Source organism: Anopheles arabiensis, chromosome 2, assembly GCF_016920715.1.
Source record: "Anopheles arabiensis isolate DONGOLA chromosome 2, AaraD3, whole genome shotgun sequence".
Taxonomy (NCBI): domain Eukaryota; kingdom Metazoa; phylum Arthropoda; class Insecta; order Diptera; family Culicidae; genus Anopheles; species Anopheles arabiensis.
This window is the reverse complement of record NC_053517.1, coordinates 74,535,967-74,679,436: the sequence shown is the minus strand read 5'-3', so window position 1 is coordinate 74,679,436 and position 143,470 is coordinate 74,535,967. Positions and strand designations below refer to the sequence as shown.

Genomic DNA, 143,470 nt, shown 5'->3' with positions numbered 1-143,470 from the left:
AGCTGCATAGCATGGGCGCTTTTCGCAAGTATAAGTTAGTGTACAAGAGTACTGAGAAGAAAAGTGTCCTTGGATCCTTTTTATTCTTTGAACAAACTATTAATAATCCAATCAATGTTTCCTAAATGATGATTTACCTGCATAGAGCTAAGGACCGGGTGTATGAATATGTTGTGGGAACATTTGTTGTTAAATCGTATGGAAATAACAGTCAAATTCATGTTGCGGGAACATTTGTGTTGCAAGAAAAAACAAATCGATTTGTTTCATGTTTATTTATACATTTGCATACACATTTATACATTTTATTACAGTTTATACATTTGCAAGAATGCCGTTACTACAGAAATATCATCATAAATTATCCGACTTAGTTTTTATGTAGTGCCGTATAGAATATAATGGAACCGGGTAAACGCGGTGAATTGAAATTCAACTACGAAAAGTATACAATTTCTTTTTGTACTAAATGAATAATCAAGTCAGTGCAAGCTAAGTTTATATAAAATAACATTTCTATGAAGATAACAAACCCATTATACAGTACATACATAGAAACTGCATGCTTGCAGATAGCAACATGTTTCCTTTAAGTCGATTTCATTTGCCAACTCATATCCGGTTTACGTACCTTGTTATAGAAACAAGGATTCAATAATTCCTTCACTCAATTGCTTCCTTGACTATCCGCATACCAAACAATCTGCAAACGTTTCAATAACCCGTGTAATTTCATCGAATGTAAAACCAATTACCTAAAACGAAGCAAAGTAAATGCTTCTGCATGCAACATTATTGAAACGCTGGTGCTGGTGCACACGGTAAAATAACAACGCCTTCTTCACACAGATTACAAGAGTATAGCACAACATCCCCTCCTAAACAATAAACGCTTTCACGGTTACGGAAGCTAAACGAAAATTGAGACACTGACAGTACCATTGCCCTTCCGAAGTGGAGGTGGCTAATGGGAATATATAACGGAAAAATAAAGTAAAACTCACACCACGCCGTAGAGTAAGCCCAAAATCACGGTGTCAGGACAAGAATTGGCTGTAGACGCCGCAAATGCCACAAAAGCAAATAGAAAAAAGTCGTAGGCTGAAAATTTCTGGGATAATAACAAAGATAAGCAATACTAAAGCTGAGAGCAGAGACCATGCGTATCTTAAAATACCTGTAAATACAATTACCTTCACGCGTTTGCTGAAAGCGAATGGATCAGCATAAATGAAATAAAAATCATCGCCGACAATAATCGCATTAAGGAGGGGGGCAGGGGGAGGAATCCTGAACAGATCTGTGACAGGAGGACAGTTACGGTAAACCAATTTCAGCACTCTATGAGTAAAATACAATACACAGACAAAAGTACTCTAGGTTTGATATTTACATTGCAGCCAATGTAGTTGAAACCCTGTTTTATGCAAACACAAGTCACCAAATGTACTCAATCCTATTCCCTTTTCACTACTGAATCTTAAAGAATATAAACACATAACTGATTTCTTTTCTATTTTAAGCTAGAAACCTGAAATTTTAGTCCGTCAGAGAAACAATATTCATCATGTGAGATATTTTTATATCCACTGGATTTCACAAATTGTCGTATACAAAAATAACGTGTTTTAACGTGTGCAAATTGAATCCATTGTCATATTATTGTCATAAAATGTACGAAAAAAATGATTGCAATTACAAGGTTGACTGAACAAAAAGGTCAAAAATAAAATGATCACCATTTTTAAACACGCAATAATGCAGCAATTTACATTGAACCAAGGAAAGTAGCATTAAGGGCTAAATTAAATAGTTCAATGTTTGAACGAACTGAAACATCAATCATTCCTACTTATATGCAAACCAAGCACATTTAGCATATTGTCAAAGCGATAATAATACCTTGCCGTTTTTTGTATTGTTGAATCTGTTCCCTGGGGAAAAATATTAAAAACGAAAAAGCCATACGCAAATCGACCTAATGCTCGCCCCGGGAGCCGCTAGTAAAATGAGCTTCACTTTTCTTCGGATTCCCCGAATTACATCAAGCCTAGAGTTCGGAGCCATTAAGGCGTGCTAGCGTTTCATCACTTTAGATACCATTTCTTTTACGTCCTTTTCAACACATACAGTGTTGGTGTGTTTACTTTTATTTGTTCCCTAGACGCACACAGGAAGTGCTGAACGTGTCTCTTAGTCTATGGCAAAATATCGCACTTTGTAGTGCAAAGTTTAAATGTAAAATAATCCTGACGGGTCCAATAGGCTCCTAAATAGGTCCATATAAGGTGTGAAAGAACCCGCTTGATTTGTGAAAGAACCCGATTTTTCTGATCATGCAAGAAATTAATGTAGTACATTCTGCGCGCATTGAGCGAATACTGTTACATCTTCTCGATACGTAGGTACTTTATCTTCAATAGAAACGCCACATCTAGTAGCGAAGCGTAAGTGAAGGGAACTAAAAAAAAGTTAAACCTTCCTTGTAGACACCAATACACACGCGTGCACAAAAATCCCACCCGGACCGTAGGGAAAGGATCACAATAAAATTAAGGATAAACCGCAAAACCTGCTCACGCCGCGTCGCCCATGGCTCCGGTCCGGCAGAAACCCGGTGCCCAATGCGGCCCGTAAACCGACCCTTAAAACGAAGATGTAACGGCAGTTGCGAATTGAGGTTACCCAGGTTGCCCAGGAACGCAAAAAGGGCGCGTGTTCGCTTTCAGTGCCTCCAGGGAGCCAAGTCGTCGTTTAGGGCCCGGTTCCATTCATGCTACCGAATAGAATTACCATTTGAATGGACCGCACACACGATGCTGGTAGCGCGGACGAACGACGTAAGAGAGCACTTTAAATCCTTTTTTCCCGTCTTTACATCGCCTCGATTGCTCGAGGATATAATCCGGTCCCACTGCCCCATGTGCGTGCTTGTTGTGTTGCGAGGAGAGTGCCTTTTTTCCTCATCAGAAAAATCATCTCAACCATGTTCCGGCATCTTGCGACATTCCACCAGGGGTCACGATGTCACATTATTGGACATCATGCGTATGACGAATCCTTGCCATGCTGATGTGGGCACTTTTGCTCCATTGCGAGACCATCAGTTTGTCGTGTTAACAAAGAACACAATAGGATGGAAGGCAGCTTAGCAAAGCCGGTGGATAATGCAAGAATATGATCGCACCGGAACGGTTTTGGAGCATTGTAATGCTGCTTATCACTACGGAACGGAAAGCGAACCCTGGGGAGAACTTTACGGCCGTGATGCGAAATGGGATGACGCATCCCTTGTAATGCTTACGGTACGCCGGGGAAGTCGTTACGGTTGATTTCCGGGAAATTATTTACTTCGATTCGAAGCTCTGGCGCGGGAAAGAGTGACACTAGCTATTGTTATTTGCGAAATAAAAGTAATTCATCAACAGTGGGATGCATCGCAATAGATTGTGATGGATAGTGAGGTAAATACGACATAAGAAATTCTTTTCTCCATTCTCATGAAATAAACAATATCACAATGCTTCGTTTCTTATGAAATGAAATAATTTAATGATTTTCATCTAGCAATTCAACCTACCTATTTCATGAACTGAGTTTATCATTGTCGTGATGTGATTGTGTGTAGTATCATGCATACACTTGTCGCATTGCATATGCCGATTAACGAATGCCCCGGATTAACATTTTAGTATTTAACAATTATAAATAATTGTAAGACAATTTTTTCTCAATAAATAATAAAAATCCAACGTAAAGGAATATATTAATCCTTCATGTACTTGAAATACTATGAAATCAGTTTTATTTTGGGATATTTTTTCATATGGTATGTAACAACCTTAACATACTTCTAGCAATCACTTTTTCTCAGCAGAATCAATCCTCAACAATTAAAGTTAATCCTTAAAATAGAGTTCCTTATACAATGCATGATTTATTAGATCGTAATAATGACGTAATTATATTTTACACAACGCCAAGTAGTAAAGAAGACGAAAAAAGAAAAGACAATAAAAAGCTATTAATATATTTTTTTAATTCAAATTATTCTCTTTTCAATGTCATTACCTTCAACTAAATGAAGCTCGATATATTTACAGCTATTTGCCTTCAATATATTACAAATGTTGTAGAAATAAAACGAGTATGCATAAATTTGTCACCAAAATTCCGAAGCACATTCCTTGCCACAGCACCGAACATCGATTATTGTGTTCGATTGCTGTCAGTATCGTTCCTATTAGCAATGCAAATTAAATTCCCCGCATCGAAAAGTATCCCTTGGCATGGCTCTATCACACGAATCACACCACCGGATGCGTATTCAGTTTCGCCGTACTCGTTCACAGCCTGTTGACAACTTGATCAAATTAAATCCAATAAATTAGACCCTCAATTATTTGCGTGCATCGGTTTATCATTCTGCGTCACTCCCCCCTCTGCTGCCACAGCATTTCAAATCAATGTAAAAGCGTACGGAAAACCGAACAAACTTTACGATACGGCTTTTAGTGCTCTACTTGAAAAAAAATTAAAACCAGTCACAAAACTCCCTTTCTAGTCCCAGAACCCATCTTTACTTCGGAGTAATGCAAAAGCAGTGGTATTATTGCAAGGAAATATTTTTTTCATGTTTGACAAGTGACGGAGGAAAATGAATTTTCCCTCCCTTAACCCAAGCACCTACATGTTGGCAAAACCTTTGCTTCGTCGCTTAAGTGTCGTCCTACGAAGCGGATGCGCGGCAACGATAAAATTCATCATTTTTTCGAACAGCTACAAACGTTTCTACTTGCACAGCAGCAAATAAGCTTGCAAAAGTCTTAACGTGTAATTTAAATATTTGCAAGCGTAGCACAGTCCTGTCTAGGCTTGAAGCAATAATGGTTCGCACCATCCGGCACTCCCAGCACCAATCCGAACCGCTGGTTGTACCACCTTGATGGTCACATAAATTATCCTGCAACACGCCGTGCGAACAATAACCGATGCGAACCGTTGCTTTCCAGCGTGCAAAGTACTTCGGAAAGGGTGGGAAGGACGACATCGAAATCCGGAATCGTGATTGTTGTGAAAATGCCACTTACCCAAGCCGCTGCGAAAAGAGGGAAAGAGAAACCATAAACGAAAGCTGATTTGCCACTTCTTGGACTACCGACAGTCGTTCATTGTCCTGGGGAAGAGAAAATAAGAAATACCAAATAATACAACTCTCAGACACACACACACACACACACACACAATTGTGAAACGAAAAGCACTGTGAAGAATGACAGCGATACCGACGGAAATGAGGAAAACTCTCGATCTTCAGTTCGGAATGTACAGTTTTCAACACTAACAGCACCGTTGTGCATCATTCAATTGGCCAATTCGTACGAACGTCTTTTGAGACGCGCTGCCTCGCCATTGAAACAGATATCTCCATTATCTGCGAGGAAATGGACTGAACAGAAATAGGAGCTGTAGCGGTTTCAATACACGTCAGAGTTGTGAAAAATGGAATCTTTTCTAAAGAATGTATCGGCACAAAGCAGAGGAATGAGAGTGAATCGACTTCTAGAAAAAAATGCATGCAAAGAATTTTAAAGTATTATTTTGTTAGAATTGCTATAATGGTTGGATTTTATTTTTCAACATAAAAAATGTGGCCCCTTTGTGAATATAACCTCAAGAGTACGATTAAAAACACTCATACAGACAACAAGTCAAAAACATATAAGTAGCCCAAATAGTACACCACTCACAGAATATATTCCAATCAGTGCATTGTCTTAATATATTTATTTACCTGTAGCATGGTTCAAGAACCTAGGAATTTTAGTTTGTAAAAACACTCTGAAAGCAGTTTTCAATGCCTAAGAAAATGTGTACTTCTATTTTTTTTTTTCAAGAAAAGTAATTCAAAATTTTAGCCTTCAAGGACAAACAACGTGTGCTGCGTTTCATTACGCTACATTAGGGAGCTACTTTTTGAAATGTACCTGCGTTATCCAATTATTTACATGCCTATATTCATGCCTTTCAAAACGAGAACTAGACGCTAGAAGCTTGTAATTGCATTCAAAAAAAAAACATTTACAATTTACAAAACTATTGGAGACATCCTTAAAACGCTATTTTAAGTAGCGCCTACATATTAAATGTAATGTGCTACCATGACACTTGTCTACTAGGTATAAAAACTAGCGATTTCGGTAAAAATAATTATATCCCGAAATTTGTTCGAAACTGTCATTGCATTGTTTGTGTGTGTGTGTTTTTTTTTTTTTTGCATCTTTAAACAAACCCCAACTTTAACGAAAGAATCCTAACCCCATCGATATTCAACGTTTCATACAATCTCTCTTTAAAACCATTACACCAAAACATTCACATTAAACTGTCGTAAGAAAACATTGAAAAATAAAGCAATCAAAGCTCTCCCACGCAAGGAAGATTTGTGCTAATGGATTCAATAAACCAAAGTTACTTCAACTTCAACATCATCCCAACGCTCAGGCTCGTTGTAGAGCTAATTAATCTGTCTCCGCCTTTTCCCTTAACAATGCCAAGCAAACAACTTTTGCTGGTCATCCAAGAATTTTACGCCACTGTTCTAGTGTTAGAGCCGTGTGTGTGTGTGTGTGTGTAGTAGAATCATAACCACAACCAATTTACTCGTTCTACTCAGCATTTCCGCTTGCCCGCCCCAGGCTATATGCACAATTTGCACTGCATCCCTTTCAACCTGAAACCATGCACCACGGACCGGGCTGTTATTGAGTGTGATGGAGCAATAAAAATTCAAATTAACACAAAACCCACTGCCTCAGGTTAAGCCGGGACTAACGCTGAAAAGAAAAGTAGGAAGAAACATCTACCGAACATACTTACACTCCTACAACGCCGAAACGGCCAAATGTTCAAAGTTGGCATAAAAGGACATAAATAATTGCAAACGAAACGAAACAATGAACGAATGGGCTGGCACACGGTGAAAATACGGTAGCCGCTAGGGGTTTCCGTTCCCACCGCTCACCAGCAGCACCACCGGATGCACGACGGGGGCAGTTAACACAAGCCAAACTTTTAATTAATTTTGTGCTACCCGAAGAAGAAGAAGATTGCACCAGCTCTTCCGCACATCCAATGCACAGGCCAGCGCGGTGGTGCATGGAAAACGAACAAACGCCACAATCACACCCGAACCAGCCCGATGGCATCATGCGCTGGAAAAAACGCAAGGAAATCTAAAAGCAAAGAACAAAATCTCTGATCTAAAACCAAAAAAAAACCAAACCAGGATCTAATAAAAGTGCAAAAGGACCATGAATTACTACCACTGTATGCTTCGTACCGTGCGCAAATAAATCTTCAGAACGAAATGCACTGCGGCGCACAACACGTAACCGTGCCCGGCCATCGCTGCATTTGAATGCATTGTTACGAGTGAAGGTGTTTATTTTAGAACCGTTGGCAGGTACTGGGGCGAAACTATAAATTCCTGCTAATTACCCAACAAAAGACACACAAACACACACTCACATACACTTTCACATAAACCAACGGAAGCAATGGGAGCAACTTTATAAATTGGGTAATTGCACGCGTCCGGGCATGTTATGGCATTTCAAAACAGTTTTTAAAGAATACAAATTTTGTTTCCATTACTTTAATTGCTTCTTCATAAAGTGAATTTTGTTTATGAAGTTTAGAGGGAATGTCTTATCGTAATCTAATATTAGTATAACATATCATGTAAATACAATCTAAAATTTTCGAAAATAAATCATTTCTACGTATGCCTCTAGCGTTTCATTTCATTGGAGAAGCCTTTCTGTTTCCCCTTGCATCCCATTTCCACACTAAACCTTCATTTCTTTAAGTGATTTTTAAAGGCATAATCGTGCCCATCGTATTGACGCTGCTCAACAAAACTCTTTGCCGAAAGCTCGGTATTCAGTTCGGAAATTACCTTCAATTAACGACCACAAAAGAGCAGCCACGGTTTACAGCGATAGCGCAAAATAGCTCACTCACCGGGCGTGGATTGCATGCAGGCTTTAGCAAGGGGAGCCTACATGCTGGAGCCCTCTCCATCGTTCCCCCCACGTGGGGCGTTTGCTCTAATATGCGAGCTATCGCTATAACTATCGTGCTATCAGCACCGGCAGATCAACTGCAAAAAAAGGCCAAACCCCAAACGAAGAGAGGGCTACGAACATTGCACTAAATTGCTATGTACTATCAATTTCAGTACAGTGCAAGAAGAGTTGTGGAGTAAGGTACAGTCCACCCTTCGCAGGGAAATGGTACAGGTGAAACGATCAACTCGAAATCCCCTTCACCAAACCGGTGTGGTAAAGTCGTTCAGTGCTGTTTTGAAGGCAACGAACCAAAACACAAGCTATAACACACACACACACAAACTACAGACGTTTGCCAATATACACGAGAACGTTCGTCATAGCGTGCCGAAACGGTTTCGCTGTGGAACGGTTTCATGCAAAGGAGGGGGAGGGGGGAGGCATAGGTAAAGTACTGTAATTGAAAAGAAAATTTCAATCCTTCAATTATTTTAACCTTCTTGCTGGGTTTAGCTTTCAAAATGCGGCGAGCCGTCGCTCAAGCTAAGCGATAAAGGATTGCAAAGGACTCCTTCAACCGTTTCAGGGTTTCGTTTCAATTTCGGAACGGTTTAAATGCTCTTGTGCATCAGTCGACACGGCAACTGGTGGAAATAACGAGGAAGACGGGGTTTAAGACGGGGCTCACACCAACCATGCTAACCGCTCCAGCTGCTGACAGAATGCAGAAATGCTTCACCGTACCGAAAGCGTCCTAAGCCGAGGCCATTTTCTGCTAGAGTTTATGGCAGCACCGGTAGAATACACGGTGAGACCCTGGTCTAATACCGAAAGCAGAGCGGGGGTAGGTGGGAACCTGGCATCATATTCATAAATAAGCAAACAAACGTACCACAAAACGCGTGTCGACGGACGCGCACAAGGCATGGCACGCAGGAAGGACGAGCGTGCTCGGAAGTAAAGTGTTTCGAACTCCCGCCGAGGACGATACTTGACCGAGCCCGGTAAGCCCTTGCCCAAGCATTCAACAACTTATGCTGTGCTATCACCACCACCACCACAACCTCGACCCACATGGCCCCGTAGAGCACCGGAGAGAAGGGGATATCGGCGATTAAGTTATAACCACTTTCTACCGGAGCTAATCATCTTTGAAACAAAAGACCGTTCCATATCCGGACTACCGGTCCGAAAAGGAACCAGCACACACACACAAACACCCACTCCAGAGCCCCACTTCAGCCGAGCCGAGCGCCAATAATTAGCGCAAATTAAATCCAGAAACTCATCGAAACACACGTTTTCCCGGGCTGTGGGAGCGGTGGACAGATGGAACGATAGGCAAACAGCGCAAAAAAACGCGTATGGCTCTCCTACCCACCTTACTCAACCCGTACATTAAGCGTACTCTCTACCGTTTATGGATATGTGTGCTCTGCCATGGAAGGAAATAGCCACACGTACACGCAGAATACATGCAAGTCCGAGCCCCTTTTCCAAACCCGCTGCCGTGGGAGGCCATCGTAGAACGTTCGCCGTTTGCTAGTGCCCGGTACCGTACCAGCACTACCCAGTAGGAGAATGTGTTCATATTTTCCTCCCGTTTATCACGCTTCGTGAAATAATTAAAGTTTTTCCGCCACCTGCTTCGCCTTCGACACGTTCAACACGTTGGCAGCCGGGGTGGATTTAGGGCTGTGCTATGGGTTAGGGCGAAACAGGGCCGGACGGAGGGTTGCATTTGTTTTCTGCTCCGTTCGCTTCGGTATGCGATACTGTTCCGGTATATTTCACCGGCCATAATTACAGTCTCGGGCAAATATTTCGAGTCTTAAAGTGGACCTGTCCGTGTGCCGGTCTGGTGGTGCCCTGTTTGGTTGGCAGGAACTATTTGCCTCACTTTCTGCGTATGCGATTCAAAATTAATTTCTCTCCCATTTTCTGCAGCTCACATGGGATGGTGCAAATTCACCAAAGATTATAATTGTAGCCTGGCAGCAGTGGCTTGTTAATAGGCGAATGATTAAAAACTGTCACTTTTCCGGCATACACTATGTGTATGTGATACCACCATCTACGCTACCGAGCTGATCCTGCCACCGTGTATCCGAAAACATATGAAACCCATCAACACCAACATAAACGCACCGGCTAGGATTAAATCGCTCTGAATAGTGAAGAATACCCATACAAGTGCCACCAACGTTCGCTGCTGCTGCTGCTAGCACGGGATCATGCGGTGAGAATTTCACCGCTGGCACTCTAATCGCTACCCCGCCCTTTTCCCTTACCGGCGCAACCGGAATGGAATAAAATACGAACCCCGGCAGGAGCATGCCTGTGGAGTTCAAACTTATCCCCATCATAAACCCTGCCAAGACAAACACACATATACATACACACACACATTAGTGTAGGGAGCCACGGTGTTGGCCTCCTGTCACTGGTGGCTCAAGTTGCTAGTATTTTCCTTCCAGTTAACCATCCGACTGATTTGCACCATGACTTACCCATTAGAAGTTAGGTTAAACGTAACGTTATACTTAATTGAATGTGTTTCATGATGATAAAAATGAAATTTAAATTTAAAATATTTCAAATAGATAATTTTAGATAATAGAGATTTTTATATATTATATAATATATAAATTAAAATTTAACTTATTTTAATAACATGATAACTTAAAATAATAGAGTACGTTTCATGTTCACTTTTTGAAATGTAACAAATGCATGAAATAATAAGAGAAGCCTAATAATAGACTTTTACAATTTTGAAACAAATAATGTTAAAATAACTATAAAATCGATGCTTTAAATTTGCTATCAAAACTCATACAAAATAGTAACCGTCTGCTAACGATTCTGCCCTGCATGCAAAATACCGAAAGCGAAGAAGAAATAACCACTCATCGAAAGGACCTCCTAGTGATGCGAGAGAAATCAACGAGAGACGACAGAAATTCCTTCCCTTTGCGTCCGCGTCCGCTCAAAACGATTCCGCACTTACGTCCAGCGTGAATGCTTGCAGATCTTGACGGTGCACGCTGCCGGTCGCTTAAAATATACCCCACGGGGTCGGAGCTATCATTAACAAACATTCTATTTCTAATTAGAGTTACGTGATTATTTTCCAAATATTTTTCCACGCTTAATTACGCTTCCCAGTCGCCTGTGTCCGAGTCGCGAGCGTCCAAAGCAGGATGGGGCGCCAGCGGGTTCATTCCTGGAAGTACAAGAAGGATACTCACGAAGCACACGAAGGACCAACAGCAACAAAAAAATGCACACATACCAACAAGCGAGCTTTAGCGTTCGAGTGCGAATCCGTGCGGATGTTGGATTCACATGGCGAACACAAGTTTCTGGCGTTCCGAAACATACCGTGCACACAGCACACGCTATGATGATGGCAAGATATGCTCCACTTCGGACGCTCAACCGCAGACACACGATGCAGCACGGTTTTGGATCGGTTGGATCACGGGTTTGGACACGATTATATTAACGAAAGAGCGGTCATGCCAAAGACCCTGGACCGTTTCGAGGATACGGCAAAAAAGTCAAAAAAAGGAAAACTCATACCAGCGCTTGGGCTACCGACAACTGGTTCGTTGCAGGCGACCATAGTGCATAATGAAAAAAACACACACACATAGAAAAGTGGGGGAATGTATTTATGGTTTGAGGAAGGAAAATTTGCCGGAAAATAAAATCATTTCCCATTGGAGCAAAAAATTGTTTACGAACGCGCTTCAACGTACCTGCCTGCCCCTTCCATGCACTTTCACACTTCCTATTCAAAACATTTTCGAGAGAGAAAGAGGCAACGTCAGAACATTCACCTACCTGCTCGCTTATGATTGCACTAAACCCACCCACGTATTGTGTACTGTGAACCGTGCCTTAGAGGTGGGAACTTTGAATTTGTTTTCAGTTTTTATGTTTAACTTATCATTTGTCTGGCAGCGTTACGTTCGTGTATTATTTTACAAAAGTTTCATTCATTATTCGCAAATTTCAATGTGTTTTTCCATGGCCACGTTGGTTTCTATCGTGTTGAGAAAACTGTTGCTTGGTTTTGTTTGAACAACTTTTTGAACAACTCAAAACACAATACTTTTGAAATACAATAAAATTGAAATAATATGTATTTCAAGTTGCACAAGATAGAAGAATTGGTAACAAAATTTGGTTTGGAAAATTTGGAGAATTGCTGCACCATAATTATATAGAAATGGTATAGAATTACCAATAACTCTTATATTGTCAACTTCATTTATGACTAGGCCATTTATGGCAGGCCTAGATAGACTACGTTTGTTTGTAAGAGCAACATACTACGAAAATGCTGTATTTATTCATCATTAGTGAAGAGTGAGTTCTTGTTGTCTCGAAGGAAACGTGAAATACAATAGTGAAGATACTTACCAAGGAATCAAATCAATACAACGGTACGGGTATACTGAATTACAAAATTTGAATCATCTTTCCACTGTCAGTATTGTCAACAGCTCAACATCTCAAGGCTCAAGCGCATTGACAGGTTGAACAATGGCTACCGGTAGAAAGCCATGATATTTGTGTCTCGAAACCGCGCTACGAATGTAACATACTGCAGACAGGCAGGAACCACCGCTATCTTCCATCCCTTCCTCGGATAATCCGCTTTATTCAGTCGAACGTCCGCAACCGCAACGGTAGAAATAGTAGTAGTAGTAGTAGTAGCACTCGTCCACGTCGTTTGCTTTTACCACCCGCTCGGAAGCTGATTGCAGCGGGCAGAGTTCCGAAGGGGAACGGCTTTAGTTTTCCATGTGGACAGTTTTCCATGCATCGTTTAATGGGAAAATTTACGATCTGCGAATGTGAGCGAAAATTTATGACCTGAACGGATTTCATCTGGCCGCTGGTCTATTAAAGTGTCATCGTACCTTCCTGCCACGAGCCGGAGCACCACAACCTACCCACCGTACACATACCGCAACCGCAAGTTTCCTCGGCGGAATGAGTTCAATCGTGTTTGGCACTTCCAGTTACAGTAGCGTTCGCTTTCGGTGGTCCAGCTAGGATGAATTAAAGAGAACCTTAAAGCATGCGGTGCGTTTGAAAAATAACATTAAATAAATCCATTGTACAAGCGATGACAATGTCGTTCTATTGGGCGGTATTGCTTTCAGCTTCTCATTGTGCTTGTGTTCCATATTATTCCATTTTATTTTTTTCTCTCAATCAAAACCAAACATCTGAAAGTGAACAACAACACGAAAACACACTAAACGTGCTTCGATCAATCGCCTTGATGACAGTAACGAATTCAATCGACTCATCAGTTTCTTTAAATGGCAATCGTAATGACAGCCCTGCTGCGGTTACGAAACGCTGTAAGAAACGCGCCCCACGCAATGCTTGACAATAAAATGGTCAGGAAATTGAGAAACCACTTCATCGGAATGATTTCCTCCCGGAATGGTTTGACGCGGTTTTACTGCGCGGACACACGCGCCCGTCCATCGTTTCATCGGGGCGGAAATTGAGAAGCTGGAAATGTGTACGGAAATAAAACGTGAAGGTCGACCTTACGCACGTGCTGCTGCCATTAGCGATTTCTTGGCCCAATTTGAGCATCGAACAGTTGTAGCCATTCCTCACAAACAAGGGTCAAGTGTAGTGAAGTGTAAGTACATTCGGTAAGTACATTTTGTAACGAAGAGAGTAATTTAATAAAATTCACCAAATACATAGTGATTAGCTATATTTGAATCATCTAACCGACTCTATATTACTTACTGCTGATTCGAGTTATTACGTAGGCTGTCTTTTTGATCTTATTGAAACTATTCGGTTCACTCGAGATTTGAACCATCTGAGGAGGTTTTTGGACCCAATAACTTCACGATTCCTAGCAGCTAAACTTGAACGACTTGATGAAAATATTTGTTCTACACTAGCAACCATTAATAACCTCGATTTTGATGCCGAAGAAACAACTCGGCCATATTACTATTTACAATCACCTTAAATGATCAAGTATGAGCAGATGATTGAAGTGCAAATAAAAAATATAAAAATACTATTAACAAAGCAAAATACAAACAAATGCTTATACTACTAGCAATGTGTAAAATATAGTCAGCACCAAACCATTGATGCACCATACCCGTGCTCCGATAGCGTTAAAAGCTTCTGCCAGCAATCAATAACAAGAAAGCACCAACCACTATCAACGCTTCGTTTTATTGTTTCCTTTACACCCAAGAACTCCTCCTCGCCGACGATAGAGCGAAAGCATGCTAACGCCATCATTTTTGCAGACATGCAGCCTGGCTCCCGAACGTCTAAGCATCCTCAAGGCGCCACCGTCTAAGCATCAAATCTAATTAGGAAGGTGGTGGTGCATGCAAATCACTCAGCTTTATTATTTTCCGTCATGCAGAAAGTTTGAGGCCATTGCTTTCAAGCGCTGGTGCCGCTTCTTCCCGGGACCGAAACCAACCATTAGCTGCAAAACAGTAGCCTAGCCACCAAAGTTGCGGTTTATCATGAATCCATTCTTGCCCCGTCTGCCCAGAAAGCGATTGATAAGAAGGAGGAAAAAAATTAACAGGAGCCAACGCAAAAAACTAGAAGGAAGTGTTCGCCTCCGGTTCGATGGTGGCAAGCCAGACCTCAAGGAACGACTGGACCGTACAGTGTTCATTCTTTGCAGCTCGTTGCACTTTCCGCTTCCAAACACCGACCACGATGGAATGGCATGGAGCCTGATGTTACCAAAACGGAGTATATTCGGTATAAGGAAACTAACATCGTTTAAGATTTGTTACAACTTGTTACTCCTGGGAGTTATCAAGAGCAGCACCGGTTCGTACTGGCATGTCTACTGGATCTACACGTGAAGAACCGATCTCTCGTCTCTCGCCGTGAGTTCGAGTATCAGATCCGTCCGCCCTTGTAATGGTTAATCACTTTGGTAAAGGAATGCTTCCTCTATTTTACATAATCATAATTTGATGTGGTGCTGTGCTGACGTGCTAGGATGCGGGTTCACAATTTTCCGTTCTGTTGATTTTGTCCATGGTACGATGGAAATATTTTAAGCTCTGTTTTCATTTATTTTTTGCAAAACCCGACGTACAGTTTAATTTTACAAATGATAAATGTTGTTCGGAAATTAAACTGATGGATTAACACTGCTGTGCACGCATTTGCTGACAAATACAGTTTAAAATAATGTAAAAACATATTTTCATGTGATATAACCAATTTAATGTTTTCGCTATATGAAGATATGTTGATTGACTCGAAATGCTTTGTTTCCCGCTCTAGATTGGTCTATTGATTTCGCATTTCACCTTTGCCTAGTTCATTGTGAATATTTCTTTCTGAATTGTTATATCTTTAAAATCTAATTGTAGAATGTACTTCAAAGCAAACGGTTTAACATTAGCATCTATTTTAATGTAAATGTTTATAGGTTCCGTTCGTTCATCAATTATCCTCTCTGAACAATACGTTGCTTATGCATCTTTACTACAATGCACACTCCCATCAGGTGTCTAATGCTTTCTCGTAGATTAGATTTGATACTGTTTTGCATCACTGACTATCATACAATTTAACACTGCTCGTTCAAACTGAGATGTCTTTCATCGTTGTTAATGTTTACTATGCTCCTAACACTAAGATTCATCTAGTGTTTTGATGCATCTTGAAGATGATTCCTGTCTTCGCATATCGCATCACTGCTCCTTTTCTACAATAAAACAGTTCAGCACGTGCGATACTGCACAGGAAAGACTGGTGAGATTATGCCTTTGTCGGGCGAATTTCAATGTCCACCGTCATCTTCATTATTATTCCCGGACATCTACAGCATTGTCATCGCCGTCCGTCCGTTAGTGTGTGCCTTGCCGTACGAACCACAGACAACGGTGTAAGGACTTAAACATTACAGCATGGAAGATGCTCCTGCAATGAGTTGTCTTAATCGCCCCCCCACCACCCTCCTCCCCGACTCCATCCAGCGCTTAACGATAGTATCTGGACAAAAAGCTTACGTCCTTTAGCCGGAATAGCTTTACCTGGACCATTTCAAACCCTTCGGTCACTCTGTCGCTACCGACACCTTTTCTGTCGGGTTGAATGGAGGATGAAAACTTTCATGATAATTCAAACGGAACCGTTCGTCGCAAACACCACCTAAGCAGAGAGGAGAGTAAATTAAAACATCAGGAAAATGTGCAGTGTGAAAATGAAAGTGTTCCCACTAAATGGTTGGTCCGCCAAGGACGACATTGCTACGACGGGGGTTTCGTAAAGGCAGCGTTTAGGGGTTTGGATTAGTTTTTACAGCTTCTTTTGCACTTTCTGAATTTCTATTAATTCTTCTCTGTGGTGGATGACATTTAATCTCGACGTTAAACATCTCACCAAACAAATGAAAAAAAAAATAGAATGCACAGGTTAAATAGGAAAGAAATTCAAAGAATCTAAAGACTCAGATTCTTCAAATAAAACATCATGGATATTGGTTACAATTTTTTCAAATTCTAACAAACTCATAAAAAAATAGCCCATCTACATACCATTCCCTTAAACATATTCCTACCAGGGTTGCATTTTATGCAAATCGATGAAAAGTGGTTACGTGTATTTCATGCAGACTTTTCAGTAAATTTGGCTGCTTTAGTAAAGTTTTTATTTTTCATTAAAGTGTTCGTCTTTTATTGGATCTAATTCGTCATACTTGGCACTCAAGCCAACTACGAAACATCAGGAATAAAACTTATATAGACAAGTAACACCCATCGATCTGTTTTTGAACAAATCAGCAAACGGTCATAATAGAATGATAGAATATATTTCAATACAAGGGTTGCAAGCTATAGCACAAACTAGATGGACACTCGAATTAATCATATGTCAGCATAGCTTAATTAGCACAGTCTACAAAACAAAGTCTAAAAAACATGGAAAATCAGCTGACTTGGCAGATTTGAAAGGTTTAACAAATATATACTACATAATAAAGACATCTTCTTTAGAATTCTTCTTTTTTTTCCTTCGTATGTACGTGATAGACTGCTGTTAACTATTCGGTTTTGTTAACAATTCTATTAACAACTGAATAATAATCAGAATATGTATTATCACGCAATTTGCACTAGTTACCTACATATATCGTCCAACGTCATCAACGTTCCCCCGTTCGTCATCATATTGGACAATCAATTCAGCAAATTATGTATCGTGTCAAAAACAGCCATTTGATTACTATTGCACCCTTGCCCCTCTAGCATCAGAAATAGTCTGCACCTTTTATAGGCAAAACAAATCACATCCGGCATTAATGTTCCACACCCAGCACGGTACCATTATGTAGCGCTAACATCGCAATCCAATCTACCTGCCCACCGATGCCACCTGCATCGGTATCAACAGCCCAAACATAATTGATATCGATAAAATATCATAACCATTCGCCTGCTGCCGTTCTTTCGTTAGAATAGCCTTCCAGCGTACGATGTTGTCACTAGCGCCAAACGGTCGATTTTGGGGGCGTGATGATTACATCAGCATAGATGTAAAGTTGCACCATTTGTCTGGCTCAGTGCGTAGCGCCAGTGGAATTGAATTTTGAACAAGTATTATCACAAACAATTACCCATCTCCGGATATCGTTGGATATGTTATGCCTGCGAAGCATTTCTAGACATTGTTTATGTTGTTGTTTGCGCACAACAAAGCGACTTGTTTCTATGCACGAATAGAGTTTCATTAGCTTCAGTGGATGAAATTCTAGCATTAGTTTAATCAATACTATTTCGCTCCATATTTCGATGATAAACAATGGTCGATGAACGTCGGGAAAACTTCCTGTATCGATACCCACAGCAGGGGGGCATAATAATCATCACTAAAAACTACTGAGCAAACTTCCATCACCAACGCTTTGGCAAGGCGCTTGTTTGATGCGATGAAAGAAATTAAATAAATCAGCGGGATAACGAGCGGCTAGCATTATGTGTTTCATCACTAGGCTATCGTACAACATGGTTCATCATTTCGTGCGGCCGTGCATGTAGACCTGTAAAAATGAAACAACAATCACACAACCTAGATGGAGTTATTACTGCACTGAATGCTTTTGCTCACGATATTCTGGCAGAGCTGTTGTGTGTGTGTGGGAGTTTGTCCCCATTGGAGCTCCAAGGAAAGCTAAAACATCATTTCCCCCTCTGTAGGAGGGCCGCCATGAACCAAACTGCTGTAGACAACACGTGTCATTACTTCTATGTCATTACATTATCTGTGAATAAATCCCAGGTATCACGTAGTGCGCGAATGAATCGCTCACTAAACCATTTATAATTATTCACCATACCGTGGTATGGGCAGGAAGGAACGCGCATACCACGATTATGCTGATACGGGTGGATAAACACGGACACCAGTGTCTGTGCAAACGTGCCAACATATCGCATATCACCTTCATTAGGGACGAGACCCAAGAGTCATTTGAAACACGTACATTCCTGGGCTGGGTGAAAACCGGTCGAACCCATTACGATGGCTTCACATGAAATGCATACCGCATCAAAAGAAACATCATACACGGCTGGCAGGACGGTCGATGGACGATATCTTCACTGCCAGTCAGTGACATCACACTTCGCGCTTTGCTCATGCATGCCAAATGGCCGTTATGGGATGTGTTTTATTATAGTTTTTCTTTTTTATTCCTACTACCAATGAACAGCGTCAGGAAAAACTGGTGCACGACGTCACGAAAACCAGTCATGTCAAACTTATCAGCAGTATACCGCAACAATGCGTGCAGTAACAGCACATGAGCAAACAACTTGATTGCAGAAAATCCTTCAAAATCGAATCAAATAATTTTCATATCAATCGTGGTTCTTAGACTCTCTAATTCCTGTATAGGCTGACATGACCACGTAGGTCAGCGATCGGTAAAAAACGTTTCGTGGCCCGAATGTGGCTCTTTGTGCTTCGTATATTTCATATATCTAACAAACATTTTCTATCTTCGGTAATCTGTTTGAGTCTTTGCGTAGAACATTTTTTAAAGAATTTAACTTTACAGAGTTTTTGATTATATTATTGACATGTTCAGCAACCTGTTGATTTGTTCTAGGATATGATAGACTCTTTCAGCGAAATATTGAATTGTTTGGATGTATGTGTTGACATGCTCGGCGATATAGGTCTCTAACATAGGTCATTATGACAAAAAATAAGAACAATCAAAAGCCAATCAGCCACTTTCCCAAACTCGATCGAATTCGGGGACGATTGCAATTGGCAAAATGACATAAACTGGGGGTTTCCTTGAATGCTTTTGGTGTTATTGAATGCATGGTGTTATTTTGCCTTGTTGTACGCTTTACTAAGCAAGATACTCATGCAATAAATTTAAGCAAATTACGGGCATTCGGGATGTTTTTACTGAATGTATCCATACCCAGTCCTTGGCCATACCACTTTTTAATGTTATATGATTGCCATGATGTACCAGAATCAATTAAAAATGTAACTGGCCCCTGGTAGGCCCTGATGCCATGGTAAATAAATATTTTCTGTCGGTTAGTTCACCACCAGATGCGTTCTTGGCAGTTTTTCTAGAAATCAAAAAACATTTTTTAACTTATTTTTAACTCCGAACAGCCGAAGTAATTTGAAGATTTATGTGACAAATGCCTTGATGGCCGTACGGGAAAGCCCGTCAATTCGCGTAGCAGTTCTTGGGTTATATGCATCTACGAGTATAAGAGCAAAACAGCACCCAAACTCCGTTGTTTTAGGACCGTCGTTCTGTCGATCTACAAGGACTCCTTCACTCAGAACTGAATGTTTGGAATTTTAAACAAGTTAAAAGCTAAAAAGTTGTAGTGTGAGTGTGAAGTTGAACATAACTAAATTTTTAGGCTGTTCAAAATTTGAATCAAATCGTGCCTAATTTGAAACATGAGCTCGAAACTGTCCGGAATATGAATCAAAATATCGTTGAATTTTTTTTTGAAATTTTTTGAGTAAAATTATTGATAATCTTTAATTTTTTCTCAAATGTACAAGGTTTTCTTTAATAAAGAGAGCTATAAAGAGGTTTAATCGATTAAAATCGAATTGGTTACAAAATATTAAATGTCAAAAATGTCTTAAGTGTCCGTAAATCTAGGAAACTGCAACTATCGTTCCTCTTCGATAGAGTTTGGGAAAGTGGCTGAATGTTAAACATAATTAAACATTATTTTAAAAGTTTCTTTTAATATTTTCATTCATGTATTACGTATTTCTACATTGATTTCATAAATAATTGCAACAATTTGATAAGAGGTGTAATAAGCGAAATGAGAAAATAAGATGATAATAATCAAATAATGAGTGAAAAAGAGTATCAAGATAAAATAACATATTTTTATTAAATTTTTAAAACAGGTCTTTACATAAGCTTCAGTTCATCACACGATAACTTGTAATTTTATTTATTTTAGGTAACTTCATTTAAGTATTGTTGTCGTAATCAGAATATCAACTTTTATCAATTCGATCGAAAAATATTTATCAATTGAATGATGGTGTTATGAAATAAATAAATATATATAACCAAAGCAACGTGTTTGACAGTCCTGCATCGTAAGACCACCTAGTAAATCCGGTTTTTTGTGGCGTTTTTGCACTATTCAGATGATGTCGATTATACATATCTTAATTATAACATTTTGGCTATGTTGCAATGTTTTCATCCTTTCAAAAAGGTTATGACAGTTACCTGGTAAAAAACACGACGTAAAGGATGTCGGTTTTCGAGAGCAAAACAATTGTCGCATTTTCATAATTATCCATCGACTACCATTCCTACACTGTTCTGTCTGTTATCGACATACGCTACTCTCCTTCTCGATGGATCGTAATTTCAAACGAGCTAAGGACCATCATCTCCAGCCTCAGCCAGATTTTTAACAAATTTGTTGCCACTCGTGAAAGGAAAACCATACTAGCGCGCGGGAAAATGCTTTCCATTTTACCGCCCTCTGGCAAATCGTCAGCAACAAATGGCATGTGCTGCTTGGCAAAATCCATCGAACAAATACGCAAAAAGAGATAGAGCAGGAAAGAGAGATAAAACAAAAAGATGAAAAGGAGCACAAAAACCATACGAGATAAAACTCATCTCTTCAATCAGTTAAAAACAGGACACAAGTAGCAGCACAAAACACACACCGTCTGCAATGCGAAGGATAATGTGTAGAAACGAAGAATAAAAGCTATGCAAAAAAGGCATAAAAACACCCACTGGAGCCATCAAATCAAAACCAAAACCACACCGTACGCCGTGGTTTTGTTGCCGGCGGAGTAGGAACGCACGCACGGGAAAAAGGAAATGTGGGAAATTACATTTCACTAACCTCCTGAGCCGCCGTCCTGAGCCGTTCGTTCCTTTTTTTTTCCTACACACACCGACACACCTGCATTTAGAGACAGTCAGGTACGATAGCTCAAGCGTACGATTCGAATGCAAAAATTTCTGTTCCACCAAATCGGGCCCAGAGTAAAGGCATTCCTGCGTCTCCAGCTTCATTCCGATCGGCGCCACAAAAAAAATCAACCGATCACAAACCATTTTGTGGCGCGGGCTCGACTGATAAATTTTCTATTCGATTTGCTGTGATAAATTTTGCAAGAAAATACATCCACCCGCTTTCTTGGTGCGACTGCGGTGGTTTTGAGGAAACGAGTAGCTTGTCGCTTTCAAGACGATTTGCTCACCAAACCACCCGATGCATTCAAGGAGGGGTACTTTTATCGAATTGATCCTGTCCTTGGTTAAGATATTTCCGACAGAGCAAACTCAAGCACGCCAAACAACAAAAGCAAAATTCAAATGCCAGGATTGAATCCGTCTGGAAAGTGACAGGAAAGGAACTTTTAAATGCGTAAACCGTGCCGTCGCTTGCCTTTGAATGGAGACGTACTTACATAATATTTTTATTCCCACCAGAATCTCAAACATCAGCCATGAATGATGACTGAAAAGGTGTAGCATGCATTGCGTAAGTTTTGTTAACTGTACGACTAAGTACTTGCCAGACACAAGGCTATACTAGAGCCCCACAAGAAACGTACATCGAACGTCGTGCAAGAATGAACGAGAAATCATTGCTTGTAAGTATTCTTACCATTATTCCTGTAAGCCTTCCACTCCACCGGAAGCGATTTTCCTACTGTCCACAGGACAATCCGATTGCTTTACGAAAGGATCTTGACTTTTCTTTGGTCTTTTCTCAACGTTTGCTAGACATCAGGCTGAAACGGACACATATCGAGGACATTGAGAATCAGGCTCGTAAGGAAATAGCTAAGCCACAGTGGCAATGTGTTCGGACTTGTCTGTGTGTATTCTGTTGCCAGGATCTTCAATCAACTCTGTTGTATTACTGCTAACCGGAAATGGCGCACCCAAGCAATGCTTGCCTCTTGATACAGACCCACACTCACACAGTTGCACGGTATAGCTTCTTGCTATTAAGCGGAAACAGCCCTGAAGTCCAACCAAGAAGGAAAGGCAAGAATGAGGGATTGTGAAGAAAAATCATTCGTTTTTGAGATGAAAAACTAAAACCGACGCAGGCAGTGAGATGGACGGATACTTTTCAGCGCTGTGTTTCTTCTTGCTGTGTCCTTCTTCCTGACTGTTTACGTCCCAATGCATCCCTGCCGAGTAGCATTGTTTCTGCTCCCTCGGTCGATTTCGTTTTCGACTACCAACGTACCCAAATGTGGCCGATAAGAAGATCCTGTACCGAGTGGTGTCGGCGAGCTGGGAGGTGAGTTCGGTTTGTGTCTTTAATTTGAAACTCATGCTGCGCCCTACCAATGCTGATTCGTTCCATTCCTGCACCGCACCCGCATACCTCGTACGCGTTGCTCCAGTTGCTTCTCGGAATGGTCTGGCACTTAATGCCGTCTGCGGTACCCATCTCGATTTCCAGTGGCAGTTTTCCTCCCCAGCCGCAACCGAAACGCCGGCTCGCCAAGTGAAACACGAACGGAAACACAGTGTATTGTTGCGAGCGACTGGAGCAAACCGAACATCGAACAGACGGAGCAATACAACATCTGCCCCCTCGGGCAGGACATGAGCAACCGGCAAACGATGTTGAAATTGATTATTTTCATCTTACATCATTTTCCATCTAATTTCAAGCAGTTCGGTCCGTGCTGTTTACGGCTTTACTTTAGCAGTGGTTTGAAGTAAGGGGACGGTAGAGGGGCTATGAATACGCTTTTTTCGAATCGTTTGCTTTCCTGGCATTACCGGAGTATTGCTTTCGGTGTTGTGGGCGGGTAATAAACTGTAGCAAAAAAAAATACGTACAACTAACTTAAATACATCCTGGGGTAGATTTACATGCCCACTATTAATAGCTAGCAATAGGGTAGCAATTGTTCACATAGATACATGGACGTAATTTTCTATCAATAGTTGAAGATTAGCTTTATTTAAAAATGAAAAATTTCTATTAGTTCGTCAACTATGTAAAATTGCAAACGAACAAAATAGATGCATCTTAAATTTAGTTTGTTTTTTTGCATATCTCATTGAATACAAGACCTTTTTTTGTTTATGTTTTTCCTGAGGGCCATGAACATCTTCATTACATTTTTCATGACTACTTTGTATGAAGCTATAGCAATCAGGGAAGTTTATTCATGTGTACAAAACTGAGCCATGATGAGAATAATGAATGTTACTGCATTTCTTATTCCGTTGTTTCATGTTGCGTGTGAATATATTTGTGTTCAACAAGATATATCATGAAAAGGTAACGGCGATCATGTAAACATTGTAAATTAAAATATAGTTGCTGTAAACTGTTATGGACTTCCGACGAATGTCAGATGAGGCGATGTTTTTGTACGGACAAAAACATGGTAAAAGGGTGAATACGGCAAATATTACACTTCTTTGGCACAAATCCCGACAAAAAGCTGTAGACTCGATTAAAAAAATAAATTAGTTTTCTTAAATTAGTATTCCCTGGCTTTAAAATAAGAAAAATGTAGCTTCCCAAAAACTAACGTGTAACCATTTTTTTTAATTCAGAAGGAACGGCTACGACCATATTGCTTGTAAACAAATTTTGATCAGGATACAAAATATGAATCCCGAAACATTTAACATTATTTATTATATACGTCCCTCCTGCAGTCAGATATGACACATTATTATAATAATTTATAAAGTTCGTTTTTAATGTGGCCGAGTGAGGGATCTCTGTAGGGCCTCCGTTCCTTTGACCGATTTGATCCCTCAAGGAGATTGTCCATCCTTGCGTGAAATCCTTCCTATAAATGCGTTGGATATTTAAATGTTCAGTGCAATGCACTTTCAATTATTGTCAAACTAAAAATGTTAAGGAATTTGATATAATCGTCTGTGATATGTTCGATTTTGGGGCGGTCGCCATGTAGTAACTTTGAACTCGCGTTGGCCAGGGTGGCCTTCAAATATCGTTAAGGAAGGTCATCGTTAGCCGAAATAGGCAGAACTGAAGTAGATTCTGTTTTGAAGCGGACTTTCGATACTTGATCGTCCAGGCGATCATACAAACCTTTAGGAGGTTTCCCTTACCTTGGGTAGGGGGTCATAACTAAACTCTTTACATGAGAAGTCGATAGATGTTGGATGAGCATAGTCCTATCCTGACATTCCGAACGAATCTGCCCTGTCATGATCGGAGTTGGTAAAGGGTTTCGCACCTTTGGTTCCGGGTTGTATATTGTAAAGTTGTTGTTTTCACTAAGCTAATTACGGTTGTCTTTTGTTGACAAGAAAGATGGTTCTTGTCACTAAGTTCCTGTTTTTAGTTTGATGCATATACTGTTCCTGCTTTGGGTTATAATGTATAAACTGTTCCTGCTGATGTTGTGCGTTTCGGTTGATTCTGAATCCTTTTTTATTCATGTATTTTGAACAGGCGAACACCACAAGTGTGTCGCAATTGTTTTTATATGAACGGTGTGGCCAGGTATTTATGGTATGATCTGAATGTGTTATGTGTGTTACAATGTGTCTATAGCTGATAGTGTATATTATAATAAGTTCTGTATAGTAGATATGCTACACGTCACTTAATAAGCAAGGAAATGTCATTTGGAAAAACTGTAAGTACTGTAACTGTAAGTATTGTTATTATAAAATTCTTGTTTACACCTTTCAAATAAAAAATTAAATTTTGATCAGTTCAAAGCGCTTGTAAAAGTGATGAAATGAATTTCGCCATTTCACACGATTGTTTTCATAGAAAATCCACAAATGAAACCGTGCCGATTTCAAACCCCTCCTATTTGTTCTATTTAATTCACCAACTGGTATAAAAAAGAACCGCAATCAATCTATCAATCCCAGCCGCTTTCCTCAACACGCCACAACGTAGTCGCTCAGTAATCAGTTCTCAGAAAACAGTATTCACCACCAAAGGCAGCCACCTTCTGCACTGATTTATTTACCCGTCCCGAGTCAGCAACCATGAGCACCACAACCACTACCATCGCCAAGGTACGACCCCTTCGGCAAGGTCGATCAGCGTGCGACCTGGGAAGATGGCCGCGCGCCACTCTGCGGACAAATGTTGCTTCATTTATTCATCAGCATTAGCTGCCGTGAAAATTAAGACAATTCTCCTTCACGTAAGCAACTCTCCCTCACAACTGCCATACGAACCATCAACCGAATTCGCGCTTCAATCAACCCCGGGTCACCCCTAGGCTACACTAAGCGCTGAGGCTGCAGTAAAGGTACGGCATGGGTAAGGTTGATAGGTGCCAAGCTTAAGATAAATGAGAATCGACATTTTTGTAGGCATCTGACGCATGGTGTATATGAAGCATATGTGTGAAAGTGTGTTCGTAGACTGGGCTTTGTGTGTATTTGCTGGCAAACATCAAAATCTGAGCTAAGGCCAGCCTTTCTCACTCAGAATCAGGATTTACCTGCGGAGCCGAGCTGAGCTACAAGTTTAAGAGCCCCTATTTCATCCACAACCCATTCCTACTCATATTGGAATACAGGTTGTAGCAGCATTGTACCATAAGCGTTAGGTAGCTTTGCTTACAGCGAAATGGTGGAAGGCTGATGAGTGCTAAATTGCGCCAATGATTAATGAGATGGGGCATGAGGTGGTGTGTGGAGCTTTTTTCTAAGAACCGCTAGATTACGGAGGTACTGCTAGCTATGGTCTCTTTTTCCCACTTATTCTCTTGGATTATCGTTTTGTTTGATGCACACCAAGCTATGTACGTGTAGAACATACGGAAACTAGCTTAACTATCATAAAGGGAAATCCACTTAGCATTTTCCAATGGTTTAGTTCTCAAAGAAAGGGAATATTATATTTCTTAAAAACCTTTCTGTCACAATTTTCTTGATTTTTGATGATGAAATGAATTCACAGAGTGAAATAAAAATAATATCACCATGTTTTATTTGCAATATTTTTTTTCAAACGAGCAGTTTAAAATAATCTGTTACACCCTTTCCAAACACGATACTTTGATAAATTATTAGGGGGTTTCAATTGAAGTAGAATATTCCTAAAAAAATATAATATAAATAAATAAAATAAATAAATAAAATAAATAAAACCGAAATAAAGCTAGCAAAAGTTTAACTTTTGATAACTTTTTTTGTAATATATCAAACATTTATTTTACACACATAACGAACATTCTATGAATAAGTTCAATGCTTCAAGAACAAACAAATATTTTTTCAACGATTGTTTTCCTGATCAGCTACCAGTTTTTACCAACAAGGCATTTTTGCATTCCAAATCTATCTGTTCGTATCTATTTTCATAAAAATATAACAAGGGTAACCAAATACTTTTTAATGAGGTATTAGAGCTTAACAGCATGCTGACCTCTGCTCCTGTATGATCCTACTGTTGCTGTATATGTTGTATGAAACAGATGTTTTAACAACATTTTTCAACTCTAATACTATTTCTTGGCGTATCAGTATGATATAGATAATTTAAAATATGTTGGTTTGTTCTGCGACATTTGACCGTAACTTAGAACCATTCCCGCAATAGGTACATAAATAAATGAATAAATATCAATAAATATACAAAAATGAATACAAATAAAAATAGTTAAACTTTATAAATTTGCTCTCATAATTTTTTTCATAAGACTTGGTAGAACATTGCGTTTTACTACGCTTTCAAGGCTTATCAAACACTATACAAAATACATTATTGGTATGTCCTTAGAGAGAGCTGCAGCAAAAATTAATAAAATAAAATAATTTTGACAAACAATTATACTGCTTTTATGATACTTCTTATAGTTATGTCGTCAAATTATTCAAATAATAAATTATTGAATAATAAAAATTACCTGCCAAAGTGCGACTTTCATAACACATTCGATAACAATTGCTGTAGTTAAATAAATAAAACCTGGCAATAGCATTGCAGGCGAATGTTTAAAATAATCTATCTTCAATCTTCAAGTATCCGATGATTTAAAAAAAACTACAAACTAAACCATCTTCTTTATGCGTGTCAGATCAGGTACGCGGCAGGATCAAACTGAATCTCAAAGCTGTGAAAAGTGTCTTTTATATCTATCCGTCGGTAGCTTCTCGACGGCTTGGCAAAAGGACTCACAGACATGAAATGAGAACGTTCCTTCGGGGTTCTCATCATCGCAAGCCGCCTAAGACACTAGTGGCTGGCAGAAGTGTGGCCGCTCTAATCACTTCATTCACACTCCCGTGGATTATGTATTTAATTTTGTGATAAAGAGTTGAACGTGTCAGAGTAAATCCTTTAAACTGCTGCCATGCACAAAACCACCCTTGCGCCAAGCGCTCGCCTGCTTCGGTCGCTCTTCAAACTTCGCTCGCATTCGAAGAAAAGCGATGGAAAAGCGTCTTTTAGGCGTCTTAAGGCGTCTTGCTTACCCAGCATTTAGCAGCAGATTCTTCTTCCACTGCCCGCACTGAAAAGGTAGCTAGAAAAAGGGAAAGGATATGGCCTACCGTACCTACTCGGGTTCGCATGGTGAAATATTTCCAGCTCATTAAAATTTAAAATGTGCCAGATCGTTTGATATCCGAGCAATATCTTCGTTCGCAAGACCACTCAAGGCTCGAGTTTTGAAGTGCCGGTGGGTCCACAAGAGAGGCAACACGCCTCACGCTAACGCTCGATAATGGTTCTGTCCGCTGGCGAACTCCCGGAGGCGTCCGTACTCTGGATAATCGTGCCCTGGGAAAACTTTCAACCTCCATCACTTGGTTGCTCCAGCCATGCCATCATGCACACGGTATGAAGTGTGTGTATGTGTTTGCCTGTTAGCACTACAAAATGAAGCCTCACAAAAGCGGCTTCTACTGATTCACTAATTTAAACACCATCGTTTTCCATCCCAGCATCTTACAGCCGGAATCTCCCAGCGCAGTATATCATACCAAGTGTCCCGTTTGTTGAACACTTTAATTGCTTGTAACTTGTTGTAGCTTTCCTTCTAGTTTTTCAAGGAAATAATGTAAAATAGCGACAAACGACAAGCACAGCAGCTGGCGTGTTGAAGAGTTGAACCGTTCACTTAATTCAGCGGAACTCGGCATTTTCTCTGGTGTATTTTTTACATTTTTTACAAACTCTACAATATTTTCGTCGTACGCCATGGTGGCATCTTTAATGAGATCAATTTGTGTCCTTCGGACTACAGTGAGAGTTGTTATGTGTCTCAGAGATTCTACGAGCGTATTCTACGCAACTTGTTTGAGAATAATGATCGGTTCTTTGTTTCTCAACCAAAAGAACATACTCACAAGAGCCAGACAACAACAAAACTTCCATGTTTACTCCAAAGACCAAAGTAAAACTTCACAAACATCTCTCTACAAAACCAGCAGGAGCGTGCTAAAACAGGACACGCTGACTTGCGCTACTATCCATAAATTAAATTGAAATAAAATTTCAATTAAGTCTTTAATACCTTCAATTATTTATAGCCACGTTTGAGGGGCGATGGGATGCATAACGCTTAGACTTCCATGGAAATTGGGAAATACTCGTCAGGTCGCGGTTATTAGGGGAATCGCCCTTCAGTGACACTTTCCGTGGGCGGTAGACGAACGACCAGAGGGTGTAATATTTTTTTTGAAAAAGTTGTTTCTCGCCTGGGACCGGTAGTCTCACCGTAGCTTAAGCTTTGCGAACTTCGACACTCCCAGAGGGGGATTTTCCTTTTTTACATAATCGAACACTTGCGTTCTTCCTTTGCGAGATCATTAAACTCACGGTGGGGTTTTTATACAGGTAGGGAATTTAATTGAACATGTTTCATCTGAAATAAGTACTGATGCAATGTATACAAATACAATAAGACCTGTAAATTCCTGTAAATTCCAAACAAGAGAAGAATTCTAAGACAAAATGTTAACAAATCGTGGTACTGCATGCGTTCTAAAGGAAACTTGATAAGATAATATATTAAAATATTGAAGAGAGAAAATAGTTTTATATTGTTATCAATCGGATCTGTTTTCAAATTATTATTTTTATTTTTTATGTACAGTACTGGACGCACTTGTTATTAATATACATACATCGCTATAATTTTTCCAAAATTGGATATTTTAGTATGCTTTGTTTTAAGAAATTTTTATGATGTTCAAAATAAATACTTTATCGTTACGTCATTATATTAACTATATTTTTAGAAATTTTATCTTATACCAACCAAATTCATTTTTCAGGTAGACAAATCAAAGTGCGCACTTCGAAAATTCATGGCTCTACATGCTTATTTCTTCATGCATATGTTGTGTTGTTGGAAAATAAAATTTGCTTGCACCCCAGCTTTACGTGCCGATATCATAATATTTTTATTCAGAATTCTGTGATAAGTGTCGGCAGTAATAATTCCTTCCATTTTGTTAAGATTTCGAACCTCAGATCACGCAAAACGTCCACACACCATGATATTGTCACCTCCATTCTTACTGTTTTTTGAACATTTTTAACGGTCGGTTTCTCTCAGGGTTTTGTCCAAACTCGTGTCCGTTGTTTTCGCCCGTCAAGAGTATTAGCCATTGGACTTCTTGAAGCATGTTCTCTGGAGTAATGAGAGCAAGTTCGAGTTTTTTGAGCGAAAAATACGGACACAAGCTTGGAAGATGGAGGTGGTAAAATGAAGGAAATTATTTAAGCAATATGGCCATTAATTCTTTCTTAATAAAGATACAAATAAAAATAAAAATAAAGACTATTTAAACCAGGCAGAGCATTTTTTTTAAATAAGTCAAATGTATATTAACGAAGGTGTATTTTTTCCCGTTTCAGATCGAAGGCTGAAATTTCAGCCTGTCTGCTGTTTGCATTGTATAGCCATTTTCGAGCAGCTATGGGGTATAATATACAGTTGGACAGCTTCCAAGGTTGATGTATTTAGAAGGTTGATTTTTATCGCTTCTGCTGGGCGATAGTGTGGAAGACATCTGTCGATCGCTGCATAAAAGTTTTTCAAACGCGTGAAATACTGCTAATTTCAAGCTAAATCAAATCAGAACGACTTAACATCCATTTTTGATTCGATTAAACATCTTCGATGAGGAGACTAATGTCTACTAAGTATGTGTTGCTATGAAGCTTTTTTTGATTCAGAAATTAGTTGTTAATCTATATGGAATGAGACCACCTGGTCTACATACACTTGGGATTCTAGATACAACCACTTGATATCTTTAATGCACATTGGGATTCCAACCTTTGAGGCTAATTCTAGGCTAACAATAGCAGGCTAGTTTTGTGTGTGGTTTTGTATGGAATGTTGACATAATTTCAACCGCCTAGTGTCGCCGCCAGCTCCATATGGCTGGTATCGGTATTGTCAACGCAGGACCATAACGGTTTCCGTTTCCCGACTCTGTAAAGAAACGAAAATTATCCATTTGGGAATTAAAAATGATCATAGATAATAGAAATGATTTTAGAAACATCCCATGACCAACAAGTCCACTAGAGCCTATACTGTAACATCATATGGATGGCAAACCATTTAATTTACGCCTCCTCAACAGTCAAGCATTTTAATAATTCAAAAAACAAATCTTCACAAATACCTTTATCCTCTAAATTGCCCCCAATTGTTCCAGGCAATCAACGGCAATGCAGTGTAAACGGTTTGTAGCACTAAAAAATTGCTCCACCTTTATCATAGCCTAAGGCAGATGGCGCATGGCTTTAGCCAACCATTTATTAGCACTTTCAAAGCAAGGTTGCTAACTAGATTGTACGGTTATCACACTTCCAGTTTTTTTTCAACCTAAACAACCACAACGGCAAATATTAATTTAAGCCAAATCTTCTTCCTTTATCCATCAGGCAATTGAAACAGTCGTCCTTGGAACAATCTATTTGTCTCTCTTTCTACTCAATGCTATGTTTACCTTATGTAGCTTCCAAGTATGCACTCACATCTTTTTCGCAGCCCATTCCGGTTTGTCCCTCGACTACTTCACGTGATTTCAATCATCCAACCAACGGCTGCCCAACGTCTCAGCACCGTCTTCTTGAGCACGTTTTGGGAAAGAAAATAAATAAAAGCCAGCACGCTATCTTTGGAAGCCCAACGGCAACGGCCCAACGGCTAAGCAACAGAGTTGAACTGTGCACACTAGCACCAAATCGCCCCGTATCCGGCCCAATCCCATCCGATTCTCAACGGATATATCAGCGATGGCGACTCGTATCGCACGCAGATGCATAAATTAGCTGGCTGAAAAATTGATGGCCATAAAAATGAATTATTCCTCACAATTTACCAAACAATTTTCCAACCTCGCTCGCCGCACCGAGGGTATGGCAAACCGATGATAGGGTATAGGGTATAGGCTAGTTGCAGCGATACTTACCAGTCGTTTGGCAGGAGCAGCGCCTGCCATCGTGGCAGTAACGACGTTGGAATAAACGCTTCCACTGTTAGCTTTCAGCGTGTGGCAGGACGAAGTTTTACCGTTGGCCACCAAACCACCACCACCACCCCCACCAAACCACCACCTCAGCACTGGCCACCAACGAGGACAGAAATCGAGTGAAAATAAATTGCATATCTAATGAACGCGAAATTGAAATATTCCCTTTTTCTGGCCAGCGCGCACAGTTCTCGTCCGCGAACTAGGCTCGCAAAGGCGTTCCTTTGCAATTCTTCTCGAAATGTGTTACCTTCTAGAAGCAAGGGTGTATGTGTCCGTCTATGTGTGTGTGTGTTTTATTCCTACACTAAGTTCCCCCATCAGCACAGCTTACGGAATAGACGCAAAGGACATCTCCATCGTCATGTTTCAACTGCAAAGGCAGGCTTCAACGATCGCGCTCCAATTTTCAATTCCATTTTTACTCCATTACGTAATCATCCGCCATCCGTCATGGACTCCCACATGGGAGGGAGCGTAGAAAATCAGCAATGGGAAAACATATGATGCTGTCAGGAAAAAGTGAGACCAGCACAGAGGCGCATGGTAGATGGAGTGGTGGAAAGCTTTCACGAAAGCCTTATGGGTGTGTGTGGGTGTGTGTGTGTGTTACCGTCTTTCATAGCTGTTGGACGTCGTCGTACGTTTCGTCGCCGCCGCGGTAACGGTGCTTACCGGCCTTCAACCGGTGTGTCTGAAACCGACCGGCTGATTGACTGGCGACACGCAGCATAAGATCCACTCTCGTCAAGTGACTGTTTGACAAATTTCACTAACGGCAACAGGCACTTTGCTGGCGAGCAGTAGAAATACTTTAAACGTGGCATACCGGTTCCGCTAGATTTCTGTGCCTGTTAGGACGCTCTGAGAATAAAATATAAGGCCACTGCATGCAAGTTTAAAGATACATTGTAGTCATAATGCGATTTACAAATCTACATAATTTGTAGAATTGTAAATAAGTTCTGTGGGAGGTCTATATACAAGCAAAGTAGAGTAGTATAAATACAATATTAATTATTTGGCGGCGGACATACTAAATCAACCCGAAACACTACCATTAGGCAAAGTATAAGATGCATAATCAAGACATCGAAACCAAACAGGAACAATTTGATAAGAAATTTCGGTTGGATAGATCCTCACCGACATTAGTATAAACGCACTAAAAAAGATAGAGATAGTGATTTCAAGACATCTTTTAAAAATGCTAAATTACAAATATAAATGATTAAAATGCACAGTTAAAATGTGCTTTGTCGCATTTTTTTCAAGAAGAACGGCCCATACAGGACATTGTGCTGGTTTTGATTTTACAATATGGGAAAACTATTATCAAACCATCAACCACAAGCCATTATTTTATCTTTCTTGTGTTGTTTCTGATTCATTCGTATTTACCATTTACTTCAGGTAAACAAAAAACCACATATAAATAAAAATTCATACAAATATTCGAAAACATACATTCCACTTCAAATAATTCTAGCCCCTATTATTTTATGTCATAACCTTTCAATACATTTAGAATTTCAATTTCATTTTATTATTTTCTTTTTTAAAACCAGCCTATTATTTTACATTTTAAAGAAAATGTTAATTAAAATACAACTTTAAACATAATAAAGGTAGCACAAATATGCTTCTAAAAACCTACGATTTTAAAAATTAACTTGACGAAGTTTTCCACAAATACTTCAGCATTTATTTTTTAACAATCAATAACAAAATCAAAAAGAATAATTTACATGTAATTTACTATGGTCCATGTGCATGCTTCAAAAATAAAAATGTTACTTGATGCAAAAGACTTCAGCACACAAACAAACTGCATCGCATGTAAGTACTATTGATCCTTAAGCTTCACATCAAATATGTTGCATGCCCATTGCCACCGAGACCATTGCCAACTAACGAACGACAAATAACCTCCAACCCCTCGCGAAATGCCTGCGTCCTCGAAAGTTATGTGATGCACAGACATTCGCGGCTTGCACCTAACGAGCGCAGCGGACGCAAGCACGTGCTCAATGAGAAGATATGCGCACCAAACCACCCTCTGACTACTAGCTTTTTGTCAAACCATTTTCTCAACCCAAGCAATGTGTCACGATCGGGCAAGATGCCTTCCAAACGCTTGTCATCAGCGGATGAATCGGCGACACCTTGACATCACGGTTCTGGCAGTTCCGCCGATGTTGAAACAACAACCCTTCACCCGTGCTAGATTCGAGACCTGCACAATCAGTGGTGGGAGGTTCTGTGAGGGGGGGGGGAGGAAACAGCGGCCATAAGGAATGATGAAACCCTCTGCCATCTAAAGTACAACCTGCCCATCTTTTGCTTTCTATTTTTCGATAAGCCATTTTGGCCCCGTTTTGGTAGCGGCTGGTCTTGGTGCCTCGCATGTCTCATAATCTCTAGCTTGTCGCGAGAAGCGTACCATAACTACACCACCAATCCGACTCTCCAAGGACGTACACAATCCGTTTTGCGGGTTCAACTTTCAATACCGCAGGGCAATGGCAAAAGCTGATGATCCTGGCACGGCGGATGGGGTGTGTGTGTGTGTTTTTTCTCTCTTTCGTACTACTCCTCTTTGCTGCTGCTATCCCCAAGGCTCCGGCTCAAAGGAAGCCAATTTTCTTTTGATATCCGCTGTCAATCAATCGGCACCGGCATTCCAGCGGCCGGGAATAAGGTCCGCGACCAGAGGGCTCAGGTTCGCGATGATTGATACGCAGCGTACGACTTCGTGACGACTGTAACGCTTCCACCGTTGCCTTAATCTATGTAAATTCCTTCGGGCCAGCACAAACCGTTCCTGCGCGACAACCGACCGACAACGCTCCGACAACACACCTACAAGCAGGCAATGTAGAAAAACAACATCGTATTGGAGAAGTAGCAGCAACAGACGGTAGGGACGGAACCAACAAAAAAAAAGCGCGTGCAACAAACTAAATCTATTCCCCTGGCATTTGGAGATCATTTCTTTGCTGGCAACATTCTTTGCTGCCCGTGCCCACGCCCGCCAAACGCAGCAAACCTGAAATCCAGCCGGCGAGAAGGGCAACACCGAACGGAAGGTTATGAAGGTTTTTTGTCATTCGAAATTGAGTTTGAAGTTGAACATGTGCACGCTTGTCGAATGCTTGATTGCTATTTGGTGCCAATTCCCGGTGCTTCCGCTACGGGCTGGGACGGCACATCCCTGTCCCGGCTGCACGGCTCACGGAGACCTCGGACCTCCCCAGGTCGAGCGAGTCGTGGAATGGAGATGATTTTCTGCACTCCCCCCTCCCCCTTCCCTCCTCCCTGAAGTGTACAAAGCGGTAGAAAAACAAATCGGAAAGTAGCAAGCATTACGTGCGAGATCAGTGAACTGGAACAACATATGCGATTTCGATAATGCAAATAAACGTGCAATGAATACGCGTTTGTCGCACGTCGTCGCCTTTTCGTCTCTTCGGGTTACAGATTACATTGGACATGTGGCGCTGTTTTTGTGTTCTGTGTGTGTGTTTGTGTGTGTTTCGATGGCATTTGCCATTTCCGTTTCTTGATCTCCCCTGAGACATAATTAGGAGGCGATAGAAGGCGATAGCATGCCTGAGTTCTGTTACGCATCTGATGCTAGCTCGGCTGCTTTTATCACACGCTGTCAGTGACTAATAACTATTTAGTAATATGAAATAAAACAAACGCTATGAAGATTGAAGAAAAAGTTTGTATATATTTTGCCGGTAATGTAAATCTGGAAATGCTGGTTGTAATGTATTATTTGACATTAGCCGTTGTACTGTTAGCTCCTTCATGATACTTGTTATTTGTTATTTGTTATTTATTGACTAGGATACAATGGACCTTGGGTGGCCCTTTTGAAGCGAATTCGCTTACATACATTACAATACAATCTCGTTCCAATCATCGTTTTGTCACGTTTAGTCTTAAGTTAAAATAATACGTGTGTAAAACATTGACGATAAGACTGGGATTGTAGCAAAATGTAGCATAATGGTAATTAAATATATACTATAATAAGATTCAAACAACCATTCTTTCAATTTCCTTTCGAATTGATGCATTTATATTACATACTTTAATAAAAGTGTTATTCTATTAACACCCTAATTATCAATAATTCATTCCAGAAATGAAATCTAACAAGCATTTCTGAAATGAATTATTCAGATGTTACCGTAACACCTTCCCTTTAAGTAAAACATTTTTGTTGTCAAATAGTCATCATTTTTTGCCTATAACTTAAATTTCTCCTATTTTGTATAATTCAAATTACCCAACCATAATAATTTACCATGTCGATTTTGACATCTGGAGTCTTTAAAGTTGACATATCTTTTCAAAAATACAGAATGCGATGAATATTTAAGGAATTTATTCACGTTTTCTTACACATAAACAAGACTAAACTACCGATTTGATTTGTAGTTTACAATTTAAGTTTACACAAATTACATGAAATAGACAGCCATAGTTAGTTATTAAAACAAACCAAAACGCATTTTCCTTTATTACTGTCGCGTTTTCTATGCGTGAATATACGTATCCTAGTATGTATGCAAAGTATGACACAAGCATTATTTGTAAAAGAGCTACTCGTAGTCAAACTCTTGAGCTTTAGATTAAAATGTGGCAAACCCAAAAAGTACATAGAGTAATATTTTGTCACAACTAATCTTCTTGTACCTGTGTACTAGCACTAGTTCTCTCCTTCAAACCATTTGAACAACTTCACCAAAATCATCATTATGCTCAGACCAAATGTCCGATTTCTGGGAAACGGCTTTCATGACTTTCACATGATGCCTCTTCCGGCTTACATCCCATTCTTTTCTTTTTTTCCCCCACCTCAGCTCAATTTGTGTCAGCTGTTGGCCAGCTTACAGGCTCCCTACGCACGACCTGCCACGCAACTTCTTAACGCTATCGTGAACTTCGCAAGACAACCATCTCTCTTCCATATTCCCACTAGCAGCAGCAGCAGCAGGCAACGAAAAAATCAATCAAACTGTCATTCGCCTAATGAGCTGAAATAAATCATTTGCTATTCACCCGCACCCGATGTTGTCGTGATGCTGTCCCGATTCGCTCACTATGGTGAGAAAGTCCCTTGCCGAACGGTACAGCCTGGGAAGGGAGAGTCTGCGTCGATACAGCTATGCTTTTGGCAACCGGCAACCGATCGATCTTGGGCACGCTTTTCCCGACAGTCTATCCCATCTCTCGCACGCGCACAAACAAACAGTAGAACAGGAAAGGAGATTTTGTACGTGAAATTTTGGTAGTGATTTTCCCATCTTTCAAATTGACAGATTTTCCTTCGACGTAGCGGGCACCATTCCCAGTGTGTGGGGCGTTATACACAATGCACTCGACACAGGGCAACGGTTGGTGAGGTCTAGCGTTTTCCACCCTCAATTGCCGGCAATGGTCGTGAAAAGGCAACATCACGACAGAAGTGGAGTTTTGTGCGAATAAAACTATAATCCTTCCTTCTCTCTACTGGTTAAGGTGGTTCACAATCAGGTACGGGTTGCTGCACTAAAGTAAGTTAGAAAATTGACAACTTCCACCAGCGAGCAGCGACGAGCTGTCCGGCCGATACCATCCATCTTTTTGGCCAGCACACTTGAACACGCTACAATCTCAACCAGCCAGTAACAGCATGTTTTACTAGCGTGTTTAATTTAATTTACATTTCTCCGGCTTGCTACTCGCAGCGCATCCCGGAACTGGTAGCGACGCGACCGCGAGACAGATTTATTGACATTTTATGTCCAAAGTAAGTCGTAACAGGACACTTATGCGTTGTTTGAAATGTGTTTCTGCATCACCGAACCATGTCCATGTTGCAGCGTTTAAAGTGTCATTAGATGTGTGCAGCACGGTGCGGAAAGGTGCATGGTTGTGTTGTGTGTGTGTGTGTGTGTGTTTGTGTGTGGTCTGCATATGTCCAGCAGCCTTTCACACCACACTCCCAGTAACGACCATCATCAGCAGCAGCAACCACAGGCGGACAACGTTTACATTATTGGCTGAATCCTTCCCTCCATTCCGTGGGCACGTACACGTGTGGAAACTTTCTACACGGCAAATATACGCACACACATACACACCACCCGACCCAACACTCCGGGCCCGGGTGAAGTTTCCGGTCTCGATCTGTCAAAGTTACCATTGACGTGCATGTGGTACCCGGGTCACTTCGCTTCGCTTGTGCGCGACCGGATGTAAAACGTTGCAAATTGGAAAACAGATTTGCATAATTCAAAAACCGCCAGCCCGCGTCGTCCCCTTTGCTGCGTCTGAGCTGCGCCAGTGAGCCCTTTTTCACGCAGCAAAAAAAAACACGTCAAATAATAGCAGCCCCACCGTCGGTTTCATTGCGGCTGGATTCGCTATCGGCCACAAAACACTGGCACCATAATCCGTGCTTTCAAACGAAGGCGCAGAAGTTCGAGGCGGTCCTGCAGGTGGTGGGAGTGGATTGCGCGCTAAGCCCTTTCAAACAGTAATTATTTTCCAATTAGGATCTTAATAAAGCCCGACGAGTGCAAGCAGCGGTGATGCTCGCCGAATGCCGCATGTTTGATGTAGGTTTTTTTTCTTCTTCTTTTACGTTTTTTTTACGATGCGGTGCGGTTTTGCAGGGAAAAAGAAACACGGTTCATCTTTGAAGGATTTATTATTTCCCTTTTTTGGCTTTAATAATTACCGCTTACGAGAAGGATTTAAAGCAACGGTGAACCTGTTGTTGTGGTGTAAATGCGGTTTAAACTTTTTTTATGTTGCTTGTTATTGGAACGATTTTTTTTTCAGCTTTACTATAATGCACCTCAACTTCAGTAACTCAAACTCTTTTATAAAGATTTTTTAGTATATTTGTTGACAAAAATATGGTTCTATACGTGCGGTCTTTTTTTGTATGTTCGCATAGCTGTTAGCATTTCGTAGTACAATAATATATCCAGTGCAAATAATATAGCAACACGAGCAGAGAAGCATTCATGTGCAGGCATTCAATATTATACATTTGTTGACGCCTTACGGTACGCAATTGACATGACACAATTGGAATTAGGACAACTAAGCTAATTAGATCACAAAGGATTAGAACTAAAATTCGAAATAATAAGAATTAGAAGAGGAGTGACAGGGAATAAACATTAGCACTTGAAACCTCGGTGGGACAACAACAATTATTTTACCATTGAGAAAGTGTCATCAACATTAAATACATTGAATAATTCAATAAGAGAAAACATGTAAGTACCATCTAGCGGATTTAAGGCCACTCCTGTAATATATTATATTATTTGTGAACTCATTTGTTCTTACGTTTGATAGTAATAACGACTGAGTACAGTAAAATACAATGAATTAGTATTGAAAGACCGTCACTCCTGAATCAAAAAATATTGCAAGAGCATAAGAGAGAGAAGAACACAACACGAGGAGATGAAAAGTATTTTGAAGTATGTAAGATCGGACAGCGATATGACTCTTGAACTAATATCAAAATACGAATCTATCAACGAGAACAACTTGGATGATTTGCACACTCAAAGAACGGCTCGAGCAAATGTAATTTAACAAACTTAGCTTACCATATGGAATTATGGTCGCAGTTTTTAATGAGACGGTACGGCACTAGGCATAATTGGTAAATCTTGAACATTAAAATCAGCTGTACTACGCTTGTACAGCGTAGCTAGGTTAAACAGACATTATCTGGGCATGTTATGTTGCGACATGTGTGCAATTAAAAATAATTGGAAATGTTCAACTATCAACGCTAGTTTGTTCAAAACCATGGAAAGGGATAATTGAGATGATTATCGTGTTTGGATGTTGCAAGTTTGATACAAAAAATTAAATACAGAAAATAGTTAAACGATAAAAAGAAATAAGAGTATATTCAGAGAAGATAAAACACAAAGAGTCAAATTTCCAGTTTGTAGAAGACATTGATCAACATGATACATTTACTTTGGTTGTTTGGTCCACTATGAAGAAGAAATTTGTTTGATTTGTTGAATGTAATTTCACGATATTATTATAAAGACTTTAGATTGTATTCTTTTCCATGATACTGCCAGATGTAAACTCCAGCACAAGACAAGATAAACGATAGAGATAAAACCGAATTATTTACGAACTGAAGATCTATTGTTATTCAAAGTCTTGTTACACGTGTACATGTACCCAAAACAATATTTATGTTAAAACACAACAGGTTAAGGTTGGCTTTGGTAGTATAGCATAACGTTAGCGAATGTACCAAGGCACGTCTTCAAAATTTGTGTAGCTAAGTTACTAGCATGCTGGCGCTACAAGTTTTCTTTAGGAAGGGAAAACTATCAGAAAACGTACCATTCGGCTTCAACTCAATCTTCAGACTTACATCTTAATTAAATTCTTTCTACATCCGTTGTCTAAAACACACGTGCTTTCGTTTCCGTCAATACTCCAATGGATGCTAAATAAAATTCAAAACGGTACGTTTCGCAATTCTTAAACTATGTCATGCAAACAAACATTGTCCACATTTTTCACCCTTTCCACCAATTTAAATACTAGGTGCTGTTTGTAGTCTGCTCAAAGAATCCAATCAAATCCCACTCACTCTCTCGAAGCGTATGCCACAGTGCACCGCGTACAATGCATACTAACAACGAGAACAACAAAAACATACACTTGCATACACATATCCGGACGTACAAATAAAAAGCTTGCCTTTGATCTGGTACGGTCCCCTGTCCGGGGATCGAAGATAATTTCAAATTAATATTCCGATGACATTCTTCCCTTCGAGCTGCTTTCATTATCAGGGGTACCTTTATCATATTGCTACCTGCACGCATGGTCCAACAGTGTCGCAACAACAGCGATGCGAGCGAGAAAAAGTCGCAATCTAATCTCTGATCTGCTGTAGGGAGCGATTTTAATCGATTGAAATTCATCGCACTCCAGAGTGCAGGACAGCCCCGGCAAGACGGCACAGATTGTGGGGAACGTTCTTTAGAAGAAACGCTCAAAATACGAACCAAATGCCAATTTACCGATTTCGTGCAGGTAACAGGTTGGAGGAGATTATCTATACCACCTGCCAAATGCGACCGGGAATTCACAACCGATCGGAAAGGGAAGGCCAAAGGAGTCGGTAGAGTGGCACTCTATGCTCCCAAGGTAAGGTTCGTTATAGGTGCTTTGCATTTTCGGCATGCAAGCACGATACCGCTTTTCTTATCCCATCAAACAAGCATATACATACACACACATGCACACATACACACTGACACGCATCCTCCCGGAAGCATGCGGAAAATCTCTTAGTGTATTCTGTGCCTTTCCCATTATCATTTCCCCAACTCTAATCCTACACACAAAACCCCTCCACGGTTCCACTTTGCTTCCGAAAACAGTCAGTTTTCTATTTTTGACAAGCCAATAAACAAACGAAGCTTACGATAATCGTGTCAGAGTGTCATATTTTCCAAATCCCAGAGCCTTTTTCAAGTTTGTCTCACGGTGGCTGGCTCAACCGACAACCGTACCAAACGGTCCGCACCGGGACACTATCGTTTCGACTCATTTTACGTACCAATTTTTCGTTCTTCCCCCGTACCAGAGGGAACGCTGTGGCAAATCGTTTGGGGAATTTGAAAAGCTTTTCCCATGCCTCATCCAGTTCTGCTTCCCTTTGCTTCAATGCTGTCCTGTTCAGCGGAACCGAGGCTGATGCAACCGTATTCCGTGTGTTTTTCTTTGCTGACTATGCACACGCTGCGCTACGATTGCTGCTGCCGGATATGCTTTTACCGATGTCTCAGTTGCTTCAGCAACCAGTACCAGCGATGCTCTCAATAGAGGTGTTCAGAAATTTAATAAAGAAAATATAGACCACCTCCATTGCTCGATCCGACGCAGGTTCTTTATTTTATTTTACCTTCACGTTGCTTTTGAGCCAGCACTACTGGATGTTGCAGCTAGCTTCTTTTTACGGTGGTTAAATTGATGCCGGATTAAGAAAGTTTTGCTGCAGTTCAAATGCAAGTGAAAATACCCCATCGAAAAAAAAACTATACACTAGAACAATACGAAATCTAGCAACCAGTTCCTCAAACCAAGAGCTTCTATATCAAGGAAACGTAAACTTATGCATCATAGTTAAATTGAACCTAGATAATTTTTTTTAAACAGCTCCCAGCAACTGCACAAAGTTACTAGTATGAAGACATACACTTCTATGTAAAACGCATTCAACGCACAGAACCATAACAATAGTCACATGAAATTAAATCTGTGAAGTATATCTTCTAATTATAGACACGCATTCTAAGACGCATAGGCATAGATTCTAGGAGAGGAGTTAACACGTTATGTGTGATGTAATGTAATTATAATTAGTTGAACATTATAATTATATTTTAACTATTATAATTAAAAGGAACATAAAACGTACATTTTTATGTGCTATTTTTTATATTTAAATTGAGCCACAGATCGAAAGTTCCTGGTTACAACTCATAGCTTAGTTTAACTAGCCTACACAGGATTCCTTGGCTTATTAGGACTTGTTGCGAGGGAGAGGGTCAATCCGGATGAGAATCAATCTCGTAGAGCAGGGGCCTCCAAACTTTTCAGCCCGCGGGCCGCATTGCTTCAAAAATCACTATGTTGAGGGCCATTTGATGTTACCTATAATTGATGAGTGAACGTTTAAATCTCATTTTATAACAAAATACTAACGATACTTGAACAGATTCGTGTTACTAAAGCTTGATTTTTGTCTAAGATATGTAAAAAAAAAATACAATTTCTTTTGAAATAGTCAAAATAACCTAATATTTATTCTAAATCTGGCAAAGTCATCGGGGCCGCATTTTAAGCTCTTGAGGGCCGCATGCGGCCCGTGGGCCGAAGTTTGGAGACCCCTGTCGTAGAGCAAGGTAAGGGCCGCTGCATCCATCGAATATACCAACGGGTAGCTCTTTATTGGCCAAGAATGTTTCAAGCGAAAACACAATAACGTGTTATACATAACATGGGGCGGTCCCGTAGTACAGTCGTCATCTCGAACGATTCAATAACATGCCCTCCATGGGTTCAAGCCCCAAATGAACCGTCCCCCCGTAGCAAAGATTGACTATCCGGCTTCGTGATAATAAATTAAATCTCGAAAGCCTGTACAGGCCGGCATGCCCACGTAGCCGAAAAACGCCGAATAGAAGAAGAATACATAACATGCTAAAATGTTTTTTAAAGAAAACGGCAACAAGCGGACAATTGTAAAAAAATAATACATTAACATATGTTTTTGCCTGTATATTTCAGCCAGCATTTTTATGCTAACTTTAAAATTGACAAAGAAAGTTAACCCGAAGGATAAAGAGTGTACGATAGATCGTTGCTACTTTCATCAAATTTACATAGCAGTGTCTATCTTACCTAGATAAAAGACAGGATGTAATGGACAAACAAGCATTAAAAAAAAACTACTACCATTCTGGAACAGAACATCAAGAATGCACGTACAATAGTTATAATCTCTTCTAAACTAACAAACAAGAAACCTGCTACAGGTACCAACATACAAAGTGGAGGGCATCCTATCCTTAGATGCCAAAGAGAATGATCGCTCACAGTCACATGCTTTCCGTCCGAATGATGGAGACTAAGTTCGCACGTTGTCCCCTGAGTAAATGGAAAAGGTGTGTGTGTGTGTGTGTGTGTGTGTGTGTGTGTGTGGCTGAGTCCCGATCACAGGCAAGACAAGAATGTTGCTGCACCAGCAATCATCACTGAGGCGGGCTGGCTTACGGTGGATAGAGAGCGAATTATCTTCACTTCCGGTTCTCAGTGTGCTCACCCACTAGCATCCGGCTGTGCAGGTAATGGATGCAGCGCTCGGCTTCGTCAACAAAATCCCTATCGATGGTATCACCCTAGCGTAGTTTCAACGTTTACTTCCCTTCTTTTGCACTGAACTCGAATAGGAAACTCCAAGCAAAAAGTTACCGCGTAACGGTTCCTAGCCCGGAGTTACTCATTTTACGGAGCGCTGACGGTACTAAGCGCTGATAAAAAGATACTAGATATCAAAAGCAGCAAAGTAAAAAGACCAATCTACCGGAAAGCTAGCTAAACCGAGGTATCAACATATCAGAAACTGTGCATGGAGAAAACTTGAAAGAAACTTAACGAATATAACAGCGGTTCACTGGAAAGGTGGACATAAATGGTATACGGCATGCGCTCAGTAAACTCTCACACTCTCGGTTAGCGAGGTATGGAAACTCAACAAAAAATACTTCTACAATAATAACTATAATAACTTTAATAACTACAATAATACAGGGCTTTTCTAGCTTGCTCAATAAGTAAACTATCTAACGATCAGTTCCGAAAATAAGAGTAGAAAGTATTGAACAACAATCTTGTGATATAGAGTGATAGCATATTATTAATGCTCACTGCATAATTACACAGGCCAGCAGATGTTTAAAAAACATCAATTGTTTTTATTTCCTTACTGAAAATCATATTTCAAATTTAGAGACATATTTGTAACACGATTCGTAGTTTATTGTTGTCATGTGATTACCGTCTGATCAAATATAATTAAACGTGTCAGCCCAGACAAGTATCAATATACAATGCCAAGCACACTCATCAAGCGTGTAAATTACTGTTTCTTTCATGCGACCTGGCTGTTGTGTGCACCAAACAAAAACAGTACAAAGTAAAATGATAATTAATCAGTGCAAAAAAAGGCACAATTCAAAAAAAAAGTGCCAAAAAATAGCCACCGTCATGAGAGAATCGGAAGCAAACCTTCAACTGGTGTGTAATTAAAACGCGGCGCAAATCACAACGACACTAATTGCCGATCTGAACTTTCTCATCCATCCGGGGAGTGTGCTGTGCCACCGGTTACCAAAACAGTTCACCTTCCCTCGTTAGCTCGATCGATCGCTGCGAGCCAAAACCTTGCTCGCTCGCATCCTCTCCAGCGGTAACCAAACCACACCCGCATCCCGATAAGAGCGTGTGCTTCTTGTACCGGGCTTCAATGTTTCAAAATGTCAATTAACTACAATTATTTCGAATTGAAATAATAGAATGCAAATTATACGAAAATATATTTTCCCAGGAAGAGCACTGGTTCATGTTTTATGCAAATTTGTTTAATTGTTTCTGGTGCGCATGAATTGTCACGTGCCCAATTGGTGTGGGCCGGGGTGTGTGAACGAGAGACATGGGGAACGGATGCGGGCTTTGTAGAAAGTACACAGACCGGGGGGAGGGGGGGGAATGAGAATGGTGGTAATGAATTACGGAGAGAGAGGAAAAAGGTTTGCACTGTAAATGGTACACGGGAATGTGTAACGGACCCACTTCGTCACCTGCATTGTGGCGAGCAATCCGGCGTTGCTGAGGGGAAAGTCACCGTGGTACCGTGGGTGAGCAATTAAACAGTAGGTAAAAAGTATTTCAAAAATTCATCCACCCAAACGCATATCGGTAACCGCAGGGCGTGATGATCAGATGGGAAGGGAACTAAAGAGTCGTGTTACATTTGCAATTGTTTTTTTGCTATGTTTTACGTACACATACAATCACATATGCATGCATGCGGTATCGGTAGTAAATAATGAACTGAGGTTGTTTGTGTGTCTACCCGTCTACTGATGGTAGCAGTGAGTCGTAGGAAAATGCAATTGTGCAATACATGCGAATTGTGTGAGGGAGTTTACAATTTATTACACACCCAACACGACAGTTTAAGGAAATTGCGATCTACCGTAGCTTAACAAATGTCTTTTCCACACTTTTTGCATAATGTGAGGTAATGCACTACCTAGCGGAATTAAACCGAAGGAGTTAATGTCTAGGAAGAAAACAACCTTCTGCTTTTAATGTTCAACCATAATAACCATAAACAGATACGCCAAATGATTGCTGAAAGTGGTCCATTTTAAAGACGAAGTCTAAAAAAACATAACCACTAAATGTTGCACTTCTCTTGTATTCCCCTGTTATACTACAGTAAAGGCTCATTAAGCGTAACTTTGAAGGAACCAATCCCCTAAAAATTGGACCAAAGTCTTAGAAAAATTGGGACGTCAAATAGCATGTATTCTGGTTGGACGAGTGGACTTTACGAAGCAATGCATTTCATAGAGACTAAAAAAATACCAAATTTAACTATCAATTAGACGTCAACAATCAATTAAGCAACACAAGCATTTTTTTTTCGAACTCCGACAATTTTTTTTTGCTGAAAGAAACTCTATTCAATAAATTTTACAATAACATGTTACTTCCTTCTTTAAAAAAACGTATAAAAAACAGCCCAAATAAGTACATTTTTAACGTGTGCCGATAAATAGTCTCAAGAGGTCCCAAGGTGTTATGATCTATACATTGTAATCCATACCATTTCCTATCATTTATGATATATTTATGACCACGAAAGTTATGGTATATTACTTGTTTCAAAGGAAAAAATAATACCAATCAAAGATATCAAATTTCTACAAAAATCACTAGTTAATGCGATTTCATATTGCGTTGCATAAGTACCTGTGCCTCGCAGTTTTATTCCGGCAATTGTTACAAAATGCCCGCTTGGGTGCTCACTCATTGTACAACATATTTTTTTTTAAAAATGTTCAATTTCTACATTATCATTGTGGTAAATCTTAAAAAATGTTGACTGGAACAATAAAAAGGAAAAAGTTCATGCAAACTACACCTTGTACACTTTATTTGTTTAAATACCAAAAAAGAAACTCGAACACTTTGCACTATCATCAAAATAATTACTTATAACTAAACAAGTGTATCCGCATGCAAGTCGAAATTATTTGTACTTTACGATATGCTTCAACCCAATAGCCCATAGCCCATCCGGTCGGTCGAGGGGAAACCGTTTGTGCCAAACCACTCGCCCTCACCCACGAACAACTGAAAAATGCATCCACAACATAGCGGTAGCGGCCGTAAACGTGTGGATATTAAAATTTGAAATTACATGCAACCATAGTGTCTAGGCAAGCGTGAAATTATGTCACTCCCAAACTCACGTCGGTCTACTTTACCCGCGCCCGAACTCCACGCAGGAAAGAAAAAGGCGACAACATCGTTGCATAATTTTCACGCACCTGACCGCTAATTGAATTGAAAATTTGAATAAATTATTTGCAATTAAGCACTTTACTTAATAAGTGCAACTATGTATGCGCTTACCCTGTACACCGTTGCGTTTACCAGCCATGCCATAAATGACGCAAAACCCGGATCCAGTAAATAAACACCAAAAATACTGGACGCGGGAAAGGGTTGCAAGTTGTCGAGCAGAACTCTGTCCACTTAGTGTGTTGGTGGGTTTTCTGGCCACTTTGTATCGGTGTTTGACCACAAAAAGGGTATAAGAAACATGGCTGTCGTTACGGTTCGCTGGGTAAACTCGTGCAACAGGATTGGTGCATGGCCTCTCCCCAAACGGGAACCACTGGATCCGGTGGCAATGGCGTTTTGCGCATTACATTATGCGTTCATTAGTCATGACCATAAGTTTTGCAATTGTTTGTCGAATTACGATTGTGATGAGGGTGTGGTGGAAAAGCATTGCACCGGGTCAAGATCCTAATGCGAAAAACAGAGACATAAAGAGTAGACTGTTTTGTGAATGTGTGTGCTTGGTTAAGAGTTTTCAATTGAATGTAATTAGATAAGTGATCCAGTCGAAATTTTCCCTGTGCGGTGTTTTTGTAATTCAATTATTCACTTTTAGTAGAAGTACCATTAGCTTTTGAATGTAGCCATACAGTACCGGCGATACTTCCTCTATGTGGCACAATAATTTCCACTGAAGTCGAATGAATTGCTTTTGCGTGTGTTTAACTGTAGGTTTTTCATAATTGGTTCTAAAATTGGGTTATAGTTATTTTTGAAATTTTAATTGATGCTAGTTTCATTGTGATAGGCATATTTGTGAATATGTGACTGGACTAAAGTGATATTAATTATGTAAAATTAAATTTGTTTTTGTGTACTTTTAATTGTTTTCCCTAACATGAGCTTTATTACTACCACGCAGCTAAAGTGTCACTCTTTGCTACGGAGGATGCTACGGATTTGTCAACTCATTGGGCTGCGCCGTTGCCATTGTAATTGGCAAATTAAATGTTCATCTTTACGACTTGAGTGTTATTATTCAAAACAAAACATTTTGTCAATTTGTTTTAGTGCTTCTACTGTGTATTTTAATTTTTCTTTTCTTAGATTGTAAGTTCGTGAAAATTATTTAAATTATTTATCATTAGTTTTATTATACACTTCATGGAACAGTAGACGGCAAAAAATTCTTAATGATGTTTGAATCAAGCTAAACTAGCCGTTCTTAATACATTAGGATTAGGAGAGCTGTGTTTAAAGTATGCAGATGTTTTTGGCAATCGGGCTAACGGTCAAGGACTGCACCTGATGGGAATTCTGTTGAAACTTCAGTTGTATTAATACAGTGCCTACCATATCTATATGGACAGTAGTTTTTCGCGATTTGCGGAAAATCCGTAAAAGATACTATTTTACATCTTTGTATTATTTTTTTAAATTTTACTAAAAAAATTACAAGTCTTATTGCAAAAAACAAATTTATGGTCGTACCATAACTATAAAGACACTTCATGCAACAAGTTTTTTTGTGCTAACTAACGCATTTGAAAATCGTTCAAAAATATTTAAAAAAAACATATTCCAAAAAGGTTTTGCTGAAACATATTTTTTAACGATTTTTAAAAGGTGTTCTTAACACTTTTTTATGTTTTAAGAGTTTTATAAGAATAATTAGCAAAAATTTATTTTTTAATTGAATTGGAAATGACAATTAAAATCAGAACTTTTAAATTTACATTAATTAACTTTGCACCGATAAGTTAATTTACCTAAAGACACTTAATTTGGTCTAACAACGAAAAGCTTCTTCTGCACATATTCAAGTTACAATTGTTCTTGAGGGGCAATTGTCTCAATAGACGGCCTTTTTTGTGGAAGCCGATGTTTTGCTAGTTAAAAGTTAATAAGATACGTAATAAGATACGTTAATAAGATAAACATCGTTTATTTTTTTAATCTATACAATTACTCATTATTTTCATAAGTGCTCAACATTTAAAAAATATAACTTAACATATTAAACAAAATATGCCTGTTATTCAACAATTTTCATTTAAAAAATACAAAGAAATTTGTGATGAAGGGTGCTTTACCCAACTATTGAAAAACATTAAAAGCTCTTCCTACAACATATTTTCATCGAAATCCCACATTTCACAATGCGACATTTTCCCCCATCAATTTCATTCGAAGCCCGTTTGGAGCCCGAAACAAACGCGCCAGCAGTACGGCAAGCCCCCGGAAGCTACCCTCCGAGGATACATTACGCACTACATTAATTAATGAACGGTCGACTGATTCATTTGCCGCATGCATCCACTCCGATCCATAATTCTTTCCCCTAGGCTCAGCCGCCACTCACACAAAAAAAGGAGAACCAGAATACCAAGCCGCGCCAAGCCTACCGGACCGAAACCATATTCAACTAATTGTAAATATCGGCCGGATTCTTGCGAAAGCGTAATAAAGTGATTTCACCATTCCGCGCCTGTGTGCATATGTGTGCAAGGGAAAAGAAAAAGAACAAAGAGTACAGACGAGCAAAAAAAACGCCCTACCCGACAAACTGCCGGAAGCATACAATGGCGGTTTAATCAATTTGTGCGTCCAGTTCGGCCAATCGGGTTTGCGATGCGTACCAAGCCAGGCACAGGCCGGCACAGCGTAACATTGCGTTGCCGGCCACTAGCACACAATAAAGGTGTCCTTTTCATCATCCGCTCTTCAACACTTCAGCCTTTCTTTGGCGATCATCAAATCGAACCGGGTGGTAGGTAGGTAGCACCTTTTTTTCGTTTTTGTTCTATTCTTTGTGCTTCAGCACCATCAAACTTCATTCTTTCCCTCACGCACAATGATGTCAATGGGGCTTCTTTTTTTCTCACAACGTGTGTACATTTATTTTGTATACATTTTACAATGTATTTTATAACCTTTCACTATTTTCTTTTGTTTGTTTTTAGCTCTGCGCCATAATCCATTTCCCAGGCAGGAGCAAGGCAGACGCAATGGAAGGGATGATGTTTCACGTCACTGATCACTCGAATGCGGTACTGGGAACACCATAGGTGGTGGTGTAATTGTTGGGCGTTTTCAACATGCGTGCAACTAGCTGAAATGCAGAAAGATATACCGATACACACACGTTCATTCGAAGTTTCATTCCAATTACTCTTTCTGCTTTACTTTCGCGCTTGTGTTCGGTACAATGTGAAATGGGTTCTAGCGAATGGAGGCGCCCAGTACCCGGAAAATTCGACTGTTCGAACTACTCCGTTGAAGATATTGAACCATTTTTAATAGCACACGGCTTTTCGGTTTCCTTAGACTGCAGGTTGGACAATACTGATTGAATTGGTTTGTTCGACCGCTTATGACTGTTTCACCAAATAAGAAGAAAGATTAGAAAGACAATGGAGGAACCTTTACAATCTGCACAATGCGTTCACTTTTGTTATGAGGGCTGTTCATGTCATAAGCAGCCTGTAAAGGTTGCTGAAAAATTATAGAAAAGCCGTGTTAAGATCACCAATCTCGAAATAGCTTGAATGAGTTCACACCCAAAATATGCATTTAAAATATTTGCTAAGATAAGTCGAAACATTAAAAGTAGGTAAATTATTTGTTTTATGTATATAACTTTTACATACTTAAGTGAAACATATTTAACAGATGTTTTCTGCAGAAATGAAAAAGCAAAAATAAAGGCTAATAAGCTTTTGCCATAAAAATGTCTAGAATGTTGCTACAGGGGAAAGTGGTGGAAAATGGACATGTTAAGCATTGTCACATTCCTTTGAATTTGCCATAAAACACAATTATTCGTACATTATTATATGCCTCCACCATTGGATTAAAATTGCAACATAGCCTGAAAATAGCGTAAACATATGAAAAAATTAAGTTTCTTGAGATGTTATTTTGACACGCGGGATAAAATGGGCATGGCCCAGGGTCAACATGGGCAGATATAAACAAATTTGAAACGTCAAAACACTGGGACAATATGAGCCACAATAACAGCGCTTCGGTAATGGATTGGCTGTTCAGGAAAGCCCTTTCAATATGTCGTAAGGTATATTATTAAAATTAAAACACTTTTTATACGTTTTAATCGACGATGTCGAATCTTTTGAAGCTGTGTCTGTTAGCACTACTGTGTGGATAAATACAACATCATGGCCCCACCATGTGCCATATGCCAAAAGCATCTGCCCATTTTCCCATGATTGACTGCTCATTTTGCCTCATGTGAAGCATTTTTATATATTTGTTAAATTAATAAAAATACGCTTTCAATTGCCTTGCTTGCTTCAGACAAATTGTATGAAAATACCTTTTTCTAATAACAGCATGTAAATCTTCCACGCATCCCTGTGACATTGCTTATAGCTTATTTTCTAAGAAGTAAAAAATACATCAATTTGCTACGAAATCCAAATTCCTATTTTTCTTGTTTTTTTTATTATTACGAGTTATAAAACTTAACATCATGTGTTCATAGAACACTAAAATGAGTACATTTTGAGCCTTGGAATTTATCCTTGCTTTGAAATAATGTTTACACAAAGGATGCCCATGTTGTCCCGCATGCTCATTTTGACCCGTTTACCTCTACGATCAACTAAAAAATTTTATTTAAATAATTTGGAATTGTTTAAATTGTGGAGTATTTGTTTTGTTATTAGATACAACAATTAAAAAACTAAAAGCTAAAAATTGTTTAGATAAATTTTTTCTTTGCGATTTAAGACGGAGGACACTTTTTAAACAAATTTAGTCTGTTTTGTTAATCAATATATTATGTATAACAACATACCACATTAACTGACATGTAATACAACATTCATTTTCCATTACTTTGCGTCCAGTTCTTAGTATAACAGATATAACTAATTGAGATGGTTTTGTACCGATGTATTCTTGAACATTATCAATTTAAAACATTCTAATAAAAACTTCTACTTTCTACTTAATAAAAAAATTAGGCTAAAAAGTTTTAAAGCAGTACTGATTTGCAATTATACATAACAGTTCCACTTTCAATACGTTCACCTTAGCTTGTACGTTAAGACATATATCACTATCTCCGTTCAATTACATTAAAAAAATTACCACCAAAAAAAAACCTCCCTAACAAGAGTGGCACAATCATCAGTACCGGCGACCGTAAAGAAAATAAAACACATCAAAACAAGAGCTTTTATGTAGGCTACATTTAAAAGCCCAAGCCCCCTCAACGCAAACGGCACCATCGTAACGCATAGCTCCATCGGGGGGGGCTCAGTATGGGAAGCCCAATGTTCTGTTCCCACGATATCTCCGTGCACGATGGCCACGAAACTTCTTTCCGCCACTGTTTGAAAGACACTCGTAAAACAGAACCAAAAAAAAAACCGTCCAGTACTTCTTGGCAATATCATTTTCATCACATCGCGAAAAAAGGCTCCGGGGACGGCACGGGGAGAGAACGCACCCGTGTGACGTAAACAAAAAACACACCTCCCAAGGGCAGTAGAATACCTCACCGTCCATCCATTTTACGACGGACATCAAATATATTACCACCGAACCCATCGAAACCCGAGGTGAACGAGAGATATCGCCCGGCCCAGCAAACGGTGGATCCAAACGGTTACACAATACATACACACACACACCGGGGGGACTGCCGATAAGGAGTTGGAAAGCTTCCCTGCTCGGTGATGAGAAGGGTAAGGGTGGAAAATAAAACGAACCATCCCTTTCGATGAAACGTCCACTCGGACAGCAAATCTCCCGCTGCAAACGGCTGTAGGCCATCGCCATCGTACCTTTTTTTCATTCTCGGTTCGAGGTTTTGTTCGGGATTTTTACCGGAATGTGTTGTTTTTCCCCCAGCGAACCAAGTCCTATCGGCCTATCTGTTAAATGCCTACGTACGCACGCCTTTTAATCATTGCCGTGCTCCCCCTGCACTTCGTCTGATCGACACACGGCACACGGGAGGTGTTCCGTAACCGGACCGATATCCTTTTCTTCGACAACAAAGAGGCGGGAGCGCATGATTTCATTTCGGGTTCGAACCATTTTTTTTTCTTTTCGTTTTTGCACCGAGCGAGCTTTTTGTTTCGTCGACATGGACATACAATCCATAAAAACAAAACCATTGTTCGCGTTTTGCCACTGTGTAGCGGTGTGGTTCATGGGCGCCGGCTTACTACAATCGGACAAGGTTAGGGGTGGTAGAGTCCGAATTACAATAGCCCCGCACACAGACGAGGGCGCGTACCGGTTGGTGTTACTGATTTTTGGACAGCACAATACATCCCAAAGGACCGCATGAAAAACCGGTCTCCCCCCTCCCCCTTCCAGGATTGCGGGGTAATAGGCTTCGACATCAATCTTTCCGCCGCATCATCTCCGAATCTCCGGAAAGTTGTGCTTTTTTGCCTCTGCAGCAGACTGATGGTGCTGGTGACAGCGGCGCTACCGAATCCGAGCCGGCAGACGCACCGGGGTTGATGGGACGATTTTGATTTCCCCGTCCCTTTTTTCGGAGCTTTGCACCGTAAACTGTTCGCAAAAGATGGCCCCGCTGCTGTGCGTGGCCACTGTCACGTCAAGTGGTGCCCATTTTACAGCGTCCAGTTGAAGTTTTGCACATTTTCTCTGGTACGCACGAAAGGCATGCCAATTTTACGCTGCCTAATTGCAGCCCGGTACGTGCTTTGGTGCCCGTTGGCACCCACTTCGTGGCTGACATTTCATCACTAATCGGATTTTGAGCGGAACAGAGCGCACTCGCCTCTCTGCAGCGCAGTGCCGAGATTGTCGGGCTTTTCAGTAATTTCTTTGATCGATCGCTCTGCAGGCTGTGTGACTGAGGGCTGTCCAGTTGAGCCGTACACTTGGGCACTGGAAATGTGGTTGCTTCATGAGCGGTTGCTGTTGCAGAGTAATTGCAGAGTGGAATGCGAAGCGCAGTGAATTAGCTTTTCGTGGTTGATAGATTCGAGAGATGTGATGTTAATGGGGATGGAATGGTATGTTGCTGGCAGTTTTGGAAAATTTTGGTTCCGAATTAGCAAAATATGTCCAGCACCACATTTCCATGTCGACGAGTCCATGACTAAGAGCAAATGGATACTATCGTCGGGCCCGACACGTTTCATCTCGAAATGGTACCATGCGGCAATTCGGCAATATGTAAATGAGTTTTCGATTGGAAATTAAGTGATCAGTGATGCAACATATCTGTGGCACATTTGACCATCCTTCCTTAATTGGAGTGCCAGAGTAAAATTTTAGATTTACTTTTTGTGCAAAATAATATTAATATTTGAATTTGTAAATGTTCCTTGGAATAATTAATACCCATTGGAGCATGTTCGATAACACGGCTATTTGTACAAATCTTTCGTTTTTAGTTTTAACCTACAACTAAGTAAAAAATAATTAATAATAATTGTTTAAAAATATACTGGGCAATTGAATAGTTTGAATAAAAGCGATTAATTTGTCTGGTTTTTAACAACTCAAAATAGTTCTCAAAGTTTATGTATCGTACGTAGATTATTAAGTTTTAATTATATTGTGTACACGCCGGCACCAAAAGTCAATTTGTATTTCTCATTCGAACTCATCTTGATCCTTTAAAATTCATTCCGAATCAAATTAAGTCATCTGAGTTTATCCGGATTTAGTCGGATTCCAGACGTTAGCTTCTCCAACCTAAGCAAAACCCTTCTTCTACCCAAGACTACCATTCTGCTGGCTCTTCTGCTCGCAAATCAGATGTACCCTAATCAGCTCAGATGTGACTCCAATAAAAATCGCAATTTACCCATCACCACAATAAGTTTCATAATGATAGTCTGACTTCTATTCTCGATACTAAAAAACACTGGAAACGAAGGTGTTTCTAAACACAATGACAGCCTCTCGTCAGTTGAAATGTTAGATACAGTACACTTAGAGAAGAGCTGCTCACTCATGAAAAAATTTTATTCATTACAAGATCTGTGAATGGTTCTGTAAAGTGTATGTAAGTTATGTGTGACTGATCATAATTATTTATTGAATTCATCTTAAACAGTCAAACAGTCAACAGTCCGATTAATATTTAATGAAATTTAATAAAAAAAACGAGATTTCATATTCACTAAAGCGACCTTAAGAGAAGAACAGTATCAAATTTAAATTTAAATTATTTTATTTGCTAAAAGCTATTTACAAATATACTAGGGCAGCGGTTGGCAAACTTTTGAGGCAATGGGCCAACTTTAGTTAATGATCGAGTGCCGCGGGCCAGGAGAATGCGGTTTTTTTATTAATGTGTTTAAATTATTACATTTTAATCTTTTAGAAACATTTTAGGTATTATCGTTGTTTTTCTGTAATTATATCATCCAAGCATAGTTCAAAATTAAAGATACCTTCTTTAAAAACTAATTGTAATCTTCAATCATTTGAGAATCAGCAATAGATGGCCAAAAATATGAAAAGTAAAAAAACTACAAAAAGGGATCAATATCGCTTCTTGATAAACCCATCCTCTAACGCCGTAAAAATAATTGAAGATATTCCGGGAATGATACAAAAGTCTGAAAGGCTGAAAAATTATCGAAGCAAACATAGATTCAGTAATTATAAAAATGCTTTATGGACAAGTCATGTCATGTCAGAAAAATTTATAACTGATTCCTTATGAAAAAGCACATTGACAATCGTTGTACTCGTAAACAGCAACAGTGTGGAATCGTCGTTCTCGTTAAAACAACAAGGGTTTCTTTAATATTTGTTTTGGCTTTCAAATACGATCGAAAATATCCGTAAACAAATTTATAGGGAAACCAACTGATTTGGGTGAAATTAAGAGGAACGATTAAAACATAAGAAAAAAAAATCTCGTGAAAATGTATGGAGCTGTTTCACTATATTTAAAACTTTTTATTGCATGTTTTGCGTTGGCGAAAGTCAAATGCGCTCCCATTGCAAAGACGCTTGCAAAACCTTAAATAAATTTATTATAACCAGTCTTTAGTGCTTCTCATCAATAAAAAATTTCGTGTGCGATTTCTTTCATTCCGAAGGTCTTATTGTCGTGTTGAAACAATGTTAACCGTTATCTTATTAACGGTTGCATTTACAAAATTGACAAATTCATGGGTTTATCATAGGATTATCTTCACCCGTTCTAATAAATCGTTAATTGCACTTTGAATAGTAGTATCCCATGAGACAACAGGCAACCTCTATCAGTCATTTCACCTTGACACCACTATCAGTCAAACTCTAACCATGATGACCAAACAAGTAAACCAACTTAGAAGCGTGCGCGATCAACGAATCAACGACACCCCGTAGCGTCTTAAATGGACTGCGTAGAGATGTTTTTCGTCGCATGAGAACGTTTCTGCATTTTGGTCACCAACATGTTGACACTATTTGGCAACCATCAAAGCATCGCAAGAGAGCCCAGGTTCATTTTTGAACCAAAAAAGGTAAAAATGAAGACAGAGCTACAAGTGGCTACATTACTGGGTTATCTGGGCCGGGAGATCGATGCAACCCGCCAAACAGTGAAATAGTACTTGGGAAACATAAACACATATATCAGTAAGCAGAAATCGCGCACACTGATTTGGCAATGGCAAACAGTGACGCCAAAACTTAATGCGTTCATATTAGGTGAGTTTCGGCAAAATTTCAACATGACACCCTAGTCCGCAAACTGGTACAACATCCGTCACAAGTGTTCCATCGATTTTTTCTGGACCAACATGACCCAAAAGCTCTACTCTGACAATTTTGTCGCGAAAACTTAGGATGGTTATAGGAATGTCTTCGTCCATCGTGGCCAAAATTCCGAATAACTGATGAAAAGCAACTCCCAAAGTCTTAGATTTATTTGTCCAAGGAAGCATTAATAATTACCTTTCAAATGATGTACATGTAAAGAAAATATCTATCCTAGTTTTTGTTCTACAGCCAGCCGAAAAAAAGTCATTTGTTTCCATGTACGTTACGGGGATATTGATCACGAGTTCGAACATACCAAACGATGCGTCATTCCATGGTACTTTAATTAAAGTTGAAAGAGTACGATGGTATAAAATGTTATTCTAAAAGATATTCAGTAATTTGTAAATGAATTGTTACTTTCAAAATCAGTCAAAACCTTTCGCGGGCCGGATTGAATGTTGCGGCAGGCCGCATTTGACCCGCGGGCCGGACTTTGCCGATCGCTGTACTAGGGGTACTTTAATCACAAATGGATGTTTTTCTTCTTCTTCTTCTTCTTCTTCTTCTTCTTCTTCTTCTTCTTCTTCTTCTTCTTCTTCTTCTTCTTCTTCTTCTTTAGTTTGACACAACAATCACTGTCGGTCCGCTTCGGACCTTTTCGATGCAGGAGCCCCGTAGATAGCAGTCGATAGTATGTATTGAATAGTATATGTATGTATAAAAGTTTACAGAGATACCGTAAAAATCCATCGGGCCAAGGGCTTCACCATACCCTAAATCCGCCACTGGACTTATTGATTACCCATAGCAAGGGCAGTAAAGTCCTACGTATGGATGCACGGTCCTATCGGGGCTTGAACCCATGACGGGCATGTTGTTAAGTCGTACGATTTGACGACTGTACCACGAATAATCGTTGATCTTTTCGTAATTTAGAATGTTACATCTCGCTCTAGATTAAACTGAAAATGCAGTTAAGACATTTGGTAGGGGAAGGTAGGTAAAGACGGACACGTTAAGGGAAATGGTAAAAATCTAGGGATATATAAGTGCAACGATCTTGAAAATGTGCATATATTATCTTACACTCATGTTTTATTAGAAAATGTGTTGAAACTTTTAAGTTTCCATCGATTTTTGCGTATTTTTCATGAATGAAAAACATGGTATTTTTCGTGCGGTTTTGAAATGTTCGGGTAAGACGGACACCTGATACGGGAAAGATGGACACAATGAAGGGTAAGATGGACACCTGTAGAAAATGTTGGAAAGTGAAGAGTTTTACAGTATTTTAACAAATTCTATCGCTTTCCATGTCCTGGTACGTTTATAAACCAATTCTTGGCCTATTGCAACAACGATTCATTCAGCCGTGGTTTTAGGAATTGTAAGCTTCGCTTCTGATCTATCGTAGAATGCAGCATCTAAAGCATTATTGAAATATCGCACACTTTTAGCTGACGTTGCACCAACCTACAGAACAACTGTCTAACTTCCTTTAAGGAAATTACTCCGTGAAAAGACCACGACCTCAGTATTTTTTGAGGGACTTGTTAATAGTTTAATCCATTTTCCACTATGTCAAAATTCAACATTTGATGTTTGTAATCCCATAGAATTTCTCATCTATTCCTGAACAATGTCGTATAAATGCCTCATCTTTTTATTGCTTAAAGTTGTCCAAGTCGTGACAAGATATTGGATTTCGTGAAGCGCCTCATCAGCGTCGAGCGAGTAATAGCATAACGCATGACTGCTATTTTGACTGGTGTTTCATTTCTCGCTTATTTATTACTTTTTCTAGTTACTGATTGATTTATAGCACCGGAATAGCCTCATTTAAGGTATTTGAAGAAAACTATTCATCACCAATTGATATAAGAAGTAAAAAAATCAATAAATTTGGTGTCCATCTTTCCCTACAACAAGGTGTCCGTCTTTCCCGCTTTGGTGTCAGAATGTTTAAACCACCAGAAAACAATATTTTGTATTGCTTTTACCCTCGTTCTTTCGCCAGTTTTTTCATTAATGATTACGATAACCCATTCATGAAATAAAACTTCCGGAAATATTAACAATACAAGTTGTAGAGCTTAAGATCCGTAGTAGTCAAATTAGATCCACAAGGGTGCATACGATTGAAAGTTTATTTTGTTCGCTGATTTAACCAATTTTGCATATATATTGCCAAAAATGTTCTCAAATGTGTTGTTTAACTTTAAGTTAGGATGCTGTATTGTTGATTTTTTCGAAAATTACCATTTTGATGCATTTATGAGAAGTGTCCATCTTACCCGCAGTGTCCGTCTTTACCTACCTTCCCCTATTATATGTCTATTCTCATTTTTTTGTTACGAATTTTGAAACATCTGCAGAAATAAAAAATTGTACCCACTGATTGAATCCCCACCTACCAGACTATTAATTCCCGCTGAAGTGGAGTGGTCGCCAGGCGTTGATATCTTCAATCCGTTCCCTGCGGACGATTATTGCCAGACCCGTCCATTCTGTGATATTTGTGCCTATTCACCACCCATTGCCTCACGTGTAGTTTATATGATCCAACTTCAACATAAATGACACACACACAGTACATTACTCGTCATTTGTTCACAACACGGTACCCCTGCATCAGACTGGTCACATTTTACAATCGCCAACTACCTACACTCCAGGTATGGGTGCAATGCTAAAACATGTTTGATTACTGCATTGCTCCAGTGTGCGAGGAGTGGTTAGAATTGTGTACTTAATAATCCATTACATGCGTTTCATCCGCGGGTAGGATGGTGGGAAAGGGAAAAGAGCTCTCCCGGAATGAGAGCCATTTGCGCCATCGCCATCGCCATCGCCACACAAAGAACGCACTTCCAACGTACGCAAACTGCACGCAATGCCTGTCGGAAAATTGTGGACCTGCGGGAGAGTCATGCATGATGAAATTGATTGCATTTTGATCTCTGCACCCTAAGAGCCCTCGAGTGCTTGCAAACGATGCGAGCGGATGGAGCGAGCCATCACCATCGTCCGTCAGTATACCGCCACTACGTACCGGACCCCTTGCTTGCACATTATCAAAAGATTGCTTGGGTGAGAAAAATAAAGGGAGAGAGATAAAGAGAGAGAGAGAGAGAGAGAGAGAGAGAGAGAGAGAGAAAGGGATATAAAAGGGAAGGTGTGTCACTGGGGAGCAAGGATCCCGGGTTCCCTAACGCGTACACAATACAGGTGAAGTGTACACAGGACATACGGATAAAATGCACCAAGGGATGTTAAATGTTACCAGCAACACCATTTGTTCCTCCCGTTTTTTACCATTCAGGATGATTCAGTAGGACGAATGGTTGAGCATGTGCAAACGTTTACCACGGTCTTTGTGGGTCATTGCGAGTGAGTGCAATTTCACCACGTCAGGCAGGTTTTAAAATTCCGATCGGATGCACAATTCACGAGAAATCACTGGTAGCACAGGATTGCATTCCTAATCCGGAAGGTACGGATGCACTTTGCTGAAGAGGTTCACCGTTCAATTATTTTCTTTTATGACTAGCGATACATTTTATAAACGTTTCTTTATCGGAAATTATAAACACCATCATTAACGTGTGCAGATAAAATTAAACTAAAGGATTTTTATTTCCAATTCACTTATCTAAACACATCATGTACTTGTTAATGGTAGTCTCTGCTCAAGTAAGTAATTCAGTCATTGGGGCTATATTTTCCGAGTCTGAACTCGTTGGGAAGCGCCAAGACAGGAGGATTTTACCGTCCGACTTGGCTTGGAACAGACAAACAACTTAGTCTTTGAGTTCTTGTGCTTGAAAGTCGATTTATTCATGGTTATTCCTAACTTATATACTAATTTTCTGCTGATCGATCGCGATCAGCAGTTTTTATTTGGTCGATATTGTTTACATTAGATTTGCTTACAATTGTTTTCGTTCGGTCGGTCAGTTCCCAGGCCGTGATGACCTAATTATGCGGCGCTGTCATCAACAGGGGCCTTTTCCGTTTGAAATTCGTAGGCTGAAATTTCTGCCTGTCAGCTGTTTGCATTGTATAGCAGTTTTCGAGCAGCTATCTAATTGAGTATAATATACAGGTGGGCTTATCTCAAGGTGTATGAATTTAGAAGGCTGATTTTTATCGCTTCTGCTTCTAAATGAAGATTTTAAGAGTGTTTTGAGTATTCGTCAAGCCCTCAGAAAGCTTGTTGGAGCAAAAGTTTTCACTCGTTCTGTCAAAAGGTGATGTTCAAAATTGGTTATGAAAAAATGCTATGAGACCACCTGGACTACATACACTTTGATTCTAGATTCCACCACCTGATCTCTTTAATGCACCTTGGGATAAATGAAAACAACACCGTGTTTTCGAGCAGGTACTCGAATCTAATTCTAGCTTTTAGGCTAAAATTTTCTAGACTGAAAATCGCAGGCTAGTTTTTTGTGTGGTTTTGTATGGATTGTTTACATGATTTCAGCCTCCAACTGTCAAACTCCATACAAAAAACTAACTAGAATCGTGAAGGCCCCCATTATCTGATATACACTATCGCAAGGGACCGAGCACAGAATCGTATCTCAAGTTTTCGCATGTAGCGGATTCCTATGGAAAAAGAGTTTATACTTCTGTTTCGAGGGTCGAAACATATCGACGCAGAATTTTGAACCGACGTTTTTTGTTGTAAAACAAGTATCTTTTACACTAATTCGATGCAAAATGCCTTTTGAACATTAGTAAAATTCGAAAAGAGCATATAAATCAAAATATTAAAATATTTTCAAAAAACGCATGGAGCTGTCAAATTTGGAGAGATCGCGTACTGCGGATAATTGCTGTATAAGTTTTATTTCAATAAAACTTCAAGGAATTGGCACGAGTCATCTAGGTAGGGCATTCGGCTTAATTGATTCTATAATCTGAATATTGCCGATATCCTCAGAGCGCAGTCTACAGTATCCATCCATCACTAAGAGAGCGGTACTTGTTCCGACGCAATGCGTTGCGATTTTGCCAAAATGTATGGGATTTGACAGACGCATGCGTTAACGACGCACGACGCAGCGTCAAAGTAGAACAAATTCTATTTCGACGCACGTCGTGATGCGTCTGTCAAAATGGTTTAACCATATCGGGTGAAAATCGATATTTCTTTCACGTTAAATTGTTTCGAGCGCAGTTTTGCCAGTAATTGGACTACTAAATAATTTTATTAACAAAACAAAATAAATGTAATGAAAGTAATTTCGTAATTGCTGCAAAACAGGTGTCTGCGGGTCGGTATGCAATATGCAATAAAAAAGCGAAAACATGCTTTGCACTGTTTTGAGCAGAACTGGAAATGATTTTACAGTTGTAATTTAACATTATAATCACATCAGATCCTATAAATAAGAGGCATTATTGCTGTTCGTTGATGTTTTTCTTTGTAAAATGTGTTGACATATCCATGCAGAACGCAGCGAACAGATACCAGCGTGCGTCACGCAATGCGTTGCGATACGCTGCGTCGAAACAAGTACCAAGCCCTAAATACGACAAAAGGCTCTAGTATATTACAGGTGTCCCCCGAGATACAACTGTATTTGGGACCGAAAAAATGTCCCAAAGCAAGGCGTAAGTCGAAAAAGTCGTATGTCAAATATCTGTCAATGTTAAGTTTATAACCGAAGTTGAAAAGACGAAATCTATGCTATTGTGATTTTTATTTGCAACAATGTTTGATAATGTATTAATTTTACAGCAAAAGTCGTTTGCACGATGCAAATATTGAAGATCGGGTAGTTATAGAACCTTTGAAAATGTGTGTGTAACGGTTATCAGCACAGAAATTCAAAAAATAAAACAATTTCTTGTTGCGGACAACTTTTTACTGTCAAAATCAAAATCGTCGTATCTGCGAATCGTCGTAACTCGAGGGGGTCGTAACTCGGGGGACGCCTGTACTCGAGAGGAAATACTTTTCAGTAGTTTTATGTTCCATTAGTTCATCGTTTATTCTATTATATATTTGGTTACACCTGAGGATTGTTGAGCACTAATTGTGTTGCGGACCGAAATGACCCTTCTAACTATTTCATCTCTCCTGACCTCTCCCTACCTAACCCCTCATATCAATCGGTACCGAGAGAATGATCGTCATCGGTACCGAGACAGAGGGCACTAATGCTTGTAAACCCTGAACAGGGATCGCTCTCGCGGAGAGTGCATCTCAGTGTTCTGCTGCGTAACGCATCCAACAGGTAGTTACCAAAGTCTATATAATACAGAGGTCGAGTCGTCCAGAACATTTGATCAAAAAGCGTGGGAAAGTTTTGACAGCTGGATGAAAAAGCTTCAATAGTTTCATCGTAGCATACATTGAGGTTTTAGTTGTTGTGCATGCAGTGGTCTGAAAGCATTTTCGGCCATTTTTACATGTTTGTTTGTTAATATTTGTTGGGAGCCACCCTGTACAAGCCTTGACAGAGTTCGTCATGCGCCCGATGTTAGGCGACCGTATGCGTGAAAGCACGATCGACGCTCTTCGGGATAGAGAGATCGTTCTCTTCTCTCCCGACCGGCTAAGGCAAAGGACGTATCGTTTGGTCCGTGTGTAAAACATTACATTATATTAATAAAAGTTATTGTTATAGATCGAAGATACAAAAGTGGCGACGAGAATAATTCTGGCGAGCTGTTTCCCGTGATTTTATCGATTTTGATTTCTATTTTACCCGTTTTCTGTGTAAACGGAGGATCCGTGTCTTTGACCTGATGGAACGAAATGGTGAACCATCGCCATCGCGGAGCAGCCATGACCCAAGCCAGCGAACCGTCACCAATTTACCGTTGGACACGAATGCCTTCATCCAAGACATATTTAAGCAGCAGCAGGAAATTCTTCATCAGCAACAACAGTCCTTTTTGCAACAGCAGGAGCAGCTAATTACTAAAGTGCTAGCTTCAATTGGATCGCGACAACCTGTGGGAAATGAACACATTATTGATGCCCTAGCAAAACACATACAAGAGTTCCACTATGATCCGGAGGATGCTGTTACATTCAGTGCTTGGTTTGCGCGATACGAAGATCTCTTCGAAAGGGATGCGGAACGTCTGGACGATGCCGCGCGAGTGCGTCTTTTGTTGCGGAAGCTGGGTGCAGCGGAACACGAGCGATATGTAAGTCACATTCTTCCAGCTAAACTAAATGATTTCGATTTTAGATCGACGACTGGCAAGCTGAGAAAATTATTCGGTTCTCCTGAATCCGTCATCGCCAAACGGTACCGATGCTTGCAGATGTGTAAATTGCAGGAAGAAGACTACATGACTTACTCGTGCCGCGTGAACAAGGCTGTTATAGAATCCGAGCTGGGAAAGTTATCCGAAGAGGAACTAAAATGTCTAATTTTTGTATGTGGTCTGAAAGACGACAATTATTCCGAGATTCGCATAAGGCTCCTAAATCGACTGGAGGAGAAAAGCGATAAAACGGTAACGGATATGGCAGAAGAGTGTAAACGGATGGTGAACTTGAAGCGTGATACGGCAATGATAGGCGAGGGAGAGAAGAGTGTGAGCATCGTTCGTGGATCCCGTGAGAAATACCCTAAGAAGGAGCACCAAGCGTGGAAACAGCCGAATAAGCCAAATGCAATAAAATGCTGGCTGTGTGGCGAAGGGCACCATGCGCGAAAGTGTTTCCACAAGTCCTATAAGTGCAATAATTGCCATAGATACGGACACAAGGAAGGGTACTGCGAGTCAGCTTTGAGATGGGCCAATAGAAAGAAGCGATGCGTGAAATCGGTGATCGTGAATAGGGTGAATAGTGCTAGCCGTGGCCGTGTAAATTTATTTTTGAATAACACCCAGATCCCGATGATGGTAGATACCGGAGCCGATATAAGCATAATTTCGAGCAAGCAGTGGCACGCAATCGGTAGCCCTGCATTAATTCCTGCAAGCGTGAAAGCGAGGACGGCGTCTGGTGATCCTTTACACATTTTGGGCGAGTTCCAATGTGATATAACAATTGGCCAGCAGTGCAAGTGTTGTACAATACGGGTGACAGAAGCTGACCTAATGTTGCTGGGAGCGGATTTAATGGACACATTTGGTCTTTGGAATGTTCCTTTGGCATCAATATGCAGTGAGATAAATGTAGTAGAAGCAAGCGAGAATACGAAGACCCTGCAAAAAGCTTTTCCTGCATTATTTTCGTCGAAGCTAGGGCGATGTACGAAAGGTTGTGTGAAGTTGATGCTGAAAGAAGGAGTGACACCAGTGTTCAGACCCAAGCGACCAGTAGCGTATGCGATGTTGCAAGCAGTCGACGATGAGCTTCTGAGGCTGGAAAATGATGGCATTATTACACGAGTGGAATATTCGGATTGGGCAGCACCTATTGTAGTGGTACGCAAGGCGAATGGAACCATCAGGATCTGCGGAGATTATTCAACGGGTTTGAATAATGCTCTAATGGCGCACCAGTACCCACTGCCATTACCCGAGGAAATTTTTGCCAACTTGAGTAATTGTGTTGTGTTTAGTCAGATTGACCTCTCTGATGCATTTTTGCAGGTAGAGGTAGATGAAAATCATCGCGGACTTTTAACGGTCAACACGCATCGAGGTTTATTCCGATATAACCGTTTACCACCCGGAGTCAAGGCAGCGCCGGGAGCGTTCCAGCAGTTAATCGACACAATGTTAGCTGGCTTGGATGGTGTCGCAGCATATATGGACGACATCGTAGTTGGAGGCAAGGACATGGCAACCCATAATGGCAACCTGCGAGCGGTTTTGGAGAAGCTGCAAGAGTATGGATTTACCATACGCGCAAGTAAGTGCAATTTTATAAATCCCAGATTAAATACTTGGGCCATCTATTAGATGGAAAAGGGTTACGTCCAGATCCGGACAAGATTAAGGCCATTTTAAAATTGCTGCCCCCTACTGATGTGCCGGGAGTGCGGTCATTCCTAGGAGCCATAAATTTTTACGGCAAATTTGTCCATAATATGCGAATGCTGCGACATCCTCTTGATGATTTGCTCAAGGAAGGAAAGGTTTTTTGCTGGACGCCACAATGTCAGCATGCCTTTGAACAATTCAAGAAGATTTTATCTTCAGATTTGTTATTAACGCATTATAACCCACGGCTCGACATAATTGTTTCGGCAGACGCTTCATCGATTGGATTAGGAGCTACTATATCGCATAGGTGGCCGGATGGAAAGATAAAAGTAGTCCAACACGCATCGCGAGCACTTACAGCAGCTGAGCAGCGTTATAGCCAACCTGATCGTGAAGGGCTAGCGATTATTTTTGCCGTCACTAAATTTCACCGTATGCTGTTTGGACGACATTTTCTTCTACAAACAGACCATCAACCATTGCTCCGAATCTTTGGTTCGAAAAAGGGTATACCTGTATATACCGCAAACCGTCTACAGCGTTTCGCTTTGACATTACTGCTTTATGATTTTGAAATAGAGTACGTACCAACTGAGAAGTTCGGAAATGCAGATGTGCTATCCCGGTTGATGGATAAACATGAAAAACCGGAACAAGATTTTATAATTGCCAGTATTGAACTAGATAATGATGTCGGAGCCCTTGTGAAAAATGCAGCGAAGAGTTTACCGCTGGCATTTGAACATGTAGCGCGCGAGTCGCATAACGACCCTTTGCTTCAGGTCGTGTATAACTACATACAAAGTGGGTGGCCAAAGAATATAGATAATGCGGAATTGAAATACTTCTACGCGAGACGAGAGTCCCTTTCAACAATTGAGAATTGTATTTGTTTTGGAGAGCGGTTAGTGATTCCTGCGTCGCAGCGTCGGCGGGTGCTAGAAATGATGCACCGTGGTCATCCAGGAATCGATCGTATGAAAGCTATAGCACGAAGTTATGTTTATTGGCCATTGATAGACGCGGATGTTGAGAAACTTGTAAAGTTATGCAAATCGTGTGCTTTAGCAGCTAAATCGCCAATTCATAGCTCTCCAATATCATGGCCGAAAACTGATGCACCATGGCAGCGTGTTCATATAGATTACGCTGGACCTATAGATGGTGTCTACTTTCTTCTGGTGATTGATTCTTTTTCTAAGTGGCCTGAAATTATTTCGACTTCAAGTATATCCGCTAATGCAACCGTCACTATGTTGAGAGGATTGTGTGTTAGATTTGGCATGCCTAACACGATAGTGAGCGACAATGGTAGGCAGTTTACCAGTGCAATTTTTGCCGATTTTTGCAACACTAATGGAATCGAGCATATTAAGACTGCCCCATACCACCCTCAGTCGAATGGGCAAGCAGAAAGGTTTGTTGATTCCTTTAAAAGAGCGCTCAAAAAGATAAAGGTGGGGAAGGTGTCATTACAGGAAGCCTTAGATACGTTTCTCCTGACCTACAGAAGTACACCGAACAAGCAGCTAGAAGGAATGCGTACTCCAGCAGAGGTCATGTTTGAACGAAAAATCCGTACTTGCTTGGAACTGCTGCGTCCCCCAGTACAAGTTGAATCAACGAGCAAGCAGATGCCACCCAGAAAGTTCCACGTTGGTGAAACGGTTTATGCTAAGGAGTACCGTAATAATTCCTGGAGTTGGATTCCTGGTGAGATCACCAAACGGCGTGGAAACGTAATGTATGAAGTACAGAACGCAGCCGGAAAGAAGTGGCGTTCACACATCAACCAGCTACGACCACGATTGAATATCGGTACACATACTGTCCAACCAGACGCTACGGAAACTTCAATGGCTTTGAACATTTTATTGGATGAATGTCGAAGCACTGTTAGTGACAGCTTTACCTCGGCGGTGTTACCTCCTGGGATTTCTGTGCCATCGTCATCGTCATCGTCTTTAATGTCAGCGTCTTCGTCATCGTCGTATTCGTCTTCGACGTCGTCTCCGTCGTCTTCATCGTCATCCCCGTCACTGTTACCTTTCATGTCTGAATCGTCTCCGTCCCTTTTGTTATCGTCAAATAATACGGATGTTCTAAGTTCTCCAGATTTCGCTACAGCTGACAGTGCATCATCGCCTTCACCGGTGCAGCCCCTACGTCGTTCTACGCGTGTTCGAAAATCGCCACAGTGGATGCGGTCGTACCAGAGAAATTGAAGAGGAGGGATGTTGGGAGCCACCCTGTACAAGCCTTGACAGAGTTCGTCATGCGCCCGATGTTAGGCGACCGTATGCGTGAAAGCACGATCGACGCTCTTCGGGATAGAGAGATCGTTCTCTTCTCTCCCGACCGGCTAAGGCAAAGGACGTATCGTTTGGTCCGTGTGTAAAACATTACATTATATTAATAAAAGTTATTGTTATAGATCGAAGATACAAAAATATTGTACTTTAAAAAGTTGAGGAATATCAAGAAAAGATAGAATTATAGTGAAATTATCAATTACAACAAGATCAGTGCCCGAAATTACGACGAAATTTTGTGCAGCTCAAGAGGGTTAAAGCTAAGAAGCCACCCATATAACAATTTTCACCACAAATTCACCTCAAAACCTCTTGATTTCAGCAAAACAAGAGGTTTGGTGAATATGACGTCATATGCAAACGGCGGTTTGCGAAAAAAGGGGGTGGGGCCACGGCCGTGCGTGGCTTGTACCTGTATCCGCTCTGTTCGCTATGTATTTGTATTTATGTGTGTATTGTGCACAGCTGTTCTTGGTGCGTTGTGGCTTTTAATCTGAGGGCGGATCTTCGTTTCTCTCGCACGTTTTTTTTCGCTGCGTTTCTTTGCTGTGATTGATGAGAATATTGGAAGAAGAGCGTAATCATTTAGGTTTGTAGCGACCAGACCGCCATCTGGCGTGAGAATCGTGAGCGATCGTGACATCCAGGGACAAAGACACGGATCTCCGTGGAGCGCACTCACCAGGCACACGAATGTGTCAAAGTGACGTGCGCCGCGTGTCCAGCGCTACACTTCCTGCTGTCAGCGAGCACATTCTCTCTCTTGCGACCCAACCTCGAAAGCGAACAGACCTCTTCCTTCGCTCCGCGCTCGAAAATTCCTCAACGTGAAACCCTCTCGAACGAACGTGCGCAACCGTTCATAATATAGTGTTAAATAAAGTTCCTTATTACCTACTCACGAAACCCAACGCGTTCGCGACATAAAAAATTAGGGACCACTTTTGTGGCGCCCCTAAAACTGGTGACCCCGACGTGATCGCGTGCGCGAGTGAGTGAGTGGTAAACTGACGAACACCGTGTCCAGCCGGAAAAAACGTGTTTCCATTGTTCCACGGTCCGGACCGACGGCAACGTTCCCCCCCCGTCATCGAGGAGCGGCCGACCACGAAGGAGGCACCACGCAAGCGCAGCCAGCGAAAAAAACCCCCGTGCACAAACCCCGAACCCACGTGAGTGCAAATCGACACCGAAGGTGGCCGACAGTGAGGAACACTATTCAGGAACATTTTTCCCCGACGGAGCGACCGATCCTAGCGGAAAAGTTTCCTCTCGGTGCTGAGCGATCGCCGAACATTTTGCTGACACCCCCGCGCCGTGTCGCACACCCGCCGAGCATTTTGGTACCCGTACGTGTTTGCGCACCCGCCGATCATAACCTCACACGTACCGCCGAGCGCTCTCCAGACCCACGCGGTTTTTGTGTGTGCACCGTGTGTGTGTGTGTGTGGGTGAATGTGCGCAGGCCGACACCGAGCGGATTGCGTCAGAATTTTGCTCGAGCTACGTTCGTGAATTTTTTCGACCGTGCACCGAAGACGTCGTCAGCGCACGCAGCCATCGTTCTCTTCTCGCCGACACCATCGACCGAACGCCACCGAAGATCATCGCCCCTCGTTTCTCACACCACCGTCATCGACGAACGCAGCCAACGAGCGACTAATCCTAACACGATCGACCGCGTGTGCGGATTTTTCTTCGCCGAAGGATCGACCTAGCCAACCTCAGCTGGACTTGCCTGCGCCCCGCCACTAAGGTAAGATCCACCCTTTTTTAACTAACCTTAGTCGTAAGGATGTTGCACAGTCCGCCGGTCCGCGACGTATCGACTCCCGATGGCGTAACCCCGAGTGCCGATCCAGCCGCGAGTGGATCCAAATCGCCTCACGTACCAACACCGCCCGTTCCGAATACCCCGCGCGTAGCAGGGCCGTCCGCCTGCGACGCCATGTTTATGCCGCCCGAATCGCAGATTGACACTTTGAATGCCATGCAGCTGAAACCACCGGAGATGGACACCACTGACATTCAAACCTTTTTCTTCGCATTGGAAAACTGGTTCGATGCGTGGAATATCACCACGAACCAACATATTCGCCGTTTTAACATTCTTAGAACGCGTATACCGCTTCGTGTCCTTCCTGAGCTTCGCCCCCTGTTGGAGAACATTCGACAGTACGCTACGGACCGTTACGAGGTAGCAAAGCGTGCAATAATTGAGCACTTTGAAGAGTCGCAACGAAGCCGCTTGCATCGTCTGCTTGCCGAAATGAACCTCGGGGACCGAAAACCATCGCAGCTATTAGCGGAGATGCGCCGCGCCGCAAATGGAGCAATGACGGACTCTATGCTGGTAGATTTGTGGATCGGCCGTCTCCCGCCATACGGCCAGTCCGCCGTTATTGCCACTAACACGGATACCAACGAGCGAGCTAAAGTAGCAGACTCTGTTATGGATTCGTTCGCGTTATACCACCGAACGGGCCCGTACCAAACCATCCACGAAGTACGCAACGAGGACTTCGAACGTCTTTCTCGGCACGTAACGGAATTAGGTCAGCGCTTGGACGCCGTACTGAGCAAGCTCAACGAAAGAGAACGCGCGCGACCACGCTCACGTACCCGGCAACGTCAACCGAACCAGGATGTGGTAACACCCAGCGGACACTGCTATTACCACACGCAGTACGGGCAAGCAGCGCGGAACTGTCGTGCCCCCTGCTCCTTCAACAACCGACGGCAGGGTAGTAACTCAGCCACTGCTTCCGATTGACGCTTAACCAGAGGCCAACCTCAACAGATACACGTACTTTCGACCCATAGCTATCGTCTCGTAATAACCGATCCAAAAACTAACATCAAATTCTTAATCGATACCGGTGCAGACGTTTCAGTAATCCCTCGACAACACAGCTCCGTCCCGAGTAAACCCTCCACCATGAAGTTGTTCGCCGCTAATTCTACACCAATCCAGGTTTACGGAGAGTCGCTCTATACTCTCGATTTGGGACTTCGCCGATCTTTCCTTTGGAACTTCATCATCGCAGACGTGGGGACAGCGATTATTGGAGCCGATTTTCTCCAACATTTCCATCTGCTCGTGGACTTGCGCAAAAAATGTCTTGTCGACGCCTTAACGAACGTACGTTCTACCGGAGTGCCGAGCCAAAACCCATCGGAACCAACTGTAAAAGTATGTGATTCCACCTCACCGGTCGCCACTCTCCTAAAGGAATTTCCCGGGTTAACTGCACTATCCACTCCTGGCACCTTACTGCAGTCCGAAGTGACGCACCGAATCGAAACGACGGGGCAACCAACATTCGCAAGACCTCGCCGATTACCACCCGAAAAGTACGCAGCTGCCCGCAAAGAGTTCGAATCACTCGTCCAGCTCGGAGTATGTCGCCCCTCGAATAGCAGCTGGGCCAGCCCGCTACATATGACAAAAAAGGCCGACGGCACCTGGCGCCCTTGTGGTGATTACCGCGCCCTAAATGCAAAAACCGTACCCGACCGTTATCCACTACCGTTTTTACAGGACTTCACGATGCATTTGCAAGGCAAGATCATATTTTCCAAGGTCGATTTGCACAAAGCATACCACCAGATACCAATTCATCCGGATGATATAGCGAAGACAGCCATCACGACACCCTTTGGACTTTACGAGTTCACTACCATGCCCTTCGGATTGAGGAACGCAGCGCAAACATTCCAACGCCTTATCCATGATGTCCTACGAGGACTCGAGTTTGTTTTCCCGTATATCGACGATATGATCGTAGCATCAACGTCCGAGGCAGAACACCACGAACACTTACGCCAACTTTTCGAACGATTGGAGAAGCACCAACTAGCCATCAATCCAGCCAAGTGCGAGTTCTACCGGAACGAGATTTCCTTTCTGGGCCATCTGGTCAACGCTTCTGGTATTCGTCCTCTCCCCGATCGAGTCCAAGCCATCAGCGAGCTGCCACAGCCAACGACGATTATGGAGTTGAAGAAGTTCCTCGCCATGATAAACTACTACCGACGTTTTCTGCCGCACGCCCTGGAAACGCAAGGTATACTTCTCGAGATGACTCCAGGTAACAAAAGAAGGACAGAACGCCATTAACCTGGTCGCTAGAAGCTTCCGAAGCATTCGCCCGATGCAAAGAGCAACTGAAACGTGCAACGTTATTGGCACATCCCGTGAAGAACGCCGAACTTTCTCTATGGACCGACGCTTCAGATTTCGCAGCCGGAGCCGTACTTCACCAACGCACCAACGAAGACCTGCAACCACTAGGCTTCTTCTCGAAACGTCTCGAAAAGGCACAGCAAAAGTACTCGACCTATGACCGAGAACTTACCGCCATCTATCTCGCCATACGACACTTCCGATACCAGCTAGAGGGTCGGGAATTCTGTATTTATACAGACCACAAGCCTCTAACCTTCGCCTTCCGACAAACGCACGACAATGCCTCACCTCGACGAGCCCGGCAGTTAGACTTCATTGGCCAGTTTTCCACCGACATCCGTCACATCGCCGGAAAAGACAACGTTACAGCCGATCTGCTCTCCCGCATAGAGACAGTGCACGCGACACCGACCATCGATTATGAGCGATTAGCAGAAGAACAAGAGCGCGACCCTGAACTTTCCGACATTCTCAGTGGGAAAATTCAGACGGACCTGTTCCTGCAGAAGACACCAATACCGGGAAGCCCCAAGTCACTCTACGCCGACTGCCCTGGAGGTATCATCAGACCGTACATCACCCGATCGTTTCGAACACAACTTCTCCACGCCGTACATGATCTCAGTCATCCCGGAGCCCGCGCCACAGCTAGACTAATAACAGAGCGTTTCGTGTGGCTCAATGCAAGGAAGGAATCCCAGGACTTCGCTCGGAACTGCTTAGCCTGCCAGCGCGCTAAGGTAGGAAGGCACGTCAAAAGCCCCTTGATACCGTACCCTGCAACAACAGCGAGGTTCAGTCATATCAACGTAGACATCATTGGACCATTTCCCAACAGTAACGGTAACCGATACTGCCTTACGATAATCGACCGATTTACTCGCTGGCCAGAAGCAATACCGATCTCGGATATCACCGCATCTACCGTCGTATCAGCACTACTATTCCACTGGATCGCCCGATTCGGAGTTCCGGCGCACGTAACAACGGACCAAGGGAGACAATTCGAATCCTCCTTGTTCAAAGAGTTGACGAAAGCCCTAGGAACGAAACACATCCGTACGACAGCCTATCACCCGCAGGCAAATGGAATAATCGAGAGGTGGCACCGCACTCTTAAAGCAGCAATCACCTGCAAAGACACCGCAAGATGGAGCGAACACCTACCGCTAATACTGCTTGGGCTACGAACCACGTTCAAAAATGACATCAACGCCTCGCCAGCCGAACTTGTGTATGGAACGACGTTGACCATCCCGGCAGAATTCTTCATCGCGAAACCGCAAAATGCCCTCGCCAACCAATCCGACTTCGCCAAAACGTTAGAGGAGACGATGAGCAGCATTCGACCACAGAGCACCGCTTGGCATACCAACCGCACACCGTTCGTGCATTCCGATCTGAACAAGTGTACTCACGTGTTCATACGCGACGACACCGTCCGACCTGTACTAACTACACCTTACCACGGTCCATATAAGGTTCTTACACGCAATCCTAAGTCTTTTCAGATACTCCTACGTGGACAGCCAACGCTGGTCTCGATCGACCGCTTAAAACCAGCGTATGGCGCAGAAGAGGAAGCCACCCCGGCCCCGCAGTGCTCGTGGGAAGGGCTAACGACAAACCTGCTGCCGCCAATAACCGACCACTCGGAAACTCTGCCGTTACCGCACGTCCAGGCAAATTCGGACCGCAGAGACGCCACCGCAGCCTCCAAACCGACGTCACGCGAACAACCAGTGCGTAATCAGACGACACCCGCACCACCATCGCACCCGACGACATCGAGACAAACCGACCGAGCCACCGTCGACGCCCCACCACCCTCCATCCTACGCCGCAACGACCAGACGGTATCGACCGGCGTCACCAGGTCTCAGCGGAAGGTCATCATACCTCTACGTTACCGGTGACACCGCTCTAGGAGGGGAGTACTGTAGCGACCAGACCGCCATCTGGCGTGAGAATCGTGAGCGATCGTGACATCCAGGGACAAAGACACGGATCTCCGTGGAGCGCACTCACCAGGCACACGAATGTGTCAAAGTGACGTGCGCCGCGTGTCCAGCGCTACACTTCCTGCTGTCAGCGAGCACATTCTCTCTCTTGCGACCCAACCTCGAAAGCGAACAGACCTCTTCCTTCGCTCCGCGCTCGAAAATTCCTCAACGTGAAACCCTCTCGAACGAACGTGCGCAACCGTTCATAATATAGTGTTAAATAAAGTTCCTTATTACCTACTCACGAAACCCAACGCGTTCGCGACATAAAAAATTAGGGACCACTTTTGTGGCGCCCCTAAAGGTTTTAATACTTTACCGGCGTTGTGTTGGATCCATCGTCAATGTTTTCGGCTATCTTGGTTGCACGTACCTGCCTACGCTATGAGTGAACAAAATACTATTCAATGCGTTCTTGTTTCTTGCCATCAATCTCTACGCAAAATAAGTGGCCGAGCGAGTCTTGGAGATCGAAAGGATTCTTTGAGTTCGCTAAAAGGGCTCGAGAAGAAAAACCCTAGCGCGCTCGCAAGTCAATTTGTCTTTGTTTTCTTCTCCATCTGAGAATCATGAATGTGGCTATTTAGGGCCAAGCTACTAGCGATGGATAAATTTGAAAAAAAAACACCGGAATCACTGCCGAATTACTCCACAATAATCGCAAGTTGTGAAAGGTAGATGCAATCTCGGTAATGTTTGGTGTCATCTGTTGTAGCCGACCAGGACTGGCCGGTTGCGTTAGGCGGTAACTTCAGCCGTCGTATTCGTTGGATCCATCCGAAGCCGATTCCAAACAGCTCGTGACGGTTGCGGATGGCTTCGGACGGTTCCAGGCGAATGCGTCGATGGGCAAAGGTAGTCATTCAAACTTTCCGATTTTACGTACAAAACGGCCGTAAATACAAACGGTACCGTTTCGCAAAAAGTTTTTTGATTGATTCAAACGATCATCAGCGAAGACCTACCGGCTTTTTTAATAAGAGCGGCATGTATTAAAATTAAGCAAGCTATAGCAAGCGCAAATATTCTTGCTCTTCGTATATGTGGCTCTTCTCTTATCCCCTTAGCTACACTCTCTCCATGTGTTGTCACGCTCCTTGTTTTATATCACTCTTTCTCTTTCTTTGTCACCGCTCATTATAGCATCCTCGCTCTCCGTATGTGTTGCTGTTTGCTTCCTACATAGCTTCTTCTATTTCTTCCTCATCCTTCGTTACTCCTCGCCATGGCATTCTCGCTTTCCTTATGTGTTGCTCTTCGCTTCCCCCTTTATTTCATTCCTCTCTCTCTGAATTAACAGAGCCTCTCGCTCGTCGCAACCTGTTTCTCGCTACCTCACACCCCGTTTGCCTTAGAAATAATTCCCCATTGTTATATGGGCAGATTTCTGATTGTGGTCATTTTTAAGTGATGAATTACTGAAAAAACTACTCCATGCCACGTTCATGAGAAAGAAATGTATAGTTAAACTAAGTTTTGAGCACAAAATGCACAATTAGCCCTAAAAAGTGTATGGTTGTTTGAAATCGTTTGTGAACGCTTTTTCATCTAACTGTCAAAAATAAGCTTTCAAAATGGTGGACCAAAATCGAGCTATGCATCGACCTCTGTATTATATGGACTTTGGGTAGTTACAATCAGTACTGCAAAACGTCACTTTAAATGTCATTTCTGAAAACTTAAATTCTGACTGCCCAACTAACAAAATCGACATGCTTTCTCATTCTACCCAATAGATCAGTAAACCTGAGAGAGCGAGAAAGCATGTCGATTTTGTCGCTTGGGTGAATTCTGATCCATGACAGTGTCACGTACTCAATTGTGATGATCAGATGTGCTATTCAAACAATTGGTGTGACCAATACATGCTTGGTGGCATTGTATTGGTCAACTACATGAGCATGCACGCAGTCCCTCGGCTAACATACACTTTATTTCAGCAGAATATCTTATGATCGTTAAGATCTTGATGTGTACCAGAAGATTACAACCTCATAGTCATTCACAATTCACTTCAATGCGGTACGAGTTGCTGAGCACTGTGAGAAAATATATCACTTACTTTTTCATTTTCATATCTTCTGCAAAGTTTAGTAATATATGAAAATGAAGTATACATCGTTCCGACAGGCAGATGCACCGGTCAACATCGCGCCTTCCGCCAAACACAACTACAAATCATTAACTGCTAGATTCTTCCAAAATTACTTTATGGCATTGAAATAGCTTCCCGGAAATGGAAAAATGTCCAAAAATAAATAGCACCACTCTTCTGCAAGAATTAGGAGATCACAACCTCCTTTGTACCAATCCAAGCCCCATAGCAGCTGCAGGACGAATGATGGAGAAAAACATCAATGCCGATAACCTTATTCAAAGGACAAATGCCGACGTCACCACGCTAACACTCCCCTCAGTCACCAAACTCATTCAAATCGGTAGTCGCCCCTGGTACTGCCACCACAAATAGACTGGACCATCAAAAAAAAGTCAATCAATTAATCGTCAGTAGAATATTATTTTAATCAATAATTATAGGTTTAACAACTGTTCATGAACAAAAATGAATTTCGAAAATATCACTAGAAACTACAGAGCTGCAAAAAAAAATTGGTTGCCTACTTGACTATCGCTGGAAATTTTCGCCGTACGCTTGAACAGCTGTCACATTTATGCGCACGGTTAAGCCGCCCGCCGGTCAATCCACCCCCGATTAATCGACCTTCTACTGTATTTTAAGCTTTATTTGTGTAATGAAATTGTTTACCTTTTTTGCACCATCACAAACAATTCCGATAGCTTCCGTTAATATTTGAAACTTCAAAATGGCTGCCACCACACCACCATGGACCAGCCTGGATTGTAACCACGGCCCTTCAGTTTGTTTGGACGCAAACGGCTGTCAAAGGTCAAAAGGAAACCAAAACAAAATATCCCGCTTCGAGTAAAAATCGATCGACCGCACTGTGGCGTAGTTAGTTTAAGTTTTTATCGATTAGCTTTACTTTCTTGAGCAATGTACACCAAAGCAAGCGTATATTCTGCATTAGTGAGCGTTGCCATAGTTACAAGATAGCGGCTGTAAGCTGCTAACCACTCCAGCGCAGTTTCATTGTGTGTGCTTGCTTGCAATCACAGCAATCGGAGCATCGCAAACAGTACCGCCCGGAAGAACTGCTTGAAGGAGGAGCAGGAAGCAACATGGAGTACTCCAGTTTCGTTCGCGAGCTGCGCAGGGAATCCCACAGCCCGTACGTCAATTCCTCCGACTCGCAGTACGCCAGGGAGTTCGAGGAGCAGATGCAAGCGCTGGTTATTAACTACGACATTGAGGAACCGTGCGCCGAGGAGCAACATGCACCGCGCTACTCTTTCACGAGCACGCCCCAGCCTTCCGGAAGTGGGCTGAGGCTGGCGCGTACGAAGCCACCCAGCACTGTAACGGCTGACGAGGCGGCACGAGGGGCAGAAGAAGAGGTGCCGAAGAAGAAAATAGCTATGAATTTTGACCAGTGCGGTCCCGAATCGTCCCAGGGTTCGTTCGAGTCGAGCGAAGGTATTTCGATGCGGTACGATTCCTGCAACTCGATCGACGACATACCGCATCTGGTTTCGTGTGATGAATTTGCCTGTGATGCGCCCACGATTCGCGGAGAGAAACGGAAGCTCGGCAGTCCCGTTCCGTTCGAAGCACTGCAGGGAGAGGAAGGTAAATTGGGGGGTTTGGACACACCAACTGTAAGTTTTCGGAAAGCTAATGCTTTTGCTTCGATTGCATTTCAGATTCGATGCTGGAACCGGCCAAATATGATCTGTACCCGAGCGCATCGACGCCTGCTACGACCAAACTGCTTACTGTTCCTGCGAAACGAACGTATGACGAGGCTAATAGGTAGAAGTTAGGTTATGAAGTTTAAGCTTTATTTTAATAGCGTAGAATTTGCTGTGCCCGTGAACTCCAGCTCAGCTTGTAAATGCAGTTTCCCCACTCTAAACCAGCGCCATAAAGGGAACGCACTATGTCTAGTGACTAGCTATAGAAAGCATGTAAATTATTCGCCCCTACCCAGAGCCATTCAAAGAATGGATAAACGGGAAGACAGGGTCCACACGCCAAGCTTCATCATTTCCATACATTGAATTAATCGCTCAACGAAACGAAGTAGAATTTCTAATAAACGCCAATGTATTACAACATGCCCGGCTGTTCAGATTTCAAAAAGGCGCACTCACTCATAATACACCGTCCAAACGCTGGCCACGACGAAGAATGGTGGCGCCTCGTACGTACAGCTGATGCAATCGTCCTTCTCCGGATCCCACAGCGCCCGGGCAACGCACCGGAAGTTTTGCATCTTCTTGTCGCCCACCGTCACGAGCGCCACGTACCGGTACCGTTCGAACTGGCACAGCTTGAACTGATTGCGCAACTCTTCGCTTAAATTTTCCGCCAACCGTTTGGCCCGCTTCGCCACGTACTTGTACTCGTCGAGGTAGGTGTGCAAAAAGTGACCCATCATCGACTGCATCACCTCGCGCCGGAACGGGTTCTTCGACTCCATGCGAAACGTGTTTTGAAACCGTGGCACTACGTACTGCATGATAGAACGACGTTATACGCCACGCGTGTTGTTGTGTTCAGGGGGGGAAAATGGGGGGGGGGAAGAACGAAAATGCCAAACCCGCCTTACCATGCTGGTCCGATCGTACAGGCCCCGGTCGATCCTTGAGGAAGTCATCGGCGGACCCATCAGGCGGGACAGTATCAGTACGGAGGATTTTCGCTATCGGAGATAAATAGAGAGTGATGATTTTAAAATATTTCTTTCAAACATTTTCACATCTGTCTTACCGCTAGAGCTGACAAACTTTCCCGGGGGTATGTTGATTTCCGCTACCGAAGAAAGATGCATTTTTAGGAATGTTTTAACAACCTTTTCTAACAAATTACAGTACAAACACTTACATAGCTTTTTCGCGTGTCCAAGGTCTCCGTATCTCCTTGTGGATCAACAAACCCGATTTTTTTAGGACGTTTCGCCTTTTCTCCATCCTTTTTAGAAGGGCGCAAATTGCAATAAAATAATTTAGATTTTGTATATACATCTGAAAACATCTTACCTTGGCGCTTTTCATGCTTTAATATTTAAAAAAAAAGTAATAATTAAAGAAAAACTAGTAACAAAATGAAGCTAAATTAGACAATTTTTTGGGGTTATGAAATGCTTTTTGCCAAACATTAAATCACAGCCTACTATGCATGCAGCAAACATTGAATAGTTGGCGTGCAATCGATGTTCAACCAGTGAGGGACGGCTGTATGTAGATTCTACTAATTATAAAGAAAGTTAAGAAAAAAGCCAATTTGAATTTATTTTACAATTTAAATTACGTGAAAAGTACTTCAAGGGTTAAAAACGCTTGGAATTCCTCAATTTATCTCACTGGTACTCCCATCTCACACCCTCGCTCACGCGCTCTCTTCTCACATCGTTCGCTCTCTTTCTCGGTACGTCTTCTGTGCTATCTGTTGCCTCTTTCCCCCATCGCCAACCAAGCAGCAATCATCTCGCTCTGCTCGGTACGTAAACAAAATGCAGCGAACAATACGATCAGTCGAAAGATAATCGCGTAACCCCTCGGAATCGACCTTTCCCGAAGAGAGGACAAACAACAAAACACCAAATTCTGCAGTCTTGGTCGTGGCCATAATCTTATCGGATAAGTAACATCCTGCACATGCACCATGGGCGCAACAGAAACCAGTGACGTAGGGCCAGGTAAGCAAATGCTGATTGATTGCTTGCTTCTTCAGCTTCCACTTACCCCTCCTCTGCTCGCTTGGGTCCGTTGGGCGCGCTTTCTCTTCGTCTCGTCGTGGCCAATCTGACCAATTTGGCAGGGAATCGCCCGGAAGCGAGTTACTTGGAGACACTCCAACAGGGTGCAAACATTTCGGTGGATTACGGCGACATCGAGCTTCCCGAGTGGTACGACGATGGGAAGATTAAAAGGTACTGGAAATCCGTTTTTGCACCGCGGAGGTGAAATCGATCGGAGTTATGAACCGGATTTTCTCCCCATTTGTAGGGCACAAGATTACTTCAGGCGCAACTTTTACGCGATGTTCGTCGGTAAGCTGTGCGGACTGCTCGCCATCATTACGGTGCCGTCGATTTTGCGCGTGCTGGTCCACACAAACCAATCGTCCGAGCCGCGGACGGCCTACCGGCGCTACGTTGCCACTATCATGCATACGCTGGAATGGTACTTCGAGGATTTCGTTCCCACGTCTAGGTAATGGCTTTCGTTTTAAAAGAATTTGTAGTTTGAAATCTAATTCGTTTTATTCGTCCATAAAGAGCCTGGAAATCGATATCGTTTGTGAGAAAAACTCACGCCGGTGTGAGCAGACAGGCATCGAGCGTTCGTCCGGGCATGATCATCTCCCAGCGAGACATGGCGATCACTCAGTTTGGCTTCATTGGGTAAGTATGGCGCAAAAAAAAACAGTAATTAACCTCTTGCAACCGATCATTAGATGATTACACGGACCGGGTAACGGTGATTTGCTGGATCGTACAAAAAAAAATCACACTAACAAACGACATTAGAATGGGTACGAAAATAATGTTCTGAGGATCTGGTCTTGAGTAAAACACATTGCAATTAATTGAACTTTGAACTTTCCATTCAACTGTGCGGACAGAGAATGCGTTGGACAATTATGAAAAATACCTTTTTTAATATGTTGTTCAGCTTCCTAAAATTATTTTCTCATAATGATGGAAGAAAGAGATCATTAAAATCCTAGGTTTGGATAAATGTTCAAAAAGTTACTTGTAAAACATATTTTATTCAAAAGAAAACACACAGTTTACATTTCATGAACAAATATCCACTCTTTAAAGCTTGTATGGGCGTAAAATACCGTTTTAAATTATATTAGCGATAATTTTTTAATTTTTGTTTTTATACTATTGGACAAAGCTACAACTTGCGCACTTGCCGTTATGATGCAAATTACTTACAGCTTCAATTTCCGGACATTCGGCTTGTTTTTATTGAATATCTTCATATTCAGTCCTTGGCTATACTGCTTTTATTTTTTTCATAATTGCCATGATGTACTAGAACCAATTAAAAATGTGTCTGACCTTTAGTAGGTCCTGATGCCACAGTAAATAAATATTTTCTGTCGGTAGTTCACCACCTGAGGCTTTCTTAGCAGTTTTGCTTCATACCGATGACAGTGTAATTTCATCTAAAATTCCTATTAATCTTGTCCATATGCATTGAAGAACATCGGAAACAATTCTAGAAGTAGTTATAAACCTGATAGCAACAGTGTTTTATCATATCGTGGTCTGAATTTCACTAAATCATGTATTAAATTCTGTATTAAATTAAAAATTAAAATTGTGTTGTCCGGAATGTGTAGTAGAAAAATGTGTTGTAGTTGAGGCTGTCCAGAATTTGAATCAAAATGTCCCTACTTTGAAACATGACCTTGAAACTGTCCAGAATATGAATCAAAATATCGTTGTACTGTTCTGATTTTTTAAAATGTCTCGAGTAAAACTATTGAAAATCTTTATGTTTTCCTTAAATGTAGAAGTTTTGCGTTAGAAATGGGAGCAATACATAAGTTTGATCGAATTAAATTGAATTAATAAGAAAATATTAAATGTCAAAAATGCCTTAAGCGTCCGTAATTCGAAGCAATACGGTATATGTTTTATATATATTTTTTGCCAACCTCTGCTGTACATTTTTGAAATTGTTAATTGTAGCTGCTTTTTTAATTTAATATATACTGTTGAATATTATCATAATTTTAAAGCAATGTTTGGGATTGTTAATTTAAACTACTTTTTTAATCAAATTTATACTTTTGAATATTATCATAATTTAAAAGCAATTTTTAAAAGATCTCGATTGTTGAGCACGAGTGGGAATTTAATTTGTAAAAAGGTTGTCGGTTATTAGTTTCTTAAAGTTCGTGATAGGTTGATAAAGATACAAACATATTTAAAAAAAGCATAAACAAAACGAAAATATCATGAGTGTTTTTTAAATTTAAATACTAAATAATTTGTTTTTGTTAATTTTGTTGTGTAACAGTTGATAATTTTAAACAAAATTTGAGAAGTATTTATTTTTTCCCGTATTTTTAAGTATTAAAAATTAAGTATTTTTCCCATAAAATTAAGTTCCATTTCATTGTTAACCAACTGAAGGTGTTGCAAATCAGCTTAATTGCTTTAGAATTCTGTTAAATAATTATTAGATGATTAAATTTGTCCAGTACGGGGTCTTTTTTGTACACCAAAGCCTAATTCCAGTGCCAACCCATTCATTCCTGTATTGTTTACTTTTAGCTACATCATTATTAGCCACCGCAAGCTTGGCGTCCAGTACGACCCGAAGGACATGGATGCGTTCGTGCACATGTGGCGCGTGATTGGCCACATGATGGGCATCGAAGAGAGGTCAGTTACAGCGATCTTTCGCCAGTTCCTTCCCAAAGCCCGTGTAAATAACCGTGTTTCCTTCCATGCTGCAGATTCAACGCTTGCACCGATCGGTTCGAAACCACCGAGCAGCGGATGTCGCTGATAGCGAACGAAATACTGCAGCCTGCCCTGCTCCAACGCACGGCCCAATTTGTCAAAATGGGCAAAGCGCTCATCGAAGGCTTGTGGTGCTTCAATCCGTTAGTCGAGTTCGATAGCTTCCTGTTCCTGACGATGCGGCTTAACAACATACCCGGCTATCACTACTGGGCGGATGAGGCGACGCCGGGTGTGAAGGAATCGGAATCGCGTCTTCGACCCTACGAACAGTTCAGCCGGTACGCCCGGTTTATCCTCTACTGTGTGTGCTACATCCAATCGGTTCTGCTAAACATTGCGCTGCTCCGGTGGTACTTTAACATGCAGATGGTAATGTCCCGCTTTCTGATCACCTACTTCCCGTTTCTGGCCATCTACGCGTTTGGTGTGACGGATGCGTACGTACGCATCTTGAAGTAAACGGCTCGTAACTAACGATTTCATGTTTGTCTGTAACTATCTGTAAGCTATCTGTTATCTATTTTTATGTAACTTTGGTGAAATGCAAACTAACCTTTTTACGACTACAACCAGTTTCTTCTTTGCTTAGGAGCCCTTAGAGGCTGTTTTGCTGCTTGATGGCCAGAAACAGATTGAACAGATTGTACAGCGCGTAGATGTAGTCCGTCTGGCTTTCGCCGGCCGGCAGCGGAATGTCGAAAATGTTGCACACGATCTTTACGTAGCTCGTCAGGCTGCAGTCCAGCTTGGCGGGCGGGAACCCAAGCGCATCAAGCGTCCGCTCCATCTCCTCCGGCCATTCCGACATCAGGCTATCGATGTTCACGACCGGTTGCTTTTGCGCGTTGACGCTCTGGATCGATTGGCTGGCCCGCAGGGACTGGATCTCCGTGATCCAGCGATCGATATCCCGCGCACTGCGCACGATCGCCGAAGGTGTTTCGATCGGTTTGGTAAAGATCGAACGTAGCTTCATCTGTAGCAGCACGCTGTCGCTCTGGTCACCGCACGGTTCGTCCAGGATCTGTTGCGGAGAGAGAGCAAAAGGGATCATTAGCGCCGGCTTTGAAAGACGAGGCCAAAAACAACCCCACTTTCCTACCATTAATCCAAGGTTCTGGATGTGACCGTTCAGCTTCTTGCTCTTCTTCTCGCTCACCGGGCCCGGTGGGCAAACCTTCAGAAACGCATCGATATCACCGACCGCCGGTATAAACTCCGGGATGAAGATCTTCAGCTTGAAGTCGATCGCGATCCGCTGGGGCGTGTAGCGCGGGATGTACTGGAACAGATCCTTGACCTCGCTCGGTGCGTCGATGTTATCGTACAGCTTCGGGTTGAACTCCTTCTCCTCGACCAGCTTCTTCGCCGGTTCCTTCTCGTCCTCCGACATGCTGGCGCTGCTGTCTGTAAGGGAATCGTGCTTACGCAGGTTGTCTCGTTTCGGGTTCGACTCTAGACAAACCCAGACACAAACGTACAGACAGAAAGAGAAGCAGATGTGACATTTAACAAGCAACAGACACAATCTAAACGGCAACTAACCTGCACCGATACGGCCCGCTTTCGGTACTTCCTCGAGCAAACTCATTGGATGACTTTCGTTGAAGCTTTCCTACCGGGCGGGCAGAAGTGGGAATGGAATTACTTCATCCTTCTGTTGGGCGTTCGCACACTCCCCCCGTTGCTTACCTTTCTCAGTGGCCTTTCTTCCGAACGATGGTCCTCGTGGTCGTCATCCTCCTCCTCCTCCTCATCCTCGTCCTCGTCCTCCTGGTTGATGAACTGCAGCGAACCGGAAACGTCCAGATCCGGCGGTGGACTGTCGTCAATTTCGCGGCCATTTTTAATTTCGTACATTTCGTCATACAAATCCATCGTTCACAGTAGTTTTCATGCGTAAATAACGCACCACCCGGCTGAATGTTTCCCTGGAGGGCAGCTTTTTTTCTTCTACTCCAAATAAGCGTTTGTTTGGGGCAACAAAGGGGCGAGTCACCATGGCAACGGTCGGAACGATTTTATTCGGATTCATTCTATCCGTACAATTCTTCGAGGGATTTTCTTTTTCTTCTTCTTTTATTTAAATTTCGTCACAAATTTCACGCACACACACACACACTCACGGAGGAGAAGAAATTCACTATAAATAAGCTTAAAACAATTCCGCATTTACACTACTACTTCCCCAAGCAGGAAACATCACTGAGGATGCTCGCAATCAGCTGCTTGTCGTTCAGGGCCGAGGTGACCTCCTGCTCGTCCCACTGCAGGCAGACCCGGTGCATCCTCGGCTCCTTCTTGCCCTGCAGCCGGACAATGCCGCGCGTCTCCACCAGCGTGCACAGGCTGATGAACTCCGTCTGGTCGACGGCCTGTATGTTGCGCTTGGTGCAGATCGCCTTGTACACATCGTACAGCTTGCCGACGGTGATGTCCTTGTTTTTGCCGTGCTTCAGCATCAGCATCAGCGAGCAGATGAGAATTTTCTGCTGCAGCGGGAAACCCTCCTCGAGATCGTTGCCGAGCGTCTGGGACGCACCGTACACCTGCTTCAGCACCGCCATCACCTGACCCATGCTGACCACGGTCGGCGCGCCCGACGAGCCCGTTTTGCGGTCCTCCTTTTTCGCGCTCTCCACCAGCCGCCGCGCAATGAACAGGGCGCGCCGGATGTCACCCGAGGTGGAGGCCACCTTGGCGGCAAGCAGCCCCAGGGCCGCCTCGGGAAAGCGCGACAGCGAGTTGGACTCCTCCAGACTAGCCTTCAGTATGGCCACGATCTGTTGCTTCGTGTACGGTAAGAACTGTATCAGCTGGGGCTTTAGCTCGCAGCGGGCCTGCAGCCGGGCGAGCAGCCGATCGGTAAGATCGAGCGCGTTGGCAATACCGATCAGGATGAGCCGGGCGGTCGGCCGGGCCGGCCATTCGAAGATGCTGTACAGGATGGTTTGCTTGCTGCTCGACAGCTGATCGATCTCGTCCAGCACCAGCATGATGGTTTTGTGCTTTCGCTCCAGGTGCGCCTCGATCGCTCCCTGGTACTGCTTTTCCGTGGTGCCACCTACCTTCAGGCCCAGCTCTTCCGAGATCTTTTTGTAGATGCTGCCCACACTCTTGATCGAGGTGCAGTTGATGTAGACGGGTTTCAGCTTCTTCGCGAACGAGGGATGATTCAGTATCCGCTGCAGGGTGGCCGTCTTTCCCGTGCCCGGCGGACCGCTGAGAAGGGAAAGAGACACGCGTTAACCGATTGCGATAAGACCCAGGGAATAGTCTTGCTTACCTGATGTACAAACTTCCCGACCCGTCGGAACTCAACACACCCTCCACGAAGCCAACCAGCTCGTCGTACTCTTTCTCCCGTTCGGGCAATTTTCCTACCAAATCGGCCGCACCTGTACCGTGTGCTCCATCTTTCGGCTCCTCCACGTCTTCCACGGCCGGTGATAGTGCTCGAGGGCGACCGGCTTTGCGGGCCACTTTTTTCGGTGAACTAGCGCCGTCTTCTTCCGGCAGTTCGGCATCCTTCACACTATTGTCCGGCACTTTCGAGCGACGCTTAATGGGCGAAGCTGTTAGTTGCGCTTGTTCGTGTTCGTTTTCCTTGTCGTTGATTGAAGAGGAACGTAAACTTAGGCGCGTGCGGCGATGCATGGTCGGACTTGTGTGCTTGGGTACTGTTTTCACCGTTATTTTGCTGTGATCAATTCGCGCACAAAGCTGTCTCGTTTTCCCGCCCGTGCAACAGCTGATGTGTACAGTGATGGGGGGGACATGTTCAATACGATCCGAGACTGAATCATATCCTATCCGGCGATGCGATCCGTTCCTAGTGGGAGAATCCAAATGTTGGATGGGTTTGTTCAGCAATTTTAGAATCAATTTTATTTATCTAAAATATTAGATAATCAATGTAGAATTTCAAATAATGCAACATCTTACATGGACATCGACAAATACATTTCGATACAATTCTTCTGGAACTATTGTTCAGCAAAAGCTACGCACATCACTATCAACAAATATGCTAAATTGTAGGGGTGGGCATACGGGAATGCAGCTTACAAGAGCCTTTAATTTAATTTTTCCGTTACATAAAAATAGATAGTCATAAATATGTCGTGCTAGATTTGTTGATGTGATGTAAATTTCCAACCGATTTTTTACAATTTAATGTTCACAATTAACGAGCAATGAAGCTCTGAGTGTAGTTTAGGATTCATGCCTGGAATCGGATACAGGAACTGAGCGTATGGATTCTGAACCTGGTTCCGATAAATAAGCGATAAATATTTGGGACCTTTCTACTCTTAACTGAAATTACCTTTGACACTTGATTAAGAGGGTTGCTTCAGGAGAGCTTCAGTATCGGTAACACATTTGGGAAATGTTTAATATCAGTTTCAGAAACTGTGCAGGTTCAGGAGACAGGAGACCCTATTTTGAGACGGATACTCCAGTGTTTTAAATTAGTACAATGTTGTCAAGGCGATGAAGGACGCACAAAACGAATACAATTTAGAAACGCAGTTCGCGACTTGTCATGTTCGTTACGATCACAGACAGCATTGAATTACGGCTTGGTTACGGCGTCGTCAGCCTGGTCATGGAAGCTCAACTTCTCATGAAGGAGCACTCCAAGATCCCTGACTCAGTTCTAGAGATCCCTGACGCTCAAGTATAGAGCTGTCTAGTGCGTAATCGTACCGAAGCTGCTTGGCCAGTGGCAAGGCGTAAGGAACACTATCTAAAAGTTGCCATGTTGTCCTTGTACATGGCATCGACCTGAAGGTCGTCATCGATGGTTCTGTGGCAGAGGCTAACAAATTCGACGAGGTTCGTGGTAGTTAAGCGATTGGAATGGGTTTGGGGTCACTTTCACGTTAAGGATATTCTCATGATCCTGCAGAGTTCTAATAAGTTTAGGCCATACTCCAGGAATGAGGCAAGTTTAGTACCAATTGTAGGTTGAGATTAGCTTTTTTAAACTAGAAATCAATTTCAGCTTCAAGGTATAGAAGGAAGTTCAGATTCAGAAATGGTTCAAAATGTTTGCCAACCCTAGGACCAGGGGATCCAGGATGAATTTGGAAGTATCTTTTGAGCTATCTAAGAGGTATTCATCAAAATGCTACTAAAAAAACACCATTTAGTCCTCCACTCAGATCCAATTTTGTAGTCCATCAATCCATAATTCCTAGATCGTTAAGGCCAGATTTTGAGGTGTTGGTACAGTACAGTACAGGAACATTGCATTTCTTTCATATTAGCAAAATGATATTATCTCAATCCCGCCTCCAATTTAGGTTTACGAATTTTATTCTGAAGCCATTTTGCATTGCCCTAAAGAAACCGAGTTCCGCAGGAAGTGATCGGCAGAGACCCAACTTAACTAGATACATCTTCATGTTAACCAGAGCACGACGGAATTCCGATAGTAGTACATAGTACGAATAGTGAATGAAACCAAAATTAACGTAAAGCATTACCTTAGCACTATCGGGACGAATCCAGAACAAAAGCCCATCCATTATTACTAACAGGAGCAACTAACAACTAATCTCTCGTTCCTTCTAACAACGAACGTACCCTACCGTCGCGTAACTCAGTACAGTCTAATAAGAACGAACCTACAGGCAAAGTTTTGTTTTTCTTTTTTATAGTTCTCCACGGCTTCTTTTGAGACTGCCCTCCTTTCCTTTAGTACCTTATTAGCACGAATTAGGTTCAATTAGTAAACGTTTAATTATTTCAATTTTTAATTCGCGTTTTCGACCGTACCAGTTCCAACGTGAACATTTGTGTGTGTGTGTTTTGTTTCTTTGTTTCTGTGGTGGTTTGTGTTAATATGTTCGCGGCGTGTCCTCCTTTAGTGCTTTAAATGAAGTTTCAAACCCTCTATGCACGCGTGTTTCGTGCAACAAAGGGGTGAATCTTCGCATCTCCTAGACATTACCCATGTACATGCTACGTCACCTGTTTGCTAATGTGCGCGTGTTTAATGGTGAGTTTTTTTAGGTGGCGAAACAGCGGATTTGTTTGTTTGTTCAATGCTTTCGCTAAAGCGTGTGTAAAGATGTTGCCACCTAAATGACGACAATGACGAAGAAAAAAGCGCACCCTCACTCTAAAGGCGTTAGAAAGAACCTGTTGCGTACAATCTAGTGTGCGAAATTGAATTGCGTTTTTTAATTGCGTATTAACAACGATCCGGCGATCGTAGACGCGGCAGCAACTTGGAGGAGAGCTGTTTCAAACTGTCCCTTCTGTCCTTCCCGTTCGCCTTTCAACACGTGTAAATATTGTTCAATTCTAATCTAACAATTTATCTCTGAGTTCGCTAAATGTGTGTGTGCTCCTTCGCCTCAGCATCCTTCTATCCTACGATCGCTGCTCAGTAACTTGTCTTTGCTTGCTTGCTTGCTGCTTGGCTGACAGAATATGATCAGGCTTAACGTCGTCGCTTCGAGCGCTTCCGTTATGTACAATTGTTACGTTGTCATCCAAGGCTTGTGTGCTCCTTATCGTTGAAATCTAGCTGAGCGAGCGTTTTGACCACCTCGCCACGCTGTGCGGGCGACAGAGACTGACAGAGACCGACTATCGCATCGAGCGCTGCTTCCGGACAGTCCTAATAAAAAGGATTAATAAAAAGGAAGATATTAAATCAGTCGTCTACAAGGACAGCCGCATCTGAAGAGATCTACTTACGCTTAATGATTCCTGAATTTGTGAGATTATTGCGTCCTTTTTCACTGCGTAGATATTGCGCAGCACGGTCGAGTCGGTACGCTTCTGGTTTTCCAACCATTCCACAGCCGACTCGTTTGCTTCCCAGCGGTATGCCTGACGAGAGAAAGGACACCATATGTTGTATATTAAATTCCGCATTTTTCTATGCGCTGGACTGCATTTCAGGCATCAAAAACTTACCTCCGTAGCTCCCATATCCTCCACGAACCATCTGCGCAGCATCGATTTCGCCTGACCCACCGACAGACCTTCCTGCGCCTCCAGGATCTGCTTGATGAAGTGTTCCTCCAGCAGCAGCCGCCGCATGCGCCAGTAGATCCAGGTGCGCGAGTTGCGCCACGGCACGATTTCACTGATGCAGCCCTTCTCCAGCATTCGCTCGGGCGTATCGTGCAGGTCGGCAAAGTGTACCGCCACCGGATGGTAGTTCTGCAGCAGCGCGTTCGTCCGGGCCTTGATTTTGTTCTCCAGCTCGGCCACCAGCTCCTTGTTTTCACCCGCGGCCGCCAACTGGTTCTTGAGCTGTTTTTTTGGGCAATAGCGGAAGCATTAGCATTGAAGCAAGATTGAGCATTGAAAACAAAGCAAAAAAAGGTGACCGCTTACCTCCAGCACGGTCGGATCGAGACGGTGAATGGTTTTCACAATGTCCTTCTCCTTGTACTTCACCTCGACGATACCTTCCGGCTCGAGCACACCGGCGCGCGATTCCGGATCGGCGTACGTTTCCATGTAGCGTGGATTGATGGTTGGATCCAGCACGGCCCACGCACCGCCCCGCAGTTCGGCATTCGGGGGCAGATAGACGATCACGGGCTGCTTGTACTCTCGCAAGCCGTCCACAATGTAAGCACCAAACTTGACGATCTGTTCGTACATATCTGTGGGGAACGAAAAACGACGGAAAATTGCATAAAGCGAGTGCATCTTTTAACGTTTTTAATTTAATCGTTACGTACCCTTCTGTCCGCCGGAGAAACCGCGCCAGTTGGCAAGGATAATTAGCGGCAGCTCTTCGCGCCCAAAGTCCTTGATCGCCTGCGCCGTCTTGAACGACGAGTCCGGGAACCACACCTGGCCGGCCTGCTGGAACGTTTTCGCCTCCGAGTCCAGGTTGGCCGGATCGGCCGGTATGGTCACCTCGACGGTGCGCGTCTCAACCGCAATCACCCCGACCGGGATACCGCCCAGCTTGGCCCGACCCGTCACGACCGTCTGGGCCCACGGTTCCATAATTTCCGCGAACGTGCCGCGATCGAAGAAGCCCGTCTCCCAGTCGGACGGATTGGCAGGGTTGTACCGGCCCGCCAGCATCCAGCGCGGATCGTACGGTGCCTTGGTGGGCGTGAAGTCGATCATACGCTCGATCGGATCGCTCGGCGACACGATCGGCAGGATGCCGCCGCGCGCATTCGGAATGTACGACAGCCAGTGCAGGATCGTGTACACCCCGTCCAGGTCGAGCGTTTCCGTCTTGTGCGTGACGCCGTTGTTGTACATGATCTGGATGCCGCCGAGCTGATTGTTGGACGCGTACACCTTCCGGCCGAGCAACTTGTTCAGCGCGGCGAAGCCGGTCAGGATGATGTGCGAGTTGTCGATCTGGATGACGCGCTGGCCGAGCCGCACCAGGTACGAGCCGATGCCGATCGTGCGGCACGTCACCATCGAGATCGTGACCACGTCCTCGTACGCGCGGGACGTTTCGCCCGCAATCATGCCGGCGTACCGGAGGTTTTCCACCCCGAGCCCGTCCGTTTTGCCGATGATGTCCGTTATCTTGTAGCGCGGCTCGCCCTCGTCCTCGATCAGTATCGCGCGCACCGAGTTGCTGTTCGCGATCTTGCTGTAATCGTCCGTGGTGAGGTACAGATACTTGAAGCCCTTCTCCGGCTCCTCCGGGTCTTCCCAGGCGACCTTGAACAGCGACTTCACCTCCTCGGCCAGCCCGATGCGGGCCCCACTGTTGACCGAGATGTAGATGCGGGGACACTTGCGCTGGCGTGACAGCTCGGACGCCTTGTAGAACAGCAGATCCTCCTGCGGCCCGAACGATCCGATCAGATAGGTCAGATCGTTCGCGATGACGATGATCTCGCGCCCGTTGGCGAACTCCGGCGTCGCGAGCACGATGCGCCACGCCACCATGCCGACGTTGTTCTCGCCCGGCAGCCGCTGGATCTCCTCCAGGCTGTCGCCGTTCAGCACCAGCTCGTTGCACTCGAGCAGAATCTTCTCCGGGATGCGGATGTCCTCGGTGGGACGCGCCTTGGAGAACTCCTTCCACAGCCGCTCCGTCATCTGGCGGAACATGTCCGGTATGTCGTACACGTACGTCGTGCCGTTCGACTGCGCCTGGAAGCGCTTCTGCTGCAGGAAATCTTTGGTCATGTACGGGGACGAGATGGGCAGGCCGTGCAGCGGGCCCTGCCGGCTACCGTACGCCTGGAACTTGATCACGTGCGTCTCCGGATCCGTCACCTCGGTGTACATGGCAATGTCGAGGAAGTAGCCGGAATCGTTCGCAATGCAGAGCCGCACCGAGGTGGTCGGCGACTGGGGCGTCTGCCGGATGACCATCTTCAGCTCGGCCTGCAGCACGCGCAGCTTCCAGAGCCGCGGCCCGTACCGCATCACCATCTTCGTGACCGATTCCTCGATCTTGGCCGGATCCATGATGACGGTCGGGACAAAGTTGAGGAAGATGTGGTTGCAGTCGGTGCGCTTCGCCTGCGGATGGGAGAACGCCACCTCCAGCTCGTCCATCGCCTCGAGCAGCACCCGTTCGCCCTCGTTCTGCAGGTACTCGAACGACGCCTCCTTGGTGATGAGGTCCGAGTGGCGTATGATGGACCGGATGAAGAAGCGGAAATCCGTCACCTCCTGGCCCTTCGGCACCTTCGCCCGCCCGAGGTAGAGGTGCATCTTCTGGTTGGCCGTTGGCAGCGCCTCCAGGTCGTACGTTTTCATGCGGTTCAGCTCCAGCTGGAAGGCGCAGGCCGGCTCGAGATGCCGGTAGATGCGATCCTCCTCGAACTGGTCGCGCGCACGGTAGGTGAAGAACTTCGGGAACTGTCGCCTGTGGAGAGCAAATGTAAATGTTTAATTCTGTGTCGTTGTTGCTCATTGGCCAATTGTGAACCTACTTTTTCAACGCAGCGAAGGTGATGCGTCTTACACGGCGGCTCAGCAGCTCCTCGCGGTGCAGATTGCAGAACGAACCAAACACTTGCTCCATCTGATGGTCCTCCATATCGCCCATGTCGCGCACGGCAATGCTCAAAATATGGATCGCATCCGACGGCCTCGCTAAAGAGAGTAAACCGCATGAACATTAGGTTTTTTTTACAAAATGTCTGCATTTTTTTAACAAAATGACTTACGTGCGGCAGCTTCACTCTCAACGGCACGATTCACCTGATCGGAAATCGAAACGTTAATGGACGTGCTCATCCGGCGGTCCGAATCGCCCCCATCGACGGCCTCCAGCACCTTCGGATTGACAAACACCGGCGACGCGTAGTCCTCCAGCAGGTCCAGTATTTCGTCCGAATATTGATTGAAGTGCTCGAACGAATCGAACGCGGCCATGCAGCCGGTGCGCATGAACGAGTCCGGAATGGCGTCCGGGTCGTTACCTTCCGAGCTGTGCAACAAAGCAGAATCGGAATTTAGTTCAATGTTACTTTGCTTCTTCAATAAAAACCCTAAACAGCGCTTCCGTAACTTACTTGTATCGATTCGGATGAGCCGTCGGTAGCAGGAACTGGAAGTGCACCAGCGGCACCTCCCCGGACAGCTCGAGATGCTGCAGGCAGGTCAGCTCGTACGACGTGTACGCGCGGCGCACGTACACCTCCAGCGCCGCATTGCACACGGCCCGGTTCGAGTGGTAGAAGAAATCGTGCAGTATGTCGAAGATCGACGTCTCCGACTGGATCAAGCGCTGCAGGTTCTCCGGATGGAAATCGTGCCCGTACATGTCGACCGCGGACAGGAAGATCGACTCCATCTGATTGTGGCGCAGCTCGTACGCGGGCTGGTGGGCCGCGATCAGCACCTGGCGGGCGCGCAGCGCCACCCGCGAGTGTTCCGCCCGGTTGAGCGACGTCAGCTCGCTCAGCGTAGCGGCCAGCTCGTCCGTCAGCCCCGGCTCGTTCGCCCACAGATGGTCGACCAGCAGCGTCACGAGCAGGTTCTTCTTCGCCACCTGGCTGTGGGAAAAGATCGTGCCCACCACCACGTCCATATCGTCCTTGTGCTTTTCCCGTATCGCCGCCACACACTTGTCGTAGTGGCCGTGCTGGAACTGCGACTCGACGGCGTAGTACTGCTTGAGCAGCTCGTGCACTGCCGCCTTCATGCGCCCCCGAATGCCGTTGCGGTAGCGCTGCACCAGCTGCACGATGCCCTGCGTGGTGAGGAAGAACACGTCCCGGTCGGCCCGCTTCTGCAGCGTGGCCGCGTGGCTATCGATCACGCTCGCGATCATCTGCGACGGGAACTGGGCCAGCACGCTCGTAATGTTGCGCTCGTACAGCTGCATCAGCTTGCGGATCTTCTTCTCCACCGACACGGGAATGCGGCCCGAGATCGAGGCAATCACCTCCTGCAGCTCGAGTAGCGGCAACGAAGGGTCGCGCAAGCTGAGCATAAACTTTTCGATAATCTCGCGCAGCCGGGGCGCATTGTACGGGTCCGGCAGACAGTAGCCGGCGAGCGTGTTCTCCAGGATCGTTTTGTAGCACGAGTGGATGCGGTTCAGCTTTTCCGGTATCTGCACGTGCTCGCTGACCGGCCACGGGTTCTTGTACGGCTGCGCCTTCGTCACGAGCGACGGATCGTCCAGCTCGAGGTGTCCGATGAGGGTGCCCGCATCCAGTACGGCCCCCGGGCGGCGCACGAACGTTACCGTGCCCGCCTCGTTCGCCTTCAGCGTCATCACCATCTTCATCACTTCGATTTCCGCGTACGCCTGGCCCTTGGAGACGTGCGCACCGTCCTCCACCAGCAGGCTGATCACCTTGCCGGCCGACGGCGACCGCAACAGCGACGGATCGTTCTCCTTCTCGAACACGCACGTCTGGTTGCCGATCACGATGCGGTACCGATCGACCTCCTCCTTCATGTAGGTCGTGTAGCTGGAGCCTTCGAGCGACAGCAGCATGCCCCCGTCGGACAGCCGGTGCACCTCCACCTCCTTGAACGACCCGTTCATCACGAGGAAGTACGTGTTGGGCCCGCTCTTGGCGGCCTGCACCTTGTACCGCACGCCCTCCGCAATCAGCTCTACGTCGACCACGTTCGTCAGCGTGTTGGCCGCCTGTATCTGGCCCTTCTCCATCGAGCCCTTGAAGCTGGCGAACGCATCCGTCACCTTGCGGTCGGCAATGTGCAGCGCACCGCACACCACACCGAGTATGATGTCCGGCTTGTCCGACTGCACCCGCTCGGCGATGAGCGCATCCAGCCAGGCCGTGTCGATCGTGTTGTCCAGGAAGCTGTTCGTCTCCAGCAGCGTGATCAGATACTCGACCGTCGTCCGGAAGTCACCGCGGATCGAGAGCTCCTTCAGCGCGATCACGAGATTCTCGCGCGCCTGCTGCCGGTTCTCGCCCCACGAGAAGCAATGCCCGAACTGCGAGTCGGCAAACTCGTGCAGCCCGCCGGACGCCGCCACACTGAAGTACCCCCACACGTTCTTACTCGAGCGGAAGTTCAGCTCCTGCACCGTGCCCGAGCTCGGCTTGAACCCTTCGTCCGGATTTTCCGACGTGATGCGGGCCGCGATGACATGCCCCCACGGCCGTGGCTTCTGGCTCGGACAGTCGAAGTCGATCACGGTGCTGCCCCACGGGCTCTCGCCGTACAGCAGCCGGATGTCCTTGATGCGGTACAACGGCACGCCCATGCCGATCTGCAGCTGACAGGCGGGCAGATTCACGTCCGCCACCATCTCCGTGCACGGATGCTCCACCTGCAGCCGGGGGTTCAGCTCGAGGAAGAAGTACTTGCCCTCCGAGTCGTACAGGTACTCGACCGTGCCCGCGCTCACGTACCCGACCATCTTCGCCAGTCGCACCGCCGCCCGCTCCATCTCCTCGAACACAGCCGGATCGGCGATGACGGCCGGCGCCTCCTCGATGATCTTCTGGTGCCGGCGCTGGATCGAGCAGTCGCGCCCGAACAGGCTGATCGCATTGCCGTACTGGTCGGCCAGCAGCTGCACCTCGAGATGGCGGGCGCCGCGCGCCAGCTTCATCACGAAGATCGGCGACCCGGGCACCTCCGCCTGCACCTGCCGGAACAGGGCGGGGAACTCGTCCGGCGAGTCGACGCGCCGGATGCCCTTGCCACCGCCGCCCTCGGACGCCTTGATCATGACCGGGAAGCCGATCTTACCCGCCGCCACCAGTCCCTGGTCGGACGTGGTCACGCAGCCGCGCGCAAACAGCTCGCTCGAAATCTTGATCTTCTTCCCGCTGTACTGAGCCTTCAGCTCCGAGCCCGACCACGGCAGTGTGGGAATTTCGGCCGTCTGCGCCACGATCGAGGACGCTACCTTGTCGCCGAGCGCCCACATGGCCCGCTCCGGCGGCCCCAGAAACACCAGATTCTTCTTGTGCAGCAACTCCGGCAGCTTCGGGTTTTCGGACGCGTGGCCCCAGCCGGCCCACACCGCCTGCACCTGCGTGCGCAGCGCAATGTCCACGATCAGCTCCACGTTCGCGTAGTTGTTGTTGTTCGAGCCGCCCGGCACGGGCACGTAATGGTCCGCCATCTTGATGTACTCGGCGTTCGCCTTCAGGTCTTCGGGCGTCACCATCACCACGAACCGGACCGCGCGCTCATTCTTGAACATCTCGTACGACCAGCGGCGGATCGAGCGCATGCACTTGACCGCCGCGATACCATTGTTTGCGATCAGCACCTGCGGGGTTGAGAAAAGGAAAAGTGAGCAGTTGAGATGAGGGGCAAGCAAAACAACAACAACAACAAAATCGATCCGGCTCTACCCAACGAGCAATGGGAGCGATCTTTTTCACCGCGCAAAATGTATTATTGTGTAATTAGTCGGTTACGCGGCGCACATGACGATCGCGATACTGTGCCGATCGCGACGCGGTGTGCAAACAGTCGGAGTGACGAGGCGGTTTTTCTTACCTCCCCCAGCCAGAGGGAGTAATGCAGCAATAAATTGCTCCGCGGCCCGTGGCGAGAATTGTGCGTGGAATGTCAATGCGATGTGTAATGTGTGGTTGTACCGATTGGATCATACTTTTTTAAAACGCGCCCGTAAGGTTATCAACGTTTTAGCACACGTTGTACTAAAAACCACAAAGCAGAGGAAAGCCTTCCCAAACGCTGGCTGAAGGTGATCGTCGACACGCCTGATGGAATGCTGACTAATCGAGCTTCCGACATGACCTTTAAGCGGCGATACATTTTCCCTTGCTCATGGTGTGCTCATTGAATCGAGGAAAAGTCTTTGCAAAGACAGACGCATTTATATGAACCACATCCGCCGCAGCAGCAATGATACAAATTATACCATTAGTGGAGTTATTTTTGTTGAAAAGGTAGCAACCATTTTTTTCCATTCCATGCATTAATAACCGTAATTGCTCACAGCTACTACAATAAGGATGATAACTTGTACCAGTGCTCCTAACAGCCGCAATTACCGCGCTCGACATTGAGCGATAATCCTCCGCGAGGTGGTCGCAAAAATAAAGGGCCTTCCGTCACGCACACGTCATAAAATCATCCGACAATCGTTTAAAATTGGCAAAGACACGCTACTCCCATCCCTCCTCGGGGTTTGTGTTTCCATCGACGATCGTACCTTGTTGATCACACGCGTACCGTTAAATTTCTTAACGAACTCCTCCGTCGTCGATAGCACAAAGTCACGTTCCTGGCCACGCTGCAGTCCCAGTCCCGTGCCATGGGACATACTTGGCCTAAAAAGAAAAAAAGTGAACGCAGAAAGGTGTTAGAAATCGATGTACAAACATATTTGCAAGTAGTACACAGTGAAACATTAAAAAAGAAGGCGAGCCCCATCCATCAAAGAGACCGCCCTTTTGGGAGGTGGATAAGAACAGAACTTGGGTCAATTTCGAAAACGACAAACAACAACCACAACACTAACCACATCATCCATCCCGTCTCGGTTTGCGTTTCCGCACTGTGCCGGGGAACTACATCCGCATCCGGGCTAGCGAGACCGGGGTAAGGGAATGGAGGCTGCGCTTCATTGAGTCGACCACGGCACAGCAACGTATCCAGCACGGTAAGAACTTTGCTGCCCGCTTTTGCGTGTTTCTCTTTCATTTAAAACTTTGTTCTTCTATTGGTAACCGAAATGGCGCAAAACAACAAAAAACTTAATTTGATTTGGGAAACTTTTTAGCACGTTTTACACTTTAAGACATTGCACGGAGATACTGCAAACGGCTCGGTAGTAGCCCCGCCGCAAGCTTATCACACAAGCAGCGAAACAATGGCAAGTTTCGAAAACAACAACACCGAAACGTCTCAGCCGAGGACCTTCCAAGCACTGTGGGATGGTTGCAAAATCGGTCGCTTAACAGACCAGCACAAGTACCCCACCCGAAGACCTCCAGCATACACACAGACACACAAACACATTTTCGTTGGTTCACTTTCGACTGGGTAGCGTTTCAAGGCAGTACCATTATTACGGTACCGGAGGTTCGGGGGTTACCACCAGGCGCAGAGGCGCAGGGGGAAGGCCCATCAATATGAGCATCTTTGCAAAGGGGCAGGTGGGCATAGGTGGGCAGGCAGGCAGCACTGTAACTCGTAACTCCGAGGCTGTTACGCTAACCGTCACTGTTGCACAAAATCTTCAAAATAGATGAACCGCCGCACGAATATGTGTACCGTGTCGTACGCGCGTACGGAGGGGGAAGACGAACAAGAAAGGGATGACCGTCGGTGGCGGTGCTGTTGGTTGGCTGCTGTCATTTGAAGGTCTGGTACGGTCGCACGGGCGGTTCGTTGGACCGTAATATCGAAACCGACTGTCTCTATCGATACCTTTCGGAGGTCGTTTGAGCTGATTCCAAAGCGTCAATCGATACATCGGGGGAGAGAAGGAGGATTTATAGCTCACGCAATACCTGCTAGCGACGAATATTGCACACGTGTTCAAGATGACGCTGATGATTATAGTGTAAAGTGTACAAATGAGCAGAAAAATCTCGATCATGTTTATAGCGATCGATTACATTACACACGAAAAAGACGTAAACTGGATGGAGACGAGCGAGAGCAAGATTTGCATATATATTGGACAGTATTCTCTATGATTCGGGAGCAGCCCGATGGTCTGTTGAATAGACGCGCCGGTTCGTACAAGGCGTTAACTGGTTCAATCCCTAACCTAACCCGTTTCTTTAGCAGTAAAGGCTGACTAATTGATTATCGCCATATCGTGGGTGTAGAAGAGAAGAATCTCTTTCGCGCAGACCAGGCAAAAAACAGCCTCAGGTTTATAAATTTCACAATGACATGCAATCCTTCTCAAAAAAGGAGGATTATTGTTGATGCTTCTAAAATCTGCTTGGTTGATGAATCACTTAACTATATTTTTTACATTTTTTAGCATAACTCAACCAGAATTTCCACCAAAAAAAAAAACAAAACAAAACACAAATACTAACTTTAAACCACCGGACACGGACAGATGCAGCGTGTTGGCCAGCGGCACCTTGAGCCCATCGCCACCGGCCCCACCATCGTGCAGCAGGGCGGCGGTCGGGCCGCTGATGTTGCCACCAACTCCACCACTGTTGTCCTCGCTGAAGCTGCTGCTGGCGCTGGTGCTGCCGCTCGGGACCGCCGTCTCCAGGTTGATCACCGGTGGCGGCGGTTGCTGTGACGACGCTGCCATTATTTGCTCATTATCTGCGGTCGTGTTCCAGGTGCTTTCCTCACCGGTTTCTGCCAGCACGAATCGTTTGCTCGCTCTTCTCTTCAACATTATTTCCCGCGCGAGGGCGAGCAGCAGTACGGTCGAGCCCAACACTAGCACCACGGTGGTCGGTTTCGTGTTTTCGCAGCACCAGGACCACCACTCGCTGGCCACCGGACAACAGTAGCACGCAAGCCGGCTCACGGGGTGCCCAATATTTGCTTTTTTTCGCAAAACTACACGACAACACGCGGAGCAGAAAGCCGCTTTGCTCGCAGCAAGCGACGACGATGCACTAAACCCCACTTTCGGCGGTAACTTGTTGTCAAGACACACGGACACACACGGTTTCCACGCAAGGGGCGAATGTATTGATTTTGCTGATAAACTTCTTCCGCTGATTTCCGAGATTGCTGAAGCGGGGGGTCAGACAGAGAGAACGAGCGAGAGAGAGAGAGGGCCCGTGTATTTCGCACCGGTGGCGTGATAATTCAATCACGGCAAAATCAATATCTTTTGCACTTTCACTACTATTTCGCTATCACCAAGGCGGCAAAGGAAGGAAGACACCGCACACAGACACACACACTAACACACACCGACACACAGACGATGTCCTTTAGGGGAAAATTGAACGATAAAGTAAAACTATATGTTCCAGCAATGGGAGCCAGCGGTGTGTCTTCCCACTGGGTCACACAGCTCGGCACGGCTCGGCACTACATAAATCGATTGCAACCTGTCAAAGCCAGCTGACGCGACTTCTACCCAGTGCCCCGTAGTAGGGCTGTGGTAAGGGGCCACCCAGGGAGAAGAGGTGCATTCGCTGCTAATGGAAGGAGAGGCACACACACAATGATTACACAAGGAATCTGACCTACTGTCGATCGCGACACGTCAACGAGGCGGCGCGATTTTAACCGTCACTTTTAAATGCTGAGGAAAAAGTCCCTTTTCGGGCTGTTGTCGGTCGGTCGAACCATTCTACAATTTGCTCACCAAACTGGCGAGAAATGCACCAACGTTTTGTCAGTGACACGTAGTGCCCAAGGCTTCGGCAAAGCCAATCCAATCCAGAAAGCGCCCCGAAGGGAAAGCGGACACGCGTTCAACAAGTGCGCGGCGACGCTCCGGGCGGTTGTATCGCGTGATGTGAAAGCTTCTTTCGATTGTTATTGGGGGAACTTTTACATTTCGTTTTTGGGGATTTTTTTAAAGCTGGCAATCGAAAGGTTCTTCCATTCAGTGACGTTGGAGCTCGGTGGGTTGATCGCACGCGCAACGCGGATGTTCGCATGATGCAAACACAAGGCAAACCGGTCGCCATCGGGCCACATTCCGTGGCAGGTTGTTGTTACAGCCCTCGTGCCTGTCTTACATAATGTCCCAGGCAAGGTAAGGCTATCAAGTCGACGGATTAATTCATGGGGAGCTTTGAGCTTTTTTTTATATTTTCGGCTCTATCTTGAGTGCACTTTAAAGTAGATCAGAGAGCGATCGCCCGATCAGACCGGATAAATGACGCGGTTGTTTTAGTTTCTAATTTATTCTTTCAGCGGGTTTAGGTAAGTTTTCTATGATTTTACACAGACACATTTCCATTTTGTTACGGAAGCGCTCCAAGATGTATGCCAAATACTTCCCAAGGTCTCACAAACCACCGCCACCGTTGGGGCAAGGTGAAGATGAGCTCTAAGACGTTGCGCATAACATTGCAAAGACTGAAAAGCTCTCACAAACACACACACACACCTACAACCGGTTTTGGTCTGGTTGAGTTTTTGGTGAAGATTGTAAGCGATCAACCTAAAAAACGTCCAAAATCAGGTCCCAAGTTTCACCTGACGCGTGTGTTAATATATTGGAGACGTCGCTTCGGCTTCCTAGGGACGCTTCCATCGAAAAAAAAAACAACGAAACGGGCTAGTAACCACACCAACAAAAACAGCAACCAAAGCACTTAAACGACCCGAAACTTTCTCTCACCAGTACGCGCCCCGTACGCGTCGTGGCCAAACCGGCATGGAATACCGTTGCAACCTTAGGTTCCGTTAGTACTGGGCACACAGACACACAGGCACACACTCCAAGCATTTCAGCTTCAAAAACAAATTAGGCCACATTCCGTACTGGTGGACCGTCCCCCGCCCGCCCCGGAAGGGATTGAAAAGCAAATTAAAGGTTTAATTGTCTTCCTGCAGAAATTGCATCCCGTGGGAACTTGCGGAATGCTTCAGGCTGGCTATATGTCAGGCAGCAATCGATTTAGGTACGGCGTGCATAACACGAACGACGATAATGACCACATAAGCACACACACACAGTATAATTATAACCGGGTGGGACACTTCAGCTGTAATGACGGTGCCACGGAAAAACGCACTGGAAAACTCAAAGGCTTAGGCTTTATTGCATCACACGCCACGGCGCCACGCCACACCGCGGACACTGACACATACGATGATCCAAAGGGCCACACTGGTACTGTGGTTTGTGTGTAATGCGCGCGCGCGCCTCTATTTTCGCCACCAGCAGCCTGCCTTTGGGCCGCAGTACAGTTCCGGCACACTACCGAGATTGGCCACGTTTCACTCACAACTGATCGTTGAAGTCACCGAACCGAAAGTTCGGAGCCCCAAGCGGCAGCTCAACACGGCGATAGAGAGCGAGAGAGAGAAAAAGAGTGAGTCACGCCGCGAAACCGGAAAACAATCAAAAGCGCGAATCTCAACCTGCGCGATCCGAAAGCTTCGCCATGTGGTGTGTGGTGGGGCGATGTTTTGCCATGTCGAGTGTAACTTGAGATGGAATGAAAACAACAGACGATATAAAAAACCCACACACACACTGAGTGGTTCGTGGTTCCCTAAAGCTTCATTGAGAGAGGCTCCAAAACGGTGCGTGAAGGTACCGAAAGGTGCTCCAACTCGTGGAAAAAAAGAGAGCTTAATTGGCTGAGCGGCAGTGGATGGTGCAGCAGCAGCTGTAACAGGTGCATATGTGTAGGCTCTCCACTCTCTAGGTATGCACGCGTGCACTTGCCGAGCCTCGCACAAGGTGGCGATGGCTCACACTGTTGCACGCTCCCTTAGTCGGACGCAGAGTTAAATGCACTTCAACAGCAGCGCAACCTTCACGTGTGTGAAATAAACGTTGATATTGCGAGGCAAACTGCACGCGTGAATCTAATCGAACCGTGTTCGTTTATAGAAATCACACGCATCAAGCTTGGTGAAGGTTTCGCACTAAAGTAATAAGACGCTTATCGACATTGATCAATCCATTTGAATGTCCTGATGTTTTGTGATTTTCATCAAATGTTGAACTTCATTTCCCAAAGCTTGATCATCTTTCCAGAAGAATTGTTGAGATCTCCAAAACGAGAACTATTAACGTCATTACCAAAGGCGAAAGATCTTCGCAACAAGTATCTCCGTCAATACATGCACAAAAACTTATTCTATCATTTCAAGGATAGAAAAAATAAGCTTAAATTCTGCCCAAAAAAACACACTACAAACAAAGAACGCGTGAACGATAAGAAGGCAGAAAAAACCCGACGACACTTTAGCAGACAAATTGCTCGGCCCAACGAAAACACTACAAACTTGCGTCATTAAGCGGCATGAGTCTAAAGTCTCGCCATGAGTTCCGAACGTACTTCAGTGTCTCAACCCATCCAGCGTCATCATCATCATCACCACGCAGACAGTCAAATAGAGCTGGTCGCGTCAGCGCGCGTAAATAGACTTGGGCAGGCGGTAAGACAGGTAAGAGCAAAAACATCGAACCCTATTTGCACAGTTCGAGTACACACAGCACCCGGGAAGTTCGTACCTTTTGATGGATTTTTTGGTTCCGTTCGTGTTTGAATCCGCCTCAAATTACCAAAACATTGCGGAGAGTGAATTAGCATTGGCACAAGTCAAGCAGAACGAATGGCGGATTCGTCCGCGGACCGCGACCAGATTGCGGACGGGATGGTTTCGATACATACGCGCAAGTGACCTTTGTTTGGTGGACACATCTACTAACCAGAACATCGCACAAAAAAAGATATATCATTCTTAGCTGCCCCTCACACTCACAAATCGACAATGGTCCTTACCTTAAGCGGCGCCTTTTTTCCGTCAGGTTCATCTCGTAGGACGAAACACTGCGCAGACCGCTGCCGTTCTCCATCGTTTGCGGGAACGCATCGTTCGCCTCCAGCTCGTCGTCCAGCTGGCTGTCCTCCTCGCCGACGATGAAGCTGGCCCGCTCCTGCCCCGGAGCGGCGCTGCTGTTTTCCTCGCCCGTCGTTGCCGGGACCGAGTCGGTTGTGGTTTCCATCTTGATATGGTTATCGTTCGTGTCGACGGATTCGGTCTCAGCGCACCGCTCCTGCCGACCGTTTACCAAGCACGGACGGTCCTGGGGACGATTCAGTCGCTTCTGCTTTTGCTGCCGGCGTGGTTGCGGACGGTCGTAGAGGAAGTTGGCGTTCACGGACACCTGCTGCTTGAGCTGCTGTGCGACCAGCTCCACTGCTGCCGCGTCAACGATCGGCTGAGCCTGCGCGGAACCGTTGCCGTTCGTCAAAACTCCGATGGGTGGTTCTGTGTCACAACCGTCCGCAGTACTCGCGTCACCTGAAGCAACCGAAAGAAGACGAAACAAACACCGATTAAGAATATGAATTCAAATATTAAACAGTAATCTCAAAAGGCAGAAAATCATAATTAAATAATTATAACAACGGAAACACAAGAAACAATGACTCAAAGCAAGAGTGATAACAAAAAGGTTTGGTTTGAGGGGAGGGACATAAAAACCTACGTACAGGCTACCGTCCCTGCTTTTCCACGTGGTTCAGTAGCGGCCAGCAGTACGGTTACATTTCGCACCGCACCGTGGCGATCAACGGTGGACGATCCGGTATCGTCGGTCCACCAGTCGTACAGGAAAAGGTACGCAAACAGTATGACCCCGGCCACCACAAGGTAGATCATTTGGGCGACAGCAGTGTACGGCTCAAACCGTGACCGTGCGTACCCTTCGCACTTGCAGAGAGGTCAAATTGGACAATTCAAGCAATGCAAATCGTACGGAACACGGCCGTTTGTCAAGCGCCCACTGAAACGATACACTTCCAGCGCCGTCAACTCACGCCTCACGACTTCACGATGACGATTCGGAAATCTGTGAATTGAAGGGAATGACGTCAAAGGTAAATCGCTGTGTGCTTGCGGTAGGTAGGTATCGTTTTTGCTTGGGAAGATTTGTTTGATTACAATTTGTTGTAACTGACATACAGTTTGGTTTTTGTACAGTCGGAAATGTGTGAGAAAAGTGGCATTGAAATCAGTAAATACCTGTGGTTAGATTTAACGTCATTTTTTTCTAAGTAATCAGGAAGCTTAAGAAACTTAAGCGTATTCCTATTTCTAAAGAAAGGTTGCATGAGTTTTAATTAAATTTTATTCAACGAATGGTAAGCGCAAATTAATTCCGATTCGAGATAATGAAAAAATCTTCGATAAAAGTTTAAAAATCATAAATTTGAAAATTCCCTGAAAGATTCATTTATTATGAAAAACAAGAAATTAACAAACAATTAACAATTCCCGTAGGAATTTGTATTTATGAAAAGGAAGTTGTGAAACATAATTTGTGGAAGGAATTATAGAAGGAATATATAAATATTTAGTAGCTATATGTGGGTATATGTAGAATTATATTCCCCCTTATAACTTCAGTTTCTGGACGGTTTAGTATAGTAAGAGTTCATGAGTTTTGTCTATTCTGTTGTACAATTTCTATACATGTAGCAACTGCATTTCTTTGGAATGCAGCATTTTTTTCAGTCCCGTTAATTGTATGTTTTATCATGGACCTTGATACTTAACCCCCTGTTGATGTTCTGTTGCTACCAATCCAAAAGCCACTTGGCAAACACTTCTTCGCGCCGCTTTTGCGGTTCAAAGTTGAAGATTTGAAAGGAAAGAGATCTACAGTTTTTTACTCAACATTTGGGCTTTTGAGTGTTTATAGAAATATTTTGATTCTTCGCACGAACACCACATGTTATTTTGGATGCCACATCTATTGGCTTGAGTTGGTCTAAAGTTGGTAATGCCGTTTTCGCAACATTATACAACGGATAGCCGATCGGAACCCGAAACTCTAAGCATATAGTATATTTCTGCAGAAAATCATTTTCTGAAATCTTTAAAAGCTTATTTTAGCTTTAGTAGGGAGTTTTTGCACTTCAAATTTGAGTTTTAACAAAATTCTGCAATGTCCAACTAAAACAAATTGTTGGATGAATAATCGTTTTTTTTAATCTTTATTGCATTTTGTGAAATTTTGATCAAAAATCCTCCCCCCCCCTCCTCCAAGAAAGTCAAAAATCATTGGGAGGAATTCCTTCCGTTTAAAAACCGCTGCTCGAGACCATAAGCATAGTGCAAAATTTAATAATAATTGACTGATAGTTATATACAGCATAATTTCTTCATATTTGCTGAGTTTTGCCCTTTTTCTTAGATTTATCTAAGAAAGATTTATTTATAGTTTTTCTTAGATTTATCTTAGATTAATCATGACAGTAAATTTGTAAAACAAAATATTCAAATTATTAAAAAAAACTATTCCTTATTTGAATAATTCTTCATTGAAATTTCATATCAATACATTTTCAGGTAAGATTCAAACAACATCCACAAGAGTTGCATGAAATGGCATTAATGGTATATTCCCAAAGATACCATTTTACTATAAAAAAAATGTTATCCACTTAACGCTGACATCATCTATTTTTAATATGTATGTTTTTTTGTTGCTGATGGAATTTCCAAAAATGCGTTAGTAATTTTGGAACCACAGATTGAAAATAAAACCTAGAAAATACTACAAAAATGTTTAAAAACTCCAAAAAACGAAATAATTCTTGACCAAATCATGTGTTATGTTGTTAAATGGTATAAGTTTGAGCTTTGAAATCATGAAATAAACTCTAAAAAAAGTTACACATATTAAGTAGTAACAATGGAACCCTTAGAACAAAATGAAACTTCAACATTTTGCACACCTTCCACACGGTTGATTGCTCATCTTCGTTCACGGTCAACAGGATTGCCGGTCACACGATACGACGCAATGATCAGGCCACTCAGCAGCTCCCGTTGCAAAAGCAAGTGTTGATGAAGAGCGCGGGGTCAACCGGGAGTGACCGTTAATCGAACAGGATGATGAGGGCAGGCAGATTGCACATTATGTAACGCACGTTAGACCATGACCATCTACCATGGATGGTTGTTGCTATTTCCAAGGAGGGGCTCGATCTTGAGGAACGTTCTAATCGATCGCTTAGCAAGAGATTTTATTGTTGCATTAAAACAATTTTCCTTGTACCAAAACGAAGAATCATACTTCTCACAACGACACACACATACAACAGCACGATATAACGCTCAGATGATTTAACAGAAGCAAAAGGTTATTAAACCATCGCAACAATTCTACACGCATTAGCGATTAGTTACCCTTCAAAGAACACCGATATATACAGCGGAACTTACTATTCCGTTAGATCACTTTTGTATCATCCAAAGAAACAACACACACACATACACTTACTTCCGCAGCAAAACGGGTACAACAAAAAATCTTGCCGACTCGTTAAGCTTGCCTACCTTTGCTCGAGAAAGCGGAAGACCTGCTAGACTGCCACCTTAACGCAACCAATCCGCACGCGACGCCGGCTGGAGCGAAAATGATCTAGTTAAGCGAAAGTTTGACCGACCGGCATTGCCCGGGCCGAGAGATTGTTGCCCTGTTGCCTAGCAAAGGTCGACCGTGAAAACAATCCGCCCGGCCATCCCGAAGCGTGATTTAGAGAATGTGGATTGAGTTTTCAAGGCACGGAAAGGTCGTGCCCGACACATGCATCACAGCCCCGATGACGGTGGTGGTAGCATGTGTCTTCCAACCGATGCGTGCACTTCCATCGGGTCGAGAAGCATGTGCTCCCGAAGCATTAACCGTACGAGTGTGTGTGTATGTGTAAAGTACGGTTTTATTGTGAACAACTTCTATCAGTAGTGCACAGCTGCACGTCCCGGGATTGGGACACGATCGACGATCGACGGGCTAATCGCGTCGGAGGTAGGCATCGGTTTTCACCTATCGCGACCTTCGCCTGTGTGTTTGCCATGCCGCGTCTGCCATCAACGGTGGAAAGTGACTTCCAGCTGGTCCTCCGCGGATCTGGACAGCGGTCATCGTCAGCAGTTCAGACATGTGCCGTCGCGAGCTGCTGCCGTCAGCAGGGCACTGATAAGGCGTGGACGGTAGAAAAATGGACCAAAACAGTGCCGAGCAGATCCTCATCTTCCCCGGTTGGCAGGGCAGCTCAAGGTCGACGCGTTAAAAAATGGTACGAGGATCTAGATTAATTTCTTGGACCTATTTTGTTTTAAATGGAATATACAGTAGGTACTTGAGAGAAGCGATTTGAGGATTTATTCTTTATACGCTTATAGGTACGAAAAGGTTCATAATATTAATCAGCATAGAGTTGGGCCTCAGGAATCTTTCGTATAGGTGCATTATTATGAACCTTCACTAGTGAGTGAATCAATTTCCGAATCAAATTTCAAATTTCTTCAAGATTCAAGAATTCTGAATGCATCTCTAGTGCATCTCTAGATTCATGAATAATCTAGTGATTCATGGATATCCAAAGTACAAAGTATGTATCTCTAGTGATTCATGAATATCCAAAGTACAAATATTCATGAAAAAGAATCAACGATTCGAATGTCTTTACAGACTCACGAATGTTAGGGAATGTTACCCAAAATTACGTCGAAAATTAAGATAATTAGCATCTAATTTCCAACAAAGATGCTTGCTACAACTCTTGCAATCCAGTTGAATTCATCTGTAACACATATTTGATGTGAAGCTAGCATATTACACGATTCTTCCAACAGATTCAACACTTGGAATAACTATTTCCTTCATGGATCCTAATAATTATTCTTTATTATTGAGTTCTGTAAGAATTGTTGTGTTTTCAACCTTTTTTCACTCTTCGAAGATTCATTAAACTTTATATATTCATGAACCTCAAAATATGTGATTCGGATCGATTGACTCACTTTGATGTTTCTTTTAGATTCATGAATCTGAACCACAGTTACCCATCTCTAGCACCCATTAACTAATAGTACGCACTATTTGCTCTGTTACGCTCTCTTTTCCTGAGACATTATAAACACCTGACAGCTCGATTCCGGTACACTTGGCACAGAAACCGGATCGATTATGCAAACCATTTGTGACATGAGGATCGACATGAGGATCGTTAAGACTGGCGCTCATTTTTCAAATGCACATTCCATTCAAATTGAAAGGCAAAACGTCGCAAGAAACAATTTCCTCGCGTTTTGTACTTTGGCCATGCCGGTTGCAATGTTGACGTTCAAGATTCCACCCCAAGATTACAACGCCACAAGATCGAACCAGATCGATCGAACGATCATTGTAAGGTGATCGTAGGTATGCTTCAATGAAGCAAGCCTTGTTTTGCTGATTTACTGATACGGGAAGGACGATAAAGCACACACTGCTTCTTTCAACGCGAAGAATTGAAACTGGGAAGGCTAACTTCTTCATCGCAACAACAACAAAAACAACGCCCCAGAAGGTCTGTGGTCGCGGACAAAACAAAAACCAAATCAGGCGGCTTTAAAGTACAGCAGCAACAAGAAACGGATACCTCGTTTTACCTCGTTTCATTACACTGTTCGCACGAAACATTGGTTCGCCACTTTATGTACGGCACGCGATTTAAATGCACTGACCCCGGAGGTTTATTACGTGTGGTCGCTTTTCTTAACCTTCTTAAACCGAGATCAACCGACACTGGCAGGGGATTTTGCCCTCGCACTGGGGAGGGCGCAAGGACAAAAAAAAACCAACAGCAAGCAAACGGATCGAACGTGTTGCAGAGCGCGTTCACTCACTACACAGAGAGTAATGCTTCGAAACGCGACTGACCGAAATGGGTCTTTGCTGGTGGGTCAGAATGTCCGAAAAAAATCGTTACAACCCCTCCCAAACTGACCAATTACCATGTGGCAGACGGGTAATACGCAAATGAGCTGCGTACGCTGCGATGCAAATTGTAACGGTCAATAGCACGAACGAAGAAACGCTTCAGGTGTTCAAGAAGCAACCGTTCCGAGCGCAAAAGCGATTTAAAACATTTGCGATGGTAAATAGTTACAACATTCTTAGCCTTTTTAGTACTGACACTGCGCAGAAGCGATCCATTCCACGTGCTGGATAAGCTGGACGTTTTTAAACCTCTTCTAATTAAAGTAAACTAATTCATCATCCCATTACGACATCGTTTCCAAGCCGCCTGCGAACCTATCTAGGAGCATGGCACATTTGCGATTAATGCGCACGCTGGTAAGGCAAAGGGAAGCTCCTGCCCATATCAGCTGATTGCCATTTTGGTGATCGCTTTCTTCTTCTGCCACCACCACCACCACTTGACAGTCGCATTTGCACGACGAGCTCGGTTCGCACCCATCGCTGGAGTCTTATCGCGAGATGGCAACACCACACACGCCAAAGCTAAGCTATTTCGCCCCACTCGCGGCCGGACTTGCGGGGCTCTGAGTCTGCGGCAGGGCACAATCGAGACGGGGTGGTTTAAAAATTCTCTCCCGCCGTCGGTGGCGTGATTCGTACCATCATGATAACAAGCACTATTATCTCCTTCACGGGCTGTAAGCTCCAGGGCATGCACGAGAATACACACACACACACACAGCCACACTTTGGCACGCACGGCAAGAATCAACACACTGCGACGCACATACTGATGTTCTTTTGTCCGCGGATTGTGTGCACGTTAACTATCCAAATTTGTGATTGATACTAATGTGTGAAGCAGCTTTGCGCAAGAGGCTGCCCACAATGCAGCAATAAGCCGCCTTACCCAACCGCCTTATCAATTTCCGGGCACAATGTTTGCAATGTCTTCGCTGCGAGCGCGAATTAGATGGCGCGATGCGTAACGGCTAATACCGGCCACGGGGGGGCGGCTACGCACCGGTGGCGCGACACTTACTTAGCTGCTGGTGCGTCTGACCACTGTCGCTGACCACCGAACCGGACCTAGACCAAAACGCTCCCGTTGTGCTGCCTTTGCGCTACTTTCACGGGCCACGACTGAGCTGTGGTCGATCGCGCTTGGTACCGATGAGGCCCGCCCGGCCGGCCGTAAATCGCAAAACAAAGCAAAAACAGTTCGGTTCGGTCTACTATCTATCTGGTCGGGTTTTTGGGCTCGGTCGACACCAATACCAACTTCGCTTTCCTGTATTTAATCGCGAATAGGGCGACATGTGCATGTCACTTAATCGGAATTGATTTGCTTGTTTTTTTCTTTTTTTTTTTTGCAGTGCATCGATTACAGTTACTTGATATAATGCAGGGTGTATCGCGTAGAAGAGAGAGAAAAAATATAAATTATCAGCTGTTATGAGTGCATTAATGATTGCGCTAAACCCTGCACATACTTATGAATTCTAAAGCTATCCTTCTGCTTTGGTGTAGTGTCAAGCTGAGCCTATTCGATCGGTATAACGGCATATCTTTTCTTCTTCAGTGGCACAACAACTATTGTTGCTCTGGGCCTAACCAATTCGCGTGTAAATGGGTTGCGCTATTATCTGTCGCCTAATCCACCTTTAAAGGACAGCAACCCAGTTGGAAATTGAATCACGTCCGTATTAGTGAGATCTAGAGCGTCTATCATAGCATCTTAGGGTTATCTCTTTTGAGGACCGACATTTTAATAAGACGCTAACTACTAAATTTAAATTGAAATTATGATAAACCTAAAACCAAATGAGATATATTTTTATATTGTTCATTGATTTCCTATGAATTTATATTGCACAATTTATGAATATAATATACATTCTAACGCTAGTTTAATGATCGTTTTGATTATTCTAATTTCTAACCGGTTACAAATTATTGTAGTACATACTAAATGTTGAACAAACCTCCAAATAATGCTAACTAAACGTAAGATCTATACCCCGTCTAACTGGCAATAACCTTAATGGACTAGATTTATACGATTTTTACGATACGATATAAATTAAAATAAATTTATAAGTATACCATTACATTAAATACCATGTTTTAATATGGTATTTGCTACAGCGTCGGAAATTCCATATAGTAATTGTAATCAGATATATCCTTACACCGGCATATAGAGTTAGCCTACAGGGATTTTCAGGAGTTTTCATAGCTGTGGTACACTTTTTTGACTGTTTCGTTCGTGAAATGAATTTAATGTAACGGGAATTAGACTTCATAGCACTCTTGTTGGACAAATCCAAAAGGAATTTCCAAGGAGCCTGACCAAAAAGGTTGCAATTTCCAACATATGGAGTTATTCTCCCATAAGAAAGAGTCAAGGAAGTGTCCCACGACTATGAAAACTCCTTGGAAAACCCTGAAACATTTCGGAGACATTTTCTTACAATGAGAAACATATCCATCGCATCCGTGTCTTATTTACATTCGATGAAACACATAGCCAAATGGTGGCTTTATCCTGTGTGTATTTGGTGAGTTTGATACTTCCATGGGTTGAACCCCAGAGAGCCGGTTTTCCATAACGAATGTTTACTACTATACGGTAAGATTAAAAATTAACTAAAAAAAGGAAAAGAAAGAGAAAAGGAAAACATTATGCATCTACAAACTAAAGTGCATAAAATCTACTGAACCTTACACTTACACCGATTCTACAGCAAAAACTACAGATTTAAACCAAAGAATAAAATATGTACTAAATTAAATAATAATGTACTTGGAATGTAAATATTCAAACTAATTACAATCTACTGATTCTACACACCCATAAATGTATTGTTATGCTACCTATAGATAACCTTCACCAAAAAATCATATTGTTTTTAATTGGAAATTATTTATCAAATTAAACAAATGATTACTCAAATTAAACATACAAAAAATAAATAAATATAAATCGCATAATCGCAATAAAATAAATAAACTCTTCATCAAATTTTGACTTTGAATAGATCCATTCAAACATTTGTGTATTCACATAACCACCACCATTTTTTAAATATATTATTTTCTTATGCTTTTAAAAAATCAATATACCAGACTTGGTTTTAAACAAAATGCATCAAAATATAACAGAAAGAAAAAGTCGCAACAGAAACCAGAACGTAAAAATAAGCTTTTTCCCGCGATCACCAACAAGATCATGAGCTGCCTCCGGTTCTTGTTCCGATCCACGTGCAACGGAATGAAAACAATCCCCCCCCCACCTCAAACTGTACCACCCACCATTGCCCTGTCCTGAAACTAGTTGGAACTGACGCGCACATCCACTAACACTGCAACTCCGATGCACATGCACCCGGTGGGTGGGTGGTGTGAGGGAGATCGATTCTGATAAGGTGTTTATTTTCACTTTGTTTACTATTTACACCACCTACAAAAAAAAACCGGTAACGGCGAACACTAGACGACAGATGAGTGACCTTGAAACGCACGCACACCAGCGCCACCAAGCCCAACGCGTTGCAAAATAGCTGAGCGTGTGTGCGGGTGTGTGCGTGAACTTGAGCAGTACGAGAAGTGGACAGAGCGATATTGGCGAATGCGAGAAAGAGTACACACGCTGTCACGTTGTAAATGAAGAGAAAAAGAGAGAAAAAATCAGTAAGAGATTAACAACACAGTACGAGCGCTGGTGGTGGTGTGCGTTGCACAATTTGCGTGTGTATTGTGGGCCGGCACTTTTGGGCACAGTGAGAGGGGGGGGGGGGGACTTTCTTACGAGCCGCCGAGGACCGTTAGCAAATCGTCGAGAGGATTGGGGTGAAATTGTATCTCGTTTATAACCCATTTGCACTACACTACGGCGCACTATTTGCGGTCCACTTGAGCGCGCAATCACTGACTCGGGAGAGGGGAGCTGCAAAAACGACACCAAAAGGGGCACGACAGCACGGCTACAGGTTCCTCCCCCCCCCTCCTCCGATCTAATTTCCCCTTGACGTCAGAGAGAGAGCAAGTTTGGCACATTCTGGTCGGGGCTGGCGAGCGAGAGTGCGCGCAGATGCCCATATCCATGTTTGATCTGATGACGCGCCGCCCGAGCATCGTACCATCGGCTGTGATTGGTCGAAAAGGCTGAGCCCATATTAATTGGGCCCAGAGAGCAGTGATGCCGTCACGCGGGTGCAAGCGAGCAGCCGCAGCAGCGGGCCCCACCGCGGTGTCGTCCTGCGAACGGCAAAGAGAGATACCATGCCCAGCGCATTCCTTTCTCCCCTTCTCCGGCGATGCTCCTCTCGCTCTCCAACCACACTAACGGGGTTTTTGGCTGTGCCGCGGGGCGAGGTGCGCTATCATATGGCGGCGGCATGCCCGATGACAATCTGAAGCGTTGCGCCGATATTTATTGCCCCTTCTGCACCCTCACCAACCATTTATACACCTCAAGCCGCAATTTGTTATCACCAAAAAAGCAAAGCGAAACACACACACACATATATAGAAACAATCGCACGCACAGTAATGGAAGGGGTTAGAAAGGACTACGTACACTTTTCCATATTTTCTTGGGCACACTGGGGACGCGCCTATCGAGCTTCACACCGGCCGCCTGTGTGTAGGGAAGGAAAGCCTGCCTCTTCACTCTTGGGTAATCGATTTTCCTCGGCTTCCTCTGTAATGATGTCGACACACACACACACACACCCACACTCGTGCGTTGCCCTTTCCGGGGTTTTTCACCGCCCGGAACCGCGTAAGGAACAAAACAACAAAAAAAAGGAACACTTTTCCCGTTTTATAATACTGCTCTCCACAACCTTCTGCAAGCCACAAAGGACACACACGCACACACACGGGTCACGGACACGACGACAGCTCGGAATCAGAAAAGCTTCATCTTCAGCACCAGGCTCGCTCTTCTCTGCGTGGTGTGGGTCCCGTTGGAGCACGCCGAAGAAAAAGCTGGCACCGCAGAGCACGTCGTCGTAGACACGGAATTTTATTTGTTTTCCCGAAACCGTGCCTGACGTTTTGTGGGAAATGTCAAAATCCTCGCACCGTTCGTTTGGTCCGGATCAAGCGCGGCAGAGACGCGCGTACTTTGCTGTCGGCAAGGGATTGGGATTGATTGTGGGCAAATGGTTGCAGAAATCCGCTCAATGTCCTCGCAACGGCGTAAGCACAAGTCCACAGACCGCGGTGGCGATTTTCATTGAACAATTGTTCGTTTGTTCGTTTGCCGGGTTCGGCTGAATGTTCGGATTGTCCGTGCCGGAGAGCTGTCAAAACACAACTGGCGCCGCCGCCGCAGCGAAACGTCAAACGCTAATCAGCCACTGCCGGGAACGATTGCTGGAAACGGGTCGGAAAACGCATCGCACACACTTTTTGGCACGCAGGAATACGACATACACGCCTAGCCATGTTTGAAACACAAATCATCCACACCGAGCACAAGGACGTGATACACGATGTGGCCTACGATTACTATGGCCAGCGGATGGCGACCTGCAGCAGCGACCAGTACGTGAAGGTAAGCCAGCGAGCGAGGTGCGCGCGGCCCACCGGGTTTGTTTACATTCTCGCAGTATCGCTGTAGTGGCCGGCGGCACAAACTAATCTCATGTGAATCTTCCACTCCGGTGAGCAGGTGTGGGACCAGAACGAGCAGGGCGTGTGGAGCGTAACGGCCAGCTGGAAATCACACTCCGGCTCGGTGTGGCGCCTGTCCTGGGCGCATCCCGAGTTCGGGCAGGTGCTGGCGACCAGCTCGTTCGACCGCACCGTCTCGGTGTGGGAGGAGACGGTGGGCGAAAAGACAAACCCGGCCATGCCGCCGCTAAAGCGCTGGGTGCGCCGCACCAACCTGGTCGACTCGCGCACGAGCGTGACGGACGTGAAGTTTGCGCCCAAGTCGCAGGGCCTGATGCTGGCGGCCTGCTCGGCCGACGGCATCATCCGCATCTACGAGGCGCCGGACATTATGAACCTCTCCCAGTGGACGCTTTCGCACGAGATCAGCGTCAAGATACCGCTCAGCTGCCTCACGTGGAACCCGTCCATGTTCCGGCTGCACCCGCCAATGATTGCGGCCGGCAGTGACGACTCGTCGCAGAGCACCGGCGGCAAGGTGTTCATCTTCGAGTACAGCGAGAACGCGCGGCGCTGGGCCAAGACGGAGACGATCAACTCGATCACCGAGCCGGTGCACGATATTGCGTTCGCCCCGAACGTCGGCCGGAGCTACCACATCCTGGCGGTCGCTAGCAAGGATGTGCAAATTTTTAACCTCAAACCAATCCTGTAAGTTACTGCTAAGGGAAGGAATTGGGGAGTGGAATAATTTATTGTTTCACATTTTTGTAGCGATCCAACGGCAAACTCAAGACTGGAAATACAGGCGGCGGCCCAGTTCGGGGACCACTACTGTACGGTGTGGCGCGTTACGTGGAACATTACCGGCACCATGCTAGCCTCGACCGGTGATGATGGGTGCGTTCGGATGTGGAAAAGTAAGTGGAAGGAGAGTTGCCATGCTGTTGGAATGGATGTTTATTTTTTTTGTATGATTTTCCAGTGAATTATTTGAAAAACTGGCGCTGCGCTGCGGTTCTCAAGGCAGAAAACTCCGAATCGGCCCCGGAAACGTCGGTGACCGCTTCCCTCAAGTCGAGCATAGTGAATGCAACGGCCAAGTACTACAAGCGAGGCACAATCAGCCATCCCGGGCAGGTTCCACGGCATTAGCCGGCATACAGGAGGCTTCCGCCGTCGTTGTCGTCGTCGTGGAGGTGTGGTACGAAAGGCGGATGAAAGTTTGCGATTACGGTACGAATGGAAATGTGTTCTGTTAAATAAATGCTACAAACCTATTGTGAGAATAATAAACATTCAACAAACAACAAACAGGATTCGATTTGGAGTTTTTACGTTTGGTAGCTTGGGTCGTTCTGGTGATGTTTTGTAATGCTAATGATAGTAAATATTGGTCTAAATGTATTCTCTATTAATTTTCCCAAACTCCCTGCACACTAATTAAAAATCGACAGTTTTTTTTTTAAATAAAAACAATACATATCCGTACATCTGGTTATAAACTATTCCCTAACTTATGACCTTCAACGTGTTTTCATTCGCTACATTTTTAATTTCATCATTGCCTTCCAATTCAATGTAATTTATGAAAAGACTCCTGATTTTTGGCCGTTTTTCTTACTTATACCTTTTAGTTCTGGTTTTAACAATGCGTGGAATGCAGGAGGTTTATATTGTATGATTCAATCATTTCTATCAACATTTTCCAATAAGATTCAATGTCTGCAGTTTGTAAATTTATGTTCTATTGTTCGTGAAATTCCGCATAAAAACACAGTAGGAAACAATTCTTTCGCTGCAAATTCAAACTTACATCGCCGCCCTTCGCAAGCTCCGGGCTTGGATCGGAGCAGCTCCATTCCCAGCGGCGGGAACGCTTGTTCCGCCCTCACGATACGCCCATCACTACGACGGAAAATCAATCAAAATTTTGATATCCGTAAAATAGAACCGTGAACATAGACACGAAATCTGCGACGGTGCGTTTTCTTCGCAGGCGAAAAACGGAGGCCCAAAAACCCTGGAGGATATGCAGTAGAGCCGAGCGGCAAGCAAAAAGGACTGTTTATTTTTCGTTTTCTGTTAGTGGTGGTGCCTCAGCTGCTTTGGGTGGTACGGCCTGCTTGCTGGTTGGTGTATTTCCGTGCGAAAGGTGTCCGCTGCGTAGCCCAGGCGCCGATTTGTTTTCGTCCTTTGGTTTGCTCCGTGTCGGGGGGAGGTTTTCTTTTTTTGAGACTTCGAGGTCCTCCGAGTTCGTCCGGAAAGTGGTTCCAATCGTTGGTGTCCTGTTACATTGCGTTTGGGGATTGCTAGGTACGACCCAACATACAGTGTCAGTGCTTCACGGGAGGAAAACAAACCAAGTGACCAATCCCTCCCTGCCGAACGGGTGGAAAATGGTGTAGCAAAGAAGGAAAAGTGTGTGTGCATGTGCGTGTGTGTGTAGCACAGTAAATCCAAGGATGCGCAGGATATATACGGTGGGAGAAATGTACACGTGTGTATGCGCGTGTTAACACAACGTTCCAGGCCGTACTGCTGGACTGCTGGCTCCCCCACCCCCAGTTCCCGGTCCAGTGGTGTGAAAACATGAGCACAGCTCCTCCCGGACGGAAAAACGCAGTGCATTAACCTTGCCGCGCGAGGATACGAGAACGGTGAACGGAGGAGGAAATTGCGGAACAGTACGCGAATTCGATTTCGCTATCCGGTTTATCCCCTCCAGCTCCCTCATATTCTCTCCTCCCACCCCCACTAACCCCTCACGTTCCGTGTGCTTTCCGTGTTCCGGGGGAAAATGCCCGATAGCTGCACCAACCCAACGTCCAACAAATGGCACTATTTGAGCAAACCGAAACCACAACGAAGGTTACGCTAGACGACACCGAGGCCTGCTGCTGTACGATCGAAACAGCACAAACCATCGACGGGCATACGGTGAGTACCGCGACGGGAAAGGGAGGGAAGGAGAACACACCGGGAGATGTGCACTTTGGCAGTTGTGTGTATGTGTGTGTGTGTTTGGGTCCTTTTCCCTGCTTTCTGTTTCGTCCTACCATTTCCGGTCTCCGCTGATGATCGATGAACACGCCCGTTGCTTCGTGACTGAACAAGGGATGCTTCGTGCGTGTGGACTAGTGATGTGCTCTTTGGTCGATTCCGACGACTCCGGACGATTCCGGACGATTCCGGCGACTCTGATCCACTCCGAACGACTCCGGACGACTCTGAACAACAATGGACTTCTTCTAATGACTCCGGACGACTCCAAAACATCTCCGGACGACTCCGGACGACTCCGGACATCTCCGGACGACTCCGGAAGACTCTGGGCGTCTCCCAACCACTCTGACGATTCCGAACGTCTCTGGACGACTCCGGACGACTCCGGACATCTCCCAACGACTCCTGAACGACTCTGCACAACAATGGGCGTCTTCTAATGACACCGGACGACTCCAAAACATCTCCGGACGACTCCGGACATCTCCGGACGACTCCGGAGTCGTTCAGAGATGTCCGGAGTCGTCCGGAGTCATCTGGAGTCGTCCGGAGTCGTCCGGAGTTGTCCGGAGTCGTCCGGAGTCGTCCGGAGTCGTCCAAAGTCGTCCGGAGTTGTCGGAATCGTTGGGAGTCGTCGGAATCGTTTCGAGTTGTCCAGAGTCGTCTGGAGTTGTCGGAATCATTGGGAGTCGTCGGAATCATTGGGAGTCGTCGGAATCGTTTCGAGTTGTCCAGAGTCGTCCGGAGTTGTCTGAAGTCGTCCGGAGTCGTTCGGACTCGTCTAGAGTCGATCGGAGTCGTTTGGAGTTGTTCTTTGTGTTTTTTGTCTTTCACTTTACGCGTGCACTTCGTATACAGGCCTTTGTTTCGAAGGCCGACTCCGGCTGACTCTGGCCGATTTCGACTCCAACCGATTTCAGTCGACTCGGACGACTCCGAACGACTCCGGATGACTCCGACAACCAATATCTCCGGACGATTCCGAACGACTCTAGACAACACCGAATGACTTAGACGACTAGGGACGACTCCGGACGACTCCGGACGACTCCGACCGACTCCGACGACTCCGACGACTCCGAATGATTCAGACGACTTTGGACGACTCCGAACGACTCCGGCTAATGCATCGGATCGGATCGGAGGCGACTACGGATTTTTGCCAACTTTACCCATCCCTAGTGTGGAATAAACAAGGAAAGGCATGCAAGTACTTCTTCCCCCACCCCCCCCCCCCCCCTCCTTACTGCTCCTTTTGGATGCGATGGAAAGCGACGACAGACAGATGAAGAGCGTGCTAAAAATGAACCATCGAACGATGAGTCACACACACACCGCACCTACTTCCTGCATAGACACACACACACATCGCCATCGTGCCATGGGAGCTGGGGAGCTGGGGATGGGGTGCGGAATATCCTTTTGCTTCCGGTGCTTTTAAGTTCCCGCTCTAACTTTCTTTCCCCACTCCTCCGCGTAACACGTGTCCGCTGTGTTCTTATTATAATTTGTTTTCTTCTGTTTTTCTTTTTCCCCTTCAACATGATTTTGTTTAATCGGTTCTGTGCTCCATCGTCATGTGTGTGTGTGTGTCTATTTGTCTACACATACCTCTTCACCACCCGCTTCAAAACCACCTTCCTCTATACAACCTTCCGGTCAACGAAAACCCCGTGTCTCCGGCTGCGTTCAACCCGAACGCATATACCATTGCACCGCCGCAAAAAAGGAGTATGTGGTGCGGGTACAGCGCGGCCCGTATCCGGAAAACAGCTGGCGCATACTGCGGCGCTACAATGACTTTGCCTCGCTCAACAAGTGTTTGCAAATTTCCGGGATCGATTTGTCATTCCCCGGCAAGAAGCTAATTGGTAAGTGGGGGCGGGGTGGTGATGGTGGTGGTGGTGGTTGGCGGTGTTGTAAGTGCCGCGGGGGTGTGCAGCTGTGCATACCGTGTCAGCGGGACATTGCTGACCAGTTAGCGTCTGGATTATCGACCTGCCGCTTACTGCTGCAAACGTTTGCGTGTGTTATTGATTCGTTCTTTTTTATTTTAGTTTTTATTTTAACTGAATTCCTCTCATTCCGTGAGAAGGGAGCGAGCAAATGGGGGAATCGAAAAAGAACACAAAATTATACCATTTCGTTCCCGCACTACGCAACTGCTGTAGCTCCAGCTGCACCTGCCTACATTTTTCCGGCACAAAATCGTCCTGGCTGCCTGGCGCCAGTTGGAAATAGTAATAACGTTAAACACAACAGCCAGCAGCAAAGAAGCAGGACAGTTTAAGCGTCACAGCCCGGGGGTGGCGGAAGGTATCAATACAGGCGCAACGAACACGAGGAAGGCTGAAAGCAGTCGGTCCAACCTTCCGATCGATAGATGTTTTTGTTTTATACATTCCCTGTACCCTACCTCCGACCGACAGGGCTCGGGACGTGAATATCCTAGGTGACTGCCGGAAGGCGGCGACCGTTTGCTCTTTGCTGTCGCTTTGCAGCGCCACCCACAACTGTGCTGCTCGCACCTTCCGCTCTGTTCGGCCAGGGAGGAGGAGGTGTTGGCAGCAGCAATGGCAGCCATAGTAGGACAGGGTTGGGCTGTTGCTCGCTTGCTCTTGCTGATGCATCCTACTTCCCTTTCCTGGGGTGGCTGCAGGACGAACTCGCCCGATAGCGCTTGGCGCTTGCTGTAGCGTGTGACGGGGACGTTTTGTGCCTGGGCGTACAGTGGATGGTGTGTGAATAGGAAAGGATATTTTTTTAGATTAAATTGAATCTAATAACGAAATGTAGAAAAAATGAATAACCATCGCAATGTTTTTGATGACAAAGAGCATTACCTCTTTTTTATAAACAAATTTAACAATTTTGTTCTAATTAGATAGAAGGTTCAAAAGCGGAATGATGATGATGATGATGTCCCGCCCTGTCCCCTGCATAGGGTCGAGATGGACGAGATTATCTTAAACATAATTTGGAGAAATATTATTAAAAGAATTCATTCTAAACAAAAGCAAAAAAACGAATAAATGTCTGGGGACTTAATTCTGGCCAGTGTCTCAGACTGGAGATAAACTCTTGCCGATCTCTACGTCAGTTATCCGTCACACCCAGAGTTTATGTACCGCGCGCGAGTCACTTTCATTTTATTCTATTTATATATTTATTTACATTTTTTTAACATGAAAAATAATCGAATGAAAATCACCATCATCGTGGTGCCGACAGAGATTTTTTACAGACACAGATAACAATAACATCTAATGTGAATAGTCTTTAACCTACATCAAGCTAATAATAGCCGGCACTCAAACAAAAATAGATATCAAAATAACTACACAGTTTACAAAATAAGTCATCATATATAACGATTTTTAATGTGACCCGCACATGATCGCTTCAATACAAGGAGATTGTATTGCATCCTCAGTTATATTCCTTGGATTTGATTTGATTTGAATACCCTTAAACAACAACGGGTTTGTACTTAAACTCGATGTTACATTCGGAAGCCTTGGAATCCCAACAAATCTTGTCCTATAGTGGTGCACATCTGTCCCTCTTTGGATTGTTATGGTTAAGTTGTCAGGCAACTGGCCCATTCAGCAGAATTATCTCATTTATTATCAAGAATTATTCTCATAGCCCAGTTCTGTAGTATCTGCACTCTTTTCATTTGTGTTTCATTGGCGAAGAATTTAAAGAAATTAAAAACTTATAAAGTTCTATTTTGCCAATTGTGTTAAATAGGGAATAGGATCTTTCGTTACTAGATTTGAAGTTATTGTTATTTTTGTTAATGGCCTGCTGGATAAAAATTAAATAAATCAATGTCATCGTTATCATACTTCCACAAAAGTTAATTATAATATGAAACTAAAAAGAGCGATAAATAAGTTTTGGTACAGTGCTTTGAAACCAACACAGCGCACTGTACAACCACGTTAGCAAACGTTCAGTAGTGTAGGCGAGTCCCCACTGGGAGCAAAGATACGACGTTTCGAACGTTTGTTACTGTATTTCCTTCGCTGCATGTCTCCCCTATTACGAGCTGTCCGTTACGCTCTCTAACCGGATTCGGTTTGCATCCTTTCTGTCCGATAGTATTAGGCATCTCATACTCGCTCGACTTCCTTCACACACACACTCTGTCTCTCATCGTCGTGGTTGTATATCTATCGTCCTGGCCATGTGGCTACATCAGTTTCATTAAGGATACGGTTTTAATCGGATAACATTTTCTCTATCTCTTCCATCTTTTCTTTTCCTTGCAATCTGCTTTCGCCATCCATCCTGCTTCCTCGCTGCCCCTCACAACCGATCTCTAGGTAATATGCGCCCAGATTTCATCGCTGAACGGTTGAACGCATTACAGGAGTATATAAATCAAGTACTAATGAATCCCATTTTGGCATCATCGTTACCAACCAAAAAGTTCATCGATCCGGACAGTTACTCGACGCCGTTCCATGGTAAGTAGCCACCGTACCGTGGACTCCGCTTCGGTGGCTTTTATTAGCCACCCAAACCATGATGATTGTTTAATGTTTCCGGGATTTCTCTCTTTCTCTCTCTTCTTTCCTCCTCCGTTTTCTGCTCAGATTTGGCCCTACAGTATGCGTCGATGAGCCTGCGCACCGATGGCGTGTACACGCTCGGCCAGTCGCTCGGTCCGATCGGATGGCGGCTACGCAAGCACTACTTCAAGGTGGTGCACAAACCGCAGGGCAACAAGCATTCGCCCGGCCATTCCACCACCAAGCACCATCTGATCAAGTCGAGCTCGCAGTCGCACGGCAAGCAGCACACGACGCAGGTGTGCGTGACTACCTCGACCGAGAAGGACTACAACAGCAGCACGCGGGACCACAGTGGGCGCGACGATCTGATCCTCAGCTGGACCGAGTTCGGGCCCGATCGGTACATCGACGAAAAGGAGATCCACACGGTGCTGAAAAACTTTGGCGGCGTGCAGCATCCGTACATCGTGCCGATCGAGCACATTGCGTCGAACGACAGCGGCGCGCTGGTGATACGCAAGTTCTACAAGCAGGGCAGCCTGAAGGATGTGCTGTGCTCGGCCAGCCCGTGCAATCCGTTCCTATCGAAGTACGGCAGCCCGAAGGGTCGGACGCCGCTGCCGCTGAAGGATTTGGCGTTGTATGCGCGGCAGATACTGGAAGCGATCCGCTTCCTCCACTCGAAGGGTATGGCGTGCGGGCACGTGCACTGCGGTAACGTGATCGTGGTGGACGGTATCGCGAAGCTGATGGATGTGGAGAACTTCATCTTTGGCGTGCCCTCCTTCTATCGGCCGTTCTTCGTGCAGCACAGCAAGATCAACACGTGCGAAGCGATCGACGTGTACGGCTTTGGCCACCTGCTGTACGAGATGTGTATGGGGTACCCGTTGCAGGACTCGTACGCGCGCCAGATCAACGATTGCCCGGATAGCTTAAGTATGTTCTGCATTTAGTTAACATGCATTAGTGATTGAACGTTCCGTTTTGTCACTTTTCATTTGCAGAATCCTTGCTGGAGTCGATCCTGTCGAAGGACGCCTGCAAATCGTCGCTGCCGACGCTCGACCAGCTGACAACGCACCCGTTCTTCGGCGAGTATGCGGGCCACTTTAACGATTTGTATGCGACTACCATTGCTGTTCAGAAGCCACATCTAAAGTTCTCTACCAGCGCCAAAGAGCAGTTGAAGCTGGCGGTTCAAAAGACTGAGAATCGTGTCCGGGACGAACAGCGCTCCGTGAAGAACCAGAAGCGGCTCGTGCGGGTGCAAGAGATGATGACGTCCGAGGAGGAGAAGAAGAAAATCAAACAGAAAGCTGTGAGTAAATACTTTTCACCTGATTTTGCTGTTTTGGAACAGGTTTCCCTTTTTCGGTTGCTGCTGCTGTTTTCCCAAACTTGCCTAATGTCTTGTCAACTCCTTAATCACATTTGTGTGTGTGTATGTGTGCGTTCCTTTTCGTTGTTTCCGTTCCCCTGCTCTTTCCCCTCCGTTTGCCCGTTCACCATAGAAACATGAGCAGAAGCAGGCCAAGCTGCGCGCACAAAACTCTCTGCAGCTAAACAATGGGCCACCGACGACGGGTTCGGCTGGCATTACCGCAACGGTGCATCTGTCCAGCTCGACCGGCGGTATCGTCAAATCGGACAGCGCCAACAGCATTACCTCACCGCAGGAAGCACTGATGTCGCCGCCACCGCATGCGACGGACAGTGGCGGAAGCACATCGCCCCAGCCGCCCCCATCGGCACCGCCGATACCGGGCCCACTGTCATCGGTGCCGCTGTTTGCAGCCGGTTCTGACCCCACCCAAGCGCCCGGTTCCAGCGCCACAGGTAAGCAGCTCGCGAAGTCAATTTCCGGCGACGAGCCTACTACCGGTAACCGCAGCGCACTGCTCCAATCGATTTGTAATTTTAACAAAAGCGGACTGAAAAAGGTCGTTAGTCCAGCCGAGGCGGGCGGTAAATAGAAGCAAAACGCTTACACTAACTGGTCCGTCGCAAACGATCGTCCGTCGTTGTGTCCTGTCCTTCCTTAGCCCGGGTGAACAGGCTGTTGTTAGCGAGGAATGGCGGCAGCGGCGTCGGCGGGTTGAGCGAAAAAAATGTGAAATGAAAGGAGATTAGAACACTAGCACGTTAGGAATTCTTTAAACATTGAATGGTACGTTTCTATGTTTCGTGTGGCGGAAAGACTTTTAACTACCACTGAGGACTGAGCAGAAGTATGAAGCGCCAATCTGCGCACCTGAGAGAATCGTATGTGCAAAAATGAAAGAATCGTAAACACTGCGACACATCCATCGACACATCATTCGCTACATCTCTTAAAATCAAACCAGTGAATGGGTTTCGCAACACTCCCACACACACACACACACACATACAGTCACACAGGATGAGCACGATTTTTGGACCAATTTTTCATAACATTAGTAGCAAAATCAAATCCAAACGTACATGAATGAATAAACAACACTTGCTTAAGAAACAAACAAACCTGTGGGCCCGAATGCAAACAGAGTTAAAGAACTAAAACATACTAAATGAACTATAAAACTGACCTGATCGTTGGAATAAATCATGTAGCCAAAGTAGTAGTCGAACGTAACAAGGAAACGAAAGTAGACTAGAAATGAAACAGCTGGCACTATGGAAAAAATATTGCAATGGAAGAAGGTTTTTAGCTTTGTTTCACCTTCGAAACTGTTCTAAAATAGTTCAAAATGCAGTTTAGTGCGTTAATTTTGAAGAAAGCTAGAATTTATTTAAATCGCAAATGAAGTTGGTTTTTAGGTCCCTTGTTACTTTTATTACTTTTATTGTTTACGGAAAGTAAATTAATTAGTTGTTTGTAGAGAGTTTGTTGTTTATTTTCTTTTTAATCTGTATGTGTTACAACAACGACATCGTAGTTGTTTTCGCAACTTGAGTGTACACCTCAATGCATTGAGAATTGGTTATTGCTTGGTGATATGCTTCGTTTTACTGCGTTGCCAAATATATAAAAATGTTGATAGAATAAAAAGATATAGGCATGTGAAGTGAATAAAGAAAAGAACTGGGAAAATGTAACACGCACTAGAATGGAACCTCATTTGATGTTGATACGATGTTTAAAGGAATTGTCGCAAAGGAAAACCCCTCCAGGCAGTGAAATTGTAAAGCATACAGAGCAAAAATATTAAAGTATTAGTGAAATATGAGTGTAGAGTTTATAGGTATGCAATTAACACGTGGGATTGGTTTGTTTTTGTATTGTGCGTCCTGTCCAGCGATATTTTCTTAAGCTAGTTTTTGCTTCGTTCCTTATTAGTGCATACTATAAGTGGGGTATGCATGAGTGTGTATGACTACTATAACACAAATATTTATGTTATTAGACTTTTAATGTGTTCCGGTTGTTTTGTTCGCCACATTAGACGGAAATCACAATCGATAACACAGCAAAGCTTTGCCTAACACTTTCCTGCGTACCATCACCATGAAGATTATTTGTGATATGCTATCACCGTGCCACTAAAAACAGTGATACGTAATGTGTCCATGCTAACGCACTTCCAAATGAAAAACAAAACTGTGTAAAGTTTGAAACATACCAGCAAATCTTCAAAACAGTATCAACAAGCGTATGAATGAAATGTGATATAAGTTTTACTGAAATGTTTCTTCAATTTGATGACCGTTCCACTACCTTCCATTTAGTGCATGATTTTCATTGTCAAACATTTTATAGGATAAGCGAAATGACTATGACTAGCAACATGAACAATTGAAAACGGATTTCGTCTAACATCTCAACCGCTGGAAATATTTCCCTGAGTTAACGCAAGGTGCGCCAATTGCGCCGCCATGGTTTATGAATTGTAGATGTATAGCTTAATAGTAACAACAATAATAATAACAATATATTACTATCGTCCGTTGTACTTGCCGAGAGAAGAAAGCAAAAAAAAAAGAAAACAATTGTTCGCTGATGGAAATGATCTTATGAGCAAAACACATACACGTAAAGACGACGACACAAAAACACAGCATTCTCACTCACAGCAACACTAATTGATGCAGCAAACAAGAGGGGACATCCTAAACCAAATCCAAATAAGCTAGGCTTTTTTAAAATATCACGTGCCAACACTGTTGGCGAAGAGGAAGGAAGGATTCTATCAACATTGTACTGTAGTAGTAGGGTGATACAATCGTGACGTGATGTGTGGTAGAGGCTAAAATGCATTCACAATGATTAAGAAAAAACCAAAAACTACTAGACTTGGGCATAGATATCGCGTACGCGTATTATATAGATGTTGCATACGCAGCGGACTCTTCGCTTGCATCATTCGGATACTGCTAGTTTTAGACATCTAGCATCTAGCCGCTATATCACCTGTGCGACTGCAATGTGATCGTGACCAGAGATCAGACCGCGTCTGATCTCCCTCACTGCACTGAATCAAACTTCTTGACCCCGGTGACATGGTGCGTCGGTGGTGCATCCCAATCTTTTTCACGTGTTGCTTCAACGTCGTTCAAGTGAAAGAGTAGAGTATAGCTGCAAAAGCTGCAGCTCAGTGCAGTACCGAAAAGTATTTGTGTAGTGCCATAACATTCTAGGTAAAAAATGAATATGGAAAAAACTGTACAAGACAGATCACAGAATGTACCCAGTCAGCAAATTTCAACTCAGCACACAAGGGGCACAACAACGCTCTTGAACAGCTATGCCGTTGTGTGGGTTTTACTCGTTCCCGAACCTGTTTGCGCACTTTAGTACGAAATAAAACAAGATAAACAGAAATATCATACCCAAGGTGTGCTAGTCCACCGGGAAGCATTTTACTGTTGCGACAAATGTTACACTGAGAATCTTCTACACGTTATTATACATACATATACATGCATATATACATACCTATATTTACTAAAAAGCAAAAAGAAAAACTCATCTGATTACAGATAAAAACAAAATCAACAAAAGAAAATGCTGTATTTCTTAATATAATTGTGATTTATGTGGAAAAAGTGTATCCTGATATATATATCTCCCTTTTATAACAATATTATACAATCATAAACGAAGCGAAAAGGGTATGATCGAATGGGAGTGATCGTGATTGTACGCAACCGAACGGAATGAATGAATCAATGCGGTGAAGCGGTGGAACGCTGGAGGTACGCTTTAAAGACATGGAACAAGCATAAACTGTAAAGGAAAGGATACTATTCATATTCACAACTGTGTCGTGCGTAAACTGTGCTGATTTAAAAACCAAACTCTAAAAGAAACAAACTAAATGTATGAACATTCCGTAATGAAGGTAATAAATCGTAAATACATTAGATCAAATCTCCACCACTGCTGTCCTAAATAAAGGCGTGTGTACTACGGCATACCAAAGTGGATATACATTTTAACATTAATTTAAAGGCATGTTGCTAAAACCAAAACCTCTTGCGGTACTGTGGTGAGGCTAGCCGAAAACTAAAGTATTTAACGATGTGCTAACATAGAATCAATCACTCTTGGTGGTGCACTATTAGCATAATGTTGCATTGTGTTTACCTTTTTTCTTATGATTATGATTAGCGTATAACGTATAATATGGTTGCATTTACTCATCTGTTAGGCTGTTATTTGCATTGTTATTTTGAGGTAACATTTCGCTTTTGTTCGCTTGTTAAAAATGTGACATTTATTTTATTGTATTTGCGCTGTCATTAAAACTTTTCTTGTGAATTGTTTAGTTATCTCTGTTTGGTATTGGATTTATTGACTTGCCTTTTAGCAAATTATGTTGACACAGTACTGTGCATACATGTTTCACTGTCCGTATCCGTACTTTTTGTGCATTAATGTCATAAGTGAATAAGTGAATAAGTGAAAAGAAGGAACAAAAGTTAAACAAAACTTAATGTAGCGCAAGTAGCAAGGAATCAATCAAACGAACGAACGTAAATCGTGCAAAGAAGAGAACCAGATAAACCAAATAAAAACCTAAACCTACAAAACAAACTAAATATAATAGAACTTTTGAACAAGAGAGCCAGAGAACGGGACAGAGATGGAAGATGGACATTTCTCGTCCTCGTAATAATCGTACATTGTCGTAATTAAACATCCATCTCTCCTATCAATTCAACTCGTGTCATACGATTAGGATCTTGTATGAAGAGATGCATACTCCCATGTCGAAAGGTCCAATTCTGAGCAAGGGTACATCAATGAAGCAAGTAAGCTTCTCCGAACTATCGCAGAAAATCCACAAATAGCAGGAAGGAAACAAAGAAGAAAAACAAAACAAAAAAAAAACTATCGTAAAACTGAATCTCTTAACAAACTTTCTATTGCAACCAATCACAACTGATAAATAAAGAACCTGTCTTAATTGGAGTAAATTGTGGGAGTTTTTTTTTAATCAATATATTTTAATTCTGACGAAACCCCAAATCTGACGAAACCCTCTTAGCCGCGTTCGAGAGGAAGATGCTCAGAAGGATACTTGGCCCCGTATGTGTGGAAGGACAATGGAGGAGCCGCTATAATGACGAGCTATACAAGATGTACGGTGACCTCACTGTCGTACAGCGTATAAAGCTTGCCAGGCTACGGTGGGCTGGCCATGTTATACGCATGGAAACGGACGACCCAGCCCGTAAAGTCTTTTTAGGCCGTCCACAAGTACAGAGGAGGCGTGGTAGGTCCAAATTGAGGTGGCAAGATGGCGTGGAGGCGTCCGCCATTAAGGCCGGGATAACGGACTGGCAGACGAAGGCGCGAGACCGTGAGCGGTTTCGGACACTCCTGAGGCAGGCCAAGACCGCAAAGCGGTTGTAGCGCCGGATAAGTATATTTTAATTCATACATTTCAATAGCTATTGTTACATTAGTTCGCATCACAATAAAATTTCATTTCTTTCACATAATCGGTCCTTGGCGGCAGCTTCCAAGACGCCCGATCTCGAGCTGTTCTTGCTTCACCAGATTCCGCCATCGTGCTTTCCTGCGTCTTATGTCGTAATCAAGCTCGTGGTTCATCGTTCTCTTCCAAACTCCATACTCGAACACACCGCCACATATGGTCTGAAGGATGCGTCGCCCAATCACGTCCAAAGCGTTAGCATCCTCCGCCCGAATAGTCCAATACTCATGTCCATAGAGGACGAATCAATGTGCAATATATCTAAAATTCGTGCGGTCTCGAAGCCGTCTGAATCTTAACAGATGGTCAAGTCCATAGTATGTACCATTCCCCTGCACAATGTGTCTCCGGCTGCTTTGCTGTCCGAAGTAACGACCGTCACAAGATAGAAGAACTCCAATTTTTGGATTGATTATCTTCGCGTTTAGGTCGGGTGTACACCTCACACACCTTCGCTCTTGTCCTGCCAATGATGTCGACGTCATCCGTGAAGCCAATAAATTGGAGAAACCGGTAGAGGATTGTGCCATGAATGTCGTTTTCTAGACCCTTGTAAGATTCGAATGGTTCCGACATCAAGTTCGATACTCTCACCTTGCATTTCACCCCTTTTATAGTCGCCTCTAACAGCCGGATCAACCTCCCAGTGGTACCACTGCATGATGTTCCATAGCTCAATCCGGTCTATAGTGTCGTAGGCCGCCTTGATGTTGATGAATAGGGATGTGTGTAGGGGTCTTGCGCTTTCGGCACTTCTTTTCACTCGGATCTGTTGTAGAATGAAAATTTGGTCGGTGGTGGATTTGCTTCCAAAAAACCCAGCTTGGTAGTTGCCGATAAAATTTGTAGCAAAGGGCGCAAGTCTGCAGAACAAGATCTGGGACAGGATCTTATAGGTTGGCATTAAGGACTGTGATGGCTCGAAAATTCGAGCAATCCAGCCTGTCATCCTTTTTGTAGACTGGGTGGATGACACCCAGGTTCCACTCTTCCGGTAGTTCTTCCTGCTCCCAGGTTTTCACAATCAGCTGATATATTTCGACGGAAAGCCTCTCCGGTCAACCCATCGCTGCCAGCAAACTTGGTGCTCTTAAGCTGCTCTTGGCACTGGCAATCATCTCATTCAGATATGGCGCTGGCACCTCGTCGTCTGCACCAATGCTGTTGCTGTTGTTACTGATGTGCTGCTGCTGTGGTGGTTGCCTTGTTCTACAAATTGCGCACGCCTATCCTGTCTCTGCTCCATTCAGGTGTCTTTCGAAGTAGCACTTCCACCTTTTGATCACCTTTCGCTTGTTTGTCAGGAGTTTTTCCAACACATTACGCCCCATTGCGGTTTTAGGAGCAAATCGGCTCCGTGCTTCCTTTAATTTCCTGTAAAACAAGCAGGGTGGTGGTCTCTTGATACAGTAGGTAATCTGACCAGAGTCTAATGGACATTGATGATATACATTTTTGATATCGAGATTAAGGATTGCAATAAATTAATTTTATATTAAGAATTATAATAATAATAATTAGTTTCAGTTACAGATCGTTGGGTGTGCGTGTTTAAGAAGAAATGAAAACAAGTATCGCTAGAGTATTGTGATATAATTAACATCGTAGCATATGTTATGTACGGGCAGTATTTCTTAGCAGTACTGATCCAGTTGAAAGAAGATGTTTAACAAAATATGAGAACGAACGATGATTCGCGTTTTAAGATGGAAGCGATGAAAGCAACTATAAAAGTTAAGCAAAATTTCAATGTTGCTTAATTACTTAATTATTTATCCGGCGCTACAATCGCTTTGCGGTCCTGTCCTGCCTCAGGAGTGTCCGTAATCGCTCACGGTCTCGTCCCTTCGTGGGCCGTAATCCCGATAACCAATCCGTTATCCCGGCTTTAATTGCGGACGCCTCCACGCCATCCTGCAACCCCTAGTTAGGCCTACCACGCCTCCTCTGTCCTTTATGGCTTGGGTCGTCCGGCGCCATGGCCAGCCCACATACGGGGCCAATTTTCCTTCCGACTATCTTCCTCTCAAAACGCGGCTAAGAGGGTTTTGTCAGATGAGGATAGTGTCCTTGTCTCAGAGGCGTATGTGAGTATCCTTGCGCGAGTTAAGATTTCGGGTTCGGAATCAAACAACTAGTCATGGCTACTGTTGGAAATAGAGTGTTTATTGCAACTTTATGTTGGGTGTAGGAAGGGAATTGGACGGGAATTTGTTGATCAGCATTTCGTCAAACTGGGTCAACCGATCGACGCGGTCCGCTATTTGCTGCCGGTGCTGTTGACGGTGCAATTTCGGTGGCGGTTGACAACACGTAGAAAAGTACTGTGTTAACAATTACGTTTGTTAACTCGCGCAACTCAGATACCGTGCTATTGTCGTTGCTGACCTTTGACCCAAGATAGGTAAATTCTGGGATGGATGCGAAAAGTTCACCTATCTGTACGCCACGATTACGTAGGTTTGAATTATTTATTGGTTATTGGCCTTTTCCTCGTTTATCTGCAATCCGAGGTTCTCTGCCGCCTGCCCGATCCCTTGGTAGGCTTCTGCTACATAGGAGAGCCGCAGACCAATGATGTCTATATCATCAGCGTATGCCAGGATCTGGGTTGACTTATAGAAGATGGTTCCCTCAAAACACTTACCGTGGGAAATTTTCAGTTCAGAAAATAAATAATCACCGCTGAAGCAAAATTATATTTCTTTAAAAGTAAAGCTTACCTTGCTTAGTCAGCTTAGTTCTGTTTTATCCATTTTTCTACATTTTCAATGTAACGCATTGACACCCCAGGAATTTTGAAAATTCTGCGAAATTATTTTTGTCTGAAATTTAATTTCATGACTTGTAAATTTAAAGAAACGATTCATGACTTTTTAAATACTTTTTTAAAGCTCGTAAATCAACACATCACCCTTCAGCATTGATTAATTGTGCGTTGGTTTCATAAAAGCAACACAGAAACCACTCTTCCCATAATTTACAATATGTAGGTCAGACTGATTAACCTCTGTCGGTCATCCCGCATAGATCCCTACCCGGTATAGATGATGGGCTGTCTACCCATCGATCAGTTTAACAGTGGAACAATTATGTCAAGCTAACACGACATTATTCCCACCGGGTCAGCGGTAGGTAGAAATCAATTTAAGATAAACTTTCAATCCATTGACCGCACCACCACAGCCGTCGGGTGCTGGAAGCGATGCCAAAGGGGTAAGGGGACAAAAACAAACACTACAATCGCTTGTTCATCGCTCTCAGTGCCATTGCCGGTCACGCCGGTGGGTAGTTCCAGCATTAAAGCTCCATTAATGTCTTTATTCATTCCTACGAGCTGCTCGGTGGCGGTCGGCCATCGGTCTGGTAGAGTTGGGGTTTGACCTCCCCCAAAAAAGGGTTTCATTCTCACCAAACACCATCACTGAGCTGCATCTCTTTCGGTTTGCTGTGAAGTGTCCTTTGCCGTTCTTTATCGTGCTGCCTTGCTTGCTGCCAGCGCTAAGGACAATGGTGAACCCGAACAGCGAACCATAACGCCCCGGTTTTTGCCCCGTCAGTGTCCGGTCCCGGACGGTCCCTGACCGCTGAAGTGCTCGCATCTGGACAAACAATAAACAAATTCATTAACCCCAACCGTGATTACTTATTACACTGTGCTGGTTTCGCACACGGGGTGGTGGGAAAGGTTCGTGATGCTAGCAAGGCAAATTCCCCATGATCCATGTTTAACCCCTTTCCATCCGTGGAAGGCTTTTTCGCTTCGCGGTGAAGGAAGGTAGCGCTGCGATGGAGAATTCATGCACGCTGTGGTGGTCCTGCCAGGGAGGAAAAGTAAACGAAGGGTAGGGAAGGGAACGGTTCGAAAGGGGGAAAGTTGTTTGCTCTTTCATAAAGCCTCAACATAAAGACAATGTTTTGACGGAGCGACCGGGGGTTGTTTCGCAGATGCGATGGTAGATTTATCGTAGCAGAACCGTGGCAGACGTGTCAGTTTTTCCGTCGTTCCACCCAAAAATGGTACACCTCGTCTAATGAGCACGGAGGGGATACGGAGAATGAATTAATGTAATGGATGAGTTGTTACGTTGTTGTATCGTTGAAACGGAACCCCTGCCGAACCCTTCACAGGTGTACCGGTGAGCGCTTAAGCAAGACATGATCCGCGGACATGCGAGCACTAAATGGGCAATGTTTTAAATATTACATCGTTTTAACGGGAGACGGCGACAGGGGAAAATCGAAGGACCGGGGGCTTGAATTATGGAATAAACGAGCTTGTAACGGTAGCGACTCAAAGGAATCAATTTCAGGAGAATGCTTTGGGGTATTGTTAGTCTGATGGGCGTGGGGTAACAGTGTTTGTGCTTTGTATTGAAAACATCGTCGAAGGGAGTTTCATGAAACGAGACAAAATGTTTGAGGAATTCTAAGGGCAAAGGTTAGTGAAAAGGAGGTGTGGACAGCAATGAAATTTTATTTAATTTTCATTTGCATATTAATTTTTAATACAACTGATTTAACTGATTTTATTTCCAACAAGAATAATTTTAAAAATGATTAAAGATGATAAAAATGTATGAAAAATTATGAAAAATAAAATTACGGATATTCGGCTTGTTTTTATTGAATATCTTCATATCTAGGCACTGGCCATACCACTTTTTAATTTTATATGATTGTCATGATGTACTAAGATAAATGAAAAATGTGGCTGACCCATAGTACGACCTGATGCCGCATTAAATGAATATTTTCTGTCGGTCAGTTCACCATCAGTTCTGTCGGTCAGTTCACATATAAAAATATGTTTCTAGACAGTGATAATAACTAGAAAACAACGATATTACAAGGTGTATGAGAAAAATGTATTGATGGCCGTACGAGAAAGAACGTCAATTTGCGTAGCAATTCTTTTATTCTATTCATCTACGAGTAAAACAACATTCAAACCTCGTTGTATTTGAGACCGTTGTTCTGTCGGGCTAGGAGGACACCAACATACAGAATCAAGTATCCAGACCTTAAAACAAGTTAAAAACTAAAAAGGCGTAGTGTGTGTGTAATCTTGAAGGTTATAAAAGGAATTTTGAGGCTGTCCAGAATATGAATCAAAACATCCGTAATATGATACATGAGCTCGAAACTGTCCGGAATATGAATCAAAATATCGTTGTAACTTTTGATTTTTTTTTTGAATGTTTCGAGTAAAATTATTGGAAATATTTTTTTTCTCAAATGTAGAAGGTTTGCTTTAGTAAAGTGAGTAATACAGATATTTGACCGATTAAAATTGAATTAGTTAGAAAATATTAGATGCCAAAAACGTCTTAAGTGTCCGTAATTCGAAGCAGTGCGGTATCAAAACATATAAGAAGTAACAGAGAAAACTGCTAGTCAAATATAAGAAAGCAAAATAGAAAGATCCACATAATGGCTTATCATTCAGAAAAGAATAAACTTTAAATAATTGTATGAAAAGGAAAATTGTTGAACACAATGTGTGACACGATGTTAAAAAAAGAAAATAAAGCAATACTTAACGAAAACAGATGACCAAAGAATATAAACATTAAACAAATAATTGCTGAATAAATTTGGATAGGAAATCAAGTAATTTGTATTATAAATAAAAGTAATACAATATACAATATAGCAAAAAGTAATTTAAAGAACGGGCCGGTCTGGTGGTACAGTCGTGAACTCGAACGACTTAACAACATGCCCGTCATGGGTTCAAGCCCCGAATAGACCATGCTCCCATACGTAGGACTGACTATCCTGCTATGGTAACAAAAAGTCACTGAAAGCCAAGCCCACTTCACTAGTGGGTACAGGTAGGCCTTGACTGGTAGCGTTTGTTGTGCCACGAGAAGAAGAAGAACAATGTAAAGAACAAACTATCATAAAAAAGTGAAAAACGTATGGAAGTTTTTAAAAGTTTTCTATCATTTAGTCCATCTTTGATTCAAGTAAAGATTTAAAAATACATTGCATAGAAAAATTGAACAAACAATTGCTTTATCCTTATCAACTTCGTAAACTGATTAATTTGTTTCATGATTGGTCTTTTTGTCGTATATGTTTTTAATTATCTTGCTGTTTTGTTAATCTATGCTATAATTAATTATAACAAGAGAAGCTCTTTTAAAATGTTCACCTTTCAGTTTTCTTTGCTTTAATCAAATCAGTATTCAGCATTTTCCACCTTTCACTTCCTTCCTACTGACAGTACATATCCCCATTATCTATGCCGCTGTGGTTAGATTGAAATGTCGTTTTTGCGTTGTTTCATATTAACAGAAAACTAACACACCAAACCATACCACATACCACTACCACACTGCGACTATACGGTGTGGGTAAGAATAGACTGCAAAAAGGGAAGAATCCATAGCTATGGAAGCGTTAGAACAAACCGGTACGTGAAAAAGGATCCAACGTGAAAAGGATTATGGTCGCGAACGAGAACAGCGTAGAGTAGCGTTTTCAGACAAAACGTGCTAGCTGAACGATAGCTCAACAAAAAGAAAGCAGAACGAATTACATGACGACTAATGAGTTGTTTCGCCGCCCCAATCCGCTGGATAGGCGAGGCCCTGGCGGTTTGCTACAAGAGATTTTGACCAGCCGGGTTCAGGCTCGGGTTGATTGGGGTGGACAAAGAGTGTGTTTGCATGGATGAGATACGGCAACCACAGGATATACTTATTTGATGTCGAAAATACTTTTTAAACCCGATGCGTTTCCCTGTGGTTTGGTAGGTTGTATTTTGTGTGGACATGGCAGATAATTAGTTGGAGATGCAGAAGGGCAAATTGTGTAAATGTTTGAGTTGTAGGTATGTATTATCCTGCTAAAATTCGTAACCAACCCAACATTATTCTATTCCGGTAAGTGTGAGTAATTTACTTCAGTAGTAATTCAGTAGTATCTTAAGTGCAAGTCGAGCATGGAAACGTGCTTATCCTCTTAGCGATGAAACGTGATATACGAGCGAATTTGACGAATTTTACAACATCATACAGACGGTCAGATGATTAGTGTTTTTATTCGCTCGTGTCCTTTTGTCCCAAGCTTCGACCATTGACCGGCTCGACAAGACACTCATTAGAGTGCATCGTGTGCTACGCCGGCTATTCGTTTTTCGCGTCGTTATGATGAAATTTTGAGAACGAAGAGGCAAAACCTCCCTTCCATGCACGGTCTACCCTAGGACAAACAGAGTGTGAGCGTTTTTATGTTTTTCTTCTTCTACGAATTCTGTTGAATGTTAAACGATCGTCCAGCCAAGTCCACAGCTTGCCATATACCTTTCGAGGTTGCCCGTGGTCTACCCTAGTGGGCTAGTGGAATCGTTTGTTTTCTTTTTTTTACTTAAACATCAACGGTTCGTAACAGCAGTCTTTTGTCTCGGAGCAGTAAATTATGGGTGTCCAGCTTTAGTTTCATCCTTTACCGAAAAAGGATCACTCTCCATTCATTTCATAACGATGAATATCTAATGGAGTCTGCTGGCGACGTGCTCTTCTAGCAACGGTGCAAAAACGGAAAAGTCACAAAAACGAGGAGCCGGGGACAGCAAGGACTTCATTTTGATCAAACGACAAATGACACGGGGACACGATGGGGGAACGATACGGTGGACAATTGGTGAGGAAACTGGGAAGAATTTAATTTTGTTTTAATACCCCAACTCGAGGTAATGCGTTTGGAGTGGGGGGGTTTGGAGTTGATGAAAGTTGAGATGGAGATTGTTTTTGTTATAAGTGTTCCTTCCTAGTCTCACTGCAAACAGGAACGATCTTTAAGCATGATTGGTTGGAAATTATGTTTTAAAACTTGCAGAGGGCTGATAAATGAATGAAGACATAAATAAGAAGGTTCCACATGAAACACTCAAATAAACTGTAAAAGATATAAAATAAACTACTTTTGAATGTGTCCTTTAATAACAATGATTCAATAAATTAATTAAATTTAGTTCAAAGCGTAGAATTGAGCTGTGCTATGTAAGTTTAACGGCTTGTTTCTTACTTTAATGCTTAAATAGCTAAATCACGATTTTTTTAAATTGTTTCTGCTTATAGAGTATCAATCAATCCATAATGGTGAAAAAACTTACAGCACGCCCTACAAATTAGAATTATCAGACGACGAAGACCAGGCGTCTCCATTGCGCCCTGAAAATTATATCAATTTTAATGTTTTATTTTTTGTACAATGAAAATGATTAGGTCAAATGATTTTAAAAAAAAATATATGATAGAAATTCCTTTTTTACTTAAGGTTTTATATTATTTCGAATATTTTTCGAATATGTGCAGATTGCCTATGTCATTATTAAATGTGTAACTGCAGTTGTCATCACGATCTTTATGATAAAGATAAGATTTTTCTTTATATATTATAATTAAAACTAGAAAAAATATAAGAAAAAGTCAACATAGGTTTGAGACACGCGCGCGTACAAGTGGATGTTCGGGATCTATAAGGGGCAATTTACGGTTTGCACACGGTCTGGGAGGTCACAACAGGATTCACTCATTGATGAATGTAAGTGGCCAATTCCAGATACATGAGGTTCACCTGCTGGCCACATGTAACTGGCGATCTGGCCATATGCATGTTGCAGTTGTATTCTGATAAGTAGTACGCCGGATCCATTAGTTGGTTCTTGGCGAGCTACGTAAGGGATACATTAGTTTCTCCTGCTTCGGAAGGTAGTGCCCTGGAGCCTGCCATTGCACAATGGGCAGTTTAGAACAAATTTCGGGATAAAATTATTTTTGCAGAAATTGTTAGTTTTTATCGTTTGTAGTAAAGTGTTATAATAGTAAATAACATTTTATATGTAGTTCGCATCCATACCACCAGGTGGCGCTTCATAAAATAGTGTTTTAAGGGATCTTTGGTTTTGTTTTTTTAATTTTGTGTGTTTTTTCTAGTATTTGTTGTTTTTAATAGTATAAACCATTTTAAAATATACTGTAATGTTCCATAATATTTGAACAAAACATAATAATTTTGAATAAGATAATATTTTCTGCTTTGTATAGGACATTTGTAGCTAATTCTCATCACTTTTACTTACAGGTAGTACGAATATTAAATATTTACATACACAAGTTAGGTGGATGCTATTACAAGCTTCTGACGTCTAGTTCACATTTCTAAAGACATGAATATATGCATTTCAATAATTAGATAGAGCAGGTACATTGAAATAAAATAGTTTTCAAATTCGTAATGAAAAGCAGCCCATATTGTTTGTCTTTGAATATTCATCCAATACTTTTCCAAGTCCTGTACTGCCTTCAGAAGGGGTAATAAAACTAAAAATCCGAATGTCTTGGTTTTAAAACTATCCAAAATTCAACGATAGCTACAAACAAAGTATTTACTTCATTTGTAAAGTTAAACTCTGTCTTTGTTTTAGTGCGTGTAGCTACTGATATTGAACTGGTTAACGAATCAGAGGAATACAGCTCATTATACAAAATGACCTTCTGGATGCATTTTCTTTCTTGCAAATATTCAAATATTTCTTCACAGATTTATAGTATATATATTACACTATTATGTGGCATATATGAGACAACGCCACTCTACGCTAGTTCCATAATGGCATCAACTCAAGAATTAAAATGATGAAAATTTTCGGGAAGTTTTTTCAGTTATTATCGTATATTTTTGCATAAAAATAACCTAACTCAAAATCTTTAATGTATTTATAAAGCTGACTAAATATCCTTTTTAAAATATCTAAATTTATCAAAATCAAATCATATTTTAAAAAGTTACAAAGGTTCAAAGTTTTCCAAAAAAGTGAAAATTTTTCAGCGTTTTTTTAACAAGTCTCGACTTTGAGAGGTCTTTTCTAGAGAACCAGAAAAGATAAAGAGCTTATATTTGGTATTTTTCTTAGTTTAACCCTTAGTATTAAAACCTAATATTTGGAATTGCGCTATTACAAAGTTGATTTTATGAATTTCATCCCGGCAAATGCCCATTGTGCATTGGTGCCAGAGACCCTGGGGCCAGCGGTTGGCATTAGTGGAACTGGCCATATGCATGTCGCAGTAGTGTCCTGATAAGTGGTGCGCCAGATTCATTTATTGGTTCTTGGTGGGCTACGTAAAGGATACTAGGGAATACAATGCAATGGAGTATGACCCGTTTTTTCTTGATGCAACTAGGTTGGTCATCTTGGGTGTGTGTATGACTCAGACAGTTCCTCTGAGAGTTTTCCGATGTCACCACTTGCTCGTACAAAATATTTCAATATACCTATCAGAGTAATATTATCGTAAAGATACTTTCGTCCTTCTCAAATCTATGTTGGGGAAAGAGGTGGGACTTATCATCATCACCATCATCATATTTTTTCTACATCGTTTTCCAACGTCAATTAACCTAGTCGTATCTCACACGTTGTAAAATGGTATAAAGTTGACATCATCGATTATGTAAAATGCAAACAGTTATTTTAGTATATTGTACTGATTAGATGCATCAAATATAAAATGATGTTTCAAATATTAAAAAAAAAATATTTTATTGGCTAGAATTTTTTACTTCAAGCTAAATCATTCAAAAATTATTTAAATTTCGGATGAAAATCGGAAAGATTGTGATACGTAGGTACTTCACGTATCCATTCATGTACAGACACTTAAAAACCGTGATGAAACGTGATAAAAACCATTCTTTCTTGGTAAAAATGCATTTTACACGTTTGGTTTATAGCTTTTGTTATTTTCAGATTAAATTAATTTTATGTATTCGGAATAGTAAGATCGCTGAAAACAATCCTTTTTCTGGTGTTTCTTTCATAATATTAACATTTTTTATTTATCAATGACTTTTTTGACTGCGTACACACACAGTGGCCATATATTTTATTTTCTGACTTTGCGGCTCCTTTGGACAGTTCCTTAGACCACTTATCGGACAAATTTCTTCATACTGGTTTGAAGACACACTATAGCTATGCTCATGCAAAAAATCAGATCGATATCTTTAAAATTTCAAGTAAATACCGTTTGCGCAAGGTTCGAACAGAACCAGTACATTATTTTTGAAAAGCGTGTCATTGTTAACCGTAATTTTAAAGACATTAATTTTATTTAGAATTTAAATTTAAAATAATTACAATTTAGAATTTAGTGTACATAACTGTCTCGAATTGATCGGCACATTTTACTCTCGGCCTGGGTCGTGGACATATTACTTTCGTATCTCTGAACCATGTTCAGCAAGGTAATAATTAGGACTTTATACCAAAAGCGCATATCGGTAACATTTTAGATACCCTTAAAAGTTTTATAGATTTAATCGGGAATTTTATTTTTGGATTTCATCAGCCTGTAAGACATTCATCAGAATTATTTTTTTGGTTTTATTGATGCATGAGTAATAAGACAAGCATATTTCAAATTCAGAATTATTCACAATTTGCATTACCTTTGACCAAAATGTTACTTCCTTACTAGCTTAAAGCCTATTGGAATCAATTTGTTACAACCGATAGATTAGACGTGACATTCTACCAATATTTTTTTCACGTAAACTCGATGTCACTCCCGTTAATAATAGTTGTTTGTTTCAACCACCCACCAAAATCGGACGTTTTTAAGACTTCTCCACAATAAGGGTAATGAAATTTGTCGTTTTCATTCATATTTTCCTGCTGTTTACTTTTTTTTAGGAATTATGTATAAAATCTAACAAAATATTCATCATTACTTCATTCCTCATATTTTTAAAAGATAAAAAAACTTGAAAATGTTTAATAACAATAACACCCTCTTCAAAATTACTAAGCTACTTTATTTGGCTAATTCGGACCGTAGAGCGGCCTAGTTTATGTAATACGCAGATGACCACCCAAACTAGTCGATGGGCCATTAATAACTGATATCAAACGCTTTTAGAAACATACTGGCCAATATTGGCACTCTATTTGGTTATTTGGCTAAGGAATGGAAACTGTCCGACTTTTTGTGGACCGCATACATTTCATACCTTCTTTCCATTTTCCACAACACAAACTGCGCACAATGATGCGAAGTAGAAACAAATGTCGAATTTAGGACATTTTAATGTGTCTTATATGTCCTTTACTTTAATTGCTTAATCATGCTGGTTTGCTCAGGAATTTTCTAAACTTTTTCCTATATTTTTGAACCTGTCCCATGACTGTTTTCTATACGATAAACGACGATTTGCGAGACAGCAACAAAAATGGAAACGTGTGCAAAGACTTAGCAAAACCCTGTTTTGTGCACCATAGACTATTGCATTTTCCCTACACTATTGAGCACAAAATCACGAACCAGTTCGCTTCAACTCGCCAAAATGAAGCAATCCCGTTCCCGTAGATAAACAAAACTGTCACAATCTTAAATGACAGGAAACTTCATCTGCAGCATACGGCAACATACGGCAGCCTACTGCAGATGTCACGTTCGCTACTATATACAGCCAACCACTATCGTTTACTGCTGTGTTATATCTTCGCTTACAACAACCGTACACCGTACACTAAACCGACCGAGCAAACTTTCGCCCGACGATCACCTTACCACCGTGTGCCATCCCGTAGACAGTTTCGTTTATTGATCAAACAAGTGTTGTTTATTTTCAGATCTCTTACACTAACCACTCCTTACTGGTTTGATAGTCCCGTACCCTTTACCACCACTGTTGGTGCTGGACTGCTTTCCTCCCCCGGTGGTGGAAAAGAGACAGTAACAACAACAAAAACACAATAGCTCCCAAATGGGATTCTTTTGTATAACGTTTAGTGGTTGTGGGCGAAGCCTTCAGTAACCCGCAAGGGGAAGGCGACAGTAAATGAGGCCTTCTTTGCTTTTTCACCAACCCTCCATCGGCCCATCGTCTCGGGAGCAGCAAAGCGACCACGATCGCTCGATTAATTGGAACATCTAACGATGGAACTTTTTGCCTTATGTGTGCAGAAGGGCTGCGTGTTTATGCACGAGGGAGGCAAAACGATTAAGTAAGTTGTACCGAGCAATCCAGCAGTGGCAGTGGCCCGACTGTTCTGGTAACTCGGGGCTCGGGAGTACAGTACCTTGTAGAAAAGCAGCCCCCCAGAAAGCATCCCGTGTAGAAAGCTCCATTATGTACATGACTTGCAGGGAATGTCGTACTTTTATCTGTGCGTCTTTAACGCAAATGAGTTTTCGTTTGTTTTCAGCGGAACGCTCTCCCGGGAAGGCACGGTTGTGGGAGCGGTTAAGAGTTGTCGAGTTTTCCGCGGCTTTCCCGACTTCAAGAGCCGGGTTCAAGGTCGCTGCGTGATGCGGTGTCGCCGCGGGGCGCACTCTCGATGTCATAACTTTCCGCTTAATATGACAGCGAAGGGTTATTAGGTTTGGCACCGTGTGCACCGTGAATCCATGGGGCGTTATTGTGTGTTCTTTTACCTTTCCACGTGGTAGGATTCACATACACACACACACACACACACACACACACACACAGACACAAACGTACAATTCTTGATTGTGCCGCACAGTGGCAGCATTTCGTTGGCAAAGGGTAATCAAAAATGGAT

General features: G+C 43.4%; 10 protein-coding genes across 14 annotated transcripts; 6 read left to right on the top strand and 4 right to left on the bottom strand.

Annotated features, from left to right (window-relative positions):
- Positions 1-65,202: 65,202 nt before the first annotated feature.
- LOC120894052 (uncharacterized protein K02A2.6-like) lies at positions 65,203-67,197 on the top strand. The gene is made up of 2 exons (XM_040296403.1): positions 65,203-65,863; positions 67,166-67,197. The coding sequence occupies exons 1-2, from the start codon at positions 65,281-65,283 to the stop codon at positions 67,195-67,197; spliced, it is 615 nt and encodes a 204-aa protein (XP_040152337.1). The 5' UTR covers positions 65,203-65,280.
- A 2,847-nt stretch (positions 67,198-70,044) lies between these two features.
- On the top strand, positions 70,045-71,022 carry LOC120894043. Its single transcript, XM_040296392.1, has one exon. It carries the CDS (start codon positions 70,045-70,047, stop codon positions 71,020-71,022), a length of 978 nt encoding a protein of 325 aa, XP_040152326.1.
- Positions 71,023-77,348: 6,326 nt separating this feature from the next.
- LOC120894510 lies at positions 77,349-78,636 on the top strand. The gene is made up of 2 exons (XM_040297138.1): positions 77,349-78,150; positions 78,225-78,636. Exons 1-2 carry the CDS (start codon positions 77,643-77,645, stop codon positions 78,335-78,337), a joined length of 621 nt encoding a protein of 206 aa, XP_040153072.1. The 5' UTR covers positions 77,349-77,642; the 3' UTR covers positions 78,338-78,636.
- On the bottom strand, positions 78,605-79,702 carry LOC120894511 (dynein light chain Tctex-type 5-B). The gene is made up of 5 exons (XM_040297139.1): positions 79,563-79,702; positions 79,408-79,494; positions 79,294-79,335; positions 79,133-79,225; positions 78,605-79,036 (listed from the first exon to the last, which is right to left on the bottom strand). The coding sequence occupies exons 1-5, from the start codon at positions 79,575-79,577 to the stop codon at positions 78,671-78,673; spliced, it is 603 nt and encodes a 200-aa protein (XP_040153073.1). The 5' UTR covers positions 79,578-79,702; the 3' UTR covers positions 78,605-78,670.
- A 277-nt stretch (positions 79,703-79,979) lies between these two features.
- On the top strand, positions 79,980-83,586 carry LOC120894508. Its single transcript, XM_040297135.1, has 6 exons — positions 79,980-80,221; positions 80,344-80,455; positions 80,532-80,738; positions 80,804-80,929; positions 82,823-82,933; positions 83,008-83,586. The coding sequence occupies exons 1-6, from the start codon at positions 80,188-80,190 to the stop codon at positions 83,474-83,476; spliced, it is 1,059 nt and encodes a 352-aa protein (XP_040153069.1). The 5' UTR covers positions 79,980-80,187; the 3' UTR covers positions 83,477-83,586.
- Positions 83,400-84,991, bottom strand: LOC120894509 (intraflagellar transport protein 46 homolog). 2 transcript variants are annotated; one of them, XM_040297136.1, is made up of 5 exons: positions 84,710-84,991; positions 84,563-84,632; positions 84,120-84,472; positions 83,571-84,041; positions 83,400-83,516 (listed from the first exon to the last, which is right to left on the bottom strand). In XM_040297136.1, the coding sequence occupies exons 1-4, from the start codon at positions 84,893-84,895 to the stop codon at positions 83,613-83,615; spliced, it is 1,038 nt and encodes a 345-aa protein (XP_040153070.1). In that variant the 5' UTR covers positions 84,896-84,991; the 3' UTR covers positions 83,400-83,516; positions 83,571-83,612. The 2 variants fall into 2 exon arrangements, with proteins under 2 accessions (XP_040153070.1, XP_040153071.1); XM_040297137.1 differs by lacking the exon at positions 83,400-83,516 and having other exon boundaries at positions 83,592-84,041; positions 84,120-84,424.
- A 103-nt stretch (positions 84,992-85,094) lies between these two features.
- Positions 85,095-86,807, bottom strand: LOC120894507 (cell division control protein 6 homolog). The gene is made up of 2 exons (XM_040297134.1): positions 86,304-86,807; positions 85,095-86,239 (listed from the first exon to the last, which is right to left on the bottom strand). The coding sequence occupies exons 1-2, from the start codon at positions 86,672-86,674 to the stop codon at positions 85,198-85,200; spliced, it is 1,413 nt and encodes a 470-aa protein (XP_040153068.1). The 5' UTR covers positions 86,675-86,807; the 3' UTR covers positions 85,095-85,197.
- A 1,511-nt stretch (positions 86,808-88,318) lies between these two features.
- LOC120893334 (acetyl-CoA carboxylase) lies at positions 88,319-104,866 on the bottom strand. Of its 2 annotated transcripts, XM_040295139.1 has the most exons (11): positions 104,539-104,866; positions 103,825-104,347; positions 97,620-97,737; positions 93,505-96,704; positions 93,157-93,419; positions 92,920-93,082; positions 90,733-92,852; positions 90,380-90,654; positions 89,954-90,295; positions 89,732-89,866; positions 88,319-89,651 (listed from the first exon to the last, which is right to left on the bottom strand). In XM_040295139.1, exons 1-11 carry the CDS (start codon positions 104,705-104,707, stop codon positions 89,520-89,522), a joined length of 7,440 nt encoding a protein of 2,479 aa, XP_040151073.1. In that variant the 5' UTR covers positions 104,708-104,866; the 3' UTR covers positions 88,319-89,519. The 2 variants fall into 2 exon arrangements, with proteins under 2 accessions (XP_040151073.1, XP_040151074.1); XM_040295140.1 differs by lacking the exons at positions 103,825-104,347; positions 104,539-104,866 and adding an exon at positions 99,466-100,100.
- A 10,049-nt stretch (positions 104,867-114,915) lies between these two features.
- On the top strand, positions 114,916-116,749 carry LOC120893336 (nucleoporin seh1). Its single transcript, XM_040295144.1, has 4 exons — positions 114,916-115,371; positions 115,489-116,141; positions 116,205-116,350; positions 116,416-116,749. The coding sequence occupies exons 1-4, from the start codon at positions 115,261-115,263 to the stop codon at positions 116,583-116,585; spliced, it is 1,080 nt and encodes a 359-aa protein (XP_040151078.1). The 5' UTR covers positions 114,916-115,260; the 3' UTR covers positions 116,586-116,749.
- Positions 116,750-117,341: 592 nt separating this feature from the next.
- On the top strand, positions 117,342-129,361 carry LOC120893335 (PX domain-containing protein kinase-like protein). 3 transcript variants are annotated; one of them, XM_040295141.1, is made up of 6 exons: positions 117,342-118,370; positions 120,166-120,307; positions 122,768-122,911; positions 123,041-123,898; positions 123,967-124,280; positions 124,474-129,361. In XM_040295141.1, the coding sequence occupies exons 1-6, from the start codon at positions 118,266-118,268 to the stop codon at positions 124,933-124,935; spliced, it is 2,025 nt and encodes a 674-aa protein (XP_040151075.1). In that variant the 5' UTR covers positions 117,342-118,265; the 3' UTR covers positions 124,936-129,361. The 3 variants fall into 3 exon arrangements, with proteins under 3 accessions (XP_040151075.1, XP_040151076.1, XP_040151077.1); XM_040295142.1 differs by having other exon boundaries at positions 117,343-118,370; positions 124,486-129,361; XM_040295143.1 differs by lacking the exon at positions 120,166-120,307 and having other exon boundaries at positions 118,260-118,370.
- Positions 129,362-143,470: the final 14,109 nt, after the last annotated feature.

Bases quoted from the DNA above. Each gene is read 5' to 3' on its own strand.
- LOC120894052 (XM_040296403.1), top strand. From the start codon at position 65,281: ATGCTGAAAGAAGGAGTGACACCAGTGTTCAGACCCAAGCGACCAGTA. The intron at 65,864-67,165 runs GTAAGTGCAATT...TTCGACTTCAAG, and splicing joins TGGATTTACCATACGCGCAA to TATATCCGCTAATGCAACCG.
- LOC120894043 (XM_040296392.1), top strand. From the start codon at position 70,045: ATGTTGCACAGTCCGCCGGTCCGCGACGTATCGACTCCCGATGGCGTA.
- LOC120894510 (XM_040297138.1), top strand. From the start codon at position 77,643: ATGGAGTACTCCAGTTTCGTTCGCGAGCTGCGCAGGGAATCCCACAGC. The intron at 78,151-78,224 runs GTAAATTGGGGG...ATTGCATTTCAG, and splicing joins AGCACTGCAGGGAGAGGAAG to ATTCGATGCTGGAACCGGCC.
- LOC120894511 (XM_040297139.1), bottom strand. The intron at 79,336-79,407 runs GTAAGTGTTTGT...TTTCTTCGGTAG, and splicing joins TGGACACGCGAAAAAGCTAT to CGGAAATCAACATACCCCCG. The intron at 79,037-79,132 runs GTAAGGCGGGTT...TCTATCATGCAG, and splicing joins TGTACGATCGGACCAGCATG to TACGTAGTGCCACGGTTTCA.
- LOC120894508 (XM_040297135.1), top strand. From the start codon at position 80,188: ATGGGCGCAACAGAAACCAGTGACGTAGGGCCAG. The intron at 80,739-80,803 runs GTAATGGCTTTC...TCGTCCATAAAG, and splicing joins GATTTCGTTCCCACGTCTAG to AGCCTGGAAATCGATATCGT. The intron at 82,934-83,007 runs GTCAGTTACAGC...TCCATGCTGCAG, and splicing joins ATGATGGGCATCGAAGAGAG to ATTCAACGCTTGCACCGATC.
- LOC120894509 (XM_040297136.1), bottom strand. From the start codon at position 84,895: ATGGATTTGTATGACGAAATGTACGAAATTAAAAATGGCCGCGAAATT. The intron at 84,633-84,709 runs GTAAGCAACGGG...CCCGCCCGGTAG, and splicing joins AAGAAAGGCCACTGAGAAAG to GAAAGCTTCAACGAAAGTCA. The intron at 84,473-84,562 runs GTTAGTTGCCGT...GGGTTTGTCTAG, and splicing joins AGCGGGCCGTATCGGTGCAG to AGTCGAACCCGAAACGAGAC.
- LOC120894507 (XM_040297134.1), bottom strand. From the start codon at position 86,674: ATGCATCGCCGCACGCGCCTAAGTTTACGTTCCTCTTCAATCAACGAC. The intron at 86,240-86,303 runs GTAAGCAAGACT...TTCCCTTCTCAG, and splicing joins TCGGGAAGTTTGTACATCAG to CGGTCCGCCGGGCACGGGAA.
- LOC120893334 (XM_040295139.1), bottom strand. From the start codon at position 104,707: ATGATCTACCTTGTGGTGGCCGGGGTCATACTGTTTGCGTACCTTTTC. The intron at 93,420-93,504 runs GTAAGTTACGGA...TTTGTTGCACAG, and splicing joins GCTCATCCGAATCGATACAA to CTCGGAAGGTAACGACCCGG. The intron at 90,655-90,732 runs GTACGTAACGAT...CGTTCCCCACAG, and splicing joins TTTCTCCGGCGGACAGAAGG to ATATGTACGAACAGATCGTC.
- LOC120893336 (XM_040295144.1), top strand. From the start codon at position 115,261: ATGTTTGAAACACAAATCATCCACACCGAGCACAAGGACGTGATACAC. The intron at 115,372-115,488 runs GTAAGCCAGCGA...TCCGGTGAGCAG, and splicing joins GCAGCGACCAGTACGTGAAG to GTGTGGGACCAGAACGAGCA. The intron at 116,142-116,204 runs GTAAGTTACTGC...ACATTTTTGTAG, and splicing joins TTTAACCTCAAACCAATCCT to CGATCCAACGGCAAACTCAA.
- LOC120893335 (XM_040295141.1), top strand. From the start codon at position 118,266: ATGGCACTATTTGAGCAAACCGAAACCACAACGAAGGTTACGCTAGAC. The intron at 123,899-123,966 runs GTATGTTCTGCA...TTTCATTTGCAG, and splicing joins CGATTGCCCGGATAGCTTAA to AATCCTTGCTGGAGTCGATC. The intron at 124,281-124,473 runs GTGAGTAAATAC...CGTTCACCATAG, and splicing joins AGAAAATCAAACAGAAAGCT to AAACATGAGCAGAAGCAGGC.